This window comes from Zingiber officinale, chromosome 7B (assembly GCF_018446385.1).
Source record: "Zingiber officinale cultivar Zhangliang chromosome 7B, Zo_v1.1, whole genome shotgun sequence".
Lineage (NCBI taxonomy): Eukaryota > Viridiplantae > Streptophyta > Magnoliopsida > Zingiberales > Zingiberaceae > Zingiber > Zingiber officinale.
In genome coordinates this window covers 116,000,967-116,124,363 of record NC_055999.1, presented here as the reverse complement: position 1 = coordinate 116,124,363, position 123,397 = coordinate 116,000,967, and the positions used below count along the sequence as shown (strand labels likewise).

The 123,397-nt window shown below is 40.0% G+C and overlaps 11 protein-coding genes and 1 long non-coding RNA gene across 13 annotated transcripts; 7 read left to right on the top strand and 5 right to left on the bottom strand.

The window, feature by feature from the left end:
* Positions 1–28,425: 28,425 nt before the first annotated feature.
* LOC122007076 (probable inactive receptor kinase At5g67200) lies at positions 28,426–32,665 on the top strand. The gene is made up of 2 exons (XM_042562839.1): positions 28,426–30,015; positions 31,875–32,665. Exons 1-2 carry the CDS (start codon positions 28,575–28,577, stop codon positions 32,429–32,431), a joined length of 1,998 nt encoding a protein of 665 aa, XP_042418773.1. The 5' UTR covers positions 28,426–28,574; the 3' UTR covers positions 32,432–32,665.
* Positions 32,666–35,017: 2,352 nt separating this feature from the next.
* Positions 35,018–37,588, bottom strand: LOC122004712 (probable receptor-like protein kinase At2g21480). The gene has a single exon (XM_042559557.1). The coding sequence runs from the start codon at positions 37,586–37,588 to the stop codon at positions 35,018–35,020; it is 2,571 nt and encodes an 856-aa protein (XP_042415491.1).
* Positions 37,589–42,955: 5,367 nt separating this feature from the next.
* On the top strand, positions 42,956–46,453 carry LOC122007075 (protein Iojap, chloroplastic-like). The gene is made up of 5 exons (XM_042562838.1): positions 42,956–43,288; positions 43,437–43,566; positions 44,614–44,752; positions 44,922–45,010; positions 46,175–46,453. The coding sequence occupies exons 1-5, from the start codon at positions 43,115–43,117 to the stop codon at positions 46,294–46,296; spliced, it is 654 nt and encodes a 217-aa protein (XP_042418772.1). The 5' UTR covers positions 42,956–43,114; the 3' UTR covers positions 46,297–46,453.
* A 1,926-nt stretch (positions 46,454–48,379) lies between these two features.
* On the bottom strand, positions 48,380–54,054 carry LOC122007073 (squamosa promoter-binding-like protein 15). Of its 2 annotated transcripts, none has more exons than XM_042562836.1 (11): positions 53,796–54,054; positions 52,899–53,638; positions 52,442–52,632; positions 51,512–52,356; positions 51,356–51,430; positions 51,180–51,287; positions 50,987–51,104; positions 50,764–50,899; positions 50,537–50,681; positions 49,822–50,421; positions 48,380–49,660 (listed from the first exon to the last, which is right to left on the bottom strand). In XM_042562836.1, the coding sequence occupies exons 2-11, from the start codon at positions 53,522–53,524 to the stop codon at positions 49,250–49,252; spliced, it is 3,255 nt and encodes a 1,084-aa protein (XP_042418770.1). In that variant the 5' UTR covers positions 53,525–53,638; positions 53,796–54,054; the 3' UTR covers positions 48,380–49,249. The 2 variants fall into 2 exon arrangements, with proteins under 2 accessions (XP_042418770.1, XP_042418771.1); XM_042562837.1 differs by having other exon boundaries at positions 52,493–52,632.
* A 4,905-nt stretch (positions 54,055–58,959) lies between these two features.
* LOC122004711 lies at positions 58,960–60,018 on the top strand. Its single transcript, XM_042559556.1, has one exon. The coding sequence runs from the start codon at positions 58,960–58,962 to the stop codon at positions 60,016–60,018; it is 1,059 nt and encodes a 352-aa protein (XP_042415490.1).
* Positions 60,019–65,011: 4,993 nt separating this feature from the next.
* LOC122004105 lies at positions 65,012–65,675 on the top strand. Its single transcript, XM_042559035.1, has 3 exons — positions 65,012–65,116; positions 65,191–65,276; positions 65,363–65,675. The coding sequence occupies exons 1-3, from the start codon at positions 65,032–65,034 to the stop codon at positions 65,552–65,554; spliced, it is 363 nt and encodes a 120-aa protein (XP_042414969.1). The 5' UTR covers positions 65,012–65,031; the 3' UTR covers positions 65,555–65,675.
* Positions 65,676–65,898: 223 nt separating this feature from the next.
* On the bottom strand, positions 65,899–91,727 carry LOC122007072 (clustered mitochondria protein-like). The gene is made up of 29 exons (XM_042562835.1): positions 91,576–91,727; positions 90,669–90,924; positions 88,058–88,119; positions 85,957–86,146; positions 85,738–85,869; positions 85,393–85,552; positions 84,799–84,989; positions 84,619–84,720; positions 82,659–82,794; positions 82,349–82,477; positions 79,900–80,311; positions 77,256–77,360; positions 76,772–76,890; positions 73,755–73,863; positions 73,581–73,676; positions 73,240–73,368; positions 72,995–73,165; positions 72,835–72,921; positions 71,989–72,123; positions 71,377–71,529; positions 71,239–71,307; positions 70,701–70,859; positions 70,524–70,580; positions 70,408–70,448; positions 70,002–70,121; positions 69,599–69,908; positions 69,412–69,519; positions 67,600–67,671; positions 65,899–66,842 (listed from the first exon to the last, which is right to left on the bottom strand). Exons 2-29 carry the CDS (start codon positions 90,922–90,924, stop codon positions 66,348–66,350), a joined length of 4,305 nt encoding a protein of 1,434 aa, XP_042418769.1. The 5' UTR covers positions 91,576–91,727; the 3' UTR covers positions 65,899–66,347.
* A 7,615-nt stretch (positions 91,728–99,342) lies between these two features.
* LOC122004104 lies at positions 99,343–100,853 on the top strand. The gene is made up of 3 exons (XR_006118216.1): positions 99,343–99,641; positions 99,934–100,287; positions 100,377–100,853. It is a non-coding gene; the product is annotated as an uncharacterized LOC122004104 (long non-coding RNA).
* Positions 100,854–104,911: 4,058 nt separating this feature from the next.
* Positions 104,912–106,562, top strand: LOC122004102 (dirigent protein 21-like). Its single transcript, XM_042559034.1, has one exon. The coding sequence runs from the start codon at positions 105,810–105,812 to the stop codon at positions 106,461–106,463; it is 654 nt and encodes a 217-aa protein (XP_042414968.1). The 5' UTR covers positions 104,912–105,809; the 3' UTR covers positions 106,464–106,562.
* A 1,410-nt stretch (positions 106,563–107,972) lies between these two features.
* Positions 107,973–109,103, top strand: LOC122007071 (VQ motif-containing protein 4-like). The gene has a single exon (XM_042562834.1). The coding sequence runs from the start codon at positions 108,316–108,318 to the stop codon at positions 108,835–108,837; it is 522 nt and encodes a 173-aa protein (XP_042418768.1). The 5' UTR covers positions 107,973–108,315; the 3' UTR covers positions 108,838–109,103.
* Positions 109,104–109,441: 338 nt separating this feature from the next.
* Positions 109,442–119,071, bottom strand: LOC122007070 (putative RNA-binding protein YlmH). The gene is made up of 10 exons (XM_042562833.1): positions 118,856–119,071; positions 118,665–118,774; positions 114,254–114,385; positions 114,104–114,177; positions 113,926–114,031; positions 113,734–113,802; positions 113,419–113,483; positions 113,212–113,310; positions 110,324–110,423; positions 109,442–109,809 (listed from the first exon to the last, which is right to left on the bottom strand). The coding sequence occupies exons 1-10, from the start codon at positions 119,007–119,009 to the stop codon at positions 109,747–109,749; spliced, it is 972 nt and encodes a 323-aa protein (XP_042418767.1). The 5' UTR covers positions 119,010–119,071; the 3' UTR covers positions 109,442–109,746.
* Positions 119,072–119,955: 884 nt separating this feature from the next.
* On the bottom strand, positions 119,956–121,080 carry LOC122004101 (acidic endochitinase-like). The gene is made up of 2 exons (XM_042559033.1): positions 120,599–121,080; positions 119,956–120,505 (listed from the first exon to the last, which is right to left on the bottom strand). The coding sequence occupies exons 1-2, from the start codon at positions 121,078–121,080 to the stop codon at positions 120,103–120,105; spliced, it is 885 nt and encodes a 294-aa protein (XP_042414967.1). The 3' UTR covers positions 119,956–120,102.
* Between the last annotated feature and the right edge of the window lie 2,317 nt (positions 121,081–123,397).

Here is a 123,397-nt window from a genome sequence, read left to right as displayed (position 1 = left end):
ACCTGATTTGTCATTCATCAAAACCTGGGTTAAATCGTTAGTGCTAACCGCACCAACAATCTCCCCCTTTTTGATGGAATGACAACCTGGTTAAGTTAGTGAAAACATATGCAAGAAAAAAACAAGCATTTAAAGGGTTTTTAAGTTAGTTTGTATTTTCAATTCTGGTTTAGCTAACTTAACCACCTAACTCTCCCCCTTTGGCATTCATCAAAAAAATAAGCAAGAGGAAACAAGCATAGTGTGGAGTTACTGTAGAAAGTTATTAATTTAAGAAACAGCTTATTTTGGAAAATATCTACGTTTGATTCAAAATTCAAAGATACTGATAAAAGTGTAATCTTTAAGCCCAAATTAAGTTTAAAGTTAATCAAGTTTAACATTTAAAAAGTGTAAAGTTTTTTAAATCAGGTTTTTCAAATTAGATTTTAAGTAGCATTTACTTTTTAAAAGGTAAATTCTAATTTTCAAACACTAAGTTGAATTTAGTTTTCAATTTTGATATTTTCAAAACAAAGCAACATTTTTAATTTTTCAAAAGCAAGTAAAATTTTAGTCAAAATAAATTTGCTAAGTTTGGAAAGTTTTAATTTTCAAGCATATGTTACAAAACTGACTAAATTTAAATGTAATAATTTTTAATTGAAAATCAATTTTAAAAATTAGGTGGGATTTTTAAACTTCCAAACTTTTAATTAATTTCTCCCCCTGAACCTGATATCTAAGATAAGGCTTTTGAAAATATTTGCTAAGAATTTTTAATAAAAAACGCTTTAGTTAATCCTCCTGAATTTGATACTCAAATTTACATAGCTGTCTAACCAATTAGTTACTAACTAACTATCAGAAAATAGCAGTTTTCACTTGGTTAGTCAGATTAAGTTGATTATAAGCAGTCAGTGTTTGACTTGACTGATGAGCTTAATCTGATTAATATCTGAGTTGTATTTAACGTCCAGACTTATGTCGATGCACTGACATAAGCATCTTAAGTCCAGACAGTTGACCTATGCATCTCACCCCTTTCTATGTTTTTCAAACACAAGCAAGGTAAGCCTAAGGTGTTGGTGAGATGCTCAAAACTAATCCTATGGGTACATGCTTTCTAAGGATTCAAAAACTAATCTAAGGCCAAAACTGTTTTTGAAAATCTAAAAATGGAAAGTTTTGAAAACAGACAAGTTTAACCTATAATTTGATGAAACCATTTTTTAGAGTATTTTTGAAATTTCCTAGTCTATTGAGCACATCCCTAATTGTCGTCGTAAGTTGCTAAATTCACTTTCAGGGAGTGGTTTTGTAAAAATGTCAGCTAAATTTGATTTAGACTCAATGTACTTGAGTTCAATATCACCTTTAGTAACATGATCCCTGATGAAGTGGTGCCTGATTTTAATATGTTTGGTTCTTGAATGATGCACAGGATTCTTGGTTAAGTTAATTGAACTTATATTGTCAATTAATACTTTTACATTTATGATATTTAAGTTGAAATCTTTTAGAGTATGCATCATCCATAATAACTGTGCAACACATTCGCCTATAGCTATGTATTCCGACTCAGTAGATAGTGCAACATGGTGTTGCTTTCTACTAAACCAGCTGACAAGGGATGGGCCAAGTAGTTGGCATCCACCACTTGTGCTTTTGCGGTCTAATTTGCATCCGGCATAATCTGAGTCAGAATATCCTATTAATTCAAAGTTGTTGGTCCTAGGATACCAAATTCCTACATTTGTGGTTCCCTTGAGGTATCTAAAGATTCTTTTAACTTGAGTCAAATGAGATTCTTTAGCACAGGTTTGGTATCGAGCACACATACTAACTGCAAATAAAATGTCAGGTCGGCTTGCAGTTAAGTAAAGTAGACTACCTATTGCGCTCCGATAATGTTTTAAGTCTACAGATTTCCCATTAGGATCATCATCTAGGATTGTGTTTACGGCCATACGTGTTTTTATTTCTTTAGCATTTTCCATTCCAAATTTTCTAAGTAACTCCTTAGTATATTTTTGTTGATAAATATAATTTCCCTCATTTGTTTGTTTGACTTGTAACCCTAGAAAATAAGTTAATTTTCCTACCAGACTCATTTCGAATTCGTGTTCCATTAGGTTTGTAAATTCGTTTAAAAATTCTGAGTTTGTCGAACCACAGATGATATCATCTACATAGATTTGAGCTATAAAAATATCTTATTTTATTGATTTCACAAATAGTGTTGGGTCAACTTGACCTTGGTTGAACCCTTTAGAGATTAAGTAAGAGGTTAGTCTTTCATACCATGCCCTAGGTGCCTGTTTAAGTCCATATAATGCCTTTTTTAATTTGTAGACATAATCAGGGTGTTCTAGGCTTTCAAAACCAGGTGGCTGACCTACATAAACTTCTTCTTTTATTAATCCATTAAGAAAGGCAGACTTGACATCCATTTGGTATAGTTTGAATCCTTTATGGGCTGCATAGCTTAGTAACATTCTAATGGACTCTAGTCTAGCTACCGGGGCATAAGTTTCATCATAGTCAAGTCCTTCAACTTGACTGAACCCTTTGGCAACTAACCTGGCCTTGTTTCTAGTAATTTCTCCAGTTTCACTTAACTTGTTTCTAAATACCCATTTGGTTTCTATTATTTTCTTATCGTTAGGTGGAGGTACTAGGTCCCAAACTTCATTGCGCTCAAATTGAGCTAATTCTTCTTGCATAGCTATGACCCAGTCTGGGTCAAGTAGGGATTCAGCTACAGTTTTGGGTTCAATATTTGAGATTAACGAGATTTGACTTAGGTTTCTGAAAGATGACCTAGTTTGGACCCTAAGGTCTGGGTCACCAATTATTTGATCAGTAGGATGGTTTGGGTTGACTCTTATGGTTCTAGAAGGTTGACTTTCTTGTAGTTGTTCTTCTTCTTCATGATTTTGGGTTTGGTTTGTTCCTTCAGAATTGATATGTTCATGAACAGGGTCAACTGGTTGAGGTTGGGCTTGTTCTAGGTTTTGATTGGATTCTTTGAATTTTACATTGGTGGTTTCCTCAATTCTTAAGGTAACTTTATTATAAATTCTGTAGCCTCTGCTATTCAGAGAGTACCCTAGAAAAATTCCATTTTCTATTTTGGAAGTGAATTTGCCTAAGTGTTCTCTAGTATTTAGGATAAAGGTTGGGCAACCAAATACCTTAAAGTGTTTTATATTAGGTTGTTTGTTGTAAAATATTTCAAAAAATGTTTTATTGTGTTTTTGTTTAGTGTTGTTCAGGTTGTACTAACAGCTTCTGCCCAAAAATATTTAGGTAAGTTGTATTCGTTTAGCATAGTTCTAGATGCTTCAAGTAAAGTTCTATTTTTCCTTTCTACAATTCCATTTTGTTGGGGAGTTTTAGGGCAAGAGAATTCATGATGGTAGCCATTTTCAAGGCAAAATTTATCAAAATTATGATTTTTAAATTCTCCTCCATTATCACTTCTGATTCTTTTAATTTTTATGTCTTTTTCATTTTCAATTTATTTGCAGAAATTTGTAAAAATTTCAAAGGTTTCATCTTTATTTTTTAAGAATTTGACCCAAGTGAACCTAGAATAGTCATCTATTATAACTAAACAGTATAGACTTCCATTTATTGATTTAACTCCATGGGAGTCAAATAGGTCTAAGTGTAAAAGTTCTAGGACTGAGTTGGTTTGGGATTCATTAATTGGTTTGTGGGTAGATTTTGTTTGTTTACCTTGTTGACAAGCATTACATATCGTTAAATCTAAGTTAGGTAATTTTGGTAAGCCTCTAACTAGACCATTTAATTTACTTATGTTTCTGAAATGTGTGTGTGACATTCTTCTATGCCATAACCAGGTTTCTTCTTTTTGTGTTAAATAACACTTGACTGAAGAAGTGGTTAAGTTAATGACATAAATATTGTCTTTTCTAAAGCCTTTTAGGCTTATAGTTGGATTATCTAGATGTTTGATCAAACATTCTGTGGATAGAAATTTTACCTTATACCTAGTGTCACATAATTGACTTATGCTCAGAAGATTGTATTTAAAATTTTCAACAAGTAGAACATTTGTAATTATGAAATCTATTTTTAATTCAATATTACCTATACCAATTACCTTGAGTTTACCATTGTTTCCAAAGGCAACTATTCCTAGGCTTTTGTAGGTTAATTGAGTGAACTTGGTGTGATCTCCAGTCATATGTTTGGAGCAACCACTGTCCAAAATCCACTTGGTTTCCTACAACAAGTAGGATTTTTATGTTAGTCTTAGTTTATCAATTTTTAATCAATCATTATTTAAAAAAAAAATCTTAATTTTGAAATTAATTTAAGTTTAAAATTTTGAAGTTTAATTGTTAAGTTAAAATTAAAATTTTGAAATTAATTTTTAAGTTAAAATTAAAATTTTGAAATTAATTTTTAAGTTACAATTAAAATTTTGAAATTAAGTTAAAATTAAAATTTTGAAATTAATTTTTAAGTTAAAATTAAAATTTTGAAATTAATTTTTAAAATTTTTAAATTAATTTTTAAGTTAAAATTAAAATTTTGAAATTAATTTTTAAAATTTAAAATTAAAATTTTGAAATTAATTTTTAAGTTAAAATTAAAATTTTGAAATTAATTTTTAAGTTAAAATTTAAAATTAATTTTTAAGTTAAAATTAAAATTTTGAAATTAATTTTTTAAATTAAAATTAAAATTAATTTTTTAAGTTAAAATTAAAATTTTGAAATTAATTTTTAAGTTAAAATTAAAATTTTGAAATTAATTTTTAAAGCCTTATTCATCTCACCCGAACTATATTATCAATCAGGGAATCCTATGATTTTGTGAGATGAAATTGGTTTGATTACAGACTTTTGGTTTAACTTGTGTTAGATTCAGACTTAGCTTTGGTTTCCACAAATAGGCATTCTTCGGATAAACTTCTAAGCTTGGTGAGTCACAAGGACATCATTAGGAGTAACCAACCTTTCGAGGTTTTCCGAATAGTCCTATCCACGGAACTTAGTACTAAATCTTGGTCTAACTGGTTAGGATTCATTTAAGGGTAGCTTCGGTCAGTTCCACTTGGCCAAATGCACCAGATCGAAACCATATCTTTCTAGACATGCGATGCCCAAGTTTCCCTAACGTACTATCATCCAAAAATTTCACCAATACCATGATTCAAGTTAAACTTGGTCTCTAATTCTAATTGCCCTGCCGGGTTTGTTAGTTTTGGGTTACCCTGTCGGGTAAGTTAGTTTTGGAGGTGCCAGCTATTCTGGAGCCTCCCCCTGAATTATTGGCCATTAATTTAAGTTTTAATTTTAGGCTTGTATCGATTCTTTTTATAGTTATAATCAACTTAGTGATAATCTAAATTTTGTTGAGTTTTGAATTTTGATTTAAATTTAGATTTATATTTTAGTTTTTGATCTGATTTATTCAAGTTTATATAATGTATTTTATCTTTAGGTATATAGAATTGATTAAGTCCTACTTGCGTGGTTAAGCACGCTTTCGGGACCCAAGCTTGTTTAGTTGCTTTGTGTTGGGTTAATAATGATTTAAAGGTTTTGTTTGAGTTTGACTTATATCCAAGTCCGGTTTTATTATAGCATGCCTTTTGGTTATTTAGAATTAAATATAAATTTTTAGATCTTGTTGTGAATTTTTCCAACATTTCCTTTAACTTATTAAGTTCATTTTTTAATGATAAATTCTCCTCCTCAAGTGTTCGATCTTGAGTTGGATTCGAATTTTTTAATTGTTCCTTGAGGTTTTGATTTTCCTCAAGAAGCGATTTATTTTTATTTTCTAATTTAACTAATTTTTTATTCAAACACGAGATAATTCTAAAGAATTTACGATTTAAGTTTAGGTATACCTCTTTGGAACCTTCGGAAACGAGTACGGACTCGTGGCTCGATTTAAGTTTAGGTATTCCTCTGATTCGTCTTCCGTTTCAGCTTCGCGAGCCATCAGCGCGAGGTGACTTTGGTGCTTTTCTCCTTCCGATTCGTCTGAGGAGGAATCGCCCCATGTTGCTTTGAGGGCTTTCTTCTTTGTTGACTTTGGTTTGTCAAGTTTCAATCTTGGGCATTCGTTCTTGTAGTGCCCCTTTTTGTTACATCTGAAACATGTGACATTTCTTGAGTCGGCTGGCGAACTGATCTTCTGAAGATCCTGTTTGCTGAAGCTTCTCTTTTTCCTGGTGAACATTTTCCTTACCAGGTTCACCAGGTGTTCTTCGTCTTCAGAGTCTTGATCGGAATCTTTTTCGGATTCGGGCTTGTTCTTCTTTTCTTTAGAGGAACCTGCAAATAAAGCTACACCTTTCTCGACCCCGGCGTTAGTTTGCTCATGAAGTTCTAATTCACAAAAGAGTTCGTCCAATTTTAATTTAGATAAATTTTTTGAAATTTTGTAGGCATCTACGATTGATGCCCACAAATTGTTTCGCGGAAAAGCATTTAACGCGTACCTGATTAAGTCTCGGTTCTCCATTTGGTAGCCTATCGCGTGGAGACCGTTGAGGATATCTTTGACCCTCGCGTGGAGCTGACTTGCCGTTTCTCCTTCCTGCATTTTTATATTAAAAATTCTATTTAACAGCAAATCTCTCTTTGTTACCTTCGCGTCGCTTGTTCCTTCGTGCAGCTCGATCAGTTTATCCCAAAGCTCCTTAGCGTTTTGATGCGGTCCGACCCGGTTCAGTTCTTCTCATGTTAGTCCGCAGTGTAGTGTATTGATGGCTTTGTTTTCAATTGATGCCTTTTTCTTCACATCATTTGTCCAGTCTTCAGGGTCTAGTATGTTCCCGGAGTTGTCTACTGGAATTTTGTAAGCCCTTGTGACGCTCATCCATTGGTCGTAGTCTGTCTTCATGTAGACCTCCATTCTTCTCTTCCAGTACGAAAAGTCATCCCCGTTGAATAGAGGAGGACGTACTGTGCTGAAGCCTTCTTGTTGGGACATTATAACCTACACACACGAAATTAACTGGAAAAATATCCCAAGACTTCGTCTTGGATTAGCAGTGCGGGAGAAACAGAAACTCTAAGTTGGTGTTGCACCAATTTAGATTTTAAATGAAAAAAAAATCTTCCAAAAAGATAATAATATCAGTTTTTAAAAAAAATTTCACCCCCTATCTGTTTGGTGGTTGCACCAAATCAGAGCGGAACCTCGCTCTGATACCACTTGTAAGACCGTTGAATTCGATAGAGGGGGGGTGAATATCGATTCGAAAATCTCGAGTTAAAACGCAGCGGAAAAGTAAGGAAGTAAAGAGATGAACACGGTTGATTTTTACTTCGTTCGGAGCCTGTGACGACTCCTACTCGAAGGCCCGTACTCCTTGAGTACTTTTGTTGGGCAATTCACTAGCAATTCGGATAATTACAATTTACATACAAATATTGCTAATGAAAGAAAAACAAAGCTATACCGACAACTAATGAATTAAAAGAAAACCGGAGTGAGTCGTCGGAGCTTTGTGAACGTCGTTGGAGCGCAGAGTAGCAGAGTGATTGAACTCAGAGTTCTCAGAAAGCAGATCTATTGAAGCTCCTGCCTGGGGCTTCTTTTATATGCTGCTCCGGGCGCCTGGATCCCTTCCGGGCGCCTGGAATGTGACGTAACACTCCCAACCAGCATGCTCCAAGTGTCAACGTCGTCCTGGGGATAAAACTTGCCTCCGGGCGCCCGGACCCCTCTTCTCCAGAAAGTCCTTCTCCTGCAAGAAAAGGTTAGTCCGAGGCAAAATGTACCCTGCAGCAAAGATTGTTAGCATAGTTTTATAGATAAGCAAAGTATGACTTAGATTCCGTCTTTCCGAGATCGGAATCTAGTCACGATCTCGACTTAGATATCCGAAATGGATCTAAGCCGGATCGACGCCTAATGTTCCCTTCCCGGGAACGCGTCCTCGCAGTCACTCCCCTCCAGTGACTTACCTTACTTGTTGGTGCAACCTTAGGTCAAGGTTGACCTGGTTGACCCGACTCGAGGTGACGTGACTCGAGTTGTATTTTGATGTTTGACTTGGGAAGATTGTCGGTGCAGCCTTAGGTCTAGGTTGACCTAGTTGAGTTGCATGTTGATGTTTGACACTCGTGAGAGAGTTCTATTCTTGATGTTTGACAAGAATAGGTGTTTGGGAGATTGTAGATGCAACCTTAGGTCAAGGTTGACCTGGTTGACCTGATTCGGGAAAAGTCCAAGTATGGAGACTTGGCACTGGAAAAGTCCAAGCAGGGAGCTTGGCACGCGAAAAGTCCAAGTATGGAGACTTGGCATTGGAAAAGTCCAAGCAGGGAGCTTGGCACGCGAAAAGTCCAAGTATGGAGACTTGGCACGGGAAAAGTCCAAGTATGGAGACTTGGCACTGGAAAAGTCCAAGTATGGAGACTTGGCGGGAAAGTCAAGCAGGGAGCTTGGCACGAGGAAAGTCCTAACTGGATGTTAGGCGGTGGAAAGTCTGTGAGTGAAGCGAGCGGTGGGAAAGTCCTAACTGGATGTTAGGCGTGTGGAAAGTCTGGTGAGTGAAGGCAGGCGGTGGGAAAGTCCTAACTGGGATGTTAGGCGGTGTAAAAACTCTGAGTGAGGCGGTGAAAGTCCCGTGAGTGAAGCGAGGCAAGGAAAATCCAAATGGATCGGGGATGATCGGACATCGGTGTAGAAAAGTCCAAGTGGGTCAAAGGATTGACCGGACACTTGGTGGAGAGTCTTAGCAGGTCAAGGGACCGACCGGATGCTAAGCATGATGTACCAACAGTCAAGGTTGACCGGATGTTGGTTTAGGAGACTTGGGACTTGGTTTGGGCAAAACCAAGCTCGGATCGATCTGCGCAGATCGATCGGCGATCGTTGTGTATCCGATCGATCCGGTGACCGATCGGATAACAAATGAAGGGTTCTGTAAGACATCGATCGATGCGGAGACCGATCGGAAGAGTTGAGCGAGACACGCCACCTCTCGAGAGAGGTGGGATCGTCCGAGGACCGATCGGGGGCCCGATCGGTCCCCATGACCGATCGGCAGAGCCTGATCGGTCCACGGGACCGATCAGGTACGCATCAGAGTTGGGCAACTCTCTGTCTTTATTCTGATCGGTCGGGGACCGATCAGATAGGCCTGACGGTCCCCACGACCGATCAGACCAGCCCCAGACCGATCAGGGTGATGCCTGATCGGTCCACACACTAGCCGTTGCGACACAACGGCTAGATTCTGTGTCTTCTGTGTCTTCTTCGCAGGTGCAGGTATAAGACCTCTACAGGAGACGAAGAAGAGAACAACTCTCTTCCTCACGACACTGCGATTTGAGCTTTGCTGAGCTCCTCTTTGCTGAAGCTTTGCGTGAGCTTCGTGCTGGTTTTCTAGCTGCTGGCATCCGTGAAGCTGCTGCTTTATCAACGGACTCCAGACGAGAAGGCAAGCTTGTTTGTTTTACATTCATATTGTTCTTGCTCTTCTTTGTATCTCCTGTGATCCTGTCCGAATCAGGAGTCAAGGGACGCTGGGCACGTGGCGCTTCCTGCGGAGTCCTCGAATGCTCCGGTGAACCTGCAACAAAACCGAGCCGGGAGGGGTGTCCCGGCGACGGTCCTCCGACGCTCAAGTCAGGCGAGGAATAACAAAAAGGTGGCTCCCGAATCAAGATTTCGCTTACCTCTGGTGGAGAAATGGAGGCCTTATATAGACCTCTGGAGGAAACCTGGGTGCTCCAGTCAAAGCAACCACATGCCTTTGACCATGCTCAAGTATGGGTCTGTCAGAAGGGCCATGCCTGAATCATGGATCTGTCAGGAAGACGTCCATGAGAACATACTGTTACTGCGCCAACCTTCCCATGATGTGACAGCAAGATCTTCCATCGTGCGATTTTGTGCAAGGCATAATCATCGGACGTGCTCCTGCTGATATCCCATAACCCGAGCCGAGCGCATAGGCCGTTCGGCCACCTTTGTACCCTCGCCCCTATCCTGGCCGAACGGATCACTCGATCGGCCCTTCGGTCCCAGCCGAGCGGACTTCCGCTCGGCCCTTCGATCTTCTTGCCTTGGCGTCGGAAACCCAAGCCCACGGATGGGTTATCTCTAGCTCCGCTCGGACCATTACCCTCTTGGCCAGCCTTCCATCCGTCCTTAGGTTGGGACCCTTCAGAAGGTGGGCCCCCCATTCTCACCGCCGGATCACTTGCCTTCACTTCAAGTCTAGTCGAAGGAGGAAATGAGTCCGACTGACTGGACCATATGTATCCGAGCAGGCGGTCGCCGTCTTTCTGTAGCTTATAATATCCATGGGGCCGTTCGGCCCTTCTACCAGATTCAGCCGCTCGGCTCTTTATTTTGGTTGTCTTGTCGTTCCCTGTTGATGTTCACTTGTCTAGATCTCCTCGAAAATTGTGCAAATCCTCTCCATTAAGTGGGAGCATGCGCGACGTGGGCGCATTAATTGCACTCGGTGACAGAGCGCCACGTGTCGATCTTTGTGTGGCGGCGACGTTACTTACGATGGGATGCGCTCGTTTGAAATGGACGGCCCGATGGCATCCTTGTTTCTTGTAACCTGGATCGGACGGTGGAGGCTAACCGGCCTCGGCTGTATAAAGCCTCCGTCCCTTTCTCGGCCGCACGCTCGCTCGTGCTTCCTCCTTCTGCCTCCTCTGCCTCTGCAGCCTTCGGCGATCCAGTCCCACTTTCCGGCTGCTACCTCTTCCCCGGTGATCTTTTCCGCCCGTTTCCTCCTCAGTGAGTCTTCTTCCTTCACTTACTAAGTCTTCCCTGCTCATTTCGCCCCTTTCGTTTCCCTTCCTTCGCTTTCTTGCTATTCTTTCGCCTCTCCGAGATGGCAAGCTCCTCCGAACCCGCGGTTGGTGTTCAGGGCCCTTGGTACCTGACCATGGAGAGCCGATTTGATGAGGAGGGTGCTCGGCGCCTGGTTCGGACATATGAGCTTCCTAATGACCACGAAATAATCATAGCCGACCCGACCGACCGGCCACATGACCCGCCGACCGGCTCTATTTGTTTCTTTTTAGACCAATTCCAGGGCGGCCTCAGATTTCCTACTCATCCCTTCATTTTGGAAGTTTGTAACTATTTCCGCATCCCGCTCGGCCAGCTTGTGCCGAATTCCTTTAGGTTGCTGAGCGGGATGGTCGTCCTCTTTAAGTTGCACAGTATCCCCCTCGACCCTAAGATATTCCATTTCTTCTTCTACCCCAAGCAATCCGAACCGGGCACTTTTATCTTCCAAAGCAGAATAGGCTTTAAATTTTTTGATAACATGCCGACCTCCAACAAGCACTGGAAGGAGTTTTTCTTCTATCTTCGACTTCCCGATCGGCCAGCCTTCCGAACCCAATGGCAGACCGCCGTGCCGGCCCAGCCGGAGCTCGGCAAGTTCAGAAGTAACCCAGCCTATCTTCATGCGGCGAACTGGTTGTCCGGTCAGCGATACAAGATCGACAAATTGCTCTTGCAGGGGGTGCTATATATTTTCGGATTATCTCCCGTTCGGGCGAATCTTCCTTCCGCATGAGTAAGGACTCTTTACTCTCTTAGTCTTTTTTGTCTAACTGATTTTAATTTCTTTCACTGCAGCTGACGTCATGTGGCGATCCAAGGCTACCACTCACTTGAAATTGAAGTCTGTAGAAATTGAATCGGCCACCAAGAAGGAGCTCGCAGCGCGGGGTTTAATCCCTAGCCGCCCGGCAGGTACAGGAGAGGGAGGGGCACAGTCCGCCCCTGAAACAGAAGCTGCCTCGTCCGATTCTGCGGCGGTTGAGGCGGAAATCGATCCTGTTTCCTCGGCTCCCGCCGAGCTGGGCGTTCCGCATGTCGAGGATCCCCCATTGGAGGTGCGGCGGAAACGTCGAAGAGACCCGAACCCTCCGCCGACCCAGGAGGAGGGACCACAGGCGCCGATCGGCGTGACTTCGCCCGACCGCACGCCATCACAGATCGGGACCCCTATGGCGTCGCCACCGGCACAGCTTTCTGGTTCTCCTCCCCGGACTCGTCGTCGCCTGCGACGGTTCGGCGAAACTTCCACTATAGGGGAGTCTTCGAGCCAGGCTACTGCAGCTGCAGAAGCGGCGTCCGGCCATCCGACCATCAAGACCACCCTTCGATTCCCATCGGAGGAATATTTGCTATCGGCCGATCGGCCGTTGAGCCCTGTCCACGAAATAACCTTGACGGGTCCGCTCGCCAAGCTCTTCGAGGACGCCCAGATTCAGGCGGCCCTCATGACGCCCAAGCAGCTCGGCGATAACAATATGCAGCAGGCGACTCAGGTAAACTCATCTTCATTCCCGTGTCATGCTATTGTTTGATTCCTGACATTATTATTTCCCTTACAGCGCTGGGCTGAACAAATTGCCACTAGCCGTCGGCTAGCCGAGTTAGAGGGCCTTCTGGAAAAACTCCAAGTGTCGGAAGGTTCCACGGCCGAGCGGGAGAAACAGGCTCTCGAGGCCGAACAGAAGAAGGCTGCCGACCTGGCTGCTGAGGTAGCTCGGCTAGGGGGCTTGGTGAAGAAACGCGATAAAGAGGTGAAGCGCGCCGGTAGCCGTAAGAGGCAGGCGATCGCTGACCTGGACAGAATGAAAGTGGATGTCCATGCGCTAGGTCAGCGATCCAAGGATCTGGAGGCCCAGCTGAACGCCGAACGGGAGGTCCGTTCGGCCGAACGCACAAAGGCTGAAGCAAACTTGAAGGCCCTCCAAGATTCCTTAATTGCTTCCCGGGCGCTGCTCAAAAAATACCAGGAGGGAGAGCCGAGTCGCCTAGCTGCAGCGCGCCAAGAATACATCCGCTCAGAACGATTTGGCGAAAAGTTTGGCGGCAACGTCTCCTCAACCTTCCTCGAGGCAGTCAAGGTCACCACAGCGTACTTCAAGAAGGGGGGGCATCTTCCTGCTGACCTTAGCATCCCATCTCCCGAACTGACGGCCATGCTCGACGACATCTCGGACACCTTTTTTAATTTTGAGAATCCGGAGTGATGTGTGTTATTTAAGTACTTTTTTGTACTTCCTCCGCTCGGCGGATGTGAACTTTTTGTATGTGCCGTACGGCATAATTTTTCTTCTATGGAAACGTTCTCACTCCTTGTCCATGATATTCTCTGGTTTGCTTAACATCAATGCTTGTAAAATTTTCGCCAGCCGTGCTCTTAAGCTTTCTCCCTCACGCGTCCGATCGGCTCGGCTCGTGTCCCGCTTGCGTGGAGTCAGCAGACGCCGAGTGTCGGAGGACCAACCTCCCTTCGGGCCTGACTGTTTTAATATTCATAGTTTCCGTAGTTTCTTACTCTGATATTCGTTCCGCTTGTTATATTCATAGCCGGTCGGCTCCGATTTTAACGACGGTGCTCGATGGCGCGGTTTTTATAGCCGGTCGGCGCGGCTTTGCGGTTTAACGTCTGGGCTAGACGGCTCGTCCGCTCGGACTATTTATAGGCGCCGGCTCGTCTCGATATTTATCGTCGGAGCTCGAGGCATGGATGGTCGGCGCGGCTTTGCGGTTTAACGTCTGGGCTAGACGGCTCGTTCGCTCGGACGCCGCCTCGTCTCTCGATATTTATCGTCGGAGCTCGACGGTTTTTATAGCCGGTCGGCGGCTCTCGATTTTAACGGTGCTCGTCGGTAGCGGTTTTATAGCGGTCGGTAGCGGCTTTTGCGGTTTAACGTCTGGGCTAGACGGCTCGTTCGCATGATTTATAGACGCCGCTCGTCTCGATATTTATCGTCGGAGCTCGACGGCGGTTTTATATCGGCGCGGCTCTCGATTTTAACGACGGTGCTCGTCGGCGCGATTTTTATAGCCGGTCGGCGGCTCTCGATTTTTAACGACGGTGCTCGTCGGTAGCGGTTTTATAGCGGTCGGCTCTCGATTTTAACGGTGCTCGTCGGTAGCGGTTTTATAGCGGCTCGTCTCTCGATATTTATCGTCGGAGCTCGACGGCGCGGTTTTTATAGCCGGTCGGCGCGGCTCTCGATTTTTAACGACGGTGCTCGTCGGCGCGGTTTTTATAGCCGGTCGGCGCGGCTCTCGATTTTTAACGACGGTGCTCGTCGGCGCGGTTTTTATAGCCGGTCGGCGCGGCTTTGCGGTTTAACGTCTGGGCTAGACGGCTCGTTCGCGCGGACTATTTATAGGCGCCGGCTCGTCTCTCGATATTTATCGTCGGAGCTCGACGGCGCGGTTTTTATAGCCGGTCGGCGCGGCTTTGCGGTTTAACGTCTGGGCTAGACGGCTCGTTCGCGCGGACTATTTATAGACGCCGGCTCTCGATATTTATCGTCGGAGCTCGGCGGTTTTTATAGCCGTCGGGCGGCTCTCGATTTTAACGCGACGGCGCGGTTTTTATAGCCGGTCGGCGGCTTTTGCGGTTTAACGTCTGGGCTAGACGGCTCGTTGCGGACTATTTATAGACGCCGGCTCGTCTCGATATTTATCGTCGGAGCTCGACGGCGGTTTTATAGCCGGTCGGCTCTCGATTTTAGCGGTGCTCGTCGGGCGGTTTTATAGCGGTCGGCGGCTCTCGATTTTAACGGTGCTCGTCGGTAGCGGTTTTATAGCGGTCGGTAGCGGCTTTTGCGGTTTAACGTCTGGGCTAGACGGCTCGTTCGCGCGGACTATTTATAGGCGCCGCTCGTCTCGATATTTATCGTCGGACGGCGCGGTTTTATAGCCGGTCGGCTCTCGATTTTTAACGACGGTACTCGTCGGCACGGTTTTTATAGGCGCGGCTCTCGATTTTAACGACGGTGCTCGTCGGCGCGGTTTTATAGCCGGTCGCGACTCTCGATTTTAACGGTGCTCGTCGGTAGCGGTTTTATAGCCGGTCGGTGCGGCTCTCGATTTTAACGACGGTGCTCGTCGGCGCGGTTTTATAGCCGGTCGGCGGCTCTCGATTTTTAACGACGGTGCTCGTCGGTATTGCTAGCTAGTCGGCGCGGCTCTCGATTTTTAACGACGGTGCTCGTCGGCGCGGTTTTTATAGCCGGTCGGCGCGGCTCTCGATTTTTAACGACGGTGCTCGTCGGCGCGGTTTTTATAGCCGGTCGGCGCGGCTTTTGCGGTTTAACGTCTGGGCTAGACGGCTCGTTCGCGCGGACTATTTATAGACGCCGGCTCGTCTCTCGATATTTATCGTCGGTGCTCGACGGCGCGGCTCTCGATTTTTAACGTCGGGCTAGACGGCTCGTTCGCGCGGACTATTTATAGACGCCGGCTCGTCTCTCGATATTTATCGTCGGAGCTCGACGGCGCGGTTTTTATAGCCGGTCGGCGCGGCTCTCGATTTTTAACGACGGTGCTCGTCGGCGCGGTTTTTATAGCCGGTCGGCGCGGCTTTTTCGGTTTAACGTCTGGGCTAGACGGCTCGTTCGCGCGGACTATTTATAGACACCGGCTCGTCTCTCGATATTTATCGTCGGAGCTCGACGGCGCGGTTTTTATAGCCGGTCGGCGCGGCTCTCGATTTTTAACGACGGTGCTCGTCGCCGGTCGGCGCGGCTTTTGCGGTTTAACGTCTGGGCTAGACGGCTCGTTCGCGCGGACTATTTATAGACGCCGGCTCGTCTCTCGATATTTATCGTCGGAGCTCGACGGCGCGGTTTTTATAGCCGGTCGGCGCGGCTCTCGATTTTTAACGACGGTGCTCGTCGGCGCGGTTTTTATAGCCGGTCGGCGCGGCTCTCGATTTTTAACGACGGTGCTCGTCGGCGGGGTTTTTATAGCCGGTCGGTGCGACTTTTGCGGTTTAACGTCTGGGCTAGGCGGCTCGCTTGCGGACTATTTATAGGCGCGGCTCGTCTCGATATTTATTGTCGGAGCTCGGCGGCGGTTTTTATAGCGGTCGGCGGCTCTCGATTTTAACGACGGTGCTCGTCGGTTTTCCAATCGGCGCGGCTCTCGATTTTAACGACGGTGCTCGTCGGCGGGGTTATAGCTCAGGCGTTTTTAACGCGGTGCTCGTCGGCGCGGTTTTATAGCCGGTCGGCGCGGCTCGATTTTAACGACGGTGCTCGTTGGCTTTTATAGCCGGTCGGCGCGGCTTTTGCGGTTTAACGTCTGGGCTGGACGGCTCGTTCGCGCGGACTATTAGACGGCGGCTCGTCTCTCGATATTTATCGTCGGAGCTCGACGGCGCGGTTTTATAGCCGGTCGGCGCGGCTTTCGTTTTAACGTCTGGGCTAGGCGACGCGTCCGCTCGGACTATTTATAGACTCTCGATATTTATCGTCGGAGCTCGTCGGCGCGGTTTTTATAGCCGGTCGGCGCGGCTCTCGATTTTTAACGACGGTGCTCGTCGGCGCGGTTTTTATAGCCGGTCGGCGCGGCTTTGCGGTTTAACGTCTGGGCTAGACGGCTCGTTCGCGCGGACTATTTATAGACGCCGGCTCGTCTCTCGATATTTATCGTCGGAGCTCGACGGCGCGGTTTTTATAGCCGGTCGGCGCGGCTCTCGATTTTTAACGACGGTGCTCGTCGGCGCGGTTTTTATAGCCGGTCGGCGCGGCTTTTGCGGTTTAACGTCTGGGCTAGACGGCTCGTTCGCGCGGACTATTTATAGGCGCCGGCTCGTCTCTCGATATTTATCGTCGGAGCTCGACGGCGCGGTTTTTATAGCCGGTCGGCGCGGCTCTCGATTTTTAACGACGGTGCTCGTCGGCGCGGTTTTTATAGCCGGTCGGCGCGGCTCTCGATTTTTAACGACGGTGCTCGTTGACGCGGTTTTTATAGCCGGTCGGCGCGGCTTTTGCGGTTTAACGTCTGGGCTAGACGGCTCGTTCGCGCGGACTATTTATAGGCGCCGGCTCGTCTCTCGATATTTATCGTCGGAGCTCGACGGCGCGGTTTTTATAGCCGGTCGGCGCGGCTTTGGGGTTTTAAGTCCGGGCTATAGAGCCGGCGCGGCTCTCGATTTTAACGACGGTGCTCGTCGGCGGTGCGGCCGTTCGGCGCGGCTCTCGATTTTTAACGACGGTGCTCGTCGGCGCGGTTTTTATAGCCGGTCGGCGCGGCTCTCGATTTTTAACGACGGTGCTCGTCGGCGCGGTTTTTATAGCCGGTCGGCGCGGCTCTCGATTTTTAACGACGGTGCTCGTCGGTAGCCGGTCGGCGCGGCTCTCGATTTTTAACGACGGTGCTCGTCGGCGCGGTTTTTATAGCCGGTCGGCGCGGCTCTCGATTTTTAACGACGGTGCTCGTCGGTCTCCAAGTGAGACTATATACCCAGCCGAACGACTCGGGCCTTCACATCGAGCTCTTGGCTCGCATATAACCCTCTTCGAGGTAGTCTCGGCTATAATGTACCTGGTCGAGCGGCTCAGGCCTTCGCTCCTAGGCAATAACCTCCCTCTATCATCCTGATCAGCGCAGGGTTTTGGTTTCTCATCCTGCCATAATAGTATGCAGCCCGGCCGAACGGCTCGGGGTCTTCGTGTTTGAGCCTGTGGCTCGGATATAAACCTCCCGTCCGAACGGCTCGGGGGCCTTCGGCTCTTAATGATCAAGCCTTATTTTCGCTCTTCTGACTTTCCATTTCTGCATTTTCAGTAATCGGTCGGAAAATGTACACGTGGTGATTTACAGTGATACCCCATTCACCCCGCCCTATAAGGCTGGAGGTGGTTCGCGCTCCACGGCCTATCTAGCTGCCGACCGTCTTCATCCTCCAGATAATATGCGCCCGAACGGAGCTTTTCGATGATTTTGAAAGGACCTGCCCATGGAGCTTCCAGCTTACCGACGTCGCCAATCGGCTTGACCTTCTTCCAGACAAGATCGCCGACTTGGAATGATCTGGGAATGACGCGTCGGTTGTAGTTCTGTTTCATCCGCTGACGATATGTCATCAGCCGGACGGACGCCTTTGCCCTCTCCTCTTCGACCATATCTAGCTCCATATTTCTCCGCTCGGCATTGCCTTCATCATAGCACTGGATCCGAGCGGACTCGACGCCGACTTCAACCGGAATGACGGCCTCACCTCCGTATACCAAATGGAACGGGGTGACTCCTGTCCCTTCTTTTGGCGTCGTCCGGATGGCCCACAAGACGCTTGGCACTTCATCTGGCCAACTCCCTCCCACATGGTCGAAGAATTTCCCGGTTGGCGACTTCAGCTTGTCCATTGCTCTGAGGATAGGCCACGGATGTGAAATGTTGCTCAATGCCGTAGCTATTGCACCAATCTTCTAACATCTTCCCTGTGAACTGCCGCCCGTTGTCGGACACTAGTCGGCGAGGGATGCCGAACCGACAAATGATGTGTTGCCAGATGAATTTTTTCACCATTTGTTCAGTAATTTGCGAGCGGCTCGGCCTCCACCCACTTGGAGAAGTAATCTACCGCCACTAGTAAAAATTTCCTTTGCCCGGTCGCCATCGGAAATGGACCTACAATATCCATTCCCCAGTGATCGAACGGGCATGAGATGGTTGATGCCTTCATCTCCTCTGCCGGTCGGTGGGAGAAGTTGTGATACTTCTGACATGAAAGGCAGGTAGATACTGTCCGAGCGGCGTCTGCTTGTAATGTTGGCCAAAAGTACCCGGCCAAAAGGATCTTCTTGGCCAACGAGCGTCCTCCCGGATGACCGCCGCATGATCCTTGGTGTACTTCCTGAAGGATGTACGCTGAGTCCTCTGAGCTTACACATTTCAACAAAGGGCGCGAGAAAGCTTTCTTGTACAGCTGATCTCCAATGAGTGTAAACCGCCCGGCCCTTCTCCTGAGCAGCTGGGCTTCGTCCCGGTCGGCAGGTATTTTTCCCGATTGGAGGAACTCTATGATGGATGTCTTCCAGTCGCTTGGAAATGAGAGGCCTTCCATCCGATCGACGTGCGCCACCAGTAGTACTCTTTCGATTGGTTGTTGAACGGCGATCGGCGTTATAGAACTTGCTAGTTTGGCCAACTCATCGGCTGCCTGGTTCTCCGTTCGGGGAATCTTCTGGATAAGGACCTCTCGGAAAGTGGCTTTGAGTTTTTCAAAGGCTTCAGCGTAGCGCTTAAGCCGAACGTTATTGATTTCAAAGGCACCAGAAAGTTGTTGAGCGGCCAACTGTGAATCGGAATAGAGTGTCACCCGACCGGCTCCCACATGCCGTGCTGCCTGTAATCCGGCTATAATAGCCTCATACTCTGCTTCGTTGTTGGTAGCCTTGTAATCCAGCCGGACGGATAAGCGCATCTTTTCTTCTTGCGGTGAGATAAGCAATATCCCAATCCCACTTCCGAGCCGAGTGGAAGACCCATCCACATATATCCTCCATAGAGCTTCCAGTTCTGGCCTCTGTACCTCGGTCACAAAATCAGCCAAGGATTGGGCCTTAATCGCCGGGCGAGGCTGGTACTGGATGTCAAACTCGCTTAATTCTGTTGTCCACTTGATAAGCCGTCCGGACGCTTCTGGATTCAACAGGACTCTTCCGAGTGGACTGTTCGTCCGGACAATGATTGTGTGGGCCAAGAAATACGGTCGAAGGCGCCGAGCGGCTAGAACCAAAGCAAAGGCCAACTTCTCGAGCCCGGTGTAGCGAGATTCAGCATCTTTCAAAATATGGCTCAGAAAATACACCGGCTGCTCTTCGCCGCTAGCCCTCACAAGTGTTGAGCCTACAGCATGCTCAGTTGACGACAGGTACATATACAGTGACTCGCCCCCGATCGGCTTGGCCAGTACAGGTAGGGAATTTAGATAGGTCTTCAACTCTTCAAATGCTCGGTCACACTCTTCATCCCACTGGAATTTAGTAGCCTTTCGCAGGATCTTGAAGAACGGCAGGCTCCGGTCGGCGGTTCTGGAGATGAATCTGGATAAAGCAATTATCCGACCGGTCAACCTTTGCACTTCTCTTGTATTTCTTGGGGGCGGCATGTCTTGCAGTGCTTTCACCTTGTTGGGATTTGCTTCGATCCCCCGCTCGGTCACTATATACCCCAAGAAACGCCCTCCTTTAGCTCCGAACAGGCACTTCTGGGGATTTAGCTTGACTCCATATTTGCGCAGTGTTCGGAAGGTTTCTTCCATATCCTTGAAAAGATCGGCTGCTCGGACGGATTTGATAAGAATGTCGTCCACGTAAACTTCCAGATTCCGCCCGATCTGCTCCTTGAATACCTTGTTCATCAAGCGTTGATAGGTGGCCCCGGCATTCTTCAATCCGAACGGCATCACATTGTAGCAGTATGTGCCGTCGGCCGTTACGAAGCTCACCTTTTCTTGATCTTCCCGGGCGAGCGGCACTTGATGATATCCTTGGTAGGCGTCAAGCATGCAAATTAATTCGCAGCCTGCCGTAGAGTCCACCAGCTGATCTATCCGGGGCAGAGGATAAAAATCCTTGGGGCACGCTTTGTTCAAGTCTCGAAAGTCGATACAGACCCTCCACTTGCCACCCGGCTTGGAGACCAAGACTACGTTGGCCAACCAGCTCGGGAACTGCACCTCGCGTATGTGGCCTGCCTTCAGAAGTTTTTCTACTTCCGCCCGGATTATGGCATTCTGCTCGGCGCTAAAATCTCTTTTTTTCTGCTTCACTGGCCGAGCGTCCGGTCGGACATGTAACTCATGCTGCGTCAGGCTCGGCAAAATTCCGGGCAACTCATGTGTCGACCAGACAAAGACATCATGATTTCGCTGGAGGCATTGGATCAGCCTCTCCTTCTGTTTTTCCTCCAGATCTGAGGCGATGAAAGTGGTGGCCTCCGATCGGGTCGGATGGATCTGAACTTCCTCCTTTTCATCATAAATTAAAGCAGGAGGTTTCTCGGTTATGGCGTGTACCTCGATTCGGGGGGCCTTCCGAGCGGAAGAAGCTTCTGCTCGGATCATCTCTATATAACATCGCCGAGCTGCTAGCTGATCTCCACGCACTTCTCCTACTTTGTCTTCCACGGGGAACTTTATCTTTTGGTGGAAGGTTGAAACAACCGCTCGGAATTCGCCGAGCGCCGGTCGTCCCAAAATGACATTGTAGGATGATAGGGAGTCTACCACCACGAAATTTATTGTTCTGGTCCTCCGGAGCGGCTCTTCTCCCCGTAAACCCGTAGAGCGGGGTCGTCATGGGCAGCAGCTCGGCTCGATCGATTTGTAGTTGATCGAATGCCTTCTTGAAGATGATGTTGACTGAGCTCCCTGTGTCAACAAATATGCGGTGAATGGTATAATTTGCTATTACCGCTTTAATGAGTAGTGCGTCGTCGTGGGGCACTTCTACCCCTTCTAAGTCTCCGGGCCCAAAAGTAATTTCCGGTCCACTCGACCGCTCTTGGCTACAGCCGACCGCATGGATCTGCAGCTGTCGGACGGCCGCCTTTCTCGCTCGGTTGGAGTCTCCTCCGGTCGGCCCGCCAGCAATGACGCTGATCTCGCCCCGGGCAGTATTGCTCCGGTTTTCCTCCTCCCGAGTGGACGGTCGGGATCGCTCCCTGGACGCCCGGCGATTCTCCTGTCTTGGGGATCGGTGCCGATCGGGCGTTTGGTGATGTCGCCTCTCGGTGCGGGTCCGGTCAGCTCCACAGGTCCTTTGTCTTCTATCGACGGGAGGAGACCGTCGTTCGACTTTCCTGGGAATGGGGTTAGTCACGAAGGGAAGACTTCGACAATCCCTCGTGTTGTGCGTATTTGACTGGTGGAAGGAGCAGAACATAGGGGTCCACCTCTTCTTTGGCTTGGGCCGAGCGGCAGCCACTTCTTGTACGTGCGATCTGGTATGGGAGGATCGAATTGCTTCAGCCCTCGGTCCTCTGGGTGGTTGCTGAGCGGCGTGCGGCTTCCACTCGGCATGAACAGGTGCACGTTCGGTTGGAGCTTCCTTTTTCCGAGCTGCTTGAGCTTCTTCCACGTTTATGTATTCGTTGGCCCGGTGCAGCATGTGATCATAGTCTCGGGGCGGCTTTCGGATGAGTGACCGGAAGAAGTCCCCATCCACAAGGCCTTGCGTGAAGGCGTTCATCATCGTCTCCGATGTGGCCGTTGGGATATCCATTGCCACTTGGTTGAATCGCTGGATGTAAGCTCGGAGCGACTCTTTTGGTCCTTGCTTGATGGCGAACAAGCTAACACTTGTTTTCTGATACCGCCGACTGCTAGCAAAGTGGTGGAGGAAGGCCGTTCGGAAATCCTTGAAGCTTGTGATAGATCCGTCCGGCAACCTCCGGAACCACCGTTGAGCCGATCCCGATAGAGTGGTAAGGAAGACGCGACACTTCACTCCGTCGGTGTATTGATGGAGTGTGGCTGTGTTGTCAAACTTACCCAAATGATCATCCGGGTCCGTTGTTCCATTATACTCGCCGATCGTAGGGGGCACGTAGTGCTTGGGCAGAGGATCTCGCAGAATGACCTCCGAAAATTGGCGGTTGGTCCGCTCGGGAGATGAGTCCGTCCGGGGGGCTTTCCCTTTTCTGTCGTCCCGCCTTGGCATTTCGTCTGAAGAGGAGCCTCTATCTCTTCGAGCTGGTGCTGCTTCAGGGGTGCGAAATAAGGCTCGATGGAATGCGACGGTGGCTTGAGGTGCTTCCGCTCGGCCACCGGACGCAGATGTCGCTTGTTGTTCCGGCCGCTCGGCTGTTGCTTTTTGTCTTTGCTCCACTAGTTTGGCAGCCCTCATCTCGACCAGAGCTTCGAGTTCTTCGGTTGAAAGCGTCACCGCGTGTTGTCGTCCAGCCTCATCCATTGCTTCCGATCGGATGCAGGAGCGTTCCCACAGACGGCGCCAATTTGATCCTGTCCGAATCAGGAGTCAAGGGACGCTGGGCACGTGGCGCTTCCTGCGGAGTCCTCGAATGCTCCGGTGAACCTGCAACAAAACCGAGCCGGGAGGGGTGTCCCGGCGACGGTCCTCCGACGCTCAAGTCAGGCGAGGAATAACAAAAAGGTGGCTCCCAAATCAAGATTTCGCATACCTCTGGTGGAGAAATGGAGGCCTTATATAGACCTCTGGAGGAAACCTGGGTGCTCCAGTCAAAGCAACCACATGCCTTTGACCATGCTCAAGTATGGGTCTGTCAGAAGGGCCATGCCTGAATCATGGATCTGTCAGGAAGACGTCCATGAGAACATACTGTTACTGCGCCAACCTTCCCATGATGTGACAGCAAGATCTTCCATCGTGCGATTTTGTGCAAGGCATAATCATCGGACGTGCTCCTGCTGATATCCCATAACCCGAGCCGAGCGCATAGGCCGTTCGGCCACCTTTGTACCCTCGCCCCTATCCTGGCCGAACGGATCACTCGATCGGCCCTTCGGTCCCAGCCGAGCGGACTTCCGCTCGGCCCTTCGATCTTCTTGCCTTGGCGTCGGAAACCCAAGCCCACGGATGGGTTATCTCTAGCTCCGCTCGGACCATTACCCTCTTGGCCAGCCTTCCATCCGTCCTTAGGTTGGGACCCTTCAGAAGGTGGGCCCCCCATTCTCACCGCCGGATCATCCTGTATTGCTTTTGCAAAAGATTGTGGCGAGGTTTCTCCACCCATAAGGAGTTTTTGTTAGCCGGTTTTCCGGGGACTCATCCACCGACGGATTGATAGGCTTCGTCCACCTTACGGGCACGCAGAGGAGTAGGAGTACATCTCCGAACCTCGTTATATGGTTTGTCTTTCTTCTCTTGTTTTCTTTCTACGTTGTATTTCCGCTGCACTAACCTAATCGTAGGAAGAAACGCGAAAGTTTGGGGTCGGCTATTCACACCCCCCTCTCTAGCCGTACAAAGGATCCTAACATTACTTACCTGCCAGACGTCCGGTCAGCCCTTCGACTCGTCTGGACTTCTCGCCAGCTATCCGGTCAGCCCGTCGACCTAGCTAGACTTCTCGCCAAGCGTCCGGTCAGCCTGTCGACCCGCTTGGACTTCTCGCCAGCTATCCGGTCAGCCCGTCGACCTAGCTGGACTTCGTGCCAGACATCTGGTCGGCCCGTCGACCTGTCTGGACTTCTCCTGCGCACTTTATCAAAGTGTCAGACAACAACAGACTAACTTAACCTGATTTGTCATTCATCAAAACCTGGGTTAAATCGTTAGTGCTAACCGCACCAACAGAAGATTGTCGCCCGGAACTCGTGCAATGTCGGTCTCCCTAAGATGATATTGTATGAGGATGGCGAATCCACCACTATGAAGGTGCTCCTCCGCGTTCTCACTAAGGGCTCGCTACCCAAAGATATGGCTAGCTTAATCTGGCCCAAGGATCGTACTTCATTGTCAGTGAAGCCATACAATAAAGTAGCCACGGGCTGGAGTTCACTGGTGTCGATTTACATGCTCTCAAACGTGCTCTTGAACAGCACGTTGACAGAGTTTCCGGTATCTACAAAAACTCTGGCCACGCGACTGTTGGCGATGACAGCCTTGATTATTAGGGTATCGTCGTGAGGGAGCTCCAGCCCCTCCAGGTCTTGGGGCCCAAAGCTGATGATGGGCCCCACAGCTTGCTCCCGGCTGCATCCTACAGTGTGTATCTCCAGGCGCCACTCGTGAGACTTCCGAGCCCTAGCGGAGTCTCCATCTACGGGCCCCCCGGAGATCATGCCAATCTCATGGATAATCGTGTTTCCCCTGTTCTCCTCTTCCCGAGCTTCCCCGGGCTCCTGGTTGCAACTGGGCTATTGATTCCCTTGTCCCACATTGTCGGGCAAGGGTCTGCTAGACTGACCTGCCACGGGCTATTGGCTGGCCAGCATCCTCGGTGCGATCTCAGGTGGAGGCAAGCACAGCTCAGCAGCGCGCCGAGTCTCGGGTGAACTAAAAGCAATCATTTGTGGCATGGGTATAAGACCTATGGTCAGTACAGTAACGCGACCCCCACAGTTCGGGCCTTGGGCCTTGGACAGCTGCCACACGTGGAACCGGCCTGAGATCCTGACCGAGAGGGAAGGGCGGTCGGGCATCCCGGGTGCGAGGAAGAGGCTGAGCTGGTGGTTGGGGTGACCTCTTCTTTGGTTTGTTGGCGGGAGTAGGCGCCTTGTCCGTCTTTCGCCGAGCTGCCTGAGCTTCTTCTACATTGATGTAGTTAGCGGCCTTCCCCAGCATCTCATCGAAATTCTTCACGGGGTCTCGAATGAGATCTCAGAAGAACTCCCCCTCTACTAGTCCATGAGAGAAGGCACTCATCAGTGTTTCCGAGATAGCGGAGGGGACGTCCTGGGCTACCTGGTTGAAGCGCTTGATATAACTTCGCAAGGGCTCAGTCGACCCTTGCTTGAGGGCGAAGAGACAGTGGTATGTCTTATGGTACTTCCTGCTGCTGGTGAAGTGGCGCAGGAAGACAGTTTTGAAATCATGGAAACAGGTAATGGATTCGTTCAACAATCCATCGAACCATTTCTGTGCCGAACCAGATAGAGTATTCAAGAACACTTGGCACTTAATAGTGTTGCTGTATTGATGCAACAGCGCAACGTTCTGAAATTTACGGAGATGATCCTCCGGATCCTTGCTACCATTGTACTCTCCAATGGCCGGGGGCTTGTACCCCTTTGGTAGTTTCTCCTCTAGTACCCTTAGAAAAAAAGAAACTTGCTCATCAGGCTCTCCTCGGGGCTCCTCCCTGAGGACTATGTCTTTCCCCTTCTTTGAGTCCTTGGGCGGGGAGCTTTCCGTCATAGAGGCTTGCGGTTGCTCTTTCTTATTATAACAGTCCGGGCACTTGTGATAATAGTCTGGGTCAGGTTTTCAATAAAAGCCCGGGGGGAACTCTTCAGGTTGTTTCCTCTTAGACCCTCTATCAGAAACATGAGTCGGGTCCTTAGAAACTGCTGGCATTTTATACGATCGCGAAGTAGTGGTCTGTTTTTCGGAAGTCGCTCGCCTCTTGGCCTCCTTGAACAGCTCGTATTCTCCTGCCGTCATGGTCACGTTGATCCGTCTGGTGTCCTCTATCTTCACGTTCCAGAACAGGTGAAGAAAGTTCCCACAGACAGTGCCAAATTGATCCTGTCCGGAATCTGAGTCGGATAAAGGTCGGATGAGTTGTTGTTGGCATTGACGGAGGGGCGACTGAGATACCTTTCTCTTATGCGCTTCCAAAAATGGACTCCCACGTGGTGCTAACGGACGACGATGACTAAGCCGACGGTACCTAAGTTCTGCACACACTCAGACAAACACATGGTCGTTAGAGGCCAGAAACCAGGGAAAAAGTCCCCGGAGCAAGCCCTCCGACGCTCAAATCAGATACTTTTCCCCCAAAAGAACAGTGTACGAAGGAAAAAGAAAGTAGAAGACAAGTGTGAATGTGCGAGAGAGCGTACCTACGTAAGGGAGAGAATCTCTCTTTTAATATGACAGTGTGTACCTTCTGGAGCCTGACTGATGTCAGAGAATGTCGGGTATCAGGACCTGTCGGGTGATAGAGGACACATGACATCCTCCTATAGACTGAAGGAAGGTTCCATTCGCAGGTGACCGTAGATGGTTGGAATATTCCCTGACATTCAGCAGTTATACTCTGACAGGTGGTTACGATTCCCTGGCCTCGTTATCGTGTAACACCTCTTGTCCCGACCTTCTGGCTCGACCGAGAATGAATAGGGCAGCTCAGGCTGTTCTGTTGGGTATAATACCTAGCCTAAAGCTTGAGGGGTCGGGAGCTGTGATGAGATCGCCCAAGAACCGACCAGGAGTTGACTGATCGGGAGTTAACTTGCTGAGAGAACCAGACTTGGACATAATCGATCCGTGAGAACCCGACCAATCGGATCCTGGTCAGATATTACTCCAACTACCCCTCATGTTTTAGACCAGGGTATATGATATGGAGTCCTGGTCTACGAGCACCCAACCGGGAACTATGTTGCTACGTAATCCCACGGTCCTGCTTCTCCTTTTCCTAACCGTCGACTGTCACATTCCCTTGACTTCTGACTATCACGTCCCCTTAACTTCTGACTATCCGACTTTATTGGTTCCCACTATTATGCACCGTATCACTTATAATATTTAATATTCTTACCTATAATATCTTCATTCTGATCTAAATAATTAACCTAACTAGTAATTTAATTAAATAAAATTTATATTTTACAACTCAATGTAAGAAGAAAAGAATAATTTACTCTTGTTGTGGTTGGACAAAGGGAAGAAAGTCAACTTGTAAAAAGTTGCTTGTTGAAAAAAATAAAAGAAAGACCGAAAATAGGATGAAAAAAAAAAAAGTAAAAGAGAAGAAATTTATTTTCTTCATTAGCAACTCGGTTAAGTTCATCTTTCGATGAACTTTCATTATTAGTCATTCGTAGTTTATTTTTTTTCGTGTTGGTCATAAAATAAATTGAAGGAAATACTGAGAGTAAGTGTATTCATTTTTTGTCATATCTTTCGATGAACTTAGTAATGATACAAAGAGAGTAAAACAAAACAAAGTAGAAGAGAAAGGGGAAAAAAAGGTCTCTGTTACGAAGAAGAGAGAAAAATTACAAATTTACTGTCGTCAGAAAAGAGGAGTTAAAATAAAAGAGGGGGACACAACGGGCGGCTGCGTGAGAGAAAACAAAAGCAGAGAACAATGTGACTTTGTCCAGAGGATAATGTTGGAGGCAAGGCTCATCTCTCTGGGGAATATTTAAAGTTTTTGTAAAAAGTAAAATAGGTTAATAATTTAAAAAGCATCCACTTATTATTGTTTTCTTTAAAAGAGCATTCCTTTAAAAAAATATAAAAACAATAGTCAATCATATTTTTATCTGAAAATATTCTTTTTTCCGTAACGGTGCACTAGTTATGATTACGTTGACTCAATATTACTTTTTAATTTAACTTAATAATATTATTATAGATGAAATAATATTAAAATAACCTTTATCAACTTAATCAAAATTATATAAATTCCATTAAAAATCATTCCAACTCGTCATTATCATTCAATGATATTATGTTCTATAAGAAATTTTAGTCAAATTTGAGTCAATAAAAAATATTTTAATATAATATGGTTATATTGTATTTTTTTATTAAACTAAAGAAATTTTATTAGGTGGACCTGCTGACAATAGAGAGGAGATTCTCTGAATCATTTTTTACAGTCCAAAGGATATTCTCTTTTTATCATATGATCTTCATCCATTTTATAAATAGGGATCATATATTTCTATCAATATATGCATAGAAAATATCCTTTAGATTGTAAAAACGATCGAGAGGATCTGACTTGGCTGAAATAATATTGAAATAAGGATATTTTTGAACAAAAAAAAATTTGTTTTGATATAAAAAACTTTCACCAAAATAATCATAAGGGTGCTTTTTTGTATCTGCTTGGAAAATTTAAAATTCGGAGATACTTTTTTAGAATTTTGCCGATAAAATATTCAAATTTCAAATTAGAAAGAGAATGGATCGGACCGTTAGTAACGAGGGCTAATTTATAAAACTCTTCCATCCATGTGACAGCGAGGCTTCATAAGCAAGCAGAGACAAAGTGAGACAGTTCCTGTCCCGATGCGAACAGCTGATCCACATTCCTCCTTTATCGATCGACGGAATAACAAAGGAGAGACGTAGCGCCGGAGAAGGGGAGACGAAGCCATCGCCTCGCCGCCGTCCGTCACGATGCGCTCCCTGTTGATCCTCCTCGCGCCGCTGCTGATCCTCCTCCTCCCCTGCACCACCACTGCGGCTTCCTCGGGAGACGCCTCGGCGCTCCTCGCCTTCAAGTCCGCCGCCGACCCCGGGAACTGCCTGGCCTTTCTCCCGTTGGCAGAAAATGCCTCCGAAACCCACTGCAGATGGCCTGGAGTCTCCTGCTCCGCCGCAGGCCGCGTCGTCCGCCTTGTCCTCGAGGGCGCTGGCATCACCGGGTTCTTCCCGGGAGGTACTCTCGACCGCCTCGACCAGCTCCGGGTTCTTAGTCTCAAGAATAACTCCCTTGCTGGCCCCATTCCGGACCTCTCGCCGCTGAGAAACCTCAAGGCAGTGTTCCTCGGCCGCAACCGCTTCGGAGGCCGGTTCCCGGCCTCGATCCTCTCCCTCCGCCGCCTTCGCACCATTGATCTATCCTACAACCATCTCAGCGGACCTGTCCCGCCGGAGCTTGCGGCGTTCGACAGGCTCAGAGCCCTCCGGCTCGAGTTCAATCGCTTCGATGGCACCATTCCCGCACTGAATCAGTCCTCCCTTAAAAAACTCGATTTCTCCTTCAATAACTTCACCGGACCGATCCCCTCCACCGCCGTCTTGTCCTCCTTTGACGCCTCCGCGTTCGCCGCCAATCCTGGGCTCTGCGGCGGGATCGTCAAGAGGGAGTGCAACGACTCTCATATTCTTTTCTTCCGCGGTGGCAATGGCTCTCACAACGGGCCAGCACCTGTGAGCGCTGTTTTAGGGCTAAATCAAGGGATCCATCTCCCCGGCGCGGCCGCGTCGTCGTCGCCGCAGAAGACACACAAGAAGCCCATCGTCATCATGATCGGGTTGCTGGCCTGCTCCATGCTGGCAATCGGGATCCTTGGAGTGCTGTTGTCGGTGCAGAGGCGGAGGAAGAGAATGAGGCAAGGTGAGATCCTGAGCCCAGTGAACCGCAGTAGCAATGGCGTCTTACAGGCAGCTAAGCCCGAAGTGGAGCCACTGGAGAGCTACAATGAGGAAATTGAAAGCGGAAACAACGAGCTGGTCTCGGTGGCGGCGCAGGCGATGTCGGAGGAGAAGGTGAAGAAGCTGGCCAAGAGTGGATGCTTGGTGTTCTGCGCCGGTGAGACGCAGGTGTACGCGCTGGAGCAGCTGATGAAGTCGTCGGCCGAGATGCTTGGGAGGGGGAAGTTAGGAACGACGTACAAGGCAGTGTTACAGAACAGTCTTATTGTGACCGTGAAGAGGTTGGACGCGACAAAACTCGCGGCGACGGGGAAGGAGGCGTTCGAGAGGCACATGGACGTGGTGGGGAAGCTGCGCCACCCTAAATTGGTGTCATTGAGGGCTTACTTCCAAGCTAAGGAAGAGAGACTGCTGGTGTACGACTACCAGCCCAATGGAAGCCTTCAGGCCTTGATTCATGGTATGAACTTCTTTCGTTCATTGTCTTCGAATGCGTTTATATGTTTTGCTTGCAGTTTTTAGTTGTTGGAACTATTTTGCTGCCTAAAAGTTGTTTTTTTCCTCTTGATAAAAAATTTGATGTTACATTTTCAAAAAAAAAAATAAATTATCTTTTGTTGCTCGTTGAGTTTATTTGTAATATGGTTTTCTTCTATGTCTGTCACCATTCTGAATTAGTATTTTTGTATCATTCCCTTTTTCTGATTTAAGTACAATTTAGCTGCATTAATTTGACTCTCGAGTTTGATTTAAATGTTTCATTTTGTTCTCTTTACCTTTAGTTTTTCATTCACCTGGTAACTTCTTTCATCTGGCTATATTTATACTAGTCTGTTATCAAATTTTAGGAACAATTATTGTTCTATTGCTTCCATGGTCCATATATTCATCTGGTTCTTGAAAAAAAATAATGAAATATATAATCGGTCAAACTTTTCAAAATAGCTCTTTAATTTTATTGGATGTTCGAAGTTTTTCCTCTATCAACTTGGTGTTTGTTTTGGTGTGCTATTATTAGAAATCAATTTTCTGAATTCTTATGGCATTCATTTGTTTTGTTCTCCATATCATTGCACTATGTTTGATTCTTGCAGCTTGAATTGAAGAATGATTTCCGTATTTTGTTAGAACCTTTGAAATATAGTTCGGGTTTAGTAACTAAATTTAAGCTTGTAACAATATTCCATTAGCATATAACAAAGTTAATCCACTGTCATGATATCATTTTATAATCAATTTAACTGTTGTCCAAACGGGTAGCACGTCACTTCATATGACAACACTTCATCGTCACCCATCAGTAAACATGTCCATAAGTTAATCAAAATTAAGATAAATGGCATTAAATCTAGTTTTTCTTTCAATATTTTAATTTGAGGAATGATGTGGTGATGTGTGTCCCAAAGCCTTTCAGATGTCAAACAAAACTGACTCTTTGGGAACTTGAACCTCAGGTGTTTCCCATCTTGATACACAGACCTAACTGACAACACAAACTAACCTCATCAGTTTTTGATGGCTCCATTTAAGTCTTGTGCAATGTGTTAAATGATAGTGTGATAGATTGGTTTAAAGCACATTTATCAATTACTGGTTTGACATATATCTGTTAAAATCCTGATTTAGCAATTAATTCAAACTTAAGTAGTGTTTCTCCTTTCTTTATTTGACTTGGCTGATTAATAATTTTCGGCTATTGGAATTCAGAAATCAATCTTCTGAATCTTCTTTCCTTTTTATTTTATCATTGTAGATATTGTTTTGGGGTTTTATCATTCTAGTAATCTAGGTATCAAATTAATTCAACATAGGTCAATCACTTCATTGCAAGACAGTTGATATGCTTGGAACAAGATTCACAATAGTATTCTCTATATACGAACACATAATTTACAAGTGCAATGAGACTCAATAAGCTTCCATCCTTCAGAAAAGAAATACGCTATACAAGAACATGTAAAACCTGTTAACGTTGAACATCACTATTTTGTTTTTAAAAGAAACGCTTTTAAACCCCAAATCCTAAACCCTGAACAATCCTAACTAATTGCTAGAATGGAACATATATGAGTGCTAGGCCTTTAAAGAATGGCTGAATATATTGTTTAGCTGCGATCATGTGAGAAACAAAATTCTGTCCATTATTTGCTCATGATTTCTGAGTTTAGCTGCGATCATGTTCTATTAGATTTTGCAAAACTATTTTGCTATTTGAAATACCAATCCAATGAAGTCGATTCCTATGGTTTGTGTCATACAGGTTTTTCTCATTTCTCTTGGATTACTCAATTTTTTTGTGGAAATTAATTTCCTCTTCAGGCTCAAGATCGACAAGGCCAAAGCCTCTTCACTGGACCTCATGTCTAAAAATAGCAGAAGATGTTGCACAAGGCCTTGCCTACATCCACCAAGCTTCTCGTCTAGTTCATGGCAACATTAGATCTTCCAACATTCTTCTTGGTTCTGATTTTGAGGGTTGTCTCACCGACAACTGCCTATCATTCCTCATGGAGCCATCTGACATCGAAGACGACTCCTCAGGGTATCAAGCACCAGAAGCCCGACGGATGAATGGGCCTTTAACTCAAAAATCCGACATATACTCATTCGGTGTGGTACTACTGGAACTCCTCACAGGGAAATCCCCATCTCAACATCCAGCCACAATTCCAGCCTGTTTACCTTCTTGGGTTCGATCAACACGAGAAGACAGTGGAGAAGATGAGCAATTAACGATGATCGCCCACATCACTGCAGCTTGCTTACAACCTTCTCCAGACAGTAGGCCAACCACATGGCAGGTCCTGAAAATGATTCAGGAAGTGAAGGAGGCCGACACAGGGGACAACGACAGCGATTCAGCCTCACTTTCCTAAATCTTTCTGGGTTTGTTATGAAGAAAACCAGCTTGGGTAGTCTACAGACGGAACATCAAACCCCAAATCAAAAGGTTTATGTGGTAAGATTTCTTTAGCACTTGTAGCTGCTTTGCTGCTGCATCATTGAATTCTAAGTCCATTGCTCATGTACTTTTGTAGCTGCTTACATGTAAGAGTATTTAGTTTGTTGTTTATTTGAATACTGGTTTGCTAAAATATGTTTTACTTGTTGATCTTGGAGCAATCTTTTGAGTCTAAAAAAACCATGCATAGTAGGATCGGTTATCATAGTTGGGAAAATCTACTAAATATAGAGATGAAGTATTAATTTTTACCGGTATTTGGTGGGATCAAAACTTTAAAACTAGATATATCAAAAGGGCATACAACATCTCTTTTTTTCCAAAAAAACGAAAAAGGTAAAAAACAAAAAAAAAACATCTCATGAATGGTTCTATATCAAAAAAATATTTTATTATTATTATTATTTTGACATTGTTTTAAAAGTTTTTCAATATCCAGTAGCTACACATAATTATTATATATTACTTATCGCACACACGCCCATAAATTAGATTTGATAAAAATATGTCAAGCTCGAGAATTCCAGTAACAAAATATTGTAACAAATTATCTTTTTTAATTTTTTATATTAGATATTAATCTGATAAGAATAGATATTATATTTGATCTTAGTCAAAAGGTCGAGAAAAGTATATTTTTTAATATTGTCGGTTAGGATATTTATAAAATTCTCACGGTGTTACTAATCTTAAGGTATGTATATTTTTTATATAAAAATAACTAGAGAAAATTACTAATAATTTATTTTTGGTGTGAAAAAAAAATATTAACATAATTTGATTTTAGAGTTCATCAAAATTAGCTATTAAAATATGTAGATTCCTAATAAAAAAATAATAAGATAAATACTATTATATTAAAATATTTTTTTATTAATTTAATCTAAATTATTTAAACTTCATTAAAATTATTTTAAATTGGTTAAAATCATTTTAAAATGATGGTACAGTGCTACAATTGGTTAAAATCATGATAAAATAATTGTACAGTAGTTACAACTAAATCCTAAATTTTAAACTTTAAACCCTAACTCTAAATATTATCCTATTGAAATACTCTTTATCAATTTAATCAAAATTATTTAAATTTCATTAAAATTATTTTAAATTTATTAAAATCTCAATCATAATAGCTATGGCCGAAAGTAAGGATATTCTAGAGATTAAATATATATATATGGTGTGGAGCTCATTTGATGAGTTTTTTTTATAAAAGTAATATATATATTTAATGATTTGTTAATTGTAGGACGTCCTTGTCCTTTTATTTATACTATCAAACTAATAAAAAAAATCCTTCACAATTTGCTTCAAAATTGCAACTTTCCTTGTTGAAGCACCCCCATTACATTAGTTCATATATTTTCGGTGCCATGGTATAGCCAAATTGATTATCATTTAATAGATTTATAGAAGCGAAGAATTGTTGAATTTAGTTATAGATAGAAGAATTATTTTTCATGTGATGATTAACTTTAATTTTATTATGATAATATTTTATATCTTAACTATTCCATCATCATTAGAGAACAATCGAAATTATAAATTAGTGTGGTAAAAAGTGAATATGTTCGGTCCTAGTACTTTCACCAACTCGTCCCAAGGTCAACACGGAGGAGGTAAATCACGGACAGTTACTAGCCTTTGGAATAGTGACTAGCATATAAGGGAGATATTTACCTCAGATTTACTGAGATTCGAACTCCAGACCTTATTATGGCAACACCTCATGCGCTAGCCATTAGACCCATTTGAGGGGACATCGGAATTATAAATTATTGTGATAAAAGGCAAATATGCTCGCCCCCAGCACCCTCGCCAATCCGTCTCAAGGCCAACACGGAAGAGATAAATCACGGGCGGCTACTAGCCTTTGGAATAGTGACTAGCACATAAGGGAGGTATTTACCTCGACTTTGTCGAGATTCGAACCCCAGACCTCATTATGGTAATACCTCATGTGCTAGCCACTAGACCCATCCGAGGGGACTTATATTATAAATTATGTGGCAAAAAGATGATTCGCTCGCCCTCAGCGCTCCCGCCAATCTGTCCCTAAGCCAACACGGAAGAGGTAAATCACGGATGGCTATTAGCCATTAATTCAAATGAACCATGTTTGCGCTCGCCCTCAGCGCTCCCGTCAATTTGTCCCTAGACCAACACGGAAGAGGTAAATCACGGATGACTATTAACCATTAGTTCAAATAAATCATGTTTGCAAATGGCCAATGATCGAAATTATAAATTATGAAGTTATAGTAAATGGTGGGATAAACTTCGTAGATTCAAATCTCACCGGGAACCTGCTTGATCATCCGTCGACCGTCTGTATTTATTTGCGATTTTCAATTTATATCAGTAAAAATTTTAATGAATCAATAATATTAAATATTGTGGCACAACAATTAAATCCAACCATGGTGGTGGTCACCCTTCAAGAGGTAGAGAGACAGAGATCAAGTTACACAATTGACGCGCCGATGCTGATTCCGCTCCTTCACCGTCCTTTCATTCCGGCGAGCTGCGCGAAGAGCTCGTTCGCCATCTCCGTGCTCGAGTTCTCCAGAGACTGGTTCATGGGCGTCGCCGCGTTCGTGCTTGCCGCCTCCGCTGCCTTGCTGGCGTTGTCGTCCTTCGACGTCGGTTGTTGCTGCTCGGGCTCCGGCGGGTTCGCTTCCTGCAGTTGCAGCGCGTACTCGAGGTTCCAGAGCACGTCGCCCATGGACGGCCGGTCGACGCCGTACTCCGCCAGGCACTTCTCGGCGGCCTCGACGAACTTGCTGAGCGAGTCCTTGTTGATGGTGCCGACGATGGTGGGGTCGATGATCTTCTCGACGAGGCCCTTCCGCTTCCACTGCAGCCCCCACTCCGCCAGGTTCACCTGCTCCCGCGGCAGCGCCGGGTCGAGCGCCGGCCGAGCGCAGAGCGCCTCGAACAGCACCACGCCGAAGGAGTACACGTCCGACTTGTCCGTCAGTTGCTGGCACCGGAAGTACTCGGGGTCGAGGTAGCCGAAGCTGCCCTTCACCGCAGTGCTCACGTGCGTCTGGTTCATCCCCGGCGCGTCCTTCGACAGCCCGAAGTCCGACACCTTGGCCACGAAGCTGTCGTCGAGGAGGATGTTGGTGGTCTTCACGTCGCGGTGGATGATCCCCTGCGCCGTGCCGGTGTGCAGGTAGTGCAGCCCCCGCGCCGCCCCGATGCAAATTTCCAACCTCTGTTTCCAAGTCAGGGGAGGTAAGCCATTGCCGTAAAGATGGTCCCTAAAGGGCCCGTTGGCCATGTACTCGTACACCAGGATCATCTCCGAGCTCTCATCGCAGTAACCGATGAGCGACACCAAGTGCCGGTGCCGGAGCTTCGACAGCATCTGGATCTCGGTTTGGAACTCGTTGATCCCCTGCTCCGACTGCGGGTTTCCTCGCTTCACGGCTACCTGCGTGCCGTCCTCCAGCTCGCCGATGTACACGTTCCCGAAGCCGCCGACGCCGATCACCGCGTTCTTGTCGAAGCTCTTGGTCGCCGTCTGGAGCTCCGCCAGTGAGAAGTAGCGGCCGAGGCCGGCGGTGGAGGAGAAGGTGTAGCCGCTGCTCTTGTGCGTGCTGTAGCCGTGGCCGTAGCCTTTGCTCGACGACACGAAGCTGGTGTTCCCGGTGTTAACAGGCAGGAGCCAGGAGGAGAAGCTGCTCCTCCTCTCCCAGTCATGCGGCCGCTTGTGCCATTTCACCATCATCGCGCAGAGGCCGGCGAAAGCGCCCAACATCATAGCGAATCCGACCGCCGCCACCACGGCCTTCGATTTCCCGCCGCCGCCGTCGTCGACCTTCGACCCGTCGACACCGAACTCTCCGTCCAGGCTCCTCACCGAGTTGCTCATTTTAAGAATCTCAACGCCGTTGAGCAGAGCATCGACTCTGCCAGTGACTTCCTTCGTCGGGCCGATCTGGATCGTGATCCGGTCCGTCGCGACCGAGGCATTGACGACGATGTCTTTGTAGTACGGCGTAGCGAGCGCTCCTGTGACCGTGGAGAGGTCGAGGCCGGATATCGCCATCTGGCCGTTGATATACACGTTGAAGTAGAGGTCGTTGAGGGATTTGCTGACAATGTCGCAGAAATGGAGGCGGAGGAAGTAGGCGAAGGCGGGGTCGACGGCGAAGTGCCACGTCACGTTGAAATTGGGATTCGCCACCTCGGCGTCTCCCATATTGACGGCGGTGGAGTAGACCAAGTTGGGCGCGATGAGCGGCGTGACGCCCTCCGGGTACTTGATGATGCCGGCGGAGACGGACACGTGCTCTGCAGCCCCCGGCGACTGGAGAAAGGGGTCGTCGGGAACCCAGGAGCGTCCGAGCGTGTCGTTGGCGGAGGTGATGGGCGGGCCGCCGACGTTGATGTGGTACGCCACCTGGTAGGCGTAGAGGGAGAGGCCAACGATGTCGCCGACGGGGGCGATGGTGGAGGCGGTGTCAAGGACGAGCGCGTCGGGGGCGGAGACAACCTCAACGCCGTTGACGAAAGCGACGGAGTCGTGGAGCGGGGAGAAGCGGAGGGTGAGGTTGGGGCTGGTGGCGTTGACGAGGTACTCCTTGAGGACCCACTCGGAGGGGTCGTCGACGGAGAAGCTATGGAGGAGGACGAGATCATCGGTGGAGACGGAGAAGATGGCCGCGGTGAGATCGGAATCGGAGTTGTCGAGGGGGAAGAAATAAAGGCGGATCCAGTGCCAACCAGGGCGGGCGAGGGTGAAGCTGTAGGCGGATTCGCCATGGAAGATCCTGGCGGAGAGGTAGAGAGGGGAGGGGACGCCGGGGGCGGAGGGGACCGAGACACGGACTTCGTCGGAGGCAGCGAGGAACGGGGTGGTCTGCTCGTCGGTCATGAACACTCGGCCGTCAGGCATTGCGACACCGGAGGTGGCGCCGCAGTCGAACAGGAAGCTGTCAGCAGGGGCGAAAGGGGCCGCCGCCGCTGCCGACTCCACAGCGCAGGCCACGCAGATGGCGAGGAAGATAAACCAATCCACTGCCTCCATTTTTCCCATCGACGAGATTCGCAGGCGGCGCATGCGCCTCTCTCCGATCCCCTCCCGGTGTCGGGCGGGAAGGAAGAGAGGGGAGGAGAGGAAAAAACGGTTATATTTAGTTGTTCATGGCGCCAAATTCCACATAATTGGCAACTGTATTTTGCTGCCATTTTTATTTTTTAAAAAGGTTTGTTCTATTTGTGGAAAATGAAGAAACCGCCTCCTATTTCTACTCTCGTCCACAGATTAATGATTTTTTTTTAATGTAAGAAACAAAAGAATCATTTAAATTATGTACCTCAAAATATTTTTATAAAAATTATTGATGATGGCATTTCTCATGCTCGGGCCGCTCCTCCCCTTTCTCCTTAAACCACGGCTAGGTCCGTCCTCTGATCGATTAAATATCGGTGTCCAACGAATTAAAAACACGTCAAGGACGGACTCTATTGCGGAGATCAGATCTTATGTCTTGGGATTTCTGTGTCTCCGTGTCTCCTTCCTGATTGGATGGGTTAGATCACATTTTAAGGATGTAGTATACATCACGAGATTGTAATGACCATCCGATCGGGGAGGAAATATGGGGATATGAGAATCTCAGGACAAAGGATCTGATCTCTCTATTGCGGGCGTGACCCCTTATAAAGTTAAGTCAGTGTTAGTGTGTGTATTTATATATCAAAATAATTTTTTATATATTTTATGAGTAATTATTTAATAAAGATATAAATTTATCATTAATTATTTATTTTTCCGTACGTATATAATTAATAATAAAGTCCCACAGATTAATGGGTATATTAATCTGAAAATAGTTTTGATCGGATAAATATCTAAAGGGGACATGAATATCTAAATCAACGTTGAATATGACTAGATCGAAATAGATCGAGGGATGGATATCCAAGTTGTACTTGAGGGTACCTTGAATTTAAAGGTATACTAAGCACGACCCGCTCAAGAGGAGACCACATATTAAGCATCATTGGTTATTTCTCTTATGAACGAGTGTAACTGATCTTTTGACTTGAGACATTCATTTATTCTATGTGTGGAGTTATGTGCTTTGACGTCGTTAAAAATAGTCTTTAATCAGATTGTCATTAATACGATAGTTGAGTGTATGACAAAGCGTAGACAGAATAGTCTTGAGTCAATTGAGGATTCATCGCTCCGTTGGATTAGGAGTTAACATCTTGGTCACTTGATAGAGATATTAGTGATTTGAAATCTATGGGCATAGGAGGAATGATTTATCATTCAAGAGGAGTCTATTATATCTTGGAAATCAAGTAAAACAATTAATTTGGTAATGATGCATAATGTACCGAATTAATTGGGATGTAGGCTTAGATGAAGAGATTGAATTACACAGTAATCGGTTCATGGTGGTTTACAGTTTATGACTGATATTAATTTTATCGTGTTGGGGGGTTAAAAACTGTTACTAGATGATTACCTTAGTCTGTGTATGGATTTACACTACTTTCGTATATAAAACTTAGAGGGTCGCATTCATAGCACGTAGACATAAACAATAGTATTAGAAGCTAGTCGAGATCAAGATCATGTATGAATTTATTTGATATAAAGAAAAAAGAATTCGAATAGCCGTAATCATGAATCATGATGATTAATGGAGAATTCGAAGAGTTATCATAATGATAATTAATGAAGATGTTGAAGAGTCATCATAATGAAGCTCATAAATGAAGAATGTATGTAGTCTATAACTTTTCATCTTCCTAATTAATGAAGATCATAAATGATGAATTTATTGAAAACATAACTCTTCGTATTCCTTGGAGACTATAAGTAGTCATCCTCGGAAAGATTCAAGAGGAGATTTTGCTCTATCCATTTCTCCCTTATCAACTTCTTCTCCGTTTTCTTCCACCGGAAGAGATCGGTAGTGCTTCCAAGGCTTTGTCGATCCAAGAGGCTAGCACCTAACAGATCGTGTCAAATTCGTGATCTAGTGCGCGTGAATACCATTAGAGGAGTTACACGTGGAGCTCTTATCTATCAAGTGATATCATTCAAGCTTATCGAGGACTCAAAGTATGTTTTTATGTTATTATGTGTAAAAATATATGTACCACGAAAAGATCCATGATTCATTATATGTCTTCCGCTGCGCTCCGATCCCAACAGTTAGCTCATAGCTGAAAGAGTTGAAGGTTATGTGTACGATGGAAAGAGCGAGAGAGCACTGTGAGGAAGAAGAGTAGCCTCTATTGGGGTTGCAAGGTTGTAAATATAGTCCCATATTGAAAACACATGGGAAAGATCATGAGTTTATAAGAGAAAGATATCTCCATTGGCATGAGGCCTTTTGGATAGAGTCCAAGAGTAAAACCATGAGGACTTAAGCCCAAAGTGGAGAATATTATGCAATTGTGGAGATATCTAAATTTTTTCGATTTTACAATTGGTATTAGAGCCTAGACTGCTAGAAGGTGTAACCGTTGGCTGTACACAAGAGGTATGGTTTGATTGAGCCATATGGGTATAATATTGACCTCAAACAAAGAAAGTGAGGACTCTCATGTTTGGATCAAGAGGACCAAACACCAGACAGGAAGTCCTAATTGCGGCTAGGCAAGGAAGTCCTTGTAGGTCGGGTGGACCGAGGGGCAGGAAGACCTGGTGGGTCGAGGATCGGACGTGGGAAGCATGTGGTCCTTTGTTTGAGGGGGGATTGTAAGGTTGTAAATATAGTCCCACATTGAAAACACATGGGAAAGATCATGGGTTTATAAGATAAAGATATCTCCATTGGCATGAGACATTTTGGGTAGAGCCCAAAAATAAAACCATGAGGACTTAGGCCTAAAGTGGATAATATCATGCAATTGTGGAGATATCTAAATTCTTTTTAATCCTACCTCTACTTGAAATAAGAAAATCAATTACATGTCATTGTCGAACCTTATATAGTCGACGAAAGAAGGTGGTCACGAGATGCTACTCGAGCCCAACAGACAACTAGGTGAGCCACATCAAAGGTAGAAGTCCCGGGTTTGATATCACGGTAGGACATTCAGATTATCATCTAGATATCCGCAGTATATTTGCATGAGTTTTTCCACCAAATGGGGGCGTAACCAAAGGATACTGGACTTCTGGGCTAATCGTCACGTGCGCTTCTCGATTTATTCTGATGGTCGATAGAAATTTTTTATAGGACTAGATCGATCACCCTATAGATAGTCAATAAGACTAACTAAAATTATGATTTTTGACAGTTACACACGGAGGATGGTAGAATGCAACATAAGGTTTTTAGTAGAAAATTTGTAAATTGAATTGATTTCTTAGATTGAATTTTGTAATAGTTGGAAGATATTTGAGGAATATTTTCTAGTGGGATTTACTAAAAGAGGTACGGAGATTTGAAAAATTTTTAAATAGCGTATCATACTTTTGAGAATGACCAAGTCATACTAATTTAGGTGGCATTTCCGTTCTACCCCTCCTGTCAGTATTAGTTATCCATATATTGATTTCCAATGTATTTAAACTACATTTAAAAGATTAAATATAAAAATTATTTCTATGGTTTGGATTCATGCAACTTCAATATCTCTTTTTCTATCTCTCCACTCGTGAAAAGTAATCTCTTTCTCCTTTCCTCTCACATGTCGATTTATACAATTTTGAATTTATTTTTTTAATTTAACTACTAAAATAAAAACCAAGATTTGATATCAAATTTACCTTCAACAAACTCTACTATATTATGTGGTTACAAATTCACATAAATTCAAATAGTCTAAGTATATCAGTGGATTTCAACCAAAATTAATTATCAACCTAGAAAGATTCGATTACACTCATTTCAAGTCTTATGAGTTTTTAAAATATCAAAGAGTCTAAATATGTCATCCTTTACTATTTTTGGCTTCTCAGTAGTGTCAAGGAGAAAAAACTCTTCAACTAAAACGCTTGAGCTTGGCCTCCTAAAGACCATGACCACGTTAAGCCTGATCTGAAAGCACCCAACTTAGTCTTGGTCTTTAGGCCAAACATTATAGTTAAAAGTTAGCATAATATTTGAGCACCTCTTGGGAGCTCAAAATAAGTAACGAATGTTACATTTGGACTTCTTACAATTTTAGAAATCTACAGGACATAAAATGAGTACAATCTGAGCTATCTTTGTCGGTCAGTATATTTTGACTAAATTCACTAATGAACCTAGACTATTTGAATTTTCTGTAAACTTGCACCCATCAGTAGAGTTGAGTAAGAGGAAGATAGATAAGTGTCAAACTTTGACTCTGATCAAGGATCATTGTGGGTTTGATATGGGAAGACCAAGCTCAATTTCGTTCTAATCTACTTAGATCAGGCAAATGTGGATGAGGACCATGCCCAAGCATTCTAGATGAGGATTTTTTTCTTATTGACGCTATTAGGGAAGCCTAAAAATAATCAAGGAGAGCACATTTCGACTATGTGGCACCTCATAAACTCATAGGACTTAAAATGGGTGCAATTGAGTTTTCTAGGTCGATTAGTATATTTTGATCGAAATTTATTGATGGGCCTAGACTACTTTGATTTCTATGAATTTGTAACCACATGCAAAAATAAGTAATGATCAAGAAACATTATGGGCCTGAAATGGAGAGACCAGATCCAACTTGATCCTAGTCCGCTCTCAGATCATGCCAACATGAACTAGGACCACGCCAAAGTGTTCTAGTTGACCACTTTTTTTATTCTTGGCATTATTAGGGAAGCTCGAAAATAGTTAACGATAGCACATTTGGACTCTTTTGGCACTTCAAAAACTCACGATTTGAAATGAGGACACTCGAAGTTCTCTAGATCAATAAATGAATTTTAATCGAAATTCACTGATGGATCTAAACTATTTGATTTTCTATGAATTTGTAACCACGTGAAACAATAGAGTCAGGAGAAGATACATTTCATGTCAAATCTTGGTTTGATTTTAATAATTAATTTTTTAAAAAAATTAAGTGATATAAATCAACAAATAGAGGAAAAGAGATATTTCCTTTCCATCAGGGTGGAAAAGAGATGTTAAGATGGTAGGTATCTAAACCATATAAATAATTTTTATATTTAATTAGTTGAATATTTAGGGGTAAAATGGAAATATTTTTTTATCATTCTCAAGATATAGGGTAAGAAAAGATGAATACATTTACTCTAACCTCTCTATCAATCTGTCTGACCAATAAAAAGAAATAAATCATGAATAATTATTAAACTTTAAAATAATGATTATCTTGATTTTATTAAAATTTAAATTCTAAACTTTATGATAATAATATGTCCTAGCCGTCCGAGATTTGAAAACTTCCATGTTTACGTGCGTCAGTCGGTAAATTCCCGTATTTTCTATATTCGAGATATTTTAAACGCTTTCGCTTATCCTCTTTATCTATCCGTGAACTCGCCGTGTCCTCTCTCATTCTCCTAGATCTCCACCGCCTCCGCGGTCGCTGGCGTCGCCGCTGCCGGCGTCTGCTCCTCCTCCTCCTCCACTCTACCGATCAATTGGAAGTCGGCCATCGAATACGGCATAGTATGCAGGCATTAGCATCGCTCCCTTCCTCCGCAAAGCTCCATCAGCTCCCTTCCCTTGACTCGTTGAGGGCGGCGCCGGCGGTGACAACAAGGAGGCGATGCCCTAACCTCAAACTCAACCGACAGTTTCCTTTCTCTCTCCATACCATTCATTGTCAGAAGCATCCCGATCACGTACGCCCCTTTTTTCTACTCTCTCATCCTTTCATCCCTCGTCAGAACGAGCAAAAGGAGTGATCTTTCTCTTTTTTTAGTCCGCAAGGTGAAAGATAGTTCCTGAATCTTGCCATTTTTGGTTGATCCCTTGTGCGTTCTCCTGCAGGGAGTGAACGGAGGTGACACAGACGACATGTTCGATGATTTGTTCAAGAAGCATGGAAAGGTGGTATATAGAAGCACCGACCAAAAGAGCCCAATTTCGGAGGCAGATGATGATGCTGAAAGCTTGTCCTGTAAATCCCATCTCATTCTACTTTTCTTTGAGCCAGTTGTAGCTTATCTTTGAGTTTTTCACACATTGCGAAAAAACAAGAGATCATAGCACAGTTGACTCCGATGTGTAAGTTGACAAAGACTAGGATCATCGTGTTTCATAACAGGAAGTTTGTTAGATGCTTCATGTTGGTGTTTCTTGGTGGTTCAGTCTTTCAACTTTTTTATAATGTTGAATTTTGCTATTCTCCTAGTTTGATTCATCTCAATAATAGATTGTTCTAGCTATCCTTATTAATTATTAGGCCGTATTTGCTATTATTTTATATCACATTGATATTCTCTATGTTGATCTTAGACTAATTAGTTGTTAGGTTAGGTGAAGCTGAAGTGTTTTTGCACTCATGTATTGGCAGAGCTATTTTTTCTTTCTAATTGGATGCAATGAAATTATGAAAAAAGAAATTATAAAGCATAAGATGTACAGTGAAATTAGCAAAGCACAGTTGAATATTAAGAGATATCATTCAAAATATCCACATCTGAAGTGCATCAATATGATTTAGAGGTTTGCAACCATTAGTCATTGCATCACCTATGCTCTGAAAGATATGAATGTAATCGATTCAGAAATCTGTTCTTTAATATCTTTTATGCATTGACTTGATGCATTCCAAACTCTATGTTGGGTAAATTGATTCCAGTTATAGTAGTTAAGATATGCCACAGGCTTCATTAGCTAATCAGTCAATAGTTTTTTTCTGTAGAAATTTTTGCAATATTGGTCGTTTCAACTACATTTTCTTCAAATTTTACTTAATTTTGCTAAAATTGTATTTAGATGCTCTTGTTAAGTGCCATTGATGGCAAAGAAACATGTGACCAACTCCAAGTAGCACCTACATTACAGCCTGCAGCACATGTTACTTTCCATGTTAAGATAATGAACCTATCTCAAACCAGGAACAAGTTATAGCAGATTCAGTTGTCGCACTTGTGTGAAATTGTATTTTACCTCAAGTGTGTAGATGATTTGTCAATGACTCAAACGAATACCACTTCTTCAGTTGCTGTGACTCTAGCTAAGGTTGCCAATGATGTAAAAGCTGCTGATATTCGTGTTCTCTTCGTGAAGCCGCTGGTCTATTGGACTCGATTCTTTATCATTGTTACAGCATTTTCTCGTCCACAAATTGACGCAATTGGGTACATATCTTTTTCCTTATAGAGTATTTGCAACATTCTGTCTCATCTAGTTTTCACACTCTACATTTTGCTCATCAAAGAACAAAAGTGTGTCATCTAAGTAAATCAACTCATGTATATCGTATCTACTGATGTGCTTAAGCCATTTTTTTGGTGTTATGTAATTTAGGTCAAGGATACGAGACACGGCTGAGAAGCAATTTGACAAAATTGCCTCTGGTGATACGAAGCCCAACTCGTGGACTTTACTAGACTTTGGTAAGTCTGTTGCACTGACTGATCTTATGTGATTCATCATTCGATGGGTCTTGAAAAAAATCTATTCTTTTACGTCTTTAACTCCATTCTGCATCTGAATTTATTTTCTGAATTATTTTACTTGATCTACTTTAGATACAATTTGTATTGTAGGAAAATGAAAGATTGTATTTACAAATAGAAAAATGAATAAATATGTTATGGTACAAGCGACACGAATAAATTCTATACAGATTTGATTAATACAAGAGGCTAATCAACAATGGATTAAGTCGTATAGACTAAATCAAGGAGGATTAAGTTGTAGACTCAGTCAAAATTTTATTTAACATCTCCATATACTCAAGGCGGTTTGGATGAGATAAGCTTGAATTTATGTTGTAATTTAATAAAGTTAGTTTAAGCTGTTTGTCTGGTGTTCATTTGAAGAAATAGATTGCAGCTGAAGGGTTCTCTGTTGTAGATGAAAAAAAAAAGGTAACTCTTAGCGAAAATATAATCCTCGAAACTTCTAACAACATGGTACTAAGCAAGCAACATCGAAAGCACTCTGGTCGTTTCTTTGCCTGGATGATTGATGAGCGGACAATAACGAGAGACACTTTGGATGGTTTGGCATTGCTTAATTCTCTGCTCAAGTGGGATGAGAGATGGACCCCTTTAACGATTTGTATGACAGGAGTCGAGATGTTCTCAAGGCGCATATTGGTTGGTATGGATCGCTATTAGCGGTGCACAGTAGAGTAGGTACTCACAGTCGGTGACGGAAGGTGTTGCGATGAAGCAGGATGCCATGGTGGATAATGTGAGGTGTTATGACAGAGCATGAAGTCGTGGGTGGCATGCACTACGACGAAATACTAGGTGGAGCTTCATTGGATTATGCGGAGACGGAGTCTGAAGGATACAAAAGAGGAAGTAGAAAGGTACGAGAGATAGAGGGTCATGTGTGAGAATCCGTAATGACTCTGATACCATGTAAAAAAATAAAAGAGATTAAACCAAAGGTGGCTTAATTCTTATGGAACAAATATAGGAGGATTAAATCGTGTAGACTGTCTTGAAATTTTATTTGTCATTTATGTTATCTTAACCAATGTTTAGTTGTTTTCTTGATGAGAAGGTTTCTTTTTTCGCTTACCTGTTTTCTCGTTAAACCTTCAGGTGATGTAGTAGTTCACATATTTCTTCCTCAGCAGCGAGCTTTCTACAACTTGGAAGAGTTTTATGGAAACGCCACATCTATCGAACTGCCTTTCGACAACCAATCCCCATTCCGAAACTAAGGCATTTTCCATCTCTTACAGATGACTATCTAGTAGTCTTTGAATCCATTGAGTTTAGCTGAAAATTTTCAACATTGGGATATGCTTTAGTCTCCTCCAGAAGAGACTCATTTTAGCATTGTGAATCTCATGAGTTATAGAACAATTCATCACTCAATGTGTTTCGTTAAATTAACATGCTTGCCAGTTTGCCATCAAATCCTTCTCACACCATTGCTAGGTTATAGCATCTGTATAGTCAAATAACTATTTCAACGTTGAATAATATTGATTAAAAATAGGCAATTTGGTGTATGAAATTTCCCCTAACGCGGTTTTTGACGAAGAGTCTATTGTACTAGTCTTATCTTACTTTGCAAAAAGTCGAACTCGTGACCTTTAGATCGAATGATATTGTATATCAAATACATACCACTATTGACTAAGAGAAAAGTAAGTGTTCTTTCTTCATCTACCTTTCATGGCTACATCGACACAAGGCCACTATAATCAAAGAAGAAGAGAAATATTTCTTCTCTATCTCCATCTTACGGCTATATCAACACGGTGTCACCATGGCCGACGAAAAGAAAAGAAGGAAGGTGTCTTCCTCTTAGCAAGAAGGTCATTCGCTTTCATTGCGCCAATGTTGATATGGTTTAGCCCGCATAGTAAAGTGGCTCAACCGGCAAGTTAAGTAATTTCAATGTTGTTTAGAATACATAATAAAAGTGGTTTGACCCTCAAATCAAGTCTTAGGCTATTTCAATGTGGTTCGTCTATTATTTGGTTTGAACCAGACTAAACCTAAATTAAGACTGAATGAATGAATTTGATTTGATCTATATCGTATATGTCTAATGAAGTAGGTTATGATTAATTACATATATAGTTGTAAGTAACCTTTTGCATCATACTTTGAGACCTTAATAAGATTGGGGATGCAAATGATTTAATATTTTAATATTTTAAAATGCATTAGTTTAATAAAAACAGATGTACTAATTTTAAATTATCACTATATATTTTTTGAATTTTAGAGAATATCAAGCGGATATCACTGAAGCATCGCGAGCCTCTATTTTGAGGCCATCTCATGTCTAGTAAAATTATTAGGTTAATTTTTTTTAGAAATTAGGGATGATTAGGAATGACTAATTTGTTTGGATACTGATGGATTAGATGGACTTATATGTTAATGGCACACATCATTATCATTAAGGATTAAACTCATTGAAGTGATGTAATGCATTGTTAATTATGAGTTTAAATTATTGAATGTGGATTACATGAATAAAACTCACTAATTGGTTTGTTAATATTGATGGATTATTAATGGATTAGAGCATCCATAATAGATGAGTATTATAACACTCCTTTGATTATCGAAGATCTAAAATATACTAGTCATTTTACGAAGTAGAAGTGAAACTCAAACCGATTCAACTATTTGAGTGGGTGAAAGAGTTTTAAATTAAAGAATTACCTTCGTCTAAATTACACACCGTTCATGCTTCTTATTGAACCTTTGAATAATGTTGTCACATTATTCAAAGGATTCAAGAAATTATCCTCCTATATGATGGTTAGTTTCGAGTTTCTGATTTACTCTCTCTAATGATATGTATGATGGTTAGTTTCGAATTTCTGATTTATTCTTTCTAATGGTATGTGAGAGTCATGAACATCGTAGATTTCACCTTTTGTAGAATTATTCAACAAATTCAAATGGATAAAAATTGAGTTATTTCAAATTTATTTGATCTTAAATAAATCTCTTTAAGTTTATTTGAAACGGATGAACCGCTCTCACTTCATTCAGATTTCACTCATTTCATTTGAAATACTCCAAACTCATGTGTCAATTCTACTATCCGAATACTAACTCGACTATGCCATGAGAGTGACTACTCCAAATTCATATGAAGTGGATTGATCAGTTAACTAAAAAGCAAGCACACCTAGCAATTCAAATCTTTATTCTTCATATCAACTACATTTGACCTAAAACTAACATATACTCTTTATTTTATTCTTTACCGTTGCGCCAAGTTCCTTTCGAAAATGAAGATAATATAATTATAAAAAAAAAGTGCACAAGATGTAAAACAAGACTACTCTCGTTGAGTTTTCAACAACAAAAAGGTACAAAGTGAAGAAATGACACAATAAAACCTCACTTTCTCATTGTCATTTAATATTAGCAATGAATTCTTACCTTTCTTTTCACTCTCCTCTCACTATGCAACACCAATTCTCCCTCTTCTCCATTGAACATTTATTTCTTTTGCAAAGGTACAAGACGTGAAAAAAGCATGGTGAGCACTTGTACCTCCAACCATTGACGATCTCAAGAGCCATGGCCATGGCCCTACACATGTTCTCTCTTCCCCCCAATCCACCAACTTTCTAATGCCACCAATGATCAACTGGCCAACAGATAAGGCCCAGGGCAAAGCAGCACAGCACAGCACTCATCCACACAAAGATGCAAAAGGAGATAGAGATGTTAAGTGTATCAGTTGCCCACCAGCTCAGCTCCTGCTGTGTCACCAGATAAATGCTTTCAGAAAGCTAAAGCAAAGAATAATCAGTGCCTATCTGTTGATTCATCTGTTGCTGATACAACCCATGGACTTGTTTCACTGGTGAAGTCTCCAAAAACAACAATTACCAACTTGTGAGAAAAAAGAGAGAGGATATAGATCCACAAAGGCCATCATTCTGTGCTCCTTTATTCACACATCTAGTCTGGGGGAGCCTTTATTTTGCATTTCTTCTTACAAAAATTCCCTCCTTGGGTTACACGGGAAATGCTCAAACGAGGCTTTGCATTGCTCTTCTTTGTCCCTGCCTGTTGCTGAACCCACAAGGGCATTGAAGGAGTTGAGCAGTGTTAAAGGTGCCTCGTGCAAGGATTATACTTTGACTGATATTTAGTCTCTTTGAATTTGTACAATTAACTCTTAGGCAGCTACCTTGGGCCGAAGTCTAGATTCTCCCACTTGAATGGCTCTACTGATCCAATCTGAGGTAAACCTCGGAAGCACAAGCAAACGCAGACGCAGACGGCAGCTATTGCAAGCATTGAGTGGACATAAGGCCGCTGAAGAAGCCCCTTGGTTCGGGGGGATCGCCTAAGCTGTCTAGCCCCGATCATGGCACATTGAGCGCACGAAATCGATGTCACAGTTTGGGCACCCTGTGTGATTGATACTCCTACCACTGCTCCATCTCTTACTGGAATTGTCAATTGGCCATTTGTCCTGTCACCAAGCTTCCTGAATATCAGATTGTTATAGGAAATATTGTTCCTCAGCAATGCATACATATAGGGGGACCGATCATTCTCGTCGAGTAACGAAGTCCAGCACTTCAACCCGATCTACCAAAACCAGAGACCGACAGATTAGAGAAAATGCCCGTAAGGTTTTAAAAATAGTAGACATGGAAGTAAGACATGGAAGTATACATTTATTAGAGAAAATGCAGCTAGAACCTTTGCATTCTAAGAATGGTAGGTAGTAAGATTTAGGAGAAGCTTACTTCTTGCGGATCATTAGTGAGTGCATCAACCAAATCCTCCGAGTCCTGCATAGATGCAGCCATATGCAATGGGGTAATCCCACCAGGTCCAGCCATGCTTGGAGAGAAAAGATACACCTTCGTCGCATCATTCCCTTGAGTCACATAATACTGGATGAGAAGGTCTACCATTTTTCTGCACTTTCTCTTAACTGCTCGGCTCAATAGGTCAATTTCTGAAAGAAGTTCTAGTGACTCCTGTTTTAATGCATCATCATTTAAGCTTCTTTCCACAAGAATATCCAAAAGAGCTTGAATAAGAGTGCACCAATCACGTTCGACTGAAAAGGTCAGAAGGTACTTCAACCGGGAACTTGAGAAATTAGAAAAGGAGAGACTGGATGATTTTTGTGTCCTTTGAAACAGCCATCCAAGCTCATTTAGGAAATGCAGACTATCCTCCCTTGACCTGTAACGGGGACTATTACTAACTTGTTCCTCTGTGATGCCATCTGATAGGAGAGCATCTTCAAAATCTGCTTCAAGGGTTCTCAACTCCTGACAAATGCTAACATTGGCAATAATGACGGGAAAGCTGTTCCCCTTGAAACCATTTTCCACCTGGTCATGTAATTCAAATATCAGTTCAGAGTAGTGGGGGTTCTAGATTTAAATGCAACTAGAAAGAGGGGAAGCTACTGAATTTGACAAGTTGATTCCACATTAACGTAGTTACCTCAATGAAACATCGACTAAATCCCTCAGGAGATCCTCCTGGGAAGTCAAACCTCTCAACGCAAGAATCATCATATATGGTGCCAGGATATGTTGAGCAGAGAATTTCTTTTGACATGTATTTACCCATATAAGTGCAATGAATCCTATTGAATGAAAGAAATATATGAGCAATATAGGTGAGCTCGTACAAACATTTCTTATCAAACATTGCAGCACTCAACTCACTTGGTTCCAGGAACAGTCAAATTGCGACCTTTCAGAAGAAGGGATGTTTTCTGCCCAACTACAACAGCAACTGGTGACACAGATGTCAACTCCGGTGCACTCCATGCCTTCCAAGTCCTAGATATGCGGATCTTTGCTGCAATAGATAGGTATGATATGATTATCTACTTGAGAAGATAATTGCAGTAATGTGTTGCCTAACAGTAATAATGAAAAATCATACCGTCCTTGTGTGACACTAACTGTCGATTTGTACGAAGTAAAAACCTTCCATTTCGCCAGAAATCAGTTTCAGCAAATTGAACTAGTGACACAACACGTTCAAGAAGATCATCTTCAAGCTGCAAAACCAACAAATTTCCAGTATACTCCACACCAAACTAAAAGTTAGAAAAATTGAAAAATACGGCACTGACTTCTTCCCATGCAACTGATGGCATTGATAAGTAGATAGATAGGACTATGCAACCAGGCCTGATGTAACTCTCCATATCTGAAGGGCTGTGTGAGAGCCAATTAAATACCTGTAACAATGGGAAATGTAAGTAGTACACGAGTTGTTGGTAAAAGAAAATTCTAGAAAATACCAAACCTGAGAACGTAGGGTATCAGGGAAACTACTTGGATCCTTGCCAAAAAGCTTGAAAATTATCCGTCCAGTCCGATCCTGTTTAGTCATAAGGTGTAATAAGCAAATAAGATGCAAAAAAATGTTGTGAAAGGCAATCGACAATCGATTGCATGTTACCTGAGCATCAGAGTTGGAACTAGATGGGGAGTGATCTGAACCAGAGGATTTGTAACCACCTCGAGATGGTAGTCTCTGGGCTGTAGCATTTTCTGTTTGCATTTCTGACACTCTAAATAGCTCAAGTGGCGCACTTCCACCATTAATACTACTCAGTTCGACAGTTGCATTTTCTTCCCTACATTCTAGTGCTTGTGCATATTTTGTTCCTTCCAATGTTGAATGCAGAGGGAACAACTTCTTAGTAACAGGTGGAGAAGATGATGGAGATCTCTCTTCCAAAGGGTTGCTACTTTCAGATGATAAATATTTAATTGCAGAACCAAGTTCAGGAGGATTATCATACTCAACAGGTCCAAAAAGTTGCAAAGGTAAGCTCTGACGGGTTTGCTGAACTATCTGGTGACATGCACCAACTGTAGATTTGCTGATGAGGTTGTCTGGCAAGACACCAACTGACGGAAGCATATGGGTTGATTTATTGTGAGAATTAGCATCACCAGAGGGTTCAGCGTTTTGAACCTTAGCCTTATCATTGCCACTACTTTGGCTGCTCCTTTGGGAAACAGTTGCAGGGGCAGCAGCAGTAGTAGCTGCTATTGCTGCCGATAAAACTGTCAGTAGCTTAGTGGTGGCGGATGGAGAACTTATCTCCCCAATCTCCTTAATCGACTTCTCAATTGAGACTAGTGGTGCATCTTGAGATACGTTCAAATCAAAACCTCCAGGCTCCAAAGATCTGGCAGAAGGGTTTCCACTATTTGAAGTGCTTAATTTACTGATAAACTGGACAAATCGGTCCCTTTCAAACAGAGGGATGTTTGTCTGTTTGTCTTGAGAGTTACCTGCATTCACAGTAGTAACACATGAAGCAAAAGAAGGAAATCACAGAGCAAAATATTAGCACCCCTTTCGAGAAAGACAGCATGCCTTCCAAGCGTGCAAGCATAGACAACAAGTTAACAATATCCAGATGCCCACTTGCTGAATTTTCTTGGTTCATAGGCTGCAGCATAGGAGAAGCAACTTCTGGTTGTGTCTTCCTTCTGCGCCGATTGTGACCTGCAAGCCGCCTTCTACAGCTTCTCTTTCCCTCATCAAACGCAGAAAGAGGATGGAATCTGAATAACATAATCTTACAGATCAGAAAGATTCAAATTTTTTCAGAAAATTGATTGATATATATGACTTAAACACAGCAAATCTACGATTGCAAATAAGCCTGTTATTTCTAGCCATGAAGATTAAGTTGTAACACCAAGCATGTCATGGCAGATTTACAGCATATTTCAAAAAAATCTCAAAAGGAAACCTGTAGCAGCAGAAATTTAACTGGTTAATGCTAACTGGAAACTGTAGAGTAAGATTTTGAGGTGGAAGGAATTACCTGCTGCACTGTTGGCAGAATCTCTGCATCTGGTTCCCAACAAGAGCCTTGGCAGTCTTGCTGTGCACCTCACACACCTTATGGCGCCTGTGGTAATCCTTGGCGCTCGACAGATCCGTGCGGCAATCATCAACCTGACACATCGGGTAGTTGCTGCACCCCGGTGAGCCAGACCGGACCCGCTTGTTAGGCCTTGCAGCAGGCTCCTCTGCCAAGCATCCTCCGCCTCCAAGCTTCAGCGCTAGCCTTTCATCGTCCTCTTCCATACTTCTTACAAGTAACGAGCTCTCGTCCCCTTTCTTCTGATCGACAATAGCACCGGCCGCGGAAGATGACTGAGATCCCAGGCAGATGACGTCCGCGGTGTCGGACGCAGGCGTGGGTGTGAACTGCACGCTGTCCCAATTCCACATATTGGGATTCCAATTACTAACGGGATTCGCAACAGAAGCGCTCATCGTGTGCTCCTGGTTCTCCGGCAGTCGGTTGTGCTGAAAAACGGAACTTTTCCATGGAAAGTCTCGCTTCTTCGCGAGAAGAGGAGCGTCACGGAGGGAAACGGGAAGGGCCTGGTGGTGGTGAAAGAAGATAGGAGGAGCAACCTGTGCACCGACCTCTCCCTCCATTGCTGCCGGACGAAACGAACCCTAAGTCCCCCTCGATCGCTCCAAAAAAAAACACCACCTTTTTCGTCAAAACACTACCGTCTACCTCCGATCCATTCTTCCGCATATTCCAATCTACAAAAGCACGAAGCAAACCCAATAATCCGTCAAGAATAATAAAGGAGACAGCTTTTTCAAACCAAACCATGGAACTAAAAAACAAGCAAAATCAAACCTTCAAAATTCCCTCAAAAACCAATCAAAAACATAGGAAAGAGCCTGTTCTACTTACCCAACTCTCACGCTTCTCAAGGCCAACATAGTTGGACGAACGAACAGATCGTAAGCTTGAACTCGTTCTCTCTCACCCCGAAACGAAGTAGCTGCGCACAGGATCGCAGGCAAGAACAGATCCGGAGACTGGGTCACTGGGACGACTAAGTTCGCTCTCCCTTCTCTCTCTGGTTGGAACTCTTCTTCTCTCTCTCTCTCTCTCTCTCTCTCTCTCTCTCCCCGCTCTTTTCACCAGGAAGCGGCGGCGTGGCAGGGAACGTAATAAGACACTAAGTGCGAGGGCAAGATATAAGAACCGCACGGAAAGAAAAAGCCAACTGCGTGGCATTATTTCGATGTGACCTCCGGAATTCACTTTTACTAATTAGCCCCTCAATTTTGCCTACCACAAAACCACTTACTTCAATTTTATTTAAAATCCAAAAATAAATAAAATGAACCTCCCATTTTAATTTTTTTAATTAAAAGGACATCTTTATTATCCAAACATGTATAAATAACTAACTGTTATATTATATTATTATTTAATCATACATAATTAAATAATAATTATGATTTTACAACTACTATAATATAAATATTAAATAAATAAATTAATTTTACATCATAATAACTACGAATTTAATTTTATAACTATTATATAAATATCTAACTGTTCTATTATATTATTTTAATCATACATAATTGTGTAGTAATTATAATTTTATAACTATTATAATATAAGTATTAAATAAATAAGTTAAATTTACATTATAGTAACTACGAATTTAATTTTATAACTATTATATAAATATCTAACTGTTCTATTATATTATTATTTAATCATAGATAATTTTATAGTAATTATGATTTTATAATTATTATAATATAAATATTAAATAATTAAATTTACATTATAGTAACTACCAATTTAATTTTATAACTATTATAGTATAAATTTTATATCATTTACATTGTAACAATTATAAAATTATATTTACTAATATAAATTATACAAATTAAATATTTTAGTAGTTATGATTTTATAATTATTATAATATTTTATTAAGATTTAGATTAGGATAGTAGTATTGAATTGTATTGGATGACAATGGAATAGAGATCCTTTGACTTTTCAAAAATAAAAATAAGAATGGAGCTTTTTTGTTTTTGAAATTTTCACCCAAAAATATAGATTATCTTATGAGGCAAAAAAAATAGATAACATAATTTTTCTCTAGTTTGGGGATTGGACTCGCATTAAATAATTTTCGAGGGGCGTTATAAAACTTTTCGTAAAAAAGGAAAACAAAGAGAAGTAATTGCCGGCCGCGAAAATAGTCACACAAAACGCACCAAACGTGGGCCCCACGGCGTTGTCGTACCGGTGTAGCTTTACGATTGGCTGGGACGGTGGGCGAGTCACGAGACAAGGGAAACGTTTTAGTATGCGGAGCGGAGTAATTACGAATAATAATTACCGTAATAATTGCCGTTACGGCCTCGTAAACGGGTCCGTACGACCGCAACCCGAAAAGATAGTCAAATCGGAGCCGTCCGATTCGCCCGTACCGTACGATACTCTTTGTAGCCGGCGAGCGACAGCCGTCCTTCTGCTTCTCGTCCGTTTCTTCCAGCGCGTCGCAGTCAACGTCCGATCTGCACGCGGACACCAGAGCGCAATTAAATAATATTAAATTTTATGAATTTATCAGCAAGCACCCTAATTTTTTTGTATATGAAAATATACCCTTTTGATTTATATAGAATTGGACTATTTTTTTATATAAAATAAATAAATAAAACAACATTTCATCATATTTATTATTTCAAAAATATTCTTATTCCTAAGTTATATCCTAACTACTACAAATTTAAAACAAATTATTATTTTTTAATTTACCTTAGTCAACAAATTCTAATCAAGAGCACCTTATATAATAAATTATTATCCAACATGTTTAGGGAGGGATAGTGTAATATGGAAACGGTTGAGATTCAATCAAAATCTTAATATTAGATAGATTTAGAAAATATTATGAATTTAAAATGATGTAGGCCCAAAGTAAAAATATCATATTACTATAAAAATATATGAACATCCTTTGAACATAATAGAAACATAATCTATAGCCTTATCAAAATAATGTATAAGTTCACTCTTGCTCATCCTATGAACCTCTCATATGATGACAAATATAGGACATCAAAAATTAAGATTACAAGGGACATATATGAAGCACATTGATGGGATAAAAGTTTGAGATAATCTTGTATCGTAAAAGATTGAACATGGGATTAGAATGATCACTTGTGTATATTATTTTTATTTCTAAAAATAGATTATGTAGTTGTGAAACATAATTTTTTTTAAACTTATTCAAGTCTTCTATTTGAATTAGTATGATTATGGATTTATGAATGAAGATACAAAAGTTTTGTTTTAATGGTAACAAGATTTTCTATTTGGTGTGATTATTTTAAGATGATGTACCAAAAGTATCATACGAGTTAATGTATACTATAAGATATTTTCCTCCAGTGAAATGAAAAATTTGAGAAATTAATTGTTGAGTGAGGAAAAGTCGTTCGCATCCCGAATTAATTTAGTCCAAAGCAATTTAAACATGCTCTAGTTAGTTGAAGTGTCAACTCAAAGAAATCTCTTTCAAAATATGATATCCATTAAAATTTGTTTCTTTTGGAGGTACACTTCATGGCACAACACAACCATAACAAATTTTTTTTTTAAAAAAAAAATAACTTGAGTTTTGATGAAAATTGAATTATACCATCCCTATTTAATAGTCAACTTTTCTAATTAAAAAAACAAAATTTTATTTTGTTAAAGATTTTTTATAAAAGATAATAAGCCATAAAAACAATAATTGTTTATATTTTTCCTAGACAATAGTTTTAATCATAATTGTCTATTTTTATTCTATTTATCATCTATACAAATTATTTGAAAGAAATTATAAAAATTATATTATTCAAAACCATTCTTTGTATTTTTGTTACTAAAAATTCTTGTTTTCTCTTCTTGTAAAATATTAACAAATTCTAAATGAAAATTGGCCATCCCATAAGAATTCTTTAAAAAAACATAATCCTTAAAAAAATTCAATTTAATTATGAATATAAGTTATCAATAGTGCAAAAAATTATGATCCAAAAAAGTAAAAGTTATTCCTCAACAGTGACAATTTGACTTGTAGTGTCACATCAAAAAACAAAACATGTGGCCAACATATAGAATCCATCCACTTAAATAATTGCTCAAGTCAATTCCTTTATCAAATAATAAAAATTAATTATTTTGGAAATAAAATAAAATGTTTTTATGAAAAAAAAGACACTTGGCAATATAATATTAGAACAATAATGATAATATATAATTAATATGTTATTTGTAAATTTACAACAAATATAGAACTCTATCCATCGGTTACCACTCTCGTTCGTTTGAACTTCAATTTAGGATTCTTGGATGGAGTCGAATTAGCTTAGCTTTACGACTACCGGAACTTGGGGCAAAGTGGCTTGAGCTTGAGGCCAGTCGAGGTGTGCGACCAACTTTTTTGAAGTCGGTAGGAATTGATAGATTTGATTTGAGTGGCAATAGTCAATGGAGTGGGAGTTAGCAACATGAAAATTCGATGGATCAATCAAAGAAGGTTATGTCGGAGTGGAGAAAGAACTTGAAAGGAAGTGTAGTTTTGAGGTGGCAATGGCAAGTGATCGAATATTCCTTTCCATGTGGCCCCTATCCCTTTTTGTGAATCTCAAAGTGAGTGATTGTTTAGAGTCCAAAGCTCTAACTCAGATGCTCAATTATACTTCTTTAATTGTACAATCTATAACTTTTGATCTTTTTTTGAGTTTTATCTCAAGTATGACTAACATGTAGACAAGCACGGGCCTCGCCATTAAATATCTTTAGGAGACAAGTAGATGTGTATAACGGTATCCATTTATTACAAATTCAAATCCTTTTTAGGGTCATGAAGACCGGCTTTAGGCATAAGCCGTTAAGTCCTATGCCTAGGGGTCAATTTTTATTGGGACTCATTATTTTTAATGTATTAAATATATTTTAAAAAAAATAAAAAAAAATAAAGTCACACATAATAAAAGATTGTGCAATCTCATTCTCTAAAAATTAGGATAATTATTTTTAATATATTAAATATATTTTTATATATATTTTTTAAGAGAATGGAAAAGAATAGGTTTAAGATGGTATTAAATTCAAATGTTGATATATTCATCCATTTGATCAAAATGAAAGATTTTATTATTTTTTAACAATAACTAGTTAGATACCTTTACCATTTCACTTATTTAATAGATATTAAATTTAACTTTTATTTAAATATATTTACAGTCACAAATTATTCGATTTTTTCTTTGTCTTCATTCTATTATTTATAATTGTTCTGGTTTAGGTAATAAAAAATAGGATTTTTTTTTTTTTACTCAGTGCTTAAAAAGTCTTCTATTTGGTTCTTGATAAATGATAATGGCTGATTTAGTCTCATTGTGATCTTTATTTTCTAAAGATTGTATTTAATTTCGTCATTTTATATATTATTTATTTATTTATTTATTTATTTTTTTGCTTTGTCGATGATGATATGTTAAGCCATGTTTTTTTTTTTGTATTATTATCTTATTTAATTGTTCTTATTTTTAAAATTTTATTTTTTTTTAAGGATTGTTCTCTCTATCTTATTATCTACTTGAGGTGTATTATTATTTATCTGATGATAATATTTAAACGTGGAGACCTTCTCTGGAAGACATATTTGTCCCCTTTATATATATTTTGAATATTCAAGTGAACATATCAAGTCTTCATATAAACGGATCTGAACTGAAACGGATCCGATTACGGCGAGAATCCGATTCGACCAAACCAGCTTGGCGTGCAAAATCCAATGCCAACACAATCTACCAGTCATGGGCAAGGAAGCGGGCCCCGATCCTGTCCGGACCAGTCATAGTAAGGTAGACGTTCTGGTAAGTTGTTTGTGCAGGAGGCTAATATTGGCCTCAGCGTCTTTTAATTACCCCCTTAAAATAGTAAATCCTGATCCGTGCTGCTCGGCCAAGAAGCGTTCGAATCGACCCCTCCGTCGCGTCGACGAAGGCTCCGATCAATCGCCTCCTCCGATTCGTCGATGAAGGCTTCGATCAAGTTCCGGGAGGAGGCGTCGCCGCTGGTGCGGGCCAAGATCCCCATCGCCGTCCTCGGCCTCCCTTTCCTCTCCGGCTTCGCCGTCGGCGCTGGCGACGCCTTCCAAGATGTCCGCTTCGACATCGCCACCTCCTTCCGCGTCGGTCCTTCCCTCCGCCTCTCTTACCGTCCCAACGATTACCGAAAGCCCTTTTCCCTCGTCCTCAAGACCGGGACCGGAACCCTAGGCTCCCCCTCTGGAAACTCCCCCCTAGTGATGTCCGCTGAGTTCGGTCTCCAGAGCGGCCGCCCCGACTTCTCCCTTCTCCTCAAGCCCAATTTCGGCGACTTCTCCATCAAAAAAGTTGTGGATGCCGCCGCGCCTGTCAACGTCTCCGCCGAGTCCCCTCCGGCCGTGGAGGTTAAGGTCTCGGCCTTCTGCGATGAGAAAAACCCCGAGTTCGTACAATTCCACGCTCACGAGCCGATCGGCTCCGGAAAGAAGCTCAGCGGCGACCCAATCGACATATCCACTCTCGCGACCGGCCGAGGCGGCGGGATCGACGGACTCCTCTCCGGCTTCGAGGTCAGCGCGAGGAGCATCCTCCGCCTTCCCAAACGCGCCGCCGTCCGGTTCAAGTGGGGACTTAGAGTGCCGCCGGAGCTCCGCTCCGCGCTCGACGATCCCAAAGGCCCGATGATCTCGCTGAGCAAGCTCCCGCTTCTGTCGTTGAGCAAGATCACGATAGAGCGCTCGACGGCCGACGCGCATACGGAGAGGAAGAAGCCAGTCGCCACCAAGGATGCAGATGCCAGCGCCCGCGCCCTGCTGCGCGGGGACGTGGAGGCCCTGCGGTCCGATAGCATTCTTCTGAAGAGGGCCTTGGAGGATCTTAGGGCGGAAGTCGGAGCTCGGAAGTTCACTCCGGCAGCTTCTGCAGCAGCACGCAAGGAGGAGCAGAGAGGCAACGGCAAGCCATCGAGGAGCACGGGGAAGCCTGAGAGCTTCTCGGCGGAGGAGCCAAAGAAGCCGTCAGCGACGAGCCCCACTGCAAGGGCTTGAGGCTTGCAACGACTCTGCTGTTGGATGAAGGTTAGCAAGACTGATCTCTTCATGGTCTCTCTCTCTGTTTGTTTGTTTGTTTGTTTGTCTTTTCTTGTGAATGCTTCACGTCTACTACCAAAATAATGCAATGCTATTGCTGGCTGTTACTCCTAACCTGCCTGCGTCGGCTGCCTGCTGCTTGATGTTACAACGATCTCTTTGAGTAATCAGTAGTTCGATCATAGGAAAGTTGATATGGGTTTCACCCGATTAATTCTTGATAAATTTGAAATGCATATTTAGAAGTCGATCTCTAGGATATTTATCTCATTTAGAATTTAAACTCGGATTCTCTTATTGCTCTTGTGTAGCATTGAGATGGTAATGCCATGGATTTAGTATTAGGAGTGTAAAAATCAAGCTGAATACTATAAAAGTATTGATAATTGAGTTCATGTTTAAAAAATATATATATATGTGATATTTGAATTTAAATAAAATTCAGTTCGAGTTTGAGTCACAAGTAACTTGTAAAAATCGAATAAAATACTATAGATAAAACTTATGCATGCATTAGGGTGGTTAGTATTAGCATGGTTTAGTGGAACGATCACAGTATCAACTCTACCATTTTCATTCTAATATCATTTCATCATATATATATATATATATATATATATATACACGGACCTTCCGTTGTAGACTCGTTTGAACATGACTCGAGGCGTCTCCAATGTAGTAGAGGTGCCTTCATCATTTTTTTATTTATTTATTTTTAGTTCCGGATTAAGTCAATTAGATTTTATCTTTAGGGTTTAGGGGTTAAGGCATAGTGTTCAAGTTTAAAAAAAAAAAAAAAAACTAACAAAATTTTAGATGTTCACGGGTATATATTTAGGGTGTCTAATAATATTTTTATTTTTTTTAACTTTGGGATTAAATCAATTAAATTTTACCTTTAGAGTTCAGGGTTATAATGTTCAAACTAACTAATATATAAATTTTTTTAAAAAAATAATACTCACGGAATATAATATATGAATTTAGGGTTTGAGATTTAGAAAATATTAAAAAAAATGAATTAAGGCACTGTTATAAAAAAATGACCAAGGCGTAGCCAATGCATTAGAGGCGTTTGACTTGGGACGTGGATCTTGCATACCTGTCCAGTGCAAAATCTTGGGTGATCCTTACAAGTTCGGGCATTCGGAGTTACTCCAGATGTCCTGATTTATTTTTGGTGTCCGGGCGGATATTTAGCCTATTGGGAATTTAAGAATTATGAAAATAATACATATTAAATATTTAATGATATACTTACAATTTTAGGATATGCCCAAAACACTAAACAAGACCACCATAATAATAATAATAATAATAATAATAATTAATCCTATCCAAAAGTGCGAAGCTGGAAACCTTGGGACGTGGCGACTTCGCTGGTCAGCTGTAGACTTCGCTCCGTTATGCAAAATAAGTAACGTCAGTGCTGAGCCAGGGAAGGGGTCCCCGGCATTGGCCATCTGACGTTCAAGTCAGTCACTAAAATATAGAGAAAAATGGAACAACTATAGAACTATGCGTCAATAGTAGAACTATGCATGCATTACGGTGGTTAGTATTAGCGTGGTCCGTCTGAATGGTTGTGATAATCATGACAGATTTTATCATTTCCATTGTATTAGATGTACCTTCGTCAATTTTTTTAGTTTATTTTTTTAGCTCCAGGTTAAACCAATTTGACTTTGTCTCCGTTGCAGACTCGTCTGGACCTAACTCGCGACGCCTCCAATGCATTAGACGTGCCTTCGTCATTTTTTTTATTTATTTTTTTAACTCCAAGTTAAGCCAATTAGATTTTGTCTTTAGAGTTTAGAGGTTAGGTTATAGTATTCAAGTTTAAAAATATTTAGGTATTCATAAAGTATAATATATAAATTTAGGATTTAAGATTTAAAAAATATTAAAAAAATAAAAAAATGAATTGGGGCGTTATTAAATAGAAAATTGCCCAAGGCGCCTCTAATACAGGGTGAATCCATCAAGCTTGATCAATCACTAACAAACAATCCTAATGTGGGAGGCTTTGGTCAGGGAGATACAAAAAGAGTGCTTCAAGACCCATTACGGGTCGAAGGTCTTTTATTCTTTTTTGCATTTGTTATTTTCTGGAAATAGATTCTTGTAAAAAGTAAAGTAAGGTTGCGTGCAATGGATCCTTTCCAGGGATTCTACATGACGGCAGCTTCGTGCATCGGGCTGTCTTTTTTTTGCATTTGTTATTGTGGCACAAGTTTTTTTGGTTCTTAAAAAGAAACAGTTTGAAAAAGTTCAATTATACGAAATGGATTTCTTATTGCGGAGATTTCTTAATATCATGTTGGTAAAAGATGTCAAATTTTTGTTGATCCATATATGCATTGGAGGCGCTTGGGATGTGCATGAATTTGTAGGAAATGGTCGGGAGTTACTCCAGGGCATCCGATCACGTGAGGATTGCTAGGAGTCTGCACTAAATAGGCGTGCAATGTGCAGGATAAAATTATTTTTTATATATATATATGACTTAATATTTTTTAAAATTTATAATTTAGGTTTAGTCTAAATTACCAATTTAAGAATTATGAAAATAACACCAGATCCTGTCCGAGTTGTGAGTTGATGAAAGCTGGGGACGTGACGCTTTCTGTTGGCTTCGCGTAGACGTTGGGATGAGGTGGACCTCCGGCGAACTTGCAACAAAGCTGGGCCGGGAAGGGATTTCCGAAGACGATCCTCCGACACTCAAGTCAGGCGAGAAGAAAGCTGAAGCAAAATAAGGAAGAACTGTAGCTACAGTGTAGTTGATTGCATACCTCCGTCGAAGTCTGGGGGTCCTTATATAGGCCCCCGGGGAGGTGCGTGCACGCTCATCGATGCGTGGGCGCTTTCCCAAACATACCTCAAAATGGACGTGCCAGAAAAGCACTCTGACGTCATACCGCAACCGTCCGAGCATATCTCTGACATGACAGTGGAAACTTTCACCGTACGATTCTCTGTCCGGTCCGACCACCGATCATGCTGTCTGTCGACGACACATATCTCGAGAAGGATATCTCTAGCTGTCTCCTTTGTACTCTTCTACACCTTCTGTCTGTTACTGTTCCGAGCGAGAAATCGCTCGGCCATACTAGCGTCCAGGAGGGACAAACATTGGACCGAGCGGACTGTCGGCTCGGCCTCAAGCTCGGACAGGCATGTCATCTCCGCTAGTCCGCTGCTGGTGCACTGTTCGTCTGAGCTAACAAGTTGTTAATCCGTCACTCAGCCGAGCAGACCGATTGCTCCACGCATCGGCTCTCTTAAACGGACCCTTGAGCGTCGGAAACTCGACCTGTGGTCTAGTTGTCTCCGGGCCGACCCGAGTACTGATATGGATGCTCGGCCAAGTAGCCTCCCGCTCGGCCAAGTGGCCTCCCGCCCGACCAACATTATACATTGATCGCCTTGACTTTGACCTCCACGGACCATCGATCTCTATTCGTTCAAGACCCTCTCTTAATACCGGATCAACACCTATTAAATATTTAATGATGAACTCACAATTTGAGGATATGCCCAAAATACTAAACAACAATAACGTAATATTGTTGTTGTTGCTGCTAATAATAATAATAATAATAATAATAATAATAAATCTGTTATATATATAATTAAAGTTTAATCTAGAAAAATAATAATAATTTAATAATAGTTAATAAAAAATAAATTTATATGATTATAAAGATTTTTTAGATTTTTTTTAAAAAAAAATTGAAATGAACTTTTATTATATTATATATTAAAATAATTATATTTTTAGAAAATAAATTTTATTTATCAAAATCTAAGTTCTAAATTTCTATTACGAACTTACGTCTCCTATGTCTTTTCTCACATCTCACGCGCTGAAACCTTAAGCCGTTGTCGATGCCATCTTCTTTTTCAATAGGGCACCTTGTGAGTTGCTCGATTAGGCTACGTCGAAGCTCTTCCAACTTCGTTATCTGATTCATTCAAAGATAATCAATTTCAATCCATTGTAACCATTTTGATCCATTTTTTACTGTTATAATATCCGAGAAGGACATTTCAAAATAAGTCACGTTATTTATTGAAACTTTGAAACATCATTAAGTGTTCCCATGCTGAAATGTCTGTTCTGGTCGTTCCACATCTGTTTTGATGAATAATGGATATTAGGATGTAAAATAATTGAATCAAGCTATATTTTGATATTTAAGTTTAAAAATGTGTGATATTTGAATTGTTTTTTTAATTGATACAAGATATACAAGTCGATTTAAGTTGTTTGAACCTTAGTTCAAATAGAATTGAAATATAGTTAGAAATGATTGAAACTTAAATTTGGTTAAAGTATAGTTAAATTGAAATTGGGTATAATATAATAAAAAAAATCTGTTTGAGAATTAAATAAAACATTATGTATTTGAATTAAAAAATTATCGAGCATATTTAAATTTGATAATTTGGCAGCGTCCGGGGGTAGTATTGTCCATGTATGATGTAACCAATGCGTCCAAACTAACGCCACCGGCAACCGGAAAACCTCAGCGGCTCGGATCCCCTACTCACCCGCGGAAACCAACGGTGGGGCCCGAGATATTGTCCAGTAAAAACGAGGATACGAAAGAGAGTACGTAGCGGGCGAGTGAACGTGTGGGAGAAAATGCTAGCTGTGCTGGCGTCAGGAGATGCTTCGTTCGCGTAAGCCAGTCGGCCTCCCACGAACAGCCACGTGCTATGCTCGGCGCGCACGTGCGAATCCCTCCGTCTCTCCCCCGCTTCCTGTCACGAACATTTTCTTTTCACTCCAAACAAACTTTTAAAATCACCAGAACGCTCCGATAGCGGTGTAGTATTGCGGTTCGTTTTTCTGTAGAGGGGCGTTTTGAAAAAGAGGAGATTTTTTTTTTAAAAAAAAACCATTTTATTAATTGCTGCCTCCTCTTCCAGTTCCTGTCTCTCTACTTCATTACAAGTTTGTTCATGGCGACCAGGCCAAGCTTGTTGCTGATTACGCTGGCCGTGCTCTTCCTCTCCTCGCCTCTCGACGTCTTTGCCTCTCGCTCCAGTACGCGCAGCCTTCTTTCCCTTATCCAACATCGCTACTTTGTTCTAATTCGACAAATATATGAAACGATGCAGATTTAGGAGCCAAGAGGATGACGACTTCGACGGAGGCGGAGGCGGAGGCGACGGCGGCGACGAAGAATCGCATAGGCTCGTTCAAGGTAAGAAATGAGATTGCTGGTGGCTTCGCGCAGTCGATAGATGGCATCCGATACTTTATTTGCCTTTTTTTGCGTGTGAAAAACAGAAGGTACAAGTAATGGAAGGAGATGAAGAGGAGAGTCGAAGATTCCGGTCGGTCGTGAACTCGGCGGCGGCGCCGGGCTCAGCGGAATCGTCGTCGGCGAGACAAGTGCCGACGGGACCAGACCCCATCCACCACCACGGCGGGCCTCCCCTCGGCCGGCGCCGCCGCCGTTTGCTTCAGCTGGAGCAATAGAGCGTCACCTTCATGCAGAATTTGTCTCTCCTCATATATAGATAGATTTTATTGATTTGTTTTCGGAAATGTAGGAGGTTTTATAGCTTTAGGAGCTACTGAAGTAGGTTTCTAATTTAACTTATCGTGACAAAATGGATGCTTGTTCATGGAATGGCAAAGTTTTTATTTAAGAAAAAAATGTCAGAATTAATTATGATCCTGAGAAGATAAAGTCTTTTCTAGTCACCTGTTTTTGTTGATTAGTTTTTTTTCAAACAAATAATTTGTTACATAAATTCATTATTTGCTGCTGTTTTTGATCTTGGGGAAACTATTCATTGTCCATTGCTCGAACATCACAATTGAATAAACTTGCAATTCCATGCATAAAACAAATGTTGGCGAAGAACATTTAAGGACGCTCAAAAGGCGCATCCTTCGTTGGATAAGTGACCGGAGCAGACCGCGGTACATTGGAATAACAGACAACAGACACAGTCGTGGGATACAAAATAAGGGGTTTAATAAACCACTTATTCTAATTCAAGCCTGATAAGTGTTTTATAGTATCACCTATAACTGAATTTATTTCGAATTTAGACAGATTCTTTGGAATGCAAAGTGAGGGAGAAAAATTGCAATGGCCAGCTTCGGCAGGCACTCTTGGGCTGTTTTATGGCTTCTAACTACCGTCACACTGTTAATAATATAGTCGCCGTGTGTTGGCAATGGTTCGGTGGTGGAGTATGGCTCCAATTGCGATGAACCAAGAGACTGATTTGCAAAGCAACTAGCTCGATATTTTGTGTCTTCATACTGTTGATTTGGATTTGTGTTTTTGTTTCTTTGATTCTTGAGAGGCCAGCGACGTCCCCAATCCAACTGGCGCTTGATCCTTGCTGACCGAACCATTTGAATTGGGAGATCTCGTGGAACTGTCTTGAATGGGGCCACCATTGGCTGCCTCCTTGGGTTCATTTGGTTGTGCTTGGCTTGCTTCAGCTTCATTTGATTGCGGTTGGACAGTAGCAGGGGTATCGGTAGCAGTGCTTGAATTTATGATGTTCACAAGTTGCGACAATGAGGGTAATGGTTGCATAGGAGCCGCGCTCGGGCGTACGAGGATGCCTCTGGCTGCAGCTCTCTTGCGTGCTTCTGCAACAGCTCGAGCGGCTCTCTCATCAACTCCTCTTCCACGAGGAAGTGCCTCACCAATCACAGCTGCATTTAGAGATTTGTTTACCAAATTGCTGGAATTCCCAGATTTAGCTGCAGCTTGGAATGCTTGTACCAGCTCAGGATTTGCCTGATCAAATTAAATCACAACCATAAAAGATTATTCTAAGCTTGTAAACCAATGAGATGATTCAATCAAAAGAGGAAGCACAAGTAGACTGCATAACGAATATTAACTATCAAAACAATATTACTACAAGTTCATGAGTAACAGAACACTTTAGAAAAAAAATCATGAACACAAAGAATGGAACCCAACAACTAAACAGGAAAAGAATCACCATCAGCATCATAAAACAAGAAGAAAAAACTGTTGGATCTAGAAAAGCAAACTGCTTAAAGGATTTAAATTTGGGACGATACAGCTACAATTTCATGAGCAATGGTAAAGGTCTAAAAAATCCATGAACTTAAAAATTCATGAGCTATAAACAACTAATGAGCAGCAGAAGAATCACCTTCGGTATCCTAACTTTGTTCAAATTGTTTTTTTTATAATTAATTTACGGATATTAAGTTGTATAGATGACATTGTAAACAAATAATAATAATAATATCTAGAACTCCTAAATTTCATCAAATAATGAAATGTAAATGCTTGAAGAAAACAATAAGGAAAATGCCATTCTATAGGAAAGGTCAAGATGATGACTGGACGGCAGACATAAATACTGCTGCATCTATTCAAAGTTAGCATACAACAGTGAAGAAAAAGGACTAACCATGTTTAATAAACCCAACTTGTTGAAATAGAAACTAGTAAAAACATTTTCCGTAAGGTTACATGACTTATTAAAGTCTAATCAATATATGAATAAGAAAGATACCTTCAAAACATCAATAGCCTTTAAGGCAGAAGCTGGATCCACAGCTTGTCCCTTTTGCTTTTGTGCATTCACCTGGTTCAAGAAAAGGCAAAGCAAATGTCAATCCAAAAGAAAGTCAAGAACTGAACATAAATGGAACGGAACCATATATTTTGAGAAGCATAAGATGTTGTCAAGAAATGGACTACTTGTAAAATTTCTTATTTGTTGGAATAATACATTAAAAAGGTACAGAGGGTACCTAGAATTCTATTAGGACCATTTTTTCTTTTAACATCTCAACAAATATAAATTAGCAATATAATCTAATTAGATTTACCATAATATCAAACTTAGTAATGTCAAACAATTAACCCTTTACATGATATACTTTTCATAATACATTGAATCACTACGTTGCATAATTCATGCCAGATTTACCTTTCCATTGCCACCTCACACTTTTAGTTGAAGCATGAACTGGGTACACCAATAAATATAGTTTATGTATGTTAATCATTTTTATCAAATAAATATTTTCTAACATGACTGCATATGCTCCAGCCGTGTAACGCACATTTGCTATGCAGTGGGTAATTCCATACTCCTGTATACAATTTTTGAAACAAGAATACTTACCAATAATATGTAGATTATAACATGATATTCATCTTCACCGCCTCCTTGGACATGTAGTAAGGATATGCACTTGCCCACGGGGCTATGGTGCAGCGGTAAGGGTGGTCAGTTGTCTCCCAAGCAACCACGGTTTGATTCCTAGATACAGCGTATTTGCAGGAATTTTTCCTCTAAATGAGACTTGCTACTAAGCTGGTGGAAAACTTTCGTGGGGTCAAGCCGGTCACCACAAGCTCAACGTTACCCAGCCTAGTTAATCATTTTTTTTTAGTAAGGATATGCACTTTACACAATATAGCAAAAATATGGACGCTCTCTCGAGCTGTGATTTCAAAGTCTCATTCTCTTTCCAGGGTCAAAAAGTGGAAAGGAAGGCCTCATGGTCATCACCTACGGGTACACAGCAGTGGCATCTAAGGAAATGAAGGAGTGCAGTGGTTAGATAAAGGATAAGGTGGAGAGCAAGAAATGAAAGGGAGACGTGAGGGGAAATGAAGAGACATTCGAAGCAACTTTTTCCAACCAAAGATCACATAGGTTATTGCGGGCAAGATGAGACGTGAGGAACATGAGGTTAAGCAAGGGAGATTGGGGAGGTGGAGGAGGGAGATGGAAGCTTAAGACCATAATAGTTGCAAACCCTGGCCAGCAGAAACTTCCACATTCATTCTGAAATCGAAAAATGTCCCCTTCTGAAAGTGAAAATGCAGTGGACGTGCAGAGCACAATGAAAATCAAAGAAATGATGGCTTTTAAATTTATGTATATAATTAATCTGTCAGGCATGGAAACTTATACATCATCACAATTGTTGATTTAAAACGACATGAATAAGAAAATCTACCAGACAGTAGATAACCTAGTAAACTTTGTTTTCATACTGTCATGTAAACTGAAAACACTTGATGCAAGTTGAGCATAAAAGATTATAATTTAACAAAAAGTAAATGGAATAAGACTAAGAGTCATAATATGTCATTCTACATTAAAACACTGACAAGAAAACACCTCTATTAGAAGGCAAATTAAGTCATAGTAAATTGCTAGATCGGGTCTGAATCTGCGCGACTTCTCATGAACAAAAAAAAAAAGATTATATGCTCTGATTGCAATTTTTTCACAACTAATAGTAGCATATTTTGACAAATTGAAGTAGCCAATAATAGTAATGTTACAAAGGAAATTTGAAATTACCTGCTGCTCACGTAATTTAAATGTCTTTATCCAATTTTCTGAATCCCGTGTCCTGGGATCTTCCTCTCCGAGTTGCTTAACAAGTATATCATGAGTTTTGCTTTCATGCTGCAAGGGTAGGATCAGTTAGTGGCAAACACTCAGTATAGCTCCAAATACTAGAGTGTGTGCTTCCAAAAATACATGCCTGAATAGAAAGTTTGTAGGCACCCATACAGTTAAATGCAATTGCAAGAGCATGATAACAGACTGCGGTTTGAATATGATCAGGGCCGAGAAGCCGTTCATTCTTTTTCAATGCTTCTTGCAAATACCGTAGTGCAGATTTCATGTTCCCAATATCCTGGTACATCATAGCAACATTTATGAATGTTGCTGCAACATCAGGGTGATCAGACCCCGATGATAAACTTAGTATTCGCAGCGTTCGGGACATATGACGCAAGGCGAGTTCTGTCTGGTTAAGTCCATGATAAAAGAGTGCCATGTTGCCATAGCTGAAATCAAGAGCGAATTAGCAAATCTTTATTAGGCTCAAAACTGTAGGAGAATGTAAAACAGAAAAAGAAGAAGAAAGGGCAAGCCACTACCTATGGGCAGTATCAGGGTGATCTAGACCAAGGCATCGCTCATTTATAATCAGTTCCTTGTGCTGTTGGACGATTGCACCTGCCATATCGCCAGCATGATATAAAACCATTGCCAAATACCTGGGAGAAAAGAAAAGTCAATATCAAGAATAGCATGGTACACAAATTAATAGGGGCATAGGTGATCAAGACAAATATTTTCAAAATTTCAAGATGAATTAGCAATTGACTAAAAGAAATTATTTACAGAGATTCTATAATTCTGAGGAAGAACTAAATTTTTCATCCTTAAAGAACCATAAAGTTTAAAGGTTTAATTACTCTTACATATTCAGTGTTCCTTTAAATTAGTCAAATATATTGGTTACGCAACATTATAGCAATATGGAAGGATTAAGATTTATACCGACAGCAGCTAGCGACATCTCGGTGCAAAGGGCCAGTCACCTGTAATAGATAAGGTGCAGAAACTTCAAAATAAAACATTTACAGGACTCGGCAAGAAAAAAAAATAGGGCCTACTTGTTGAAGTATAGAGAAGGCTTCTGAAAAAAGCGTATAAGCCTCATTGAGGAGTCCCTGAAACAAAAGGGGTAGATAATATTGCCATCAATACATCCTAAACAAGAGAAAATATTATAAGGAATTACCATTGTGTGTTATGACAAACCCAACAAAAAAAAGTTTTTGGCATGTTACCTCAGCTAACTTTGCTTTCCCAGATTCCATTAGATCCTTTGCTTCTGAACATGATGGAACAGAATGCTTTACCACTGTTTGGAGATTCAAAATATCTGAGGCTTGAAAGGGTGATGGAGCATCAAAATCACACCTTCTTGCAGCAATTGTGATCCCTACCTGTTATAGAAACCAATAATTATAAGATTATGATATAATAGTCTGGCAACAGTCAACAAATCATATGCAGATATTGTGTTTAAAACAATAAAGAGAAGCTTTAAATAATTTTATCTGGTAATCATTACAATCAAAAAGTAACGGAATTAGACAAAATTCTTTGTGGGAGAAAGTGATGTTTAAAACACAAAAATACAAATCTACGAGAGAAAAAATGACTGTAGAATAGCAACTACAAGGAGTTTTGGTTTAATAATTCATAATTTTCAGAGAGGAGAGGCAAGAAAAGAGTATATGGTTTGTTCAAGAAAGAAAAAATAAATACTACTGAAAAGAATATAAACAAAATCAATCAATGAGAGGAGGAAAGATGTGTAACCTTTTGGCACAGATTACGAATAACTGCAATCTTTTTCACTCGAATCCTTGCATCTTCTGGTAATTCAAACTTCAAAAACAAGTAACATTATTAGGTGGGTAATCTTTATGCCTGAAGAGAGATTGTAAATTAAGTTACCTGATATTTAAATTGTGCAAACTCTTTAATTTGAGACCATAGTCCTTCAGAAGTTAAAAGTGCATGTGCCAGTTGGTTTTTCCTAGAAAAATCTCCATGGTTCCACCTCATTTGTCCCTTCATATACTTGTGCTTCGAGTGATGATCCAGTCCCTACCAGGGTTCGTAAGAATCCAATGAAATTAAACCATTAGGTAAACATGCTATCATCAAAAAGCAGTTTTCAGAATCTTAAGGCATAATCAAATAAATTATAGCAGCTGTCTGAAGGGTTAGTTTTTCAAACGATCATTTGAAAGATCACCTCACTACTTTACTTTTGCTACTTCCATCTTTTTCTTCACCCCTATTTCAATTCCTAGGGGTAACTCATTATAAAATTACCACTCTAACAAGAATCAAAAGTTCACAACAGACTAATGGCTGAGACATTGAATAACCTTGTTTTTCTTACATGGAATATCAGCTCAACTCACAAACATATAGCTCATGTCTCTATCCAACGAGTTTCAATAACAAAGGAAATCCATTTTCGATCATTTGGTTACAACAATAACACCACTTTTTTGTTAAAGCAAGAGAAGGAAAATGTGATAAGGAAAATCTTCATACTTTCTTTTGGACTTTCAATTGCACATTGTCCAAATTCCCCTTTGAGCCAACAGGTAAAACATTCCCAATGAAACAATTAAAGAAATGAGAAATAGCCAGCCCAAGATCATGATCTTCAGATTCCCTTAGTAAATCCTGCCATAGAAGTGAAAAAATAACTAGCCCATCAGTTAAATGAATAAAGTAGCAAATTTTAATTGTGGAACACAAAAGAAGAATTAGCATCAAAAAATTAGTCGAGATGAACTATTTTTTGCCTGAACTCAAAGTATTATAAAGAAAACATACATCAGCAAAAAACAGAAAGGATAACATATTGGATTCTATATTAAGAGCAAGATTCACACAGGCATACCAATGCATAAAAAATAAATGGGAGATCAGTTAAAATAAATAACAGGTAAACAACATCTACTATCTCTAGTGGAACTCAAACTTGATAACAAAAACATAAAAGATCTCTTTAGAGGCAAAAAAAAATACTAGATAACAGATCCACGGGCTACAGCCACTGTTCTATTATTTTTTTCAAATAAGATATTGATTAACAATTACCACCAAAACCATCACAAGGTCTGAGTAGGGGTATTCCTGGTTTGAAGTATAGAACTAGGAACAAGATGAAAAAAGGTTCTGGTGTTTCTCCACTTCCCAGATGAAATTTCAAAAAATATGATATTATTTAGGTTTTGGTAAGAAATCAAAACAAAAAGGAGATATTAACTTCTCACAAACTCACACTAGAAATTTTAGATTATACTCCTAGCTCATAATAAATACATATTCATCAAGAAAACACTTCCTCCTCAGAGAAAGAAAAGTAGTCAACATAGTGTTAAAAAATACCTTTAGAAAGTGCTTTGTGGACCTAACGATAATCTCAAGAGAGCATATATCCAATAGATGTGGCAAATGCTTAACCATATTAGCAACCTGATGATCATACATATACCAATATTTAGTACACAGATTGCAATGAACAACAGATTTAGATAACTAAGCATACTTTTCCAAGGTAACGTATATTAATTCCATGAGCATGGAGTGTGTCGGCTAATGTTTGACCATCCATTGGTGAGACATCAAGCGAGCAAAGATCTTCAACAAACTTTGGAAGAACTATATCAACAAGATAAGTACTAGCTTTCCTGACCAATGCTTCATCTGCAACAATTTCCTAATAGTAGCAGACGAAATCATAATGTCAAAACCATATACCACAGGAAAAATAGTAATGTGCAACACAATTACCTCTTGGTTGCCTGCCAGTTTAAATTCAGTAAACACGTTTGGATTCAGAAGTATTTCATCAGGTGAAATACTATGACTAACAGGTGCAAGGGTACATTCCTCCTCTTTTAAGTGATCTCCCGTGCCAACCTACACAAGTATCCTTTTCAATCTAAGTGAAATGGCTAATTCTCATTGTCTTCACATTTTGTCAATAAAAACAATTTTCTGCACCGATAGTTTCCTTCCTATGTTATCCCAAGTCTCAAGTAGAAACAAATGCCCATATATCTGATTATTTCTAAAAAATATTCAAACAGAAAAGACCAAATAAATATTTTAACATCTCATATAAACTGAACTGTGATATCAGTACGAATTGTATCTGGGTGATCTGGTGCTTCTGCAGCTTGTGCTGTATTTCCAGAACTAGAGCTTGACCTCTCTGCAGCTTCAACCTGTACCAGTTAATAATGATAAACTTGAGACTCTTAATTCATCACATTATGCATTTGTTTTTTCAAAGAATACTTTACCTGACAAAATGATGCAACAAGTTCAGGCCTCAAGACACAAAAACGATACTCGGGGCCAATGTAATTTGCATCACGAGGAGTGACTCTCATTAAATCCAAAAGATAGCGCCTAACAAAATATACAAAAAAAAAAAACACTAAACAGAAATGTAAAATAAAAAAACAATGAACCAGGTAATATATTTTGCAACAATATACTTTCTTAAGTATTCAAAACACAGAAATACATAAGCTTTTCATAAATGGAAACTATAGAATTATCAAGACCAATCATATTGTTCCATATTAGAATTTAAATTTCCAACCAGATCATAATCATATTGTTCCATATTAGAATTTAAATTTCCAACCAGATCATATGGTTTCAGCAACATGCCAACACTTTATCATTCCAAGCTAGAGTTTGAATGTCTGACCGAAATAGTATAGTTTGATACCTAGACACCCCGACACTCAACACTGTTCAGTACACTTCAAAGAGTATTCAGATCAACTCAAATAAGTTTTAGTCTTATAATTCTCTTTTTCAACTTCGTTTACCCTAAATTAGATAGTTTGGCTCCAAATGTAATCATATAAAAATTAAAAAGTCGAATGAATTAAAATTTAGAAAAACAAGTTACAAACAATTATCAAACATCTCAACTACTAATGATTATATCTTATTAAAATAACTATCATGAACCAGATGAGAGAGCCTTGTTTTCTTAACATCCTAGTGAGATTAATTCAATAATTTTTTAAACCCGGATCATATAATGCTCTCAGGATATATGGTTTAGAAATTGATTTCTCTGCAGATATTTAAATATATCTTGGTCAATAACTATGAGTTGGCCGCCATAATTAGAACTAGAATAGCTATGAATCAAGAAATGAATATATCTCAATTTTTTCAACTTTGACATTATTCCTCTTTATTCTTATTGGTGCTCCATTTCATGCTTTCCATTTATATTTCCATAAACCAGCAAACAAAATTGAAGGATGAGTCACTAATCAGTTGAGACAAGATTTTCCTCAGTTGATACTATAAAAACTGTGTCGGCATGGATAGCACAATAACATTTCACCGTGCTGACACAGTATGAACATTGGTTAAGCACCAAATCAATATGCTCCAATTTTGCTAACTGATTTCAATTGACACTACTATAACTTCCACTAGCTTGTTTATCTTCACATATAAGCCTACGTATTCTTAAGTCGAATGAATTAAGATTTAGAATAAGTTAGAAAAATGTAGTTACCATCTTGACTAATGATTAATTTGACTAACACCAAAATGAAATAAGGGTCATGCATTAAATGGAAACATTAGTTCTTGTAGAATTCTAATGAGGTCAACTCTACATTTTTTGAAGACTTAGATTAAAAAAATGCTTTGAGGATATCTCATATTGGAACTAGTTTCTCCATTTGCCTACAATATATCTTGATTAGCCACTAGAAGTTGGAATTATACTAGCATAATTAAAACTAGAAGTGTAATGCATATAGGAAATGGAAACATGTCCATTTCTCTGACTTTAATGCCCCTCCTCTTTGTTGCTATTCATATTCTAGTTGGTGTTTCCCTCTTTCCTTTCCCTCTTCTCTTTCTTGCTTAGATATCTTCACCTATAATTGGTAGGCAAAATCAATAAACAAGTCATGGAAAGAAAATCTTCTTCTCTCAACTGATTCAAAACAGTATCAACTGAGACCATTTCTCTGACTTTAATGTCCCTCCTCTTTGTTGCTATTGGTATTCTAGTTGGTGCTTCCCTCTTTCCTTTCCCTCTCCTCTTTCTTCCTTAGATATCTTCATTAGGCAAAATCAATAAATGAGTCACGGGAAGAAAATCTTCTTCTCTCAACTGATTCAAAGCAGTATCAACTGAGACCAATTTTATCTCAGTCGGTACCATCGAAGATATGTCAGAATGACAACATATTTATATCTACCCATGCCAACACCTTATCAACATTGCCGGTAGCCATAACAACATTTTGACCATGTCAATCAATACCAATTGAAAGTTAAAACCATGAAAATTACCACATGCTAGAAGCATGAAATAGAAGCAAATAAAAAAAAAGGCAACATGGTGCACGAAGCTCCCGCTATGCATGTCCCGGGGAAGGATCCATTGTACACAGCCTTACCCTGCTTTTTGCAAGAGGCTGTTTCCAGGATTCGAACCCATGACCTTTTGGTCACAAAGCAACAACTCACTGTTGCGCCAAGGCTCCCTTTCTTAAAATAGAAGCAAATGCATTCTTAAAATTCATGGGTCATAAGTCATGCAAACATAAAGCTTCCTAGACCAAGCAATTCAAATATTTTGGTAAACTAGCAAAGAGCCACTCTAATACCGAATCAATCTCCAACACTCTCTCAAAAAACTAAGACACCAAGCAAGCCCATTTGTGACAGCTAAATATATAATGGATATCTTGATAATAAAGAGTACCATCTTATCCTATCTTAGTGAAATTTTTGCATGACTCAAAAAGAATTGTGGTTAGAAGCTGACATAAAGCACAAGAAAGGCAAACTATTTAGGATTGTGCATGTAAATCCCATTTTAACAGTAGGATAAGATCCATCTAGCAGATTTAAAAAAAAAAAAAAAAAAGGAACTCGAGGCTTGTTGATGTATTTGTAGAGCCAATGCGCTTTAAAAAAAATGAGAGACCCAAAGTATTCACATACTATGAGGTCTTCATGCTATTTTACAGCCAAGGACAACTCATGAGAAATTGTGCACATTATGCATCTACAGTGTCAATCAAATATATGCACATTTGTTTTCAACACAAAAGGTACACTTCCTATTTATCTTTATATAATAATGAACCTAAAACTAGTTTCCTAATTAACAATGGTTGTAATAGAAACAATCAAAATAACTCCTAATTATAAGAGAAAAAGCTAGTAACAAGGAAATGCAGCACTATGAATCAGTAATTAACACTGCAAGAATAATGACAACTTCCCACACATCCATTTCCCAACATGATGCTTGTCTTACCTGTCATCACTACCTACGATACCCTTGCATTCAACTGGAGCGGCTAATTTGATGGCATTTCCAGATCCATCTAAAACAGAGTGTTCTTTCAAGTGGAGGCGCTTGGCTGCCTCAACAACCTACAAGAAACCAAAATACAGAATATGGTAGGCTGATGATGTGAAAATGGAAATATTAATTCATGCTTGTTTAAATAATGTTTACTAGTGTGATCCTAGGAGGAACATGTATTTTTCTTTGACTAGTGAATTGATTGTGTTGTCAAACTAACATCACTATGCTAGTGTCACTCTTGAATTCCTTATGCAGTCAAACCAACATCACTATGCCTGTCATTACCTCATGGTCAAACTTGGAAATCCAATTTAACACATGCATGAGCAGACAAACATCTCGATAAAGTGGCCTTAGAAGTATGGACTTGTTTTAGGTTATGTGCACAAATTTCAAAGAAGAATTGTTTCCAATATCATAAGGGATTCACCTTGGCATGAAATGAGTCATTCCAGGATATCTTCTTTCCATTATCAACAGAACCATATACCAGGGAATTTGATTTGTCACCTTGAAGAATACCAGGAATGATGCTCTGGAATCAGAGAAACGATTAAAATTTACTATGCTATAATTATAAAAGAGACAATCTAAGAAGTCTAGATAAAGAGTTAAAACAAAACAACAAATAGCAATACAACTAAAAGCGAAAGAAATAAAAAAGACATAATAATTGAGGAACCAGAATGGTAACCAAAAGTGCAGTCGATTAATTTACTGAAAACATTGGCAAAAAAGAATCTAAATGTTTATTGTAGAATTGACTAATTCTATGTGAGGAAAAGTATAAATAGCAATATACCAAGACTTACCTATGAACCTAAGCTGACAGTAAATCATGAAAAAAGTAAACGAACCATATGATGAACTCCCATCACCCAAGATATTCCAGGACATCCAACATTATGTGGCAGTGCAGTGTCTTTCCAGGTACCAATTATCTTTGACTTTTGTTTCTTACTTTCCTTTTTGCTTGATTTTTTCATGTACAGTGGGCAAAATGGTTGTGTTAAGGAATGTAAAATTCAATGAGCGGACAACTTAAAAAAAAAAAAGAGCCACCGAAACTTCACCTATGAATTAAGAAAACTGGTTAAAGTGTAACACCCAAAAAAAATTACAAGTCATTTTTCTTGACATAATTTAGCAACGGCGCAAAATAACCAATAACAACAACCAAGTCTTATCCCGTTAAGTAGGATGGCTATATAGATCCTTTTACACCATTAGACTCTATCCCCTGCTATATTATCATCTATACTTAAATAAATTTTATTTTATTTTATTGTTGCTAACCAAGTCTTTTTTAACTTTCTCTCCCACAATTGATGTGTATTTGTCATAGTTTTCCATGCTTAACTGGAGCATTTATTGGTCGTCTAAGTCCAAATTCATACGATCTTAAACGTGTCTCTCGTAGTTTTCCCTCAATAGATGCAACTCTGACTCTCTCTAATACTCTCATTTCTTATTTCATCTCTCTTCGTATGTCCACACATCCACCTTAACATCCTCATCTCTGCAACTCTCATTTTCTGCTCATGTGCTTGAGCCATAGATGAACATTCAGCGTCATATAACATAGCAGGTCTAACCGTCGTTTTATATAACTTCCCTTTAAAATTTAGAGGTACTTTACGATCACAAAAAACACCTAATGCTCTCCTTCATTTCAGTCATCGCGCTTGTATTCTATCTAAGACATCTCTCTCAATCCCTCCATCATTTTGTGATCCTAAATATTTATAGGTCTCCATTCTAGACAACTCATCATCTTCTATCTTAATGCTTATCTCATTACGTCTAATATTGCTAAACTTAAATTCCATATATTCTGTTTTTACTCTACCAAGTCTAAAACTTTTCACTTCTAATGTTTCTCTCAAAGAATCTAGTTTAACATTCACTCCTTCACGTGTCTCATCTACCAAAATAATATATGCAAACAACATACATCAAGGTACTGTGTAATGAATGTATTAGTGAGTTCGTCTATAATTAGTATAAAACGATAGACTTAGAGTTGATCTTGATGTAATCCTATCTTTATTGGAAATGTTTCAATTAATCTGCCTAAAGTCTTCACTATGGTCATTATATCCCCGTACATATCCTTAATCAGTTCAAGATATGTTACGCTAACACCTATTTTTTAAAATTTTCTATATAATTTCTCTTGAGACTTTATCATATGTTTTTTCTAAGTCAATGAATATTATGTGATCTTGTTTTTGCTCCCTATACTTTTCAATTAGTTGCCTTAGAAGGTGTATAGCTTCTATTGTCGACCTTCCAATTATGAACCAAAATTGATTTTCGGACACCGTGGTTTCTTTAATCTTTTTTCTATTATTCTTTCCTAAAATTTCATAATATGACTCATCAGTTCAAAACCCCTATAGTTTGTACAATTTTGTACGTCTCCCTCGTTCTTATATAAGGGAACTAGAGTACTTATCCAATCAGGTTTTTTTTTTTATTTTCAATATCATGTTAAATAATTTTGTAACTCATTCAATATTTTGTTCCCCTAGGCACTTTCATACCTCTGTCAGAATATCAGATCCAACGGTTTTTCCATTGTACATCACATTTAAAGTTGTTCTACTTCTGAAGTTTGAATTCTACGATAAATATTTAAATTTCTATACTCATTTGACCGACTTAAATTACTTAAGCTAAATTAATCACCTAAACCTTCATTAAAAAGTTGATAAAAATACATTTTCCATCACTCTTTTATTTCTCCATCGTTTACTATTGTATTAATCTTTAATATATTTTATTTAGATAAGAACTCTTATCTTCCTTTCTCTCCCATTAGCTATGCTATAAATGTCTTTGTGCCCTTCTTTTGTATCCAATTTCAATGATGCAAAATAACCAAAAGCCAAAAAAAAATCACCAGCAATGAATTGGGAAATCCGTATTTTCCAAAAGAAAATGGAATTCAATGAGAATCTGTTTTGCAGAAAGGAAGAACCGAATAAAAAATGTGATATAAAGCATACAAGAAAACATCTAATAGAACCATGCAAAGAGAAGATAGCTGATGAGAAGATGTTATACTCTACCTGTGCTACCACTCGATAGCCTCTGTAATCAACAATAGCCATTGCAAGATTATGAAGTCCAGAAACATCTGCTTCTTGGTAGGCTTTTGTTCCTTTAAGATCGTTATTTGCAGAAGCATGTGTGGCCTGCTCACTATCACTGATCTGTGCCTCAGCAGATGCATCAGTTGAAATATCTGAAGCACCTGGGTTTTGTTCCACATCTGAGCTCTTGGACGTGACCAAATTGCAGTTTGTAGTAGCCCCAACCAACTTATTATCAGAGGTCCTCGTCAAAGAATTACATGAAGTTTGATTGGTGGAGTTCTCAGCAACAGTTTGAGAGTTAAACTTAAGAATCTCTTGACTTTTGGTAACATGTCCAAGGTCAGAATCCACAGCGAAACTAAAGAAAATGTTGTTATGCACATACCTACAAAATAGAACAAGTTCAGTAAAATCCATATAAAAACTTTAAGAGGAAAGCTTCATATGAATATACATGACACAATATCCTTTGTGAAGTAATCTCAAACTAGATCATAATAGACAATGATAGAAGCACCAGGAAAGAAGATCAGAGGCCTTATTGAATGAATTCATCCTGAACATAACAATTTGCACTCGTGAATGCATAAATACTACAGTGTGTGTCACGCCTTGAACTTATCAACAACTCATGCAGGTAATGAACCAAAAAGTTGGCTGTGACAGTTATTTTTAGAGTTACCTGCAGCCTAACAAAGTATGATATAAGGTTAAAAATCCCCAACCGAGCCAGAGTTTTCAGATATTGTTTTGGTGCTAACATTTCCATATATGGTGCTGGTGGCAAATTGAAAGTGATGAAGAAAAAGAAGATAAAGACAATTATATCCTTAAGTTTGGATTAAATGTTTCATCGGAAATGGCACAGTGTTGACATCATCTTGTATGAACACAAACTAAAAAAATACAACATTATCTAAATTCATCTGGAAAGTGATGAAGAAAAAGAAGATAAGACAATTATATACTTAAGTTTGGATTTAACGTTCATCTGAAATGGCACAGTATGGACATCATCTTGTAAGAACACAAACTAAAAAAATACAACATTATCTCAATTCATCATCTTGACCCATAGCATGCCAAGGAATGTTAAGTCTTAACATGACATGATATTTATAAAACATGGTTAACGCAATGAAGACATTGTCTTTGTGGACTAGTATCAAGTTTCAATAATTCATCGGAATGATATGTTTCAACCATATCATTCGGCGAGCGACAAGATTTCAAACAACGATATGATGTATTATAGATTGCACACAGAAGATAGTGAAAGCAAGACCCTTAAGGAATATAGCAATTTGCACTCACAAATGCATAAATACAACAACGGTAGATCACACATTTAACATATCAATTCATGCAGATTATGAACCAAAAAATTGGCTGAAGCAATTGTTTTTATAGTTACTTGGGCCTAATGAAGTATTCACACAGAAAATAGGGAAAGCACTCTGAAAGAATATAAATTTTTAATAGTAGCTTTACTTGCAAAACACATGTTCAGCACTGAAATGGTGACACCACTGACCCCATCACATCTTTCATAATATATCCCAATTAGCAAAATAAATCAGAATCTAGTGTCCCTACGTATATAACAAAACTGGTTAAAATGCTGCTCACTGGTGTTCCCAGTATGACATAACCACGAGCATCAGAACATGACAGAAACCAATAATTCTGAGTCAGTACACCTCTCAATAACGGATAACCCACTGCAGCATCTGTCTGTCTTAACCAGTAAACCAGTATTGGACCAGTAGACAAAACCTTGCTACCGAATAATTGACAAAAGTATGAACTATGAAACATATTTACATCAAAAAAACAAGTAGCGTCTATTGGTTATATGTGAGAAATATAGCTTCATTATTGGTACACCCAAAAACATTTCCAGCTAATCAATTTCAATGCCGTTGAATGAAGAATACTTTTCAAAAATTTACCCATAAGTCAAGACAGACAAAAAATTCACAATGCAGTCAATGCAAATACAAGAGAAAATTCAAAGTTGAAGCTCTGTAATGCATAACTCAATCAATTGATTAACAATTGCTAATTAAAAATACTGAATTGGAGCAGCAATTAACATTTCACAATTACTTTTTATTTGCAATATTTTACTATACAACTTCATTTTATTAAAATCTAACTAACAAAAATAAATTTGAAATGGGCAATAAATAGCTTTTGCTTAGGACAAGCTGGCATTCCCACCTACAAAATTGCATGCAATCAATCTTGAAGGTCATAAATAAATTGATGAAACTAACTAGTAAAATAGAAAAGCCACAATGAATTAGAAGAAAAATGTACTAAAAGTATGCAGGCATATTTGTTGGGCTCCAATGGATGTTTGAGCACACCATCCTCTTGTATATATGTAAATGAGAGATATTTTCATGGACCGACTTACATATGGAAACACTCAGGATCTGTTGGGTTAATAGGCGGAATACATCTGTTGATGACTCCCATTGCACCTTTAACTGCTGCATCAACAAAATCACAAGTTACCTTATAAAGCGCTCTTCCCCGCAGAATCCTGAGAGAAAACCATAGCCTTCAGATCAGAAAATTATACTAGCCCATTCAAAGAACTTGTTGGAGGAGGATCAAAACCAGAAGGTTCAGGACAGGAAATATAGAAAAATATGCACACAAAAAAATAGTCAAACCTAAATAACAAAACCTGTGGAACAAATAATTTGACTAAGCGAACAAACCTTTCTTGCAGTGTTTTATGAGGAAACTCCCGACATGACTGCAACTCTTCATTCCAATCTCTCTGCATACCAATAAGTTCACTCCCAAATGAAAGGGTAAGAGCCTCCTCTGCTCTTGCTGGGTCTCTTTTATGCTCTGCAGAAGATGATGACAGTTCAGCAAGAAGAACCATGGAGCAAAACTTTATTGTCCCAACAGAACAATGAACTTACACTTTATGAAGCCCAATACAAACTATGAAGATATAATAGAAAAATCTAGAAAAATAGTAACATGATAGAAAAATCTAGAAAAACAAAGTAAACCCAATCTTGGAGGGATTGAGGCCTTGGTATGCAGAATTTGTAGGTGGCTGCAATGGTGCTGTAGATGTCCAACAGTGGCTCAGATGAGCAGTAACTGTCATTGTTGGGAGTAGTCAAGGAGGGCAAGGCAATAACAAGCTTGGTCAGTGATCATTCCTGCGAGATTTACCTGAGTGGAGATCTTAGATAGAACCAACAAGGGTTCAGCAAGTGGGTCTGGGCAGTGAATTCTCAAACATAGGAGATAAGGAGGTCCAATGGGCTGGTGGAAGTCTGCCGGAGGGGATGATGATGAAGATCATGTGGATTTGGAGCACTAATGGTTCAATGCTTTTACAAAAAAGATTAGACTTATAAATTGCATTCTAGCTATAAAAGCTGACTAAAAACATAAACACAATCCTATATTAATAATTTCAAATACTACTACCCACCCCCCACCCCTTTTAGAGTTGTAGCATAACGATGAGTATTTCCAAATATTTAAAAAATATTCAAGGAAAATATGGTCATATCATCAAGCTACAAAGGATAAGAAAACACAAAATTAGTGAGACTAATTAAAAAATTAAGCCCTATTGTCTATTATTTGCAATTGCATATCTAAATAACGTAAACAATATCAATTTTGAAATCTTCAAGATGTTTAGATCATTTATGAAAAATAGGGTGAAATTTGCTACATCATAAGTTGCTAGAAGATTGTGACAATTTATATTATGAAAATTTAATTTCACAACCTTACTGAAGCAAACTATACAGGGTAAATATCTTCTTTTTACTAAAATAATTGAGAGTGGTTTTAGAAGAATAAAATTTATTTAAATATAAATGATGACATAGTAGGGGATAAGCGTCTAATGACGTAAAATAATCCATATAACTGACCCCACTTAGTGGAATAAGACTTGATTGTTGTTGTAGTAGTTGAGAGTGGTTTTAGATTCAAGAAATTGTCAAAAAGAATGTATATAATCATACAAAAAGTAGTAAAATGTTGAGATTGTAGTGAACCCATATTGTATGTATCTACAAGTAGACATGATATGGTATCAATTCATGCTGGGAGCAAGATTGGTACATAAACCAAGACTTAAAAGTTAAAACCAAACATTTGATTGCTAAGACAATTATAATCCAATGATGAATTACAAATGCACTGACATGCAGATACACAAGATTTACTGGATTAGCTGAAACTGTTAAAACAAAAATAAGAACATTGTGGAGTGCCCTTTGCAGTAGGATATCTTTAACACAGTTTCCCATATGCTAAGATGACTAGAATTCAAGAACCCAATAACTAAGATAAATTTGAGACAGGCAATGTGAAAATCATTTCATAGTTCAGATTTCCATTGAACCAATATGAGGCGTAATAGGATTCACAGGCAAGTTCAATTGATAAGAAAATGCAAATAAGACCAAAATATTTTTGTCTCACTCAAAAATCAAGACACATAATGGAATTAAAAAATTGTGCTTAATATCTTGTGCATTCCAGACGATTGGAAACAATTCATAAATCTCCAAATAAGTAACTACTGTAGATTCAAAACAAGCTAAGTTATAGATATATTTAGAATATCAGGAAAGAGACCTAAGAAATTAAAATCAAATAAGAAGCTATGTTACTATTGCTCATTACTAGTACCTGGAATAGGAAAGGATCCTAGCCATGTATTTGGGGGCAAAAGTGATTGAACACCTTCAAAAGGATGAGCAGATGCTTTCTGGTCCAAAATTTCACGAAGACCTATAACATTATTGTTTAAATCATAATCAATAATGATGCCAAAATATGATATTGTAGACCTATAACATTATAGATTACCTTTCTTGAACTTGGAACTGATCTTTTGCAGCAAACCAACTAAAGTGCTTGCCTCATAAGCAGGTTTAGATGGTTTGGGGTCCAAAATATTTGTGCTAGAATTCACATAGAAACTTCTAGTGGTTCCTGTGATACAATATTTGTTTCCTTCTAGTGACACTACATCCATATAGATCAGATCTCCAACTAATCTACAAAAGGTAGGAACTAGTTATGTAGGTTTCAAAGAACACTACAAACCAGTAGTATTTGATAAATCCAAACCCCTTGCCATTACATGTGGTTCATCAGTTTTTTAGAAAAGGTTATAAACTATAAAAGACATCCAAAAGCCACGTCTTTTTCATCCATCATTTTTAGTTCCTTTCTGACACATAGTATAGATAAGACAAAAGATTCCAGAAACAAGTAGGTTAGTGCAACAACGATGATTGACAAGAAAATGACCGGTGAGAAGGAATTCAAATAAAAAACCCAGGATTTGTCATGCTATTGATTTTTGAAAAGAAATTAAAGCTGGCATACAAAATCAAGCTGTGGAGCTCCAAAACAATCATATATGATCTATGTTGTTAAGAAGATACGGCAATTTACCTCCTGTAACATGGAGGTGGATTAAAAGTAGAAAACACTATGCTCTCGACACATTTGATCTCCTTAGAAGGCACTGAAAAGACCAAATCAGAAAGAGCATCATTGTTATCCTCCATAAATCCCAATCCATCCTGCTCTGCAGATTCCATTTTTGCAGCATCTGTGTAACAGAATATTCTTAATCAGAATGCACAAGAAATAATGAAAGATGAAACATAGACATGTTATGGCAAATATAGAAGGTAAATTGTATCAAAACCACTAAGGATGTTTGGTTAAATAACTTCAACTAACAATGACATTTATATGGTCATTGTGCATAAAAGTATAATCACGTAGAGATACCTGCAGTTTTTTGTTGAGTGCTTTCATGCTGCAAAGCCAGATGTGTTGACAGAGAGGTTTGAAAACTAGAAAGAGAGAGCAATTCTCTGGCCCGGCCCACATGAGATCTAATGGATCTATCATCATATAATGCTGCAAAAAATACATGGATTTTCCCACTTGCATTAGTTACATCTCAGATGCAAAGCAGAGACGAGTGATCGAATTAAGTTTGCATACCAGCAACCATCTCTATGGAGCAACCGCCAGAAGTAATGTCTGCAACTTCAGAAATTTCATTGTAATCTTCTAAATAATGAGATGTCCCATCTCTAGTATGCAGAATCAAATCATAGCAAGTAAAGAAACAAGTTTCAGGAGCATCAAGAAGAAATTGTCTGACATCCATCACAGAATCACCAGGGCTTAGCTGAAATCCAATACCAAAACTGACATGTGAAGTGCTGAATAACAAAGAAATGAGTAGGTTCTGTATGCTTAAAGTCAGGCATATCAATAAGTTGAGTAATATCGACGCAAACAGCATGAATTATCAAAAGCATGAGCTCAGCCTGGCTCATTTTGTTGCAGAGATAAACACAAGTCTAGAAGCATTACAAGGAAAAAGGAATCGAACTTTAAATGCTAAAATTTGTATTTAGCAGGTTCAGTATTCATGTTCTTCAAATTAGTGTTGGATTGAGTTGTACATTTCATGATCAATCACACACTCAGATTTAACATTCAATGTATTTCTTCCGAGTCCCTTGCATGGTATCTAAGTAAGCTAGTCCACCACATAAGGTCCTTTGAGTAATCAATAAGTGTTGATGGGTAAAAGGAGTTGAAAGAGAATATATCTATCATCGCAGAATCTAAATAGCTTGTACTGTTAGCTATATGACCTTGCATAAGTAAATGACAAGATAAATTATGCATAACTAACTCCAAATAGTTGGGCTGCAGCTTCCTATTAGATCATTTGATAATAATGGATAATAGAAGCCCATATCCACTTTTCATGTGATTGACAAATTTCTTTAGTTGAATTGCTCAGAAACCTGTCATTGCTAGGCTATATACCTTTCGAGTTCTTGAGATTCTGCAATGCAGAGTTTAGGGATTAAAATACTGTGCAAAACCGGTCGAAACGGATGAACCATCTCATTCCGTCCACCGATCAGCACTGGAATCACCACCACCGGCGGCGTCGGCACGACCCCGGTACCAGGCCCTACGGTAGCAAAGAGGCGTCGCGCGACCCCACAACCGCTGCGGAGGTCACACGACCTCACGGCCACCGCGAAGAGGTCACACGACCACCGCATATGCAGCGGAGGAGTCGCGCGACCCCACGACAACTGCAAAGGGGGCACGCAACCCCCGTGTCCGCCACAGAGGGGTCACACAACCCCCACGCCCGCATTAGAGGGGTCGTGCAACCCCCATGGTCGCGCCGGAGGAGTCACGCAACCCCCACGGCCGCACCGGAGTCACACGAACCCCACAACAGCGTAGTCATACGATTTTCTCAGCAAGTATGGTGGGTGAGTTTTTTTTAATTAAAACTTAGATAAATTATTTTAATTAACTCCTAGTTATGATAGGGATAATATAAAGAGGCTTTATTAAACTCAAATAAAATTATCTAATTAATTTATTTTAATTCTAAAAAATATAATAAATTTTTTATTTATTTATTTATCTATTTTCATATTTATTTCTAGATTATTTTTATATTGTAAATATTTACGTTAAATATTTTATTTTTAATTAATATATTATATATTTAAAAATTACTGAAACTATATCGGTATAGCGTGATACGATACGGAAATTGTATCGTTCCGGTCCAAGACCGAAACCTTAGCACGGGTTGAGATTTTAAACCATGCCAGAGTTGCTTTAGGAAACATGAACCCATTTATATCCCCAATTTGGAGTTGATGTAAGCAACCAAAAAGAGAACTTTACAACAACTTCTAATTTTATAATGTGTCAATTCCGTAGAACTGATAGAAGACAGTTGCCAACATAACATCTTCCTAGTCATGACAACAATAGATCCTCCAAAAATTCTTTAGCATAAACTATGCATTCCACTCTGAAAGAAGCTGTCAAATTTAACTGTACTCATTACATCACATAAAATACAGAGGATGCTGGTGCATCTCTAGTATCTACAAGTGAACTACATTGTCCTGGGCAAATTATACACAGTAAGCCAACAGTCACATAAGAAAGAAGAGAATTAGGATAGAGCATTGAGAGATTCCTCTAATAATTATTTGTATTTGCAAAGGTATCACTAGGCAAGAGAAGTATTGTTTGACAAACTAACCTGTAACTCCAGTTTTTCACCTGAAAGTGCTTTGACCTGGACAGGATAGAGATGAATATCGCCTGCTTAACGGAACAGGTGAAGCAAATGAAATATTAGTGGTTTGCTTGCAAATTGCTATTACAAACTTAAACAACACTATATTCAAAACAATCACAATCCATGAAACATGCAATAGAATCCTTCCTGCCCAGAATTTGTCACAGTTTGTGCACATGGATCAAAAAGAATATTCAAGCTTTCCATATAGTCATTCATGTGGATGATACAATCCTATATGTTAGTTTGGGAAGAGAAACTTCAATGAGATATAGAAAAGTTTTAGGAATGTAATGCAGCCACTGAAATTAAGGTGCATGATTGAAGTGTCACACTTGTCAGAGAGATTGTTCTATAATTTACCCTCAATAATCTTACAGGGTTCAAAGAAATCCACATCCTTCAAGAAGCCTATGAGGAAAGGTAAGAACCTATGAGGAAAGCATTACTAAAGTGAAAGATAATCTGAACATATCCAAAGGATCCTATGGATCTTCGTCAATATTCACAAAATAAGCCTACCATATTCAAACGAGAGGACTTCAGTTTCAAATTTATCAGGAAGAAGGAGCCTCTAAGGCTACAAAAGCTCAAAGATATCTCAATTCTTCACAGCATGTTCAGAAAAAGGAAACAGTGAATCTCACTTCTAATGAAAAGAATACCGTTGAACCCCACAGAAACAATATGATAAGATTATGTCATAACTATTTGAAGTCAACTATGTGTGCCATATCCCTCTGCTAAGTTGTATGCAATTTCATGGGTAACATAGCCTCAGGGCACTAAAAGGACGAAGAAGTTCCAGTCCTGATGTAACTTTTGAGAACATTAACAATTCCTTAATGAACTCAGAAATTTGAGTCAATGTTGCAAAAAAATGCCAATGCCCTCATGAATTTAGTCATGCAACAAAGATAGGAATCATCATGGTCATCATGGATCTAACATTCATGCTAACATAAATGCTTGCTAAAAACATTGAGTAATGGCATTTTGGTAATTTTCTACACAAAAAAAAAACAATAACATAGGATAAGTTATATGAGGATATAGTAGGGGATCAAGTCCAATGGCATTAGAAGATACATATAGCCAACCACACTTGGTGAGATAAAGGCTTGATTATTGTTGTTGTAATTGAAGCGTGATCTCTTAGGCTCACTTTAAGATTTCTGTTATCTAAGGGTGAGCATATACTGACTGATACTTGTTACCCTATTAAAACTGAAACCAAAATAACCAATTCCTGAATTTCAGTGTAGAAACCTACCCAATAAGTATAGTTCTGGAATGGTCTATAGGGTAGTTACTGCTACATTGTAAGAACTTACTGGATTTAAGTGGTGGGCCTTATGTTCTGAACATATTTATATATTACTAATAAATCAAGAAAATGATAAGCTTAAATAATCGTTCAAGCATGTTTTACAAACTGCAGTTCTATTTGAAGATTTGGGTTCATGTTCTACATGGCTATGTTGTAATATTAGACACTGAAACCAAAGTTTAAAGTTACCAAGTTCAATGTTTAGGACCATTACCAACCCAATCATGCTAGAACTTTAGAACCACCCATCGAAGCTGGTTCCAAGCACTGAAATAGAGAATCACTATATAAATAATGGTTTTACTTACTTCTTTTTGGGATCTACTTTACAATTATATGTGAAACGGAAAAAATGTTTGTAGAATATTCTAGGTAGTACAAGCCCCGGTTTTTATTTGATGGTTCCAGTTCAAATTTTTAGGTGGTTTTATTGTAAGTAGTAGGAGCTGAAACTCAAATCTAAAATTACCAAGATCCAAAGTTAGGACCACAACCAACCCAATCATTATATCATTTTAGAAACTAATCATCAAGGCCGGCTCCAACTTCCAAGCACTGAATTAGAGAATCACCGTATAAATAGTGGCTTTTCCTATACTTTTGGGTTGTAATTTCCAATTGTATATAAAAAAGGGAAAAAAAAAAGATATTTCCTAAAAAATCATTTTCCATAATAAAAAATAGCATATGAAAAGCTACATCCTTTTCAGTCAATTCAAAAAAATAATAATAATAATAGCTCAACAGGGAAGGTACACTTACAGAAATTGATTGTCGAAAGTAGGACATTGAAGAATGTTTGCAAAGAGAGTCTCATGACAGATCCAAGAAATTAATAATATCTGTAAACTATTGCAATAACTATGCATATAACCTGTGAGTTAAACCACGCTATCTAAGAAACATGTTCATTGAGAATATATAATCTCTTCATGAAGTGTTTGCAATTTGAGAATAAGACGTCAATGGATTCTTCTTAGTCAGCTTCCTATGTTAATGTATGTGAGATTCCATGAAGTGCAACATGAAGTTACCCACAATTATTATTATTGATCTTAGTTAGTCCAGTCAAAGCTTTATTTTAGCAATGGCCAATACCCACCAGAAAAGGTCAGACAAAGCGCAAAACTAGTTGCATAAACAGCGTACCAGATTGTGTTAAGTATGTCACCTTAGTTGTGGTCGTGAATGACAGAACAAAAAGCAGGAAACAAAACAGCATATGAGAAGCTAACACTATACCTTCAGCCTGTTTGGCTGTTGCTACTGTCTGACTATTTGTGCTTTCCCCATTGCCTCCACTCTCGGGTACTGCAATAGATTTACTAACTAACTCTTCTAGCACGTGTTCATCATCATGAGAAGCTCTCACCGAATCAGAAACATTGTTCGAGGGTGTCAAGGACTCATTTGGTTTTAGTTGTGTTTCTGATGCCTTGACAGAATTAGAATTCAGTGCTCGGCCCTTGTTCTTACCCCTGTTGGACTTTCCAGCCATCTGCCCATCCAACAAAAGAATGTGATTTATTTCAGTACAAGAAAGAGGAGACCAGTATTTTAAGAGCGAATGTGATGTTCAACCAATTCAAAGCGCTGCTAAACATATGTAGTAAAAATACGGGAGTTGAAAAGGCAGGCCACAGAAGAAAAATCAAAATGAAAAAGTTATGAATTCATACGAACACACCACAACCAAAGCCTTTGTCCTCTAATTCTCGCATGAAAATTGAGGATAGCAAGAAAAAAAAATATCTCGAACGAATAAAATAAAGACAGCGAATTCTTTCATCAGTATATTTCAGCGTTCTGAAAGAAACAACGAACACCACTTAGTGAGCAATCGCTCGAGAAGGAAAACAGAAGATAGTACATCAATCAGCAAAAAAAAAACGATACTGCTATACAGATTCTGCATCAAATATAGCAGAAACCAAAGACGCTCTTCCTCGACACAATTTTCTAGCAAAATTCATCGAAAACCGAAGGCAATAGTCAAACTTGATCAAAGTTACAAATCCACTGATCTCCCTACTAATCAGGCAACAGGGTCTCCAAATGCGAACCACCAAACCATCGTAACAAATCAAAGACTCCTACTGCACCAAGCAAGTAACACGGACAGAAAGGAACCGGAGCAGCAGAGAATCACCGGTGAGATACGGAGAACCGGAGAGGCGAAGATCACGGCGACGGGAAGAGAGAAGAGGGAAGGGTTTTGGGAGGCGGCGGTAGGTCGAGATGATGATTGAAGACCGTCCTCTGGCTTTGAGTGGGGAAGCAGGGGCTACTACGGAATTTAACCTCCGAGACTCTCACGTATAGGAACATATCAACCGCACTTATCAACCCACTAAAGCTACCCTTCCATTTATTGAACAAAATTCCTGGATCCATAGTGGACCCGCGTCGATTCCACATTTCCTCCGATTAAGGTGCGGGTACTGTGGAGTTAAAGTCGTCGAAAAGGTTCCATCACTCATTTTTCTGTCACGGGAAGGGTTTAATTAGCTGCAGCAGTCGGGCTCCACTATACGGGCTGACTCAGACGGATATTTTACTCGGGTGAAAATTGTCTCAGGAGTGAGTAGGTAGGGCCCTCGCCACGTAAGGCCTGAAAGGTTTTACGGGTGATAAAATGTTTGAGAGACAGACGGCCTTGATTAGGGTTTTAGATTAGACCGCTCAATTAGCGTGGCCTTAATTTATTTCATCAGAATTTCATTTATTTAAGCAAATGATTTAGCAAGTTATACTTGTTAATCTTTCTGATCGTTAGTAATTATTAAGATAATTATGATATTATTAACAAAAAACTTGTTAAACACAACAGTGATGTAGTCATAGACAAAAGGACGCCTTGTATGAGAAGAAAAACATAAATTTATTATCCTTTGCGTGAAACGTTAAAAGGGTGCCTTTTATATTAAAAAAATATTAAAATAATATTTTTGTTATATTTTTCATTTTATAAAGTCCAATAAATTATTCTAAAATTTTTAATAGTAAACTTAACTTCCTCATTAGTCGGTGTCAAAAATATATATATTCTCACTTCTAAGGCATATTTACCTAATTATCCTTTTTTTTTTTTAGTAAAAAATCTAAAATAAAATATAATTTCTCCTAATACAAAATCATTTAACTATAATCTAATATATTTTTTTTATCAATTTGGCAACTCCAATGGATTAGGAATCGATTGACAATTGATCAATTTATCAGGAGGGAACAAAAGCTCTCAATAGATATAAAAAGTTCAAAATGAGATTTAATTCTTCTTAAATTTAATATCATTTAATTAAAATCGAATATATTTTTTATCTAATTGAACACGATTCTTTTTCTGTGTGATCAATAAATTAGGTATTCATATCAATCGATTGACTTATATTGAATCAATAAAGTTTAAATCGGTATAAGCTCCCAATCGGTCAGGCAAAAAAAAATCATACTCAATTCAATAAAAAATAAACTCAATTCTAACTAAATGTTACTAAATTTAGGAGAAATTATATCACATTTTAAATTTTTATATCTATACAATTATAAAAATAAGGGCAATTACATGCGTGGTTAGGGAATTAAATAGAGTTGAGGAAAAAAAAATTCACATACAGTGAGTAGGAATAAATTTTTTAACGTAAGAATTGAGGAGGTTGGTGAGTTTGCTATTAGGGAGTTTAAGGAACTTTATAATTTATATAAATTTTATATAACAAATTATTTACTAAATTAGTTAAAATTATTTAAATTTGACATGAATGATTTTAATTTATTATAATAAATATTTAATATTTACTATAATAATATATTTTGTCATCTAAATAATCATTCTAATAATTTTAAGGGTTAATAACTTTAAGCCCCCTGAATTTTATAGCAAGTTGCATTTTGCCCCACTCTATTTAAAATACTACACTCAACCCCCCCCTTTGACATGAAATAAAAAGGGAAAAAATATAAATGACCAAAATAACCCTAACCTAAATCAGACTTCTAAAAGAAAAATAAAAATAAAAAAATCTCATAAAACCATTGAAAGCTTAACCTTAACTCAACTTGATTTATTTATAAATCCAAAATCTTACTTGTTCCTAAAAAAAATATCCTCATAAAATTCATATATGCACTACATAAATGTAACACCCGAAAATTCTCAAATCAATTTTAGAAATATTCTATGATTTTTTCTGAAATTTTAGAATATTTTTATGAAATTTTTAGAGTAGTGGAAGTAGCAAAAATAAATAGAAACGCAAAATATCCTAAGCGGAAATTAATTAAACCCGATACCTATAGGACTCTAAGTCTTATAAATAACTCTAGTAACCAAGTGAACCCAGCAGGGTCGTGCTGAAAGAAAAGAGAATCAATTATATTTATGTTAGAGTTGGCCCGAATTACCCACTTAATATAAATAGGAAAATTATTAAGTAGAAAATTGGTTTTAACGCAACTTTCTCTTCCTAAAGCCCTCGCACGCCACCCCTCTTCCTTTACACCCTCTCGGCGCCCAAGACCTAGGAACCTAGGGTTCCGTTCCAAGGGCCATAGGAGCACCTTCCGGCGACGACTCCAGCACGAGAACGTTCCTCTCCGCGAGAAAGGCACGTAGACGCGAGGAAATCGACAAAGGGATCTTCTCCATCGGAAACCTAGAGTTTAGATTTGTAAGAAACTTCGAGCAGGAGGTAAGAAACCCCTCACCTGTAGTATAAGTAGCTTTTCGTACGTTTTATGCATTAGTCTAGTCATATGCAGAATTTTCAGTATATAGGGGGTGAATTAGCGCGCACCAAGTGTTTGATTTAATGCTTAGCTCAGAAAAATGCCCCTATAGGCATTCCAATAGTTTAGATAAATGCAGTAGAAGCCTTTTATAGCACAGTTAGTCTTGCTACAGCTTTTATGAGACTACGGTCCAATGGGTGGCTCCCACAGTCGCCTCTAGGTCTAGATAACCTAGTTCTAGGTTCAGACAACCTAGTAAAAGCAAGGCAAGAGTTATTAGCTTATGCACAGTATTTTACTTTCAGTGGCACTGTACTGGACTTCAGTTGTCCTTGGGTTGGGCTCTCATAGTCGTCTCTAGGTTTAGATAACCTAGTAAACCCTACTAGATTCAGAATTTGCAACCCCGGGTTTAGTTAGGGATGCGCGCACAATAAGTACAGTTGTCGGACCCATCAGCAGCATGATTATGTATTTTCATCTATTTATGATAAATTGCTTTCAAAACTTCACAATATAGTTTATGTGAATATAGAGCAGCTTAGCATCAGTTAGCAGTAGTGTAGCTTAGTTTTTATTTCAGTTTAGTTCTTATGGATCCACATGATGATTTATGCTTAACTATGATTGCCATGTATCGTATGTGATTATGCCATGTTTTAGAATCCATGTCTAGCAATGTTCAACATATATTGCAAATAGCATGTTTTAAAAGCATAAATTGCATCGTATGCATGTTTTGTGAGGTAGATGGTTTCTTACTAAACTCCCAAGCTTACAGATACTTCTTTTCTTTATACTGCAGATAAAGGTAAAGGGAAGATGGACTAGTGGAGGTTGGAGGTCAATGCTACAAAGATGTGTGTGGGCAGAAACTTAGAATAAAGACCCTTGGAAACTAGCAAATTTAAAGAATTAGAACCTTTTGTTCTTTTAATGTTTATGCACCTTTAGAATGTTTAAGAATTCTGAATTGTGAAACCGTGCATATGCCATGCCTAGGACACTAGTTAGCTTATTGATGAGTAGTAAATCATGCATAATGTTAGTGAAGACCTATTACAATGTTCTCTAGGCATTTTAGGTTTATTATAGTGAGTTGTGTATGATTGAGCTCTGAAATCAGAGTTCTGCAGCGAAATCAGAAACTCCAATCGATCGACCGATCGATTGGAGGGACCTCAATCGATCGGTTGATCGATTGAGAGCTGATTTCCGCGAACAGTAAGCTCTGGAATCGATCATTGGATCGATCGAAGAATTAGCCTCGCGAATAGAGAGCTTCTGAATCGATCACTGGATCGATTGGTATAGCTAGATCGATCAGCCGATCGATCCATAAATTCTTCCGTGCACAGTAGCACGCTGAATCGATCAGGGGATCGATCAGATGACTCCAATCGATCAGCCGATCGATTGGAGTGTCTGATTTCAGCTGGAAGGGTCTCATTTCAGTCTTTTGAGCAAATATAAAGTTGGGTTCCTTTCCTAGTGTATGTATGTCAAAGGAAAGATCTTTGAACCTAATCTTACAGGCTGTAATAGTCAGTAGCAAAGTAAGATTGATTTTTAATAGCGCAGATTTCCGCACCTTATAGTTAGCACAGCATAATGTGACGGTCCGACCTCGCAGCCTAGTTAGTAGGAGGTGGGTCGTCACAATAAACTAGAGAAATACAGTATCTCTGAATTCTAAATTAATAAATCAAAATTAAATGAAGATAGAACAAAATTTATCATTAAAAATCAAAATGAAGACCATTTATGATTTAGAAAAAAATCATTCTTTTAATTTTTGTCCAAAAGTAAAATTTCATTTTAAAACAACACCCTTTTGAAACGAAAAGTTTTTTTAGCTGCTTTGAAATTAAAATTTACTTTTGGACAAAAATTAAAAGGGCGATTTATTTTTCTAAATCATCAAAGGATCTTCATTTTAATATGTAATGATAAATTTTATTCCATTTTCATTTAATTTTGATTCATTAATTTAGAATGTTGGTTTTTTTATTTGATAAAATGAATTTTTGACTGATTATCTCTTTCAGAGCTGTTATTTTTCTATTGTTTATACTGGTGCATATATGAATTTTGTGAGGATATTTTTTCTAAGAACAAGTAAAATTTTGGGCCTATATATAAATAGGATTTGGTTAAGGTTAAACTTTCAACAGTCTTGTGGGATTTTTTTATTTTTATTTTTCATTTTCTTCTAAAGTCTGATTTAGGTTAGGGTTATTTTGGTCATTTATTTTTTTTTGCCTTTTTATTTCATGTCAAAGGGGGGTTAAGTGTAGTTTGTTAAATAAAGGGGGGCAAAATACAACTTGCTATAAAAATAAGGGGGGGGGGGGGGGGGGGGCTTAAAGTTATTAACCCTAATTTTAATTGTAGTAAAAAAAATAACTTGCTATAAAAATAAGGGGGGGCTTAAAGTTATTAACCCTAATTTTAATTGTAGCAAAAAAAATAACTTGCTATAAAAATAAGGGGGGGCTTAAAGTTATTAACCCTAATTTTAATTGTAGCAAAAAAAAATAAGTATGTTGGAAGAGGTACATAATGATACGATAAACTCTTTTAATAATTTTAAGATAATTTTAAAATTTAACAATTTTGATCCATTTAAATAATTTTAATTATATATATATATATATATATTACTTTATCAAATTGAATTTTAAAAATATTTTAACAGTATATATTATAATAATTGTAGCTATTAAAATAGTATTGAAATAAAAATATTTTAGATGAACAAAAATCAAAAGTGCGTCTCATATTTATATAAATCTTCGTATAGGCCTTAAAAAAAATGAAAATGACATCTCACTTTTCATTAATACCCTTTGTTTTAGTGGTGTTGTAGTATTTACAACTAACTCCTACCATATCTAACAATTAATACAATATTATTATAGTATTAAAGTGGTTACTTAATCACTTCTACAACTGTACAGTTGTAATAGTTTTTACAATTATTTTAAAATTATTCTTTATAAAGTTTAAATAATTTCAACAGAGTTGATAAAAAATATTTTAATATAATAGTATTCACGATTTAAAATTAAGGTTCAAGGTTTAAAAATCTAGATATTTTTTTACAACACTGTAGCAACTATTTATTAATTTTTATAACCGTGTAGTAATTGCTTGGTGACTTCCATAATTATTTTAAAATAATTTTGATAAAGTTTAAATATTGTTTATTATATTAATAAATAGTATTTTGATATGATAGTATTCAGGATTTAAGTTTCAAAGTTTAAGATTTAAAGTTTAAGATTTAAAGTTTAAGTTAAAATTGTGTTTAAGACTTAGCAGCTTTAATGCAATTATTACAACAACTTTAAAAATAAGAGTACTCTTAAACAGTGAAGCATAATTTGGTTCTCTTTTTAATAAAAAGAGATATCCATCTGATAAATACAAAGTGTTTTTTTTTAATTGGACAATAGTCAAAAGGATGTTTTTTTTATTGAATCATTCAATAGATGTCCTATGTTGATTTTTTAATTGAAAGGATGTCATACCTCTTATAAAATTATACGGCTGTTATCTAATACTATTTTATTATTATCGTGTTTCTTAACAATTATAAGATCATAGTTACTATAACTAAACTGTCACACATTTATACCAACTACAATTTTATAGTTGTAGTTCTTACCAGTTGCAGCGGCTATGATTTCATAACTGTTACAATATATTTTTTTAAGACTAAAATTATTCGAAGACTCCAAAAATAATTTAAACGATATATTTTTGAGTCTACAATCGGATCATTACAAATTCACACCATAACTAATTATAGATATATGAAGGAGCTTTAATTAATATATTATACATTCCGTGATTTAATCAAAGTAAAAAAATTATGGTTTTTGAAAGTTTAGAATTCAACATTTACACTGTGACTGTTATGAAACTGTAACTACTACAACTGTGTGGCAATTCAGTAGTAGCAACTTTAGTTTCGTAGTTGTTATGTCGTGAATGTTAAACCATAAAATTTAATAGATCATAACTTTTGACTCAGATTGAATCACGGAATACACGATATATTAAATCGAAGTTTGTTCATATATTTATAACTGATTACTAAGTTGAACCCTTAATGGTTAGATTTTAGACTTAAAAAATACCGTTTAAATTATTTCTAGAGGCTCTAAATAATTTTAGTCAATTTTTTTCTTATATTGTAACATCTATGAAATCATAATATAGCACATATGAAATCATAACTGTTACAATTGGATAACAATTTAGTTGTAGAAAACGTAACTGCTATAATTGTGTAGTAGTTATGGGTTCGTAGATACTATAATGCACCAATTTAGACGAGAAAAAGAGAGAGATAATAATAAGAAAAAAATGTTACAATGTAGTGGAGGGTAGTTAGGTAATTATACATAGGGTGAGGTATCGTTTTAATAAAAAAATCAAGGGTAAAAATCAAAATGACACCATCATTTGGATTTTCGTTACATGGGCACCTCTTTTTCTAAAAAAGTTAAATAAGCACCCATATGTGCTCCTTTTAAAATAATGCATCCTATTTGAACATTCAGCCGTATAGAAGCTAACAACTAATTTTTACAATTGAAGAAACTAACAGCCAACTTTTACAACGTGTAGAAGCCAACAAATAACTTCTACAATCATTTGGTCGCGTAGAAGCTAGTTGCTAGCATCTACAACGATGATTTTATATCATTTTGATTTTAATTTTTTAACTAATAATATGATTAAAATAATATTTCAACGAGTAAATCAAACAATTAACACTCCGTGATACTCATTATATTTTAAATGAACATAATCTAAATATGATTGAATATGTCGAAATTAATATATATAATTTTTATAACGTGTAATTTGTTGTAGAAGCTGGCCAATGGTTTCTACAACAACATTAAATTTAGCGGTATTTTCAGAATATGTAATTTAACTTAAAAAAAAATGTCCATCTAATAAAAATAAAAACATAATGGATGCCCTTTTAATTTGTTCTAAAAACCATCTTGACTAGTTTTAAAAAAAAAAATCCATTGACTTTTGTCTTTTTTTTTGTTCTATCCAAATATTTTCAAATGATAAAATATAATAAATGCTATATTATTATTAATTGTTTGCAAAAAAAAGTAAATTAATAATTAAAGACGTCCTTCTAATTTTTGCCGGCTTAGTCACTGATAACCCCTCTCCCCTCCTGGTCTTGAGCAGGGAAGAGCAAAAAAAACCCAGCAGCAGATTGCGGGCAGATCGATCTCTGGGGTTTCATTCAGTCCCCATCAATGGACAGTTTCTCCCCTGTCGCCGCGGGTCGGAATTCCCACGAGATTCTCAGCCAGCGGCGACCTGCTCTTTTTCCCTCCCCCTCTCTCCCTGCGAGAAGAAGCAGAAGGGTAGGAAGCAGAGGTGCCGGATTCGTTACCTTCGCTGTCGCGAGCGCACGAAATGGCCGAGCCTCATCTAGTGTTGGTATTGCCTCGCTTCATAAACTCAATAGATCTTCCGCCAGCCTTCGATTGGCTGACAGTCTCATGTCTCGGAAGTTTCTGCAGTTAGTTTTGTTCATGTTTGTGAGTAAAAATTGTTTTTTGCAAACTGAGGTGCCAGAATATCACAGATTATAATTATTCTTTTGCGATGTCCTGCAAATGTTGATTAACTTTTCATTCTTTTTCTGCATCTGCTTCTCTTTAAGATTGTCACTGCCTTTTCTCTTAGTAGATTTGGTTTGCGAACACAGTTACTTAATGTTTGTGTGTAGGGAAAGAGGTAGTTACTAAACAGCTTTTTGCTAGCGTTTCGTCTTCTGGCAACAACCAGATGACAACTGGTAGCGCAGTTGCCCCAGTTGCAGTGCCTTCATCATCGTCATCCATCTACGTCCTGTAGGATTTTTCCTTATGTTTGAAATTGAGCCCCTATTACTCATTTGCCCATGGTTTGAACTAAAAACTTCTTCATTCTTATTGACATGGGTGGACTTGTTTGTGTTTGCATATATGTTTATGATACTCGTGTGACTCATCACCCCCCTTTAATCTCCCTTGGAAACCGTAGAGGTTCACCACTGTTTTGGGTTGGAATTGGAGTGGGACTGTCAGTCATATTTCAAGCGGTGAGCATCTCATACTTCTTGGATAAGTTTCCCTTTTATTTTATAAATTTTTTTATATCTTGCTGAAAAGGAAGTTGATGGCATGACAGGTTGCAAATAGATTGAAGGTGAGTGGCTTCCCTGGTTTTGTACCCGTTTTGTAAGATTATTTCTATCCTTAAGAATCTTATTCTTGATTGGAAGTACTTGATGTTTGAAATTTTATTTCTAGATTGCATAAAGCTTTGGAAATTAGATTCACATGTTGTCATTAGTTTGTGAAACTACTCTATTGGAGGTTCTTATGGTAAGAACAAGTTGATCATCCTATCCTCAGAAAGGTTTTACACATTTTTTCACCATTTTTAATTGAACAAGAAAACACTCATATCAGAAAACAATTAGGTGTAGCTTGCAATAGGTTCGGAGGATATTTTCATCTTCAAAGGTGACCAGTAGACTCTATAATTAGAAGAGTTCTATCAATTAGAATGAAAATGTAAGGGGTAGAAGCTGACCGAAAAACATTAGTCAATGTAATAATCTAATATAGACTGTGTTGATTGATTAGTATATTACTAATAATATATCCTGACATAGAGTTCAATGAATGGATAAGATTCATTGAACTCAATATTGTCTGATTGTTGAAAAAAGTCTTTGTTAGCCTTTTTCTCTTATTTTCACTGAAAAAAAAAGACAACGTTACGGGTTTTTCGCTGTTAACTAACTGTTTATTTCCTCTGTGTTAGGATGTATACTAAAAGTCTAGCTTTTGGTATAAACATTTATCTAGAAATAAGAATCACATTGGTCAAATGTCTACATTTATGATAAATGTAGTTGTTCAATTAATTTATATTGTAGATAACATGGTGTGCGGTGTCACACACAGAAGATCATGTTATCGGTTCTTTATAAATTATAAACAGTTGCTCACGACTAAGATGGAAAGGAACAAACCATTAGAATAGTCGTAGTGCAATTAGGTATTAGTTTATCTTGACTAATAAATTACACTAGTACACTCTAAGTGTATTGAGTAGGACCATTTTAAGTAAGTTCTTTTTATACTGACTTGATAAAAGAACTAGACCTTAGTTATTATTGAAGTGTGTGCTCTTAATCCTAATATAATAACAAGCACATATATTTGATATTTATTTCTTTAATTTATCAATGGGTGAGATTTATTTCAATAAATCAATAAGCCCGATAAATTGGAAAATGATATCACTTATAGTGTGTGTTGTTGATTATAGAAGGAAACAGTGTCCTAGTGATCTAGGTTGATAATGCCCCCAAGAGGAGCTCATAAGGATTGTCATATTAAACCCTGCAGGTGGACTTAGTCCGACATGATGATAAGGTTGAGTGGTACTACTCTTGGACTAAGATATTAATTAAGTGAGTTGTCAGTAACTCATTTAATTAGTGGACATTCGACATCTTAAACACAGGGAGACTAACACACTCATAATAAGAAGGAGCCCAAAATGTAATTTGGGATTGGTGCGGTAGTTCAATAATAGTTCTTTAGTGGAATGAATTATTATTGATGGAATTAAGTTGTGTGTTCGGGGCGAACACGGGAAGCTTAATTTCATCGGGAGACCAAAACCAATTCCTCCTCTCGGTCCCTATCGTAGCCTCTTATATATAGAGATTTATATCCACCACATACCCACCTTCTTACCCACTCTTTGGTGGCCGGCCAAGCTAGCTTGGAACCCAAGCTAGGGCCAGCCAACACCCAAAAGGTTGAGCCAAGTTAATTGGCCGGCCATAGCTTGGAGCCCAAGCTTGATTGGCCGTCCATATTAAAAGGGAATTTATTTTTAATTAAAATTATTTCTTATGTGGATATTATGGTTTTAAAAGAGAGTTTAAAATTTAAATATTTCCTTTTATAACTTTCTACAAAAGATTAAGAAAAGATTTGAAATCTTTCCTTATTTGTAGATTGAAAGGAAATTTTAATTTTGAGAAAACTTTCCTTTTTTAACCATGTTCATGACTTAAAAGAGAGTTTAAAAATTAAATAATCTCTTTTATTAATTTCTACAAAAGATTAAGAAAAGATTTGATATCTTTCCTTATTTGTAGATTGAAAAAAAAAATTAATTTTTAGAGATAACTTTCCTTTTTGGAAATTATCCACATGTTTAAAAGAAAGATTTTAATTTATAAAATTTCCTTTTTACTAACCATGAAGGGATTAAAATTATTGGAGAATTTTTTATAAATTTCTGGAGACAAATTAGGAAGTTTTAATTAATTAAAACTCTCTTTGTTTATAGCTTGTGGTGGCCGACCATTGTTATTAAAAGAAGAAAATTATTTTTCTTTTTCATGGCAAAAGAATTAAGGAAGTTTTTATTAAAATTTCCTTATTTGCCAAGACCAAGGATTATAAAAGAGGAGGTAGAGGTGCCTTCATGGGTGAACGACTCTATTATTCTTCTCCTCTCTTTTCCTCCTTGGTGGCCAACCCTAGCTTCTCCCTCTTCTCTTCTTCTTGTGGCCAGCGGCAACCCCTCTTGGAGCTCTTGATGGTGGCCGGTTCTAGCTAGGAGAAGAAGGAGAGAAAGGAGGTTTTGTTTCTTGCATCCCTTGGAGCTTGGTGGTGGTGGCCGGACCTCTACTTCTCTTGGAGAATTGTGGTGGCCGAAACCTAGAAGGAAGAAGAAGGTGCTTGGTGGTTCTCGTCTCGGAAGATCGTTGCCCACACAACGTCCGAGGTTAGAAGAGGAATACGGTAGAAGATCAAGAGGTTATTTTTGCTTACAAAGAAAGGTATAACTAGTAATTGTTTTCCGCATCATACTAGTTTTCTTTGTATTGTTATTTTTTGAAATACCAAACACAAGAGGCATATGATTCTAGAGTTTTCGAAATAGTTTTTCGAGTTTGTGTTTTCTTCTTTTTCGAATTTGTGATTCGATTGTTCTTTTTGGTTAACCTAGAGTTATTTAAGGAAATAAATATTAGCTTTCCTTAAAAGGCTTTGCCTAGGCGGTGGTGGTTGCTCCCATATCCAAGAAGGCCATGTGCCTCGCCATGCAGTCCTGGAAGCCAATTTTGGAAATTAATATTTATGGAATTAATAACTTAGGTAGATTTGAATCAATAGTATTAAGTTCCGCTTGTGATTCAAATCTAAACCATTAAGAACAGATAAGTTAAATTTGGAATCAATGATGTTAAGTTCCATCTGCGATTCCTAATTTAACTTTTAAAGAACACAATAGGTTATTTAAGGAAAGGTTCGACACTTGTACAAAATTTTTTTGTATAGTGGAACCGGTACGTTTTCCTAGGACTAACCAACACTCTGTACTAACTTTGGGGCATAATGTTTGAATCTCCAGATTATTGTCTACAATTATTGAACTTGCAAACCAGTAAATAACTAATGAAAAAATAATTTGTCTTCAGGAATGTGATTATTGAACTTGCAAACCCGTAAATAATTAACGGCATCACTGAAAAACTTGATTTTATTTCATTACAGTTTTCAGTTTGTCTTCTGAATCATTTATCTGCAGTAGCAATCTTTTGTATTGCTTCTCTCCATGTCATTTGTGTGGGCACTGGTGCCTTATCCTGATATTTTGACATGCATATGTGGCCCTTGCTAGCATTGCAGTACATGTTTGGTACAAACAGTTATTTGGATCCAGAAAAGCATAGAATGCACCTATTTCTTATTCTCAGCAAGAATTCAAGCTTCCTTGTATTGACATTATAATTTAAACACGTCAATAAACTTAATGGTAGAATCTGTGAATCATTGTCACAGACATATGCACTTCAGCAAACTTTCAAGCTCTTCAATACATCCTGTCATCTGGCTCTATTTTGTTACAATCGTACTATATATTTTTTGGCTCTTCAATACCAAAGCTTACTTAAAGGTGTAAGGTGTAAGATCAATATACCCATATATTTTGTGATTTAAACACTATCTTAGCCCCATTGGAAGTTACCTTAGCCGGCGATTTGGAGGATAACAAGTCAGATACTTATTATTTTAAAAAAAATTATCACTAAAAATATTTACATGCATGACTTTTGGACCAGTTTCTAATTTTGGGTTTCTTTATGCCCACATATCCTTCAATTGCCCAAGCTCCCTACTTGTGAGATTATTGAAAGCAAGAATCGTGGAGGCATGGAAAGAATCCTAATAGAACAATCTCTTCCTATCATTAGTAGGTTCATATAAATGTTAAGAGGAAGATTTCGTAGCCTGAAGAGTGCATTATGGATGATTTTATGCCACCCAGGTCTGTTATTTCTTTAAACCTGTTAGTCATAAATTTCCCGGTCTCGATCAGTCTTGATACTGATGCTAGTTGATTTTGATTATTTGGAATTTGGAACTGAAGATTCCATTGTAATTAGTCAGTAATCTGTTCTATAAATAATAAAAAACCAACCACTTGAGAGTAAATTCTACATCTAAACATAACTTTTTTGAACCATCAGTGCCCCATATTACTACAGAAGAAACAAGTGACAATTCTCTTGTTATGAACATCTTTGGCTTTGTGCGGTAAGGTTAATTATATTATTCTTGTGTCCTATTCTGCAACTCATATTTTTGTTGCCCTTATATCGACATATCGATCTGTAAGGAATGCAGTAGTAGTAGCTGCAAGCATCTTGAACTATAGCATTGCAGCTTGCTGTCTCCATGAATTACTATTATCATGAGAGTAATTTCAGATGGCAATATTACACCCGCCTTGCTTGAAATAATGGGACCGTTGGGCTGCCATGTCAGGAGCCATTTGTGTTTTTCGATTTATCCAAGGGATGAATTAGGGAAAGATCGAGATTCTAGATACTTGGATTAATAAGAGTAACTTCAAAGAGTCCCGCTATCCTACCAGTGGTTCAGGCTCGATTGTAGCTATTGAAGTCACCTAACCCTCTTGGAGTACTGGGGATGAAGATGACTTTTGAGCAACCAATGACATGATTTCTGCAAATTCTAAACCTCAAAATCTGAAAACCTCCATTGGCCGGGTTCTTCCAAAAAAAACATTCCACCTACCCTACCAGTGGTCAGTTGACAAGATGACCTTCAAACAACCAGTCTCAAACCCCTAAACGCTAAATTCTAAGTCTCAAAATCACAAAAACATTCCACCTACCCTATCGGTTGGGTTCCGTAGGGGTGTGGTGGCCTTGAGTAAGCAATCAGTGAGAAGATGCCTTAGAACCCCAAACCCCGCAATCCCGCAACCCTAAACCCCACAATCGCCCGAACCCCACAATCCCCAAACCCTAAACCCCACGAACCCCCAAACCCCACAATCCCCAAACCCCAAGTTAGGGTTGACGTAGGTGGTGAGGTTGGGATCGGTAGTAGGTGGGAACAGCATTGAGTGCGAAGCAATTCTTATCATTCAGAAGCATCAAAAAAACTGGCCGTTCGCCCTTTACAGCCTGTTCTCCACCGCCTTCTTCTGTCCGATGATTATATGAGACATAGGAGGAGCGAGCAGCTGATCGCAAGTCGATAAGTCATAGCCATGGCTTCTTTGAGAACCAACCTCCTACTACTACTATCCTTCGCGGCGGCAGCAGCGGCGGCGCCGGAGACGGCGACGTCGATGAGATTCTACATGCACGACACGGTGAGCGGGGCGAGCCCCAGCGCGGTGCGGGTGGTGCGGGGGCCAAACTCCACCGGCTTCAGCTTCGGCGACGTCTTCGTGGTGGACGACCCGCTGACGGAGGGGCCCGCCGCCGACTCCCGGGCGGTCGGCCGGGCGCAGGGGTTCTACGCCTTCGTATCGCGGCGGGCCGACGCGCCGGCGCTGCTGCTGAGCCTCAACCTGGTGTTCGCCAACGCGAGCACGGTGGAGGTGGTGGGCCACGACCCCCTCTCGGCGCCGGTGCGGGAGCTGCCGGTGGTGGGCGGCTCCGGCGCCTTCCGCCTCGCCCTCGGCTACGTGCTCGCGAGGACGCACAAGCTCGACATCAGCACCGGCGACGCTGTGTTGGAGTGGGAGTTGCACCTCGCCGGGAGCAATTCCACGCAGGGAGACCTGACCGCCGCCACAGCCCCCTCCCCGAATGGATCATCATCATCATCTTCCTCAGCTTCTTACACCGTTCACCTTCCTTTATTGTTCATCTTCATCGTCCATGTTTTGACGAGCAAAATGGAAGAGGGAAACTGATAATTTTGTGAACGTGATATTATCTTCTCTTGTTTATAAATCTCAACATGATTTTCCAATTATTGTATAATAATAATAATAATAATAAATAAATTGAAATTGCCATGTCAACCGCCCTTAGAATCGGTCCCACGAATATAGAGGGAGGTAAATACAGGTACACAGTTAAAAGCACATGACAGAAACATTAACCTCACGTCGTGACATCCTGATAATCAAACTCAACTTTAGACTTCTCGACTACAAGACTATGCGTCCCTAACTGACGCACTATTGTATAATAATAAAAGATCTAACTAAAACTTGCTTTAGTCACAAATCACCACAAGGAAAACATGGATATTAACAACTATTATAAAATAACAAGGGTAAATTAAGCCTCTCAACCTCTTAATATGTTTCCCCCTTTTTCCAGAGTTATATATCAATTTATAATATGAAATTTTAATTATTTTATTTTAATCAAATTTATTATATACAAAGTACTATTAATTCATTAGTTTGGTCAAAATTACTTAAATTTTATCAAAACTTTAAGCTAGTTAAAATTAAATTATTTTAAAATAATTGTAGAAGTTGCTTCCTACTATTGTAATTAAATTTTAAATTCCAAATTCTAAATTCTAAAATATTGAATTCTCATACATTCTAAATATTATTATATTAAAATATCATTTACTAATTTAATTACAACTATTTGAATTTTATTAAAATTACTTTAAAATAATTGTAAAGTTTCGAAGTAGTATTTAGTTACTAAATAGCTATTACAATAATACAATAACATTGTGTTAGTTGTGGCACTTTGTAGTGTCTAGAATTACTACAACAACATTGAAAGTAAGCGATGTTCTTGGAAAGTAGGAGGCCCTTTGCCGTGATTTGCAAATTATTATAGATAAAGTCATAGCTATTATAAGATGATTTTATTCAAATTAAAATATTCTTTCATCATATTAATGGAAGACTAAAATTGATAATTAGGATTCAATTTTGTCAAGGAGTACTCATATCATTACAAAGTTCAATCTATCTCCTTTTCTTAGACCATCCACACCAGTTTCTCTATCCAAAATATATAATTTATGGTAAAAAAGTTACTTTATTAAATTTGGATATCCATTTTTCAATACATCATATATCAACTTCCCTATTTCTTCTCTCTCATCTATAATGTTTAGGGAATGGAATCTATTTCCTAAATTTAGATAAATACTGTTCATAGATGCATAATTTAGGGAATGGATAGCTGATGTAAAGATTTTTTAGTTATCCTATTCAAAATTTAAGATAAAATCTTTGAATAGGATATCTTATGTGGATGATGACCGAAGAGTTAGATTTTTGAATTTGCATACACTGTGCTCTAAATCCATTTACTAGACTAATCAAATAAACTTCCATATTAGTCGAACAAAAAAAAAACAGATTGATGTTCCAATCTCTGAAACTTCCAAATTTTGTTCAGGCTCTCGTGCATGAATCTCAAATCATTAAATATTCAGATATATTATTATCTCATCATAATCTAGCAGTCAACCAATGAATACCAAAGAAGAACAAAGCAAAAGTTGACAATATCATGGAAAAAAAAAACATTTCTGCTAAAATTCCAAGCACCAAGTCAAAGCAATTATGGTGGCATTTATCAATCTGCTAGCGTTGACATAAGCGAAGCGAACTGCGAACTGTATGATTAATTTTAAATGTTCTAAAACAATTTGCAATGTTTTTAGGAACAAAGTCAACGTGATCTCTCAGAGTCTTTCTTTATTTATTTTCAGAATTATTGGAGAAGAGAGGAAAACGGAGGAGAGAAGAAGAAGGGGGCGAAGAAAACAGAGCGAGGTTCATGGAATCGAGTGGTCGCGGTTCTCCTCGCTTCGCCGCCAGCAGCTGCTGCGTCGGAGTGAGCAGTGGAGGAGTCAGGCCGAGATTCATGGACGACGGCGGCTGCCCGACCACCTTCGTCCAGGCCGACGCCGATTCCTTCAAGCGGGTCGTCCAGAAGCTCACCGGCCACGGCATGGCGGCACCGCCGGGTCCCAAGAAGCAAACTTTCAAGCTCTACGAGCGCCGCGGCGGCCTCAAGACCTTCAAGGCGATCCGACCGCCGGCGCCCTCGATTCCGGCGACCCTGTCGCCGAGCGTGCTGGACTTCCCCTCGCTGGCGCTGGCGAGCCCGATCACGCCGCTGGTACCGGACCCCTTCGACCGCGCCGCGGCGGCGGCGGTTGCCGAGGAGGAGCGAGCCATCGCGGAGAAGGGATTCTACCTGCACCCGCCGCCGAGGAGCGCGGTGGAACCGCCGAGGCTTCTGTCGCTGTTCCCCGTCACCTCTCCGACGACGCCGTCCGCCAGTTCTTCACCTTGATGTTTTGGCAGAGAATTATAGATTTGATTTTCAGTTGTGATGCCTGTGCCCGACGGAGATGGAGATGCTGGAATATTCCGGCGGCCGGAGAGTTGTCTGTTTCATGTGTCAAATTGGAGCTCCTTTTCTCCGGTCGCTATGTTCTTGCTTAATCTCTCCACAATCCAAATCCTCATTAATTTTGACCAAAATCCATGCAAAATTACAGTTCCATCTTATTATTCAAATTTGTTTAATAAGATATTCGAGCAAAATGTTATTTAAATTTATTTAATAAAATAACCAATTTGATTTTGTTTTTTTTTTTTATGAATTTTAGATTGGTTTAAACTTGAGGTGAACTCGATTCCTTTACATAACTTCCTTAGTTGATTTGTTTATATACCTTCTAAGGAATCATTAGATGATAAGCATGGTTCATATGAACAAGTGTTTCAAATTGGATAAAAGGATAGTCCTGTGCACGTAATTCTCGTCAATGCGGAGTTCCAAGGAAAGATCTATCATACATAATCTATTTTTAAAATTCATGAAGGAGGTCGGAGGACAATAAGACTCCCCTTCTTTTGTTTAAATAGGACGGGAAGTAAAATAATTTCTTTAGTTTAACAAATAAAACATATGAATTACTGAATTTAGCAAGCCAATAAGAACAATGAACAGTTCATTCCTGGGAGGCTAAAGATTCATGACTAACCCTAATTTAACTGTCGATAACTACCCACAAGAATCTACAAACAACAAGCATTAAGCAGAGGAGGGGGGGAAAATGAACAAAATAGTAAGATCTTCAAGAATGTGAACATTTTCTTGATGAATGCTGCTGGTTTCGGTGCCGGTGTAGTGAGATATCTCGAACCAGCAGTAGAACTTCGAGCGAGGAAAGCCATGTCCATCAGCAATGGAGGCCTACAGGTAGCGGATCAACTCGACTGCGTATTTTCCTTTCCTTGTTTCTGTTATCTCCCCAATCTGCGACAAGTTACTTGTAAAGAGATGGAATGGAACTCAAAAACTTCGTGTCGGCCAATAACTTGCAGCTCTGGAGTTAAAATGGGATCATAGATAGAATCCTGAATTACAAGAACTTATCGTCCCAATTTTTTTTCAGTGTCCTTCAACAGATTGGAATCACAGGAAGAACTAGGGTAGGTTTTATGAAAACTAGTTAACCGTCCAACTTATTCTAAATGTTTTCATGAACCAAACCTCTCATTCTGATTCATTCATTAAATAAGCCCACCAAAATGGCTTTAAGTTTTAAGTTCAAACAATGGACATCAAAAGAGTAACCAAGAAATTATAGAAAATAGCAAACTATAACCTTTCAAACTAATTTAAGCAACGAAACTATATTTTCTTTGCAACAACAAAGATTAACAACAATACATGAAACAATGAATGATTCAGCAAATGGATGAAAAAAAAAGTTAATTAAAGACATAAAGCTCATAAACAGAAGGGAAAATGGAAAACATTCATTTACCTTTAACCTTCCTTTCCCACTAACAGAAACTACATCTCCTGTTTTTAGTGTGGCTCCATTTTTTGTCACCGGTGCCCAGTTAACTCGCACATCCCCATTGCTGATTCAAGAAACAAAAAGTTGGGTTTATCATATTATAAACACATGCAGTATTATGAATGTGTATCTAGTTCTATTTAAAGGGCAGCCCGGTGCACGAAGCTCCCGCCATACGGGGTCCTGGGGAAGGATCCATCGTACGCAGCCGTACCCTGCTTTTTGCAATCCGTGACCAACTTTACCGTTGTGCCAAAGCTCTCCATCGTATCTAGTTCTATTTGTGATTTAAAATCGTTTTTGTCTATGCAGCCATTTTGATCAAAACAGCTTGATGGACCAAGACACATTAGAATGTGAGCTCCTCATACTCTCAGAAATACATATCATGCCTGATTTTTTTTCTTTAAAGTTTATTAGGTCCATCAAATGATTTCTTAAATTGTTTGATGTAGGTCAAGGAAATGAAAATTGTTTAACAAGATTATTTGGAGAAGAGAAAAAGGGGGGAGATGAGACAGGATGCACCCTTTGGTCAACACAAAGTGTGGGGCACCAATGAAGAAAACTTATACCTAAGGAGGTTACCTTTGGGGGGTTTGTTATTTTTATAAACTATTATTAATGTTTTAAAGATATTTTCTATGGTTTTTGGCCTTTCACCAAATTATGCAAAATCAGCACTATATTTCAGTGGTTGTGCAACAGAGATAAGATCCATATCTCAAGATTAGTAGGGATATAAGAAGGGGGGCAGCATTTAAATACTTGGGGAATCCAATATCTTCTCTAAAGATCTATTTTAGAGATTGCTCTAGACTGGTGGACTTTGTTTAGCTAGAAATCAAAAGTTTTATTTTATACAGGAAGGGCGGAGGTAACTCAATGCAAAAGGACAATTCTCTTATCGTGAGGCTACTCCTTAAGCGTATTAAAAGTCTTGAGATAATAATTACTAGATTCTTATAGTGTGAAGAGCATCTACATAATGTCCCAAGGGGATCTATGCGTTCATCCAAGAAGGAAAATGGTGTAGGCCAAAGGTAGATTTTATATAAGGCCAACTTCCTAAGATACACAATAGGCATTCCTTTCTATAAGATTCCAAAGGAATAACATTATTTGAAATTTAAAGAAGCTTCTTAATCGCCCTTGGAGGTTGAGATTTATGCAGTCACTTGATTATGTATCATGGAAAATAAATTAAATTTTTAATAGGAAACGGACAACATAAGCCTGTTAATGGGCAATGCCTCTATTGTGTATTTCTAAGATGAGTGAGCTAAAGTTGTTTAAGTGAGGGTGACTTGAATTAGAGATCAAATGCAACTACTCCCATTTTAATACTTGGAATAGCATATGTTCACTTGCCACTCTTGGAAAAGATAACCATGATGAGATTATATGGAATTTCTCCAGAAATGGCAAATTTCACCTCAAATCTGCATATAAGTTCATCAAAAATGAAGGTCACTACTATTCAGGATACTAATCAGAACGCAAATCTAAAGGAGCTTACCAAGGCTCTCCTTTATATCTTGGTTACTGTTTTTGAACAGAGTACCTACAGTTGATAGGTTGGGAAAGTGGGGAGCAATAGCAAACACAAAAATCCGAGTTGTTTATTACTAGGTACCAATATATACTACGTCTTCTTTGATTGTAGCCACTCAAGGCAAATATGGAGAATTGTCTCAAGCTGTAGTAATATTATTGTTTGTCACATATATGGGCCATTGTTGAAAATTTGACTATGTGATAAGATTGGAAATGTTTGTCTGAAGGGTAAACTTTTGTTCACAGCTGATGCAAACCAGATTCAGCTAAAACAGTTAGGAGAATATTTGTGGAGGCCTTTTGCAAGTGAAACCCTTGCCCTTCACAGAAAAGTTGATGCTGAGGTCAAACTTTTCCATTCTGTAAATCTAGCCAGCTGAAAAAAGTTCAGAAAACCTAAAGATACTGCTTCTCTTAGAGTAGCAGTGAAACTTAAGATGGAATTCTTCTAGAGTTGCACCATGTAGAGCCACTGACTTCTGGCAATACATAACTTGCTGAATCTGGAGTCTATATTGTTCAGAACCGCTAAGTTAGGTAGAAGCTGTTTATCGCTAAAGCTGTTCAGATACTACTGGAAGTTGTATCACCAGTTTCTTTTCTGAACATGGGTTCTCTGACGGTATATGTAATAGCTAATGACTGCTGAATTATCTGGTCCGTTGTCTGTGCCAAGTTTTTTTCGAGAAGCTGCAGTTTTTCAGTATATTGTAAGCTGATGCATGGGGACTCTGATTTCTGCTCGATACCAAACCTTGTGTTCCCTGCTGAATCTGCCTATATCTGAGCTGCCTTAACTGAACATCTTGTTCATCTAAGAAAATTGTAAGTTCTGATTGATAGTGTTTTTTTTTTTAATATTTTCAGATCCCAGAGTTGCCTATGAATTATGGGACTAGATGCTGCTATGTTTTTCTAATACTTGTTTGTCGAACAAGTGAAATTTGTGGCCCTAAGGCCCTCATTGATCCGATGGGAGATCTATGAAAATCATGGACTTAGAAATTTCTTCCACTTCACTTTTGTACAGATTGTTTACTTAATTTTTCTGCTTTGATTTAGTTTGCTGTATATGCATGTTATGTCTGTTATGGGCATGAGAATTAAGACAAGAGTGTTGTTTTGGGGTTTCTTTACATGCGTATTCAGTGGTGATGTCACTTGCGCATATGTTTTCTCAGTAGTATATGCTCACTAGCCTTGTGCAAAATCATAATAATAATAAGAAGAAGAATAAAATTAAAGATTCTACATACGTAAAATTGACAGCTTATGGAAAGTCTTCTAAATTGTACCTGATCAAGTCTACAAGCTTTGTTCGAGATATCTTAAATCCAGCACTAGCAATTGCATCAACTCTCAAGGATGCTTCAACAGTTTTGGATGTTTTAGTCCTACAGTTGGATAATGAAATTTCTCAAGTTGTATTAGGACCCAAAAGATGAGATCGAAAGCCACAGTGAGAAAAACAGAACTGATAAAACAACGCAATTATCCCGAACCTTGGAGGCTCATACTCCAAAGCAAGCAACGGTATAGGTGTGCAAGTCACAGTCACATTACCAACCTAAACAAGCAAAGCTGTTTAGTGCCAAATTTCATTGGCTACAGTTTGGAATGACACTAAAAAAAGAAGCTTGATGGTAGCTTGAGATTTGAACTTGAATCTCATTAATAAGGGCAATATCGCTGAAATAACTTCACCAAAGATCTTTAACGACAAACTATGAAAACTATAAAATGAGATTTCAATGTAAATAGGCTATAGACAGGAGATACGATTAAGAATGATATACCCAAGAAAAGGAAGTTTTCACCTTATCCATGGATGACACAACAAACTCAGTAAGTTCTGGAACAATAAGGACTTGGGCTCCCTTTTCACCCTGTATAATATAACAAAGCATATCAACCTCTTAGATTTGTTTTTTTCCTTGGAATAATCGAACTTTCAAATATACAACCACCTAAAAATTGTAAAAGCGAAGTCATACACATTGACATTGTACCTGCACTAGAATATCTCCAACTTTCTCTCTAGCAATCCCTGTGCCAAGAATTGCACCAAGAAAGTCACCATGAGAACAACCATCAAAATTAAAGTTCCCCGTGATGCTGGAGAATTTTTTTTTTTCAGCAAACATAAATAGAGGATAAAAGCAACAAGAGAACATAGATTAAAAAAACCTCAAGGCAGAGACAACATCTGGGTCAGTTTGCATGACATCTGGATGTCCAACTGAGAGGCGGCAACGTTCAGCCTAAATGAATCAAAAACAAAGTTTCAGATGAAATAGTAATTCTCTTCAGAATGTTTGAGCATCTTAAGTAGCTTACCTCAGGATAACCACCCTGAGCTACAGCTTTCACATCAGCCAGCTTCTCCAGTGCAAGAAGAGACTCCCTTAGAACGGGTGGAGTGAGAAAGTCTGTATGGATAACCTCTCTTCTTGTCAAGGAACGTCTTGCCTAGCCACCAAAATGATCAATTTCATCAAATGTATTGATTCCAAGAAGAACCGAGATTACAATTCTAATGCTAAGTGACCGTAACCCCATGATGCAAGTAGTAATTGGGGCCCGACAAATGGCCCACTGAGCCCTATTGCCCACATAAATATAAGGGCACCTTTTCAACATCGCATCACTGATCTTGGCCCAAAGTGACATCAACCTTAAGACAAACAACAAGCTAATTGACATCACAACATGGACACATGGTAGCACCCAAAGGTGTGAATGCAAATCCCAAGGACCACAGGCGGAGCCATATTAACAGCTAACCGGGCTATAGCCCGGGGGTCCAACGGCGGTGAGAAGGAGAATTAAGGTGGGAAAAAGGAAAAAAAAGAGGGAAAGGGAGGTAGCCCGGGGTGATGACATCGGTGTCAGCGCTCGTGGTCTATACAGCCTGAGTAAGGGGTGAGCAAAAATTCGGAAAAACCGAATTAACCGAACCGAACCAACCGAATTTAGAAATTCGGTTCGGTTAATTCGGTTTTCGGTTTTTTTTTGAAAATTCGGATCGGTTTTCGATTAATTCGGTTCGGTTTCGATTTTGAATTTTGTAATTCGGTTAAACCGAATAAGAATATTATTTTAATTAATTTTTATATTAAAATATAATTAATTAAATAAAATCTTTTTTTTAAGGTAAAACCGAAAAGGGTTTTCAAATTCGGTCAATTCAGTCGAAAACCGAATTAACCGATATCTTATCAGTTCGGTCGGTTCGGTTTCATAGGGAAATTCGGTCAATTCGGTTGGTTGAAAAGAAATTCGGTTTTCGGTCTATTCGGTTCGGTCAGTTCGGTTTTGACCGAATGCTCACCCCTAGCCCGAGTAGATGACCCGGGTTGGCTCTGCCATTGCCAAGGACTATAAATATGGCCCTAGAAGATAAAGCAAGGACCTTTTTCTTCTCTGTGTCAACAACAGTAGAGAAAAATTAAGATTAGCTCTCTAAAGTTGGACAGAAGACTAGCGAGTAACTGAAAGATATCCAAATTGTGAATCGAAGACAAGCAAAGAAAAGGGGTGAGGAAGGAATTTTTAGGCGAGAGGCCTAAATCAGGACGATGCCTATGACCAACTAACATTGACCAGACAACCAAAGCCATGAACGCTAAGCCCTGAGGATAGCAGTCAAAATGGAATTAGCCAACAAAGACCCATGAGCAACTCACCACCGAGAACCCATGCTAAAAGCACGCAACTCGTGACATAGCCGACAAATAGCGCTTGACAAATGTGGGGCTCAATAGTTCAAAACACGTAACGATGAATCAAAGAAAGGTAAAATATAAAAATTTGAACAATGAAGTAGACATACTTCTTCTAGAACTCAAGAAATTTAGCCTTCTTCGTGGTGCGAGGTCTGAGATGCCATCAAAACGAATACTGCCCTTCAACTTATCACGACAAGTTAAAGGGATCACCTTTGTAAGCCCCTTGACTCCACGGATTTCGTGGCCTCAACCTTGATCACCTTAGTCTCGACAAGCAAAGGAGTGACAACTTTGTCTGCTTAGATAGGGAACGATGAAAAGACGTCAGGCCTAGGGGATCGTTATACTCACAAGAATTGCAACCACAAGCAAGTTAGTAGTCGCTAAAGGACCCAAGGCACTTGAGGTGACATTGATAATTGAGAGGTTGGCACTGCTCATGCAGTGCCTAGATCTGCACACCAAGGGCATGTCTTCCTCAATCTTCTCGGAGAGTGAGGCTTCAAAGATAGGTGTTGAAGATTGTACAATAACCTGTTCGTAAAAAAAGGCATCACCTAAGAACTAAGAGAATCCATACCTATAAAATAAGGAATTAACATGTCAACCACCTCATGTTTACAATAAAAAGGGAGGGCAGACCACATACCTATGGGGCCTTGAAAGACTAATTCCACTAGAGCCTCCACAAACAAGTCCCTAAGAAGTTTGGATTTAATGATGGAGCGTTGAACTGTTTGTCTTTACACTCTTAACAATGAGCTTTTCCGAGCTCATATCGTGAAACTTAACACCTAGCCTAGGATAAATGCCTCCATAAAATATTGACAAGAGGACCTAGAGCTCTTTGAGATCCAACTTTTACCTATTAAGTTTCATCAAACTTTAAGGGTTGTCTTAGTTAGAGGGGAGACCAACTTTTCATGTCTCAAAAGATGGGTTACTTGCAAACTCTGCATAGCTCATCAATTAAACTAGGGGCAAAGGGATCTCGTCCTTAGAATAGATCTACCAACAACGAGACCTCAGGAATCACCATGATGATGTTTTTGCCCTTTTTCAGTCGAGGGCAAGTCACATGACAAGGCTTGACAACTCAGGCCTCTTCAAACCTCTTGACTACTTGGATCTTGTGGCCTAAACCTCAAGCACCTTAGTCTCGACATGCAAAGGAGCACTAGCTTTGCCTGCCTAGCTAGGGACCAAGGAAGAGATGTCAGGCACCTAGGGGCTCACAAGGATCACTACTACAGGCAAGTCAATCATTCAAAAGGACCTAAGGCCCTTAAGGTGTCACTAACAACTAAGAGGCTAACATTGCTCATGCAATGCCTTGATTTGCACACTGGAGGAACACCTTCCTTGCTCCTCAAGGGAAGTGAGACTTGAAGTTGAGAATTGAAGGTTGTGTCACTACGTGTTCACTAAAGAAGAAACCACCTAGGAAGTCCAAAAAATTGATACTTGTAAAATAAAGAATTACTATGTCAACTACCTCACCTTTACCATAAAAAGGTAAAACACACCTATGGGGCCTCAAAAGACAATACCACTAGAGCCTTCTTAGACCTGTGTACTTTCCACCTGTGTACCTGCATTTACCTCCCTCCATATCCGTGGGACCGGCTCTAGGGGAGCCGCTGATGTAGCGGTTCCACATTTTTACTAGAGCCTTCTTAGACAAATCTCTAAGAAGCTCAGATTCAATGATACCAATTTGCAAATCAATGCCTCTTTCATCTTGCCTCTTTCGTCCTAACAAAAGGTGAATAGGACCGGAGGGTTGGAACAAGTGACCTAGGGTAGGACACAAAAATGAATCCTCTCTTCTACCCTTTGTGACAAAGTCAGGCTTCCACCCAAATCAAGAAGACATGCAGTAGCTCACTTGGCCAAAGCACACCTGATTGGCCTCTTGAAAAAGTCACTCAATAGGTTCAATCCTTACCCAACGTGATTCAATTAGGAACATGGTCACACGCCTTCGTGATTTCAAAAAGAATTGCCCTTCATACAAATAAAGGGAATTTAGGTGTTAGATGAAGGGGGAATTTAAGAGTTAGATGAAGAAGGAGTTTAGGAGTAGGTAGCAAAGGCAAAAAATGGAAAATGAAGCTTGACTAGGAATTAATTAGTAGACAAGGTAAACATCCCATTCGGAGTTTCATCCCACTAGAAGGTCGAAATGTTCAGTCAAATTTCTGCAAAACCAAACAATAAAGTCATTGGGCACCCCATAAGACCATTTGAGCTCAACAAGCTTAGTGGAGGGTAGCAAATGAGCATCCTCTCATTCACACCTATATTCCTTAGTCAAGGTCCCATGCTCTAATGGGATGTCAATCGGGGTTGGCTAAGCAGAAAGAGGGTGGTGAGACATCAGGTGAAGAGTAAGGACAAGTCAAAATAGTGAGAAATTGGAAGCAATACTAGAATGGAGCAGAACTTGACAAAGGTCCTCAAGGAACGAATGACAGTCTCGAGAGAGAAAGTCTAGCAGCTAGAGAACTTACTGCCATTTCAGCATGGCCACATTACTGATTAATGCCGCAAAATGGCGTCAAACCTAAGACAAGCAACAACCTAGCAAACTTCATAGTTTGGACATGCCCAAGGGCTATAAATATATAGGCCCTAGGAGGTGGAAAAATGGTCTTCAGCTTCTCTGTGAACAGTGGCAGTAGAGAGAAGCTCCAAGGTTGGCACACCCACCTTGACAATTCACCTCGGCCAATCTCCCATCTCAGCCCAACAACTATCCATCACAGCTTGCTCTGATCTTGGGCTTGCCTCTGGACAGAATTCCTACAATTTAACACTAAAAAATACTTGCTCTTGGAACTTGGAAGGTCTGAACTATCTGTTAACCCCGACCTTAATAGATTCTATAACGAATTTAGCTAAAGGCGAATTCTCAACGCAAAATGGATAGCTTTCACCATAAAAACCCTATTTTTCCAAATTAAGAGAACGCAAACAGTCGGGTAACTCTCATCAAGGCTAAAAGAGTGAAGGGATACCATTTCGAGAATGTTCTTAACGGCCTCAGCCGCATTCCTGTCGCCGATCCCTTTGAGGGCCGATTCCGCCCCTGCCGCCGGCTTCACGGCGAGCGCAACTTGGCACAGCCCTGTGTTTCGTTCAACTAATGTGTTAGCCAAATCGAGAAAGACATCTGTCGGAGTTAAGCACAAGTGAAGGAGAAAGAGACCTCTGCGTGGGGATTGGAATTGAGCGAGGGGAGTGAAGGGCGGGACGGGGAGGAGAGAACGAGAGCCTGCGAGTAGTCTCCGGAAAGCTGATGAAGCAGAAAGACCAAGCTTCATGATGGGCGCAGAGGCGGTCGAGAAACGCGCCGCCAACATATCCGTCGCCGGTGGCGAGACAGTGTGCTCGACGAATCGAGGGCAAGGCGAGCCCACGTCGGGTCGGATTGACGGGTACGAATGTAACAGCTACAAATGTCAAAATCCACGACCGGACCGGGCCGGGCCGGTTCGGTCCGAGAGCACGGCCTGCTCCGGATCGTGTTGGATATGACATGTGACTTTAGACCGGGACATGACCCGTGACTCCGGTTAATCTACGCTCCAACCAACTCAAAACCCACTTTTTTTTCTTTAAAAAAAATAAAATAAAAAACATTTTTTAATGTTTCTATATTTTATTATTTTAATATTTATGATTTTTTAATGCTTTGATATTGTTTTTAATTTATATATTTAATTTTATGATTCATTCCGAAAATTATCATCTGATTCCGTAAAAAATTCTTACCGATGTCACAAATGAATCTCAATGGAAAGATGATCTAACATCATAAATTTTTCAAATTTCCGTATGCAATATGCTATTTTTGAGTAATATCATTGAAATGATGTGTATTATACCTATTGACTTATAGGTAAGGATAGTGTCCTTTCGGATGGGTCAGTGGTTAGCACATGAGGTATTGTCATAATAAAGTCTGAGATTTGAATCTCGGTAAAATACTTATCTTATGTACTAGTCGCTATTCCAAATGTTGGTAGCCGTCCGTGATTTACCTCCTCCGTGTTGATCTTGAGATGGATTAACGGAGACGTTAGGACGAACATATTCATTTTATTGGTACAATGGTAAGTAAGAAGGGATATATATATATATATATATATATATATATATATATATATATATATATATATATTATGTGTAATTTGTTTTGGATTTTCTTTAATTTTTTAGCTTTATATCATAATTCAAATTATAAATCCCAACTCTCTCACTCTCTCACACACACGCGCTTAAAAATCATACATAAAACTTTTTAAATAAATTATTAAACTAGTATATTAAGTATATATAATCAACATATAGCATACCCTCACAGCATATATATAATCAACATATAACATACCCTCTCACAGCATTCCTCATTTAATACACACAAACAAGAGAGAAGGCCCCACGCATCTGAAACTACACGTGGCTCTTAACCGATGAACTGTAGCCAGTGAGATCGTCGTAGTACTTGGACCACAACATAATTCCTCCGTACTTCTTGGAGCCCTTGATCTCCGGCAACACCTGCGAAGTCAGATCGCCGGCCGGAATGAAGCCACTTCCGGCGGCCTCAGGGGCGGCCGGGAGGCCCAGGAAAACCTTGGTCGCTGGGATCGACACCCACTGCTTCCATGCGCCGGCGAGGTTGCTGGAATCGCCGGGGCTGTATTGGCAAGGTGGATTATTGTAGAATTGAACCCACACATAGTCGAAGAGGCCGGTTTTGAGGGCGCCGCCGAGCCAGGAGTCGGGGAAGGGACACTGAGGGGCGGCGCTCAGGTAGACTCGCTTCCCCTGCTTGCTATAGTTCTTGAGATATCTGCGATTTCGTTCGGAAACACGAATCAAGATTGGAATTTGATGTTGAAAATCGATCAAAGATTGAATTTTTATGAGAGATTTGATTTGGTACTTGGCGAGAAGACCCCAGTACTGGCTGCCGCCGCCCTCGATGTCGAAGTCGACGCCGTCCAGTGCCGCGTCTCCGAGCGGCCGGGAGGAGGAGGAGCCGCCCAGGAAGTTATCCCAGATGTAGGCGGCGACTTCCCTGGCGTCGTCGGCGGAGGAGAGGCCGTAGCTCCCAGCGCCGCCGCCGATGGAGAGGAGCACCTTGATCCCGAGGCGCTGGCACTTTCGGACGTCGGCGCTGAGGCCGGTGCAGCCGTCGGAAGCGGGGTCGCAGTGGCCGGCGAGGTTGAGGACGGGCGTCTGCCCGTTGCCGAAGGAGGAGAGGAACGCGAGGTTGACGAAGCGGTAGTTGCCGGAGGCGCAGGCGGCGGCGAGGGTGCCCTCGTTGCCATTCTGGCCCCAGTAGACGGCGATGCTGCCGGCGTGCGACCCCGAGAGGGAGGCGAGGAAGAGGAAGAAGCAGAGGAATAAGAGGTGCGCTGCCATGGCTGTAATTGTTGTCGATCGAATTGGAGAAGGTGCATATATATAGAGATTCGGAGTGGCTGATGCCTTGCCGTGGAGAATGAATCGCATGACAAATTTGGTTGAACGGCGACGCCGTCGTAAACAAATTAATTTGATTTTGAGGACCTAATGATAATCGCCAAGCAATCTCAAGGAGAAGAAATTCAGTAACATTTGGAATTAATAATTTAACAGTTCTATAGTTTAGGATTTAGAATTGATGATTCGATCGTTCAAAAAATTTTAATCCTTAATTACGAAACTCTATTATGAATCACAGTTTGAAACAGTAGTTTTCCTTCCAATTACAATTACGATTAAACTTTTATATTTTAATTTTTTTGAAAAAAATATTTAAATGCAATTACAGTATTTGCATTTCAGTCCCAAACCCATGTCATGCAACTCTAAATGAATCCATCATTTGTAAGTTAAATTAAATGATCAATATTGAATATATATATTGATCTCGTCCGAAAGTTGAATCGGATGAAGGCGAGTCTCGATGTACTGGAGGTTGACGAAAAGTCGCCGCGGAGTCCGATCTACCTGGCACCCTCTGGAAGAGTTCGCACGGGCGGATGACAAAGGATGATGACTAGGATGATGACGCTACGGCTCTGCGCACACTCAGACGAGCTCACGAGCCATTAGAGACCAGAAACTAGGGAAAATGTCTCCGGGTCAGGCCCTCCGACGTTCAAGTCAGGTACTTTTTCTCCAAAAGCGCAGAGAAAGGACGAAAAGTAAAGACGAGTAAGAAATGGAGCGTACTTGCATAAGGGACAAAGTATCCCTTTTTATACTGCAACGGATGTTTCTGGGGTCTGGCAAGTGTCAGGGAATGTCGGCTGTCAGGCCTTGTCTGGCGGTGAATGACATGCGGCACCTCCTCATAGGTCGGCAGCAGAACCAAAGGGGTAATGAACCCCGACTGTTAGCATATTCCCTGACATACTAATTACTCTCTGACATTCTCTGACAGGCAGTTACGATTCACTGGCTTGTTTGTCCTGTAGTGCCTGGCCTCCTCCGCTTGGGATTGCTACGCTGGGCCTTTACACCTGCTAACCCCGTTCTGATACCTTGATAACCCCGATCTGACATCGCATCCAGACATGTGCTTCTAACATTGTCCTATGCTTCTCCCATTGAAGCCCTCGACCGGTCTTACCTCTTATTAGCATTACGTGTCGTGCCCGGTATACCTTAGTTCAGTTCAGTTTACCCCTACTCCCAAGCTGTACCTCTGACTTCATCCAACTCGACCTGTGTATCTGCCTCCAACATTGCTTATCTTGGACCCTGAGGATATAAATTCTGACCTATATCCTTGGCTAACACATTTCGACTTGTACGCTTTACCATAAATCTCGACCTGTATCCTTGGCTAACACATCCCGACCTGTACGCTTTATCATAAATCCTGACCTGTATCCTTGGCTAACACATCTCAACCTGTATGCCAGGTTTGTATTCCGATCTGCTTCTATCTACTGTTATCCATGGCTTGCACGTTCCGACCTGTCTGCCAGGTCTATATTTCGCCCAGCTTTTGTCCGCTGTTATCTGTTGTTCGTATGTCCCGACCTGTATGTCAGGTCTGTATTCCGACCTGCTTCTATCTGTTGTTATCCATGGTTCATATGTCCCGACCTGTACGCCAGGTCTGTATTCCGACATGCTTCTATCTGTTGTTATTCATGGTTCGTATGTCCCGACCTATACGCTAGGTCTGTATTCCGACCTGCTTATATCTGTTGTTATTCATGGTTCGTATGTCCCGACCTGTACGCCAGGTCTGTATTCCGACTTGATTCTATCTACTGTTATCCATGGCTTGCACATTCTGACCTGTCCGCCAGATCTGTATCCTAGCCTTCTGTGTTTCGCCCGAGGCCTTTTCCTCTGCGCCTTTGCTTGGCCTGTAGGCCCACTCCTTAGCTATACCTGGTCTGTGGGTCTAGTTCTCAGCTGTACCTGGCATGTGAGCCCCGTTCTTGATTGCTATCGAGGTTGGATCTGGTCCAACTTATAATCTTATCCTTTGACTGCCCTGTCAGCTAAGACTCTGACTACAACCACGCAAGCTTGACTTCTGACTTCCATGGGGGCTAGACCTCTGACCTCCACGTAAGCTTGACTTCTAACCTCTACGGGGGCTGGACTTCTGACCTCCACGGAGGCTTGACTTCTGACCTCCACGTAAGCTTGACTTCTGACCCTCCTGTGGTTTTGACTCCTAATCACGTCATCTTACTGACCCCACAATCATGCACCGTATCACAAGTCTTCT

Bases quoted from the DNA above. Each gene is read 5' to 3' on its own strand.
- LOC122007076 (XM_042562839.1), top strand. From the start codon at position 28,575: ATGCGCTCCCTGTTGATCCTCCTCGCGCCGCTGCTGATCCTCCTCCTC. The intron at 30,016-31,874 runs GTATGAACTTCT...TTTCCTCTTCAG, and splicing joins CCTTCAGGCCTTGATTCATG to GCTCAAGATCGACAAGGCCA.
- LOC122004712 (XM_042559557.1), bottom strand. From the start codon at position 37,588: ATGCGCCGCCTGCGAATCTCGTCGATGGGAAAAATGGAGGCAGTGGAT.
- LOC122007075 (XM_042562838.1), top strand. From the start codon at position 43,115: ATGCAGGCATTAGCATCGCTCCCTTCCTCCGCAAAGCTCCATCAGCTC. The intron at 43,567-44,613 runs GTAAATCCCATC...CCACTTCTTCAG, and splicing joins TGATGCTGAAAGCTTGTCCT to TTGCTGTGACTCTAGCTAAG. The intron at 44,753-44,921 runs GTACATATCTTT...TATGTAATTTAG, and splicing joins CCACAAATTGACGCAATTGG to GTCAAGGATACGAGACACGG.
- LOC122007073 (XM_042562836.1), bottom strand. From the start codon at position 53,524: ATGGAGGGAGAGGTCGGTGCACAGGTTGCTCCTCCTATCTTCTTTCAC. The intron at 52,633-52,898 runs GTAATTCCTTCC...TATGTTATTCAG, and splicing joins TTCTGCCAACAGTGCAGCAG to ATTCCATCCTCTTTCTGCGT. The intron at 50,422-50,536 runs GTAACTACGTTA...TTACATGACCAG, and splicing joins TTAGTCGATGTTTCATTGAG to GTGGAAAATGGTTTCAAGGG.
- LOC122004711 (XM_042559556.1), top strand. From the start codon at position 58,960: ATGAAGGCTTCGATCAAGTTCCGGGAGGAGGCGTCGCCGCTGGTGCGG.
- LOC122004105 (XM_042559035.1), top strand. From the start codon at position 65,032: ATGGCGACCAGGCCAAGCTTGTTGCTGATTACGCTGGCCGTGCTCTTC. The intron at 65,117-65,190 runs GTACGCGCAGCC...GAAACGATGCAG, and splicing joins CGTCTTTGCCTCTCGCTCCA to ATTTAGGAGCCAAGAGGATG. The intron at 65,277-65,362 runs GTAAGAAATGAG...TGTGAAAAACAG, and splicing joins ATCGCATAGGCTCGTTCAAG to AAGGTACAAGTAATGGAAGG.
- LOC122007072 (XM_042562835.1), bottom strand. From the start codon at position 90,924: ATGGCTGGAAAGTCCAACAGGGGTAAGAACAAGGGCCGAGCACTGAAT. The intron at 85,870-85,956 runs GTATGCAAACTT...TATTTTTTGCAG, and splicing joins CTCCATAGAGATGGTTGCTG to CATTATATGATGATAGATCC. The intron at 70,581-70,700 runs GTAACATGCCAA...CTTTTGTTTCAG, and splicing joins GGAAAGCAAAGTTAGCTGAG to GGACTCCTCAATGAGGCTTA.
- LOC122004102 (XM_042559034.1), top strand. From the start codon at position 105,810: ATGGCTTCTTTGAGAACCAACCTCCTACTACTACTATCCTTCGCGGCG.
- LOC122007071 (XM_042562834.1), top strand. From the start codon at position 108,316: ATGGAATCGAGTGGTCGCGGTTCTCCTCGCTTCGCCGCCAGCAGCTGC.
- LOC122007070 (XM_042562833.1), bottom strand. From the start codon at position 119,009: ATGTTGGCGGCGCGTTTCTCGACCGCCTCTGCGCCCATCATGAAGCTT. The intron at 114,178-114,253 runs GTAAGCTACTTA...TGATTCATTTAG, and splicing joins CTCAGGGTGGTTATCCTGAG to GCTGAACGTTGCCGCCTCTC. The intron at 110,424-113,211 runs GTACAATTTAGA...TTCTTGAATCAG, and splicing joins AAGCTTGTAGACTTGATCAG to CAATGGGGATGTGCGAGTTA.
- LOC122004101 (XM_042559033.1), bottom strand. From the start codon at position 121,080: ATGGCAGCGCACCTCTTATTCCTCTGCTTCTTCCTCTTCCTCGCCTCC. The intron at 120,506-120,598 runs GTACCAAATCAA...ACGAAATCGCAG, and splicing joins TACTGGGGTCTTCTCGCCAA to ATATCTCAAGAACTATAGCA.